Raw genomic sequence first — 138,462 nt, 5'->3', positions numbered from 1 at the left:
ATGGGCACAGGGATGGACCAGGCTTGTGATTGCTCCAGAGTGGAATCCTGATAGACAGGGGGCAGCCTGGGTTTGGGATTGCTCCAAGGTCATTCCTGATGGACATGGGACAGCCTGGGTTTGGGATTGCTCCAAGGTCATTCCCAATGGATAGAGGACAGCCCAGGTTTGGGATTGCTCCAAGGTCATTCCTGATGGACAAGGGATGGACCAGTTTTGGGAGTGCCCATCCTGCAGCAGCACCACAAGTGGAGGCACAGGGTGGGTGTGGGGCCCCAGCTCTGCCCTGATCTCCCCCAGCCTCTGCTGCCTCCTTGTCCCCTCCTGATGCCAAATGGCCACAAAGCTGCTTCTGGTGGTGCCTTGCCTGGACCCACCTACATTTAATGCACATTTAATGCCAGAATAAATGCACTTTGTTATGGTGCTGTTTGCTGCAGAGGTGATGGGCACGACCAGGGACCTCCTGCCTGTCCCCATCCCTTCCCTGCATTTCATTCTCTTGTTTCTGACTTATGGTTGAAGATAAGAAAAAGGCTGGAAAAAACCTGCAATGTCCAAGTTGCTTTTGAAGATCATTCATCCCAGGACTGGCTGGGACTGTGCAAGAGGAGAATCTGAGGAGCTGATTCCTGGAGGATTCCTGGGGTTGTGGGTTTTTTTTAATATTTAATATTTTAATCTTTAAAAAATGAGATTTTTCTAATCTGAAACAGAAAACTTGCAATAATTTTGATTTAACTTGCAATAACTTTCAATGCAATGTTCCTTAGTTCAAAGAAAAAACCTGAAAAACTTCACTTTGCCTTGACCTGGCTGCATTCTTCTAATTACTAATGTTTAATTATTTATGCACTCCATGGCAGCGCTTCCCAACATTTAGGAGCACTCAGATTCCTGGCTGGAGCTGCTGTTCTGCCTTCCCTGCTGGCTGCTAATTAAAGCCAAAGCTGCTCAGCTCTTGATTAACACTTGAGCTGTGTGGGAGTGGGAGTTTGTGAGAGCCTGTCTGTGTTTGTGCTCACAAACACGGGCTGTGCAGATAACGATCTCATCCCCTGCTCAGAGAGCTCACTGACTCACAGCTGCCTGAAATGGGTGAGTTTACAGTAAATCTGCAGGAAAACATCCCTGATTCCCACCAAGGACCTGGTCTGCTCTTGCTGGCCTTGAACAAGTCCTCAGTGCCCCAGCGCTGCCTGATGCAGAAATGCTCCAGAAAAAATCACCAAGGGTGGAAAAGACCTCCAAGGTCAAGTCCAACCTTTGACCCAACACCTAAACTCCAGCACTGAGTGCCATGTCCAGTTGTTTCTTGAACACCTCCAAGGTGTTTCACTGCTTCCCAGGGCAGCCCATTGCAGTGCTTGACTCCTTTTCCATGAAGAAGTCCTCCCTGATATCCTCCTCCCCTGGGGAAGGCTCCTGGCAGTGGCAGGACCAGGGAAAAGCTGGTCCTGGGGAGCTCAGTGTTCCTCTACCCCCTTCTAAATCCTTTCCAGACACCTCATGTGTTTCTACCCGCTTCTAAATCCTTTCCAGACACCTCATGTGTTTCTACCCGCTTCTAAATCCTTTCCAGACACCTCATGCCACCCCATCCCAGCGTTAGTGGAGCTCCAGAAGCGAGGGGATGGTTCTGTTCAAGTGCTTGTGAGTCTCAGAGAAAAGAAAGTTCGGGGGGGACCTTCTCTCTTCTCCTTTCTCCCTCCTCCCTCCTCCTTTCTCTTGACAGGAGGGTGCAGCTGTGTGGGGTCAGTCCTTTCTCCCAGGCCAGGTGATGGGACAAGAGGAAACAGCCCCAAGCTGTGCCAGGAAGGCTCAGGCTGAACTTAGGAGCAGGGTTCTAAACCCAGGGCAGGGGTGGAGTGCCCATCCCTGGAGGGATTAGGGAGGAGTGGCACTTGGGGACAGGGCTAGGAGTGGCTTTCCCAGTGCTGGGTTTACCATTGGATTAAAGGACCTTAAAGCCTTCTCCACCCTCAGAAATGCTGTGGTTCAGCCAGGACTGACCCAGTGAGGGGCTTGCTGTCACTTCCCAGCCAGGACCTGAACTGCACAGGCAGCCCTGGGACACTGAGCTCTGCTCAACATTAATTCCTCACCGCAGTCAGTGCTTGTGGTGAGGATTTGTTACAGATAAGTAATGTCACAGTTGGCTCTCACAATTGAGAGATAGATATTGTATAGATATAGATGGATAGATATTAGATATTAATATATTAATAGACAGATATTAGATAGTAATAGATGTATGTAATGTAATATAATATAATAATGTAATAATGTAATATAATGTCATGTAATGTAATATAATAATGTGATGTTGTATTATATAGGGCAGGATTATATTTATATTATATTTATATTATATTGTATTATATATTAATATATATTATATAGATGTATTTATAATGTTATTGTCATATGTCGTCTCATAATCTTTCCCTCCTCCCCCCTTGTAATAGCCTTGGTAGTCAGAACATTTAGAGGAGGCTGGTTGTTACAGGAGGTGTGGCATAATAACAGCTGACCTCCAATCAAGGTGTAAAAAGTCGTCTCCACCTGGATGGCAGAGAAAGAGTTAACTGAGAAAACTTTAGGAGGGGTTAAAGATATAAAAGGCAGAGCATCCATTTTGTATGAGCCACGTGGCTGGTAGTCACAGGGACTCCCAGTGCTGTAATTTTTCCTTATTTAATTATTTGTTGTAGTGTTTGTTAAAGTTTAATACAATTTTTAAAAGTGAGCAGTCGTTTCTCACGTGTTGGAGGGGTCACACTGCTCACAGAGCCCTTCCTGACACTCTGCCACCTCTTCCCTGTGCCACCTCTGCCTCATGTCACCTCTGCCCTTTGTCACTTCTGCCCGGTGTCACCTCTGCCCTGTGTCACCTCTGCTCCCACCTCTCAGATGCTCCTGCTGCCCTGCTCTGACTCTCCTGGCTGAGGATGCTCCTCCTTCCCCAAAGGCAGCGTGGAATGTCCCTCAGATGGCCCCATAGCCCTGGGTTCTCCTGATCCTGCAGGGATTTTTCCTCTCAGGGTTATTTGTTAATGGGAGGAAGCAATTTGCTCTGGGAGCAGGGGAGGGGAGGGACAGGGCCACCTGCACTGGGGCTGCTGGGGACACCTCTGTGCCTGCTCCCTTCAGGCTGGGCTTCTCTAACGGCTGGCACTGCCAGAAAGCAAGTTTGGGTTCCCAGAAAGCAATTTTTTGGTGTCACCCTGCTTCCTCTGGGTTTTCTCAGGTGCCTCCCCACAGAGGCTGGGACAGGAATTTCTGTGAGGTCACAACCACCACAGAAGGTTGATGTCTCAGGTTTGAGCTTTTCTATTTTTCAGATTCTGTGCTGCTTTAGTGTGTGGGTCTGGGTTCATATCAGGGGATGGTGAGCTCTGTGCACAGAGCAGGGAGACAAAACAATTCCTGCTCCAGCTGGGGACCAAGGACAGATGATCCAAATCTCAGGCCCAAGAGCACAAACAACGTGGAATGAAAGAAGGATGGGACTGCATGGGCTGGAGCTGGAATTGGACAATGAACTCCAATCTGCAAATGGAGCAGAGCTGATCAAAGTGAGAGACCCTGTGACCAGGTGTCCATTTTGTGACCATTTTGGGTTCACCTGGTGTGCAGCCCTGGCTGGGCTCTTGTGCTGCCCAAGACTCCAAGCGTTAGAACAGGGACAGGAGCCCTTGGAGCTGCCCTTTGTTTGTGGAAGCATCTTCTCCCAAGCCAAATGTCCCTGGTGAGCAGCTTCCCCCTGGCGCAGGAGGGAGCAGGAGGGTGCTGGGCCCAGGGTGGCACTGCTGGGACACTTCTGTCTAGAGCCATGTCACTGTGCTGTCCTCAGGCAGCCTGGGCTCCTCTGCTGGCTGTGGATTCAGCTGGGAAGTCTGTGAAAACACCCTGCTGAGCCTTTGTGGGGCCACTGGAAACACTCCTGGCTCCAGAGCCATTGATCCTGAACAGTTTTTAATGAGGGGCTGGGGCACAGAGTTAAACTCAACCCCCCCATTTCCTGCCTGGCAGCCCCCTGTGCTCCTGTGGGCTGAGAGCTCAGCCCTGGCTCTCAGCAGATGATGCCAGGAGCTTTGTCCTGGAGCACAGAGCTCGTTCCTGCCACCAAGGTGTTGGCAACAAATGGAGAGCAGTCAGAAATGCTGCAGCTCCTCTGGCTTTGGGATTGAGCAGGAACCAAGGACAGGACACTGCAGCAGTTTGTACACAAGTTGGAGGAGAAGGGCTCTGGTTTTTCCTTTGCTTCTCCCTGGCCTTCCTGCATCACCTTTTGCTGAAATTACAATTTATGCACAACATCAGGGACCTGGAGGTTGACCCCTGCCAGTGCAGAGGATTTGGACAGTGCCAGACTGCAGGGAGATTGAATGAGATATTTATGTGAGGAAATTGTGCCTGAGCCCATTCCTTGGCTACTTTACTACCTCCTTACTCCTGCTAGTAGCACAGCCCTGAGCAGGGTGTAGGAAAGGGGGCACAGAGGGCTTTGAGAGCACTGAAAATAAATTCACCCTGAACTGCACTGGTTTGGGTCCTCCTGAAGGTGCTGAGCAGGTTCTGAGCTGCCCTGAGCACCAAGCCCTCCTCACCCCTGCCCTACTCCCTGCTCCACGTGCTGCAGGGGCTCACAGCTCTATTTCCAACCACAAGTGACAGTGGCTTTGGTGCATGAACAGCTGTGTTCTTGCCTTGCCTCTGCTGTTTGAAAATAAAGGTGATACATGAGTGAGGTTATCAGCATGGCTGGGTTTCCTTCCTTCAGTAATTCTGCCTTCATTTGCTTCTCATTTAATTTTACTTAAATTTACTAAAACTTTATTTTATTTTTTATTAAATTCTTCTTTAATTTACTCTGAAATGCTTGCTGTGTCTCCCTGAGTGACAGACATCTCCCTGCTGAGCTCTGCTCTGGCTCTGTGTGCTGGGTGCTGCCAGACATGGCTGATCCTGCCCAAAGCCACCTCCCTTCTCCTCTCTCTGCTTCCCAAGGAGGGTTTTTAAGGAATTCTCACTCTGGGAAGCATCTCTGTGCAGATGTGGCACTTTGGACATTTCTGGTTCACAATTCTCTACAGAGCCACGCTCACAGTCCCTCCTGGAGAGGAAGATTGGAACAGGGAGTCACAGAACCATGGAATGGTTTGGGTTGGAGGGACCTTAAAGGAATGGGTTAAAATGATGGGAAGGGAAGGGAAGGGAAGGGAAGGGAAGTAATTTTTGAATGTCCAGCTCTTAAAAGTGTCTAGAACCAAGGCAGCTGTTCACACACAGCAAAAAACACCTGGAAAGGGACCCTTAATTCCATTTCTGCAGGAGCAGAGCTGTCCCTGGGTCTGGCCCTCCCAGGCTGTGAGCTCAGGGGATCCTGGAATGCTTTGTGTTGAGAGGGACCTTAAATCCCATCTCATCCCACCCCTGCCATGGCAGGGACACCTTCCACTGCTCCAAACCCTGCCCAGCCTGGCCTTGGGCACTGCCAGGGATCCAGAGGCCGCCACAGCTGCTCTGGGCACCCTGTGCCAGGGCCTGCCCACCCTCTGAGTCAGGAACTCTCCCCATTATCCATCCCAAACCCAGCAGCTGCCACCCAAACCAGCCTGGAGCTCATTGTGCTGCTGCTGTGTCGGTGCCACACGTTGGTCACCTCAGCTTGGACACAGAAAGGCTTCCCTGAGCCCTGAGCTGCCCCAAAACTGCCCACGGCCACTGGACAGGAGGTTCTGCCTGGGGCAGTGCCAGGTGGAAGTCCCAGACCACTCTGGTCTCTGAACATCTGCAGCAGATGTTGGAGCTGCTTCATCCTCACCTTCCTCACGGTGGGACACAGCAGCTCCTGTGCTCCAGGAGTGCCTGGAACAGCAACACAACCTCCTGTAGCCCTGCTGGAGGGGCTTTGGGCAGGTTAGAAATATAAAAATACAGAAACATGCCGCTCTGGAGTTGGCTGAGACACCAAAGTGAATTCTCTGTGCCTGCAGTGTCAGGGGCTCTGCTGTCTGTGAGTCACAGGTCTTTAAATCTCAGGTGAAGGGGCCACCAGCAGCTCCCAGCACCACAAAATGAACATGTTGGGTTCAGCTTTATAATCAGAATATTCCTGTGGGCACAGAGGGTGAAAGCTGCTGCCAGGTGGGGAAGAGCTGGAGGAGCCCTGGGTGCTCTCACTGCTGCTCAGACACACCACGAGGAGCTCAGTCCACACAGACCAGACCTAAACATTCCCTGTGGTTTGAAAATTAAGGAATTAAATAAATACCACCCCTGGGGCTCAGTGCCATGATCCCAGCACATTGGTCAGGTTGAAACAAGTTATTTTGGGGGGTGATTTGAGCCTCAAAGTGTTGGAAATGTGACAAGTTCAGGAAAGAGCAGTGGAAGAGATGAAGGGCCTGGCTGGGCTGATTGATGGGCTCAGCCCTGGGGGATGGAGACAAACATTAATTGCTGGCCAAGAGTGATGGGGGAACATCTGAGAGCAAAGGAGAAGCATCTGAGGAGCACAAGTTTCCTTCAGAGAGGAAAAACTGGTTTGGATGTGCTGCTAAAATGGAACAGGGCTAAGGCAGAAGAAATTAATCAGTGGAAAGGAAGTCTGGGTATCAAGAAACATTTCCAAGCAAGAAGATTCATCAGGATGTGGAGCAGGGAGAGTGTGGAAATCCCAGTGGCAGGCCCTTAGCACTGGGTCAGAGATGGGAACAATCCTCCCCAAGCAGGAAGAACCCACAGGGATGAGCTCACAGGACTTTCCCATAGCTAATTCCTGCGATCCTGAGTTCCACCAGGGAAAATCCTGCTTTCAGTTCCTTTCTGGGGCCAACGTGATTTTCAGTTCTGTCAGTCATTTGTGGCAAACTGAAAACCACTGAACACAGAAGGATTTTGTGACATTTGTGGTGGTGTTTTTGTGTAAAAGGATTGTGAAACCCTCCCCGTGCACAGCAGCAAATACTCTCTGGCACGTTTTTATAACTCAGTGATCAGGACTGAGGTGAAAAAACAACTCATTCTCCATGGTCTGGTGAGTTCCTGGGGTTTGTCCTTCCTGTGCTGTCGAGGGGAGGTTGAATTAATCAATAACTGCCCGTGCTCAGGCTGCTCTCACATGGGCACTATTCACCTCTCCCTTCGCTTTTCCACCCAGGAAAAATAAAATATCTCTGAGGTGACCTTGCAGCTGAACATCCCAGAGCAGGCAAAACCCAGCATTTCCCTCTTGGAAAGGACATAAGAAGGAGCAGAGGAGAGTTAATGCTGCCCCACAGAAAACATTTGGGACCCTCATGTTCTGCTCCCCCAGCTGGATTTGAGGGACAAGAGGAGCCCATGGACACAAATTTCACTGGACACAAATTTCCCTGTGCTCAAAGGAGTGGGGATGGGTGCTGGAGGTCCCTCTCAGCTGTGGGGATGTTCCTGGCTGTGTTTTGGGGCACTGGGAGCAGAGTTTTATCCCCCACAGCCTCTTCACAGGGCCAGCAGCTTTTATTCAGCACTTTCCAGGGTGGAAATCCCTCCACATCCCAGGGAATGGCAGCTGAGCTGGGCCTGTCCTGCCCTGCTTGGGCCCACCTGAGTGCCCAGAAAGGCCTGGTTTAAGCCATGTGAGAGGATTTTGGGGAGGTGCAGACAGCACTGAGCACCCCTGAACCTTCTGCTCATCCCTCTGGCACCCCTTACCCTGCTCTGCTCTGCTGTGGGGCTTTTCTCCAGAATCTTGTCTGCCTCCACATCCAAACGATGTTCCTTGGGGCAGGATGTAGGGATGTGCTCCCTGTTGGTGGAGTGACTAAATTATTCTTTGTCTGCTTAAAAAGGCAAAAAGCCCAGAAGTTTCTCTCCCAGTTTGGTACAAAGACACCTCACAGGACCTTTGGGACTTCACCTCAGACCTGGGGCTGTCCACTGGACAGAGGCCAAGAGGTCCCACCTGGGTAATTCACTAGAAAAGGAAGAGAACAAAAGAAATAATTGCTTTTGTGGGGTGTTTTAGCAGGAGTAAGGACCTCTTCACCCCAGAGAAAAACCCTCAGTTTTTCTCTGCAAGAGCTTTGTAATTTTGCCTTTCATTAAACCTTTTTCTGTTTCCAACACTGCCTCAGAAGCCATCCTGCTAATTTGATGCCATTGGGGTATCTGGGCTATCTCAGGTGTGATGGGATCTCTGAGAGTTCATAAAACCCAGCTCAAAGAGTAACACATCAGCAGGATTTGCTGGATCTTTCCAGGATTTGCTGGATGCTTTTCCAGCTCAGCCACAGCTCTGGGCTCTGTGCCCAGTTTGCCCAGTTTGGCTCTGGCAGGACCCTCCTCCATCCACCCCCCTCTGTCCTGGAGGGGACAACCACAACAGGACCTTGAACATCTGACACAGAAACTGGGAAATGTTTTTCCACTGGTTTATGCTCAGTCTCACCCTCCTCCCTAGGGCTGCATTAATAAAACATTAATTAATTAGTTAAGCTCTGGTTGTGATATTTTATTTATGGGGGTGCTCCCTCCTCGGCCTCTGTGCGTGAAAGATCAGAAGCCCAGATAAAAACTGAGGGGCAAACCATACATGGATGTGCTCACAGATAATCTGCTGGATCTGCACAAACAACTGACAGGAAAAAAGTTGTGATTTTCACTGAAAAACTCAGCACTTTCCACTTGCCCTGCAGATCTCAGCAACAGATTCGGGTGTGATCTGCTTCAAGGTGCTCAGTGCTGACTGCACCTTTCCAAAATCAAGTGAGAAGGGTTCACTCTGCTTCAGAGACCAACACTGGGAGTTTTCTGGAGAGACAGAGAGCAGGAGAGCCAAAAACCTGAATAATCTGTTCTTCCCTGGCCCAACCTGTCACACCTGAGTGACTTCAGAGGCTCGGGCTGGGAGGGTGTTTGGAAGCTTTTCAGAGGCACAAATCAGTTGGTTTTGTAAGAGACATTTAAGGTTTAAAATATTCAGCCCCTGGATTTTTTTTTTTTTTTTTTTTTTTGCCAGAATAAGAGAGAACTTGGGCAAAATGTGGCTGTGTTGGGCACCTTGGGGGCAGAAGGATTTTCTATGAGATCTGAGCTCAGGGTTGGAGTCAATCACTGAGAGATGCTGGGGTTGGGGTCTCTTCCAACTCTGCTCCTGCCTGTGTTTCCTGTCCAGTTAATTCCTGACAGCAGAAACATCCCTGAAGTGCTGGAAGAGAGTGCCTGGTTTGGTGAAATAATCATAAAAGAAGATTTTATATTTATTTTCTGCAGGTGCTGGAGTACTCCTGGTATAGTTGGTGGATAAAACAACCCCAGAGATGCTGCTTTTGCTGCTTTTTGCTGCTTTTTGCTGCTCAGTGATTTCTGCTTTGCAGTTTTGCTCATCCAGTGCTGCCCACCCCAGCCCTGGGCAGAATCCAGTGTCCCATTTCCTCCATCCCATCCACTCCAGGCCCTCGCCAAAGCTCCAGCTGGATGAAATGGGAAGCTGAAGTTTCTGCTTTGGGATTTAACTCTTGCAACAGAAGTTTTTCTGAGCATCCCAGAATATTGTGAGTCGGGAGGGACCTACAAGGATTAAATCCAGCCCCTGTCCCTGCACAGACACCCCATCAACGCAGAGCACACAGCCTCAAGCTGTGCCAAGGGAAATTCAGGTTGGATATCAGGAAAACGTTTTTTACAGAAAAGGTGATACAGTTCTGGAATGGCTGCCCGGGGAGGTGGTGCAGTCACCATCCCTGGGTGTGTTTAACAAAGCCTGGATGTGGCACTGGGGGCCAGGGTTTAGTTGGGGCTGGGCTGGACTCAGTCTTGAAGGTCTCTTCCAACCCAGTGATTCTGGGATTTTGTGAATTCTGTGATTCTGTGAATTGTGTGAATTCTGTATCCAAACGCTCCTGGAGCTCTGGCAGCCTTGGGGCCGGGACCATTCCCTGGGCAGCCTGGTCAGTGCCAGCACCCTCGGGGGCAAGAACCTTTCCTTGAGCTCCATCCAAGCAGAAAGTTTAAGAGCAGGAAAGTTTATTGAGTATCAGATGATCTGGTTGGTGTTTTAAAAGAGGAAAGATGAATGTAAGGCTGAAATCTAAACTGCAGCAAGGAAAGGAATTCTGCAGGATCCAGCTGAGGACCCAAAATCCCACGTGTGAAATGTCCTGGTGGTGGGTGATGCTCTGGAAGGGTCTCCATGGGACTGGGAGCTCAAACTTTGCCTGAGCATTGCTGGAACATTATTTCAAAGCAGAGAGAGACCATTCTTTTATTAATCTGTGCTCTGGGGATCAAACAGAAAATCTAACTGGGTTTGATTAGAGGGTGGCCAGAGGAAATTCCCGAAGATGAAATTCCTGAAGAGGAAATTCTGAGGAGAAAAATGAAGACAGCTGAGGAGTGAAGGTGTTGGAAATCAGCTCTTAGGGGTCAGGACATCCCTGCATGTGAGCAGTGATTTGTGAGGGACAATGGGAATTTGTTCCCACATTCCCTGAGTGTGGAAATGCTCCACTCACAGGCAGCCTGGGATCCCTATTTTCTAAGTAGAAAGCTGAGCCAAGATTTTTCTGAAGCAGAAATAAAGGGTCAGATCTGCCCAGGGCATTTTGTTTATTTTTAATTACAACAGCAAAGGGCTTTTGTTCCAATGATTTGCATGGGATGTGGGGAAATGGAGTTATTTCAGACTGGTTCATGTTTTATCCTCGCTGCCTCCCTCACTGGGGCTGGAATTTGATTCCTGGCTCTGTGTGGAGTTTGTGGAAGCTGCCCGTGGTCCCCATGGCCCTCTGGGATCTGTCCCTTGTTCTGGGCTCTCTCTGCTGTGCCCATTCAATTCCACACCCAGCAGAGCCTTTCCTGGCACCTCTGGGATATTGCAAGGCTAAATCAGCACATTCAAGGATCAAAGCTGTGTTTAAAAATGCACATTTCTGCTCTAAGGACTAGAGTTATACTTCAAGTTTATATTTAATTATGTTAAAGATTCTATTCTATTATATATATTCTACTATTATATTTAATTCTATTAAATGTTAATGTATTTAATGTATCTATGTCTATACTTTAGGTATGTGTACTTACAGCCTGTATTATATTACCCAGCATTAAACACTGGTGATGTTCACCTGGAGAGGAGAAGGCTCCAGGAGAGCTCAGAGCCCCTTGCAGGGCCTGAAGGGGCTCCAGGAGAGCTGCAGAGGGACTGGGGACAAGGCCTGGAGGGACAGGACACAGGGAATGGCTGCCACTGCCAGAGGGCAGGGCTGGATGGGATCTTGGGCAGGAATTGTTCCCTGTGAGGGTGGGCAGGCCCTGGCACAGGGTGCCCAGAGCAGCTGTGGCTGCCCCTGGATCCCTGGCAGTGCCCAAGGCCAGGCTGGATGGGGCTGGGAGCAGCCTGGGACAGTGGGAGGTGTCCCTGCCATGGCAGGGGTGGCACTGGATGAGTTTTAAGCTCCTTTCCAGCCCAAACCACTCTGGGACTCCATAACTTTAATTCCCAACCCATCCACTTGCAGTTACCACCTAATTATCCCTAGGAGTCCACAGAGATTCCCAGGAAATCAAGCACTAAACAAAATGTGTCAGTCTTTCAATCACCTGATAACAATTATTTGTACTTTTTGAGTATTTCTGACCCTCCAGGACTTCCTGCTTTGCCCCACAAGGAGCTGTTCCCTGCTCCTTACCCAACTCAACCCCAAATGTTGTCAGAGGTGATAAAAACCCTTTCAGTGCCACCCTTTGCCTTCAGCCTCTCTGGTTTTGTGCCTCCAGTCCCACCTGCTTGGGGTTTGTGAGAGGAAAAGCTTGGCTTAACCGACACCTTTGTCCTTCCTGGCCTCTGCTGCTCAAGCCAAGTTTTCTGTGCTTGTTTGGGTGGGTTTAGATCATGGAGGGAACCTGGGAATTCCCAGGATTTCTGCTTTTCATGGAGTTGGGTGCTTTACTCAGAGACTATGGATTGTCCTGGTTATCGGGGAGTTTCCAGAAAGCCTCTTCCCTAACATCTTAATGGGAATTAACTTTTAAAATTGTATATTAACATGTGTGAATTCTAAATCCTTCTGTGGCAGCACCCACATTTCTTTAGGAAATCCTATTCCCAGCAGCATAAGCAAACTTTTCAGAGAATTGGGTCCCTCTTCCCAAGAGGAAAAAGGAGGATGAGGGATTGAAAGCAGCAGAATCATAAATAAATCAGGAAGCAGAGCCCCGTAGATCCCTTTGTTCATCCTCTGCCAGTGAGGAGCCTGATCCCTTCTCCAGTTCTTCCCTGGGATGTCTTGCCCTGGTGTTCCTGTGGGGTTTATTCCAAGTCTAATGGATAGGAAAGGTTTTTTGATTTCAGGCCCAAGTTTCCTTTATCCCAGGTTGTTCCCTACCACCCCAGACTGTGTTTGGATTGACAGGGCTTGGAACTTTTCCTGTCCTCACCGAGTAGCAACTGAGGAGATGCCAAAGAAACCCAAGGAAATAAAAGTGAGTTTGCCGCAGGATTTCAGTCTATTTATTGCTGTGATGGCCAGCAGCAAACCTCTGAAGTTCTTCTGGGGTGTTTGGAGCATTATCCAGCAGGTGCCAGGCATCCTAAATCTCCCCACATTGCCCACTGGGATCCTAAACCTTCCCACATTGCCACTGAGATCCTAAACCTTCCCACATGGCCACTGAGACCCTAAATCTCCTCACATTGCCACTGAGATCCTAAACCTTCCCCACATTGCCACTGAGATCCTAAATCTCCCCACATTGCCACTGGGATCCTAAACCTTCCCACATTGCCACTGAGATCCTAAACCTTCCCACATGGCCACTGAGACCCTAAATCTCCTCACATTGCCACTGAGATCCTAAACCTTCCCACATGGCCACTGAGACCCTAAATCTCCTCACATTGCCACTGAGATCCTAAACCTTCCCGCAGTGCCACCGAGGCTTGCAGGAAATGCAAAGAGAAACTTCCAGAGTTTTGATGCCATGCCCAGAGGCGAAGGGAAGGGAATGGCTGCCCAGGAGTGTTGGACCACAAGCCATCATCTCATTGTCTCCTGACCTGTCTAAACCCCCTCAGCTTCAACAAGAACGTGATGGCCCCAACTCAACCCCGTTTTTTCCCATTGTAGCGATCAGTAGGAAAACCAAGGTCGCATGAGGTTTCAATCTGGAATCTTAACACCAACATTTCACAGGATCTTCCCTCTGAAGGCCGTGGTGCTGCAAAAAGGCACCAGGCAGGGAGCACAGCAGCCATGATGCACCCGCCACCCAAAACAACAATAGTGAACAAAAAGCGCCTCTTACCTGTTCTGCCGAGGAGCACGGCAGCTTTGGGGGCTTCCCTACGGCAGCTGGGGAGCAGGAAAGGAAAAAAGAGGGAAAATAATCTCTGTGGAGTGAAGGCTGTGTCGATTTTGGGAAAGAAGAGGCCGCAGCATCCAGTGAGAGCTCTGGCATTCGCAAACCACCGCTGGCTGGGTTTCTCTGAAATGTGACCCTATTTCCTTGTTGCACAGGAAAGGAAAGGAGAGCAAACAAAAGCTGTGCAGCTCTGAAGAGTGAAAGAGCTCTGAGAACTTCTCTGTGTCAGGGCAGGGGTCTGCTGTGTCAGATGGAGGTGGTGATCCTCTGTTGTTATTTAAGTGGATGTTTCAGAGGAGATTTGCTTGAGGAGCAAAGTTCTCTTCTTGAACAGTTCCCATTGAGCAAACTGGGTTGGAAAGGGAATCTCTGTGCATGAGTGTCTTTGCCACAGGATTACAGAGTCAGCTGGGCTGGAAAAGCCCTCTGAGGACATCGAGTCCAAGCTGTGCCCCATCCCCACCTTGTCCCCAGCCCAGAGCACTCAGTGCCACCTCCAGCCCTTTCTTGGGCACCTCCAGGGATGGGCACTCCAAACCTCCCTGGGCAGCCCCTGCTATAGCCTCACCACCCTTTCCATGGAGAAATTCCTCCTGATGTCCTCCAAATTCCTCCTGGAGCAGTTTGAGGCCATTTCCTCCATCCTGTCCCTGTTCCCTGGCAGCAGAGCCCAATCCCCCCCGGCTGCCCCTCGTGTCAGAGCCATTGTCACGCCAGGCTGGGCCTCTTGGAAGTCATAGAGGAGTAAGGAAATCTGAATTTCTTTGGACTTTCCACATCCAAGCCAGGAGCTACTGAGAAAGGCCCTCTGGGAGGCGCTGCTTGGGCGTTGTGGTTTGTGATGGGCCGGAGCAGGCTCAGGAGCCCAAGAAGCCTCTCCTGGCCTGGTTCTCCTCCCTGTTTCTGATCAGTGATCAGCTCTTTGTGGTGCCAGAGTGGCCAGAATGTTGCCATTGAGCTGGGAACCTTCCATCTCCAGTCCCACCAAAGGATGCTGATGTACTGCAGGATTTCCAGCTGCTCCATTTTTTTTTTCCTTTCCAGGAGGAAAAATCTCCTTTCCTTTCCAGGAGGAAAAATCTCCATGTCTCATCCATAGCTGGCTGCCACCCATCCTGGAATTGTTGGATACAGGGACAAGGGCTAGCCTTGGAGAAAGGCTGTGGCACCTTGGAATCATGGAATGCTTTGGGTTGGAAAGTAACCTTAAATCCTGTCTTTCCAACCCTCCCATGGGCAGGGACCCCTTCCTCTGGATCAGGATGCTCCAAGCCCCATCCGTGACTGATTCCTGCTGAATGCAGCAGGGTGTCCCAAGCAGATGGATGGACAATCCCAAAGTTTCTTAACTTTTGCTGGCAGAAAATTGTACTGTAGAAGTCAGGACTAAGGCCCTTATTAAGCAGGATGAGCTTAATGATGTTCAGAACTGATTGGAATTTAAAAAAAAAAAATTTGGAATAGGTTGGATTGGCAGAGTACAAGGTACCTCTGAGCATCCCTCAGCCCCATGGAATGTCGAGTTCCTTCAGGAGCCCTTTGTTTTAATTTTCACATAGAGCTCTTCATGGTGTTTACCCAAAAATCCACAACAAAGCTTTTTCCAAGGACAAGGTCAGATCCTGAGGTGAAAATGCAGCACCGCACTGCAGTGCCCTCGGCAAAACCCACCTGAATATTTGTCCTTTGCCCCAAATTCCCCTCAGAATTCTGGGATCAGACACAAGGATCTCGATAATCACTTCTGATGGCTCTGCTCTCAAAGCCTGTGCCTCCTTCAAGCCAGAGTTACACTTTTGGGAAACACCAACCCTATTTTATTTAACACCTGGGACTAATTAAGCCTGGCTTTACTGTTGGGCAATTAGTTCACATGTCTGTGCCCCGGTGGAAAAACAAACCCGTTTGTTTCCAGCTTGTTTCACTCGCAGGTTCCCAACCTGCAGCCTCTGGGCTCCAAACAAAGCCGAGCACTTTGTTTATTGCTGCAGTAGCTGAAGGGCTGAATGGAGCTTTGTTGTGTTGGGTGCTGAACAGCCATAAAAAGGGTGAGTCTGTGGCCAAGGAGCTTGTCCCAACACGGACTTGGGGCCAGGCTGTGATGTAGAGCCAGAGCTGGGAACTCTGCCCAGGCCCTGCAGTTCAGACATAGCAAGGCAGGGAGAATATTTAATTTTATGTACAAAATGCTTACACAGAATTACCCCGTCAGGCCTCAGCAGCATTCCCTGTGTGTCCTAATGGCAACGAGGATGGAGTCTGCAGCATTTTCAAGCCTTCAGACGAGCCCTGGCCTTAGTGTGCTGCAGGTTGGACGCGTTGGGCACCATCCAGCAACGCTGGGCAGTGCCAACTTGGCCTGGAAGTGTCAGCCTTTGTGCTTCCCTGGGGTTCAGGCCAGCATCCCAGAGGGGTTTCCAGCATCCTGGAGGGGTTTCATCATTCTAGGGGGGTTCCATCATCCCAGCAGGGTTTGCAGCATCCTGGGGGGTTTCCATCATCCTGAGGTGTTCAGTCCATCATTTCAGGAGGGTTTCCATCATCCAAGAGGGGTTTCCAGCATCCTGGGGGGGGTTCATCATCCTGAGGGGTTTCCATCATTCTGGGGGGGTTCCATCATCCCAGCAGGGTTTGCAGCATCCTGGGGGGTTTCCGTCATCCTGAGGTGTTCAGTCTGTCAGTCCAGCAGGATTTCCATCATCCCAAGGGGGGTTCCATCATCCTGGAAGTGTTTCCATCATCCTCCCAGGGTTCCCATCATCCCAGCAGGGTTTTCAGCGTCCCTGTGGGGTTTCCATCATCCTGGGGGGTCTCAATCCATCATCCCAGGCAGGGTTTCCATGATCCTGAGGGGCTTTACATCATCCTGGAAGTGTTTCCATCATCCTCCTGGGTGGTTTCCATCATCCCACCAGGGTTTCCATCATCCCAAGGGGATCCATCATCCCGAGAGGTTTCAGGATCCTGGCAGGGTTTCCATCATCCCACGGGGTTCAGGATCCCGCTGGGATTTCCATCATCCTGGAAATGGTTCCATCATCCTGGAAGTGGTTCCATCATCCTGACAGGGTTTCCAGCATCCCAGGTGGATTCAATCCATCATCCTGGGGGGGTTCAGTCCATCATCATGAGGGGTTTTCCATCATCCTGCTGCTGTTTCCATCATCCCAAGGGGTTTCCAGCATCTGGAGGGGTTTCAGGATCCTGCTGTTTCTTCCAGGATCCCAATCGGGTTTCCATCATCCCGAGGGGTTTCCATCATCCTAGAAGTGTTTCAATCCTCCCACAAGGGTTTCCATCATCCCAAGGGGGTTCCAGCATCTCAGGGGGCTTCAGGATCCTGCCATTGTTTCCATCATCCCAAGGGGTTTCCGTCATCCTGGAAATGTTTCCATCATCCTGGAAGTGTTTCCATCATCCCAAGGGGTTTCAGGATCCTGTGGGTCTTCCATCATCCTATGGGGTTTCCACCATTCCAAGGGGTTCCATCATCCTGTGGGGTTTCAGGATTCTGGCAGGGTTTCCATCATCCTGGGGAGGTTTCCATCATCCTGGAAGTAGTTCCATCATCCTGGCAGGGTTTGCAGCATCCCAAGGGGGTGCCCATCATCCCGGGGGGTTTCAGGATCCCAGCAGGGTTTTCATCATCCCAAGCAGGTTTACGTCATCCTGGAAGTGTTTCCACCATCCCGAGGTGTTCCACCACCCTGAGGTGTTTCCCTCACCCTGAGGTGTTTCCCTCATCCCAAGGTGTTTCCATCACCCCGAGGTGTTTCCATCCATCCCAAGGCGTTTCCCTCACCCCGAGGTGTTTCCGTCATCCTGAGGTGTTCCATCATCCCGAGGTGTTTCCCTCATCCCGAGGTGTTTCCCTCATCCCGAGGTGTTTCCATCGCCCCGAGGTGTTCCACCACTCCGAGGTGTTCCACCACCCCGAGGTGTTTCCATCCATCCCGAGGTGTCCCACCACCCCGAGGTGTTTCCATCCATCCCGAGGTGTTTCCACAACCGTGAGGTGTTTCCACCACCCCGAGGTGTTTCCATCATCCCAAGGTGTTTCCCTCATCCCGAGGTGTTCCACCACCCCGAGGTGTTTCCATCCATCCCGAGGTGTCCCACCACCCCGAGGTGTTTCCATCCATCCCGAGGTGTTCCACCACCCCGAGGTGTTTCCATCCATCCCGAGGTGTTCCACCACCCCAAGGTGTTTCCATCCTCCCGCGGCTGTTTCGGGATCCCGGCAGCCCCAGCCGCTCCCTGCAGCCACAGGAGGGTGCAGTGCCACCGAGCTGCTCCCGGCTCCTCTCCATCCCCCCGGACAGCGAGGATTGCAAATCTCTGATGGAAATTCAGCCTCGTCTCCTCATCCTAGGGAGAGGAAGCAGCCGGGTGATTTTGGAGATTTAATGGGGGGGTTGTTTGTTGCCCCATTAAGCCATTTTTTCAGGCAGATTTTCAGATTTTTCTGATACCAAACTAATCTGAAAAATAAACTTTCTAGCAACCTCGGGGACTGAAAATTTCTATTATTTATGCTGTTTATCACCTCCTCCTCTTTGCTGAGAGCCTCTGGTTGTTTCAGCATTAGTTTTCCAGGATTTGTGCAGGTGATGGAGGTCTTGTCTTGTCAGGGTTGTGCTGCTCCATCCCCTCCTCAGAGACAGGTTAGAACTGGAGTAAAGCCCATTTTTGGAGCTGGTCTGGTACAAATCTGAGGGTGCTCAGAGCACTGCTGGGTTGGGGTACAGGGCTGGGGGAATTTTCCTTGCAAGTCAGGAGAGTCTGACTCTGTATTTACCACCCAGGAGGGGCTGGAAACCCTGTGAATCAGGGGAAAACAAGTTTTCCAAAGGTCTGGCAGAACAGACCCACTCTCTGGGGAAGGAAATCTGCCCCTCTGTCCCTGTTCATTCCACACTGAGTGTGTTTGAGACAAGTTCCAGCAGACAGAACACCCCTGGAATGGCACCAGGCCACACTTGCAGCAATTAGTTTTTCCTTGGCCAGCAGCAGCACCATTCAATTAAACCCCAAATATTTTGTTCAGTTGCTCTTTTCTGGGTGTGCTCTGGGGGCTCAGACAATGGCCAGCGTGGCCTGGGGAGGAAGGAAACCACTCTGTCCACCCAGCCAGGGAACTGGCCCAAAATCCAGCCCAGCAATCAATCCCAGTCCCTTTTGAACTCTTTTTTTCCAGTACAGAGCCAGCCCTTTCCAGTCTGCACAGAGAGAGTGGCTGGAGTGGAGCTGGGGGCTGTGATCTCCCACCCTCAGCCAGCTCCTCCTGAGAGCAAAGGATGTTTATCCTGTTTTTCCTGGGCTATTTGGATCAGCAAACCTTCCAGGCACTCAGGGGGACTCAGGGGGTCCCTCCTGGGCATCTCCTGCTGCTGCTCCTTCCCAGGAGGGGAGTTCAGAGGGCTCCAAAAACCAAATTTATGGCAGAACATGAATTAGGGCTGGTGCAGCTCCAGGTCAGGTTCATCCTGCTTTGCTGATAGCAGACGTTTTAGGGGGATCCACCACAAAAAGTACCACAACTTCTTGCTTTTTCCCTTCATCCTTTTTTTTTTTTTTTTTTTTTTTTTGGGCCAGCATCCCATCAGGACACAGGGCTGGCCAAGCCTTTGAGGCTTTTTTCTTTCTCCATGCCCATCTCATGGTCTGGTGGCTGCTGGGGCAGCCTGGGTGGCACCAGGGACCGTGGCCAGGAGTTCTGGCTGCCCAGGGCTGTGTCCCGTGGCTTTGGCACCAGCTGTGCCTGCAAAGGTCAGGGCAGGACACGAGGCTGCCAGGGCTGTCCTGCACTTGGCATCCACACCAACTGCCCAGGGATGCAGATCCTGTCTTGCTCTCCCAGAGCTCCCCTGCAATCCTGTCCTGGGGTTTGTTTTAATACATATATAATATATTTTAATATATATTTAATATAATATGTAATACATTTATTTAATATATATTTAATATTTTGTTTAATCTATAAATTTAATTAATGTTTAATATAATAGTTAATCTATATAAGTAATATATACTTAAAGTGTTATTTTATTATATTTAATATTTAATATGTGTCTTTTTTTTTTTTTAATATGTTGCATGTCCCCCTGCCAACCTTTCACCCCTTAACTCTTCATTCAAATCCTCCTGGAGGAAAAGGCAATGCCAGGGTGGTTTTGGGGTTGCTCTGTCCCCACCAAGGGCTCAGGCTGGGGGTCCATCCTCACCCTGGTGCTTCCATCCTTCCCCTGTGTCCTTCCCCAGGGCCCCTCTCTCTTCCCAGGAAAAAGCAGGGCAGCTCGGAAAAGGCTCATTTTTCCAGCGTTTGCAGCACTGCCAGGTAATTCTCTCTCCACCAAGGCTCACAAACTCGGCTCTGAAATCCCAGAGCCGCCTTCAGAAGGAAGGAGGACACGAGCTCCTGCCGTTTGTTGTTGAGGTGTCCTGCGAGGGGGTTCTTTGGTTATTCCCGGGGTTATTCTGTGCTCGGAGGGACACTCCACGGTGGCAGGGGGCAGGAGCATGCCGCGGTCCCGCAGCCAGCGGGGCAGGAATGATGTAACTGCAGGGGGAAGGCGCTTCTGAAAGCACTGGCGAGTTCTTGAGGGCTTTTTTTCGATTCACGGCCAGCCCCTGCCATTGCTGTGCAGCCTTTCAAGCCGCTTCCTCACGCTCTCCCCGCGTTTTTAAAAGCACTGGGAAAGCTCCGGTTAAAATGCACCGTGGGGGTGTTGTTTGTTGTTGGGGGGGATAAAAAAACACCAAACCAAAGCCAAGGCAGGCTTGCTTTATCTGCTTTGTGTGCCACCAGCAGCACGGCCTCTTTCCCTTCTGGCTTTTCCTGGGATGTTTTATCCACAGGGGAGCCCCAGCATCGCCTCCAGGGCTGCCCCAAGCTCCCTCCCTGCTCCTCCACAGAAAGGCTGACTAGTTTTATACTGCTCCAGCCAAGACCTGCCTTCTGCACTGATGTCAGCACTCAGGGCGGGACTTTTCCAGCTTTGTGGGTTTGGGGATTTTCTTTTTTTTTTTTTTTCTTTTGGATAATCCTGGCAAAATTCCTGAGCAAAGTTTTTTTCTTCTTCTTCTTCTTCTTTCTTCTTCTTCTTCTTTTTTTTTTTTTTTTTTCTCGAGCAGCCCCTATCCATGTGCTGCCTCCGAGCCACTCTCTTATTACTGCTCACTTCCTGAAAGGAGACTTTTTAGCAAAGCCTCCAACTCCAGCTCTGCCTGGGTCTGACAGAAGAAGTTTCTTAAGGAAGGCAAGACAAACCCTCAGCCTGGAAACTTTCTGACACAAGCAGGGCTGAGGGGAGAGAGGAGCTTTTGGCTGCTGCTGGGTAAAAGAAGAGGGAAAAAAAAAAAAAAAAAAGAGAAGCTGAAGGAATTAAAAGGAGGGGAGAAAAAAAAAAGAAGAAGAAAGAAGGGAAAGCACTCAAAAAGGTAAAACGCTCTTTAAAATAATTTTCCAGAGGAGACTCTTTGAGGTTGGAGTGGGGTGGTCTGGGGTGGAGGGAACGCGAATGTTCTTTGAAATCAGAACCGTCTCCCTGGAGAAGGAATGAGCCCGGAGAGCCTTGCACGCTGGAAAAACATTTATGAGAATGAAAACCATGTTCACCCTTCTCCAACATTCAGAGTTTCCATAAAAACGCAGGCTTGTGTTTCAAAGTGGCTGCAGGCAGCGGGAGCCGGGCTCTGGTTCTGCCTCCCTCGCCTCCCCCAGCCCCTCTTTTTAATTGTATTAACCCCGGGATCGAATGTTTGCCTCTCTAAACCCCAAATCTGCTCTGCTGAGCTGCCCGGGGCGAAGCTCTCAGTTACAGAGAGCAGCAGCTCCAAGCCCTGCTGCAGAATGAAACATTCCTTGCTGCCTTCATTCCTGAGAATAAACACAGCCCGCGCTCCCTCTCCCTCTTTCCCTGTCTCTCTCTCCATCTTCAGGAGCTGCCAATGCCTCTCTCCCTCCTGATGTGCTCAGAGGATTATAAAAGTCTGCCCTGAAAAAGTTGCAGTGTCACTGACTTTGTGCATCCTCAGGAGCTCGGCCCCACTGCTCTGCTCGGTTCTTTCTTTGCTTTGATTATGATTTAAAGGTGCTTTTTAAATTACTTGTTTTTAAAAATCGATCCCTCAGAAGATGTTATTTTAAACATCAAAGTAAATATTAGTGGTGGTGAGATGCCAGAAGATTATCTCATTAGAGCTGAAGGAGCTGGGCTATAAATAGAAAGGAGTTTATAAAACAACCTTGGCAAATATCTTCCAGAGGGGAAGAACCAACCCAGGGGAAAGTGTGGAGCTGTGCTGGGGGCAGGTAAATGTAAAATTTCACAGCGAGGCCCATTTCTGGGGACTTTTTTGTGCTCAAGATGCAAACCTTGGGGGGCATTTGTGTTCCTGCTGCAATCCCTGCCAACATCCCCGGCGCTGGAGACCAGCAGATCTCTGCTTCTGGTCGTGCTCCTTCTGGTTTTATCCTCCTTAGCAGCGCCCAGTGGTGCCAGGGTGGGATGCTGGGCATGGCAGGGAGGGCTTTGAGGAGCCTCTGTTCCCTCAGGTGGAAGGGGAAACGCTCTGTGGGACACCCAGGTGATTCCCAGCACCGGGAATTTCCCCCACTTGGGACCAGCCTTGCCGGGACTGCTCCAAGATGCCTCCATCAGTGAGGCTTCCCGCAGCCCTCAGGAGGTTGTTCCCAAAGTTTCTCCATATATGGAACGTGCTGAGTGCTCCAGTTGCTCCATCCTCAGCCTCCCTCTGTTCCTGCTTGGCCCCAGGGCAGCACCCTCTGCTCCCCTCCTCCTCCCGAGATCCCAAAAACCTCCCGGCGCCTCTTTGGGGCGGCTCCAGCTGCATTCCCCACGCGGGGAATGGGAAAGGTGCTGTCATCTCCTGCAAATCAGCTCGGCCCGGATAAGGCTGGGGGGCTGAGCTGTTTCCTTTGGCACCGGGAGGCCCCGATAAGCCGGGCCTGAGCAGCCGCAGGGAGGCTGAAGAGGAGCCCTGAGGGGAGGAAGGTGGTGCTGCTCGACATAAACAGTGTCTGTTCCTCCAACCTGAAACATGAGAGGCTCTCTTATCACCCGTGGCTCCAGGCCACCCAGGGACTGCTGGGGAGGAGAAGCTGTTCTCACCATTCCATGGAATCCCGGTCTAGGGGCAGCCCGGGCTCCTCTTCCCGAAGGAGCAGCTCCATGGAGGGTCCTCAAGCGGGATGATTCCATGCAAACCCTAATCTCCAGCTTATCTGAAACCCCCGACTCCAAAGCCCACTTTTCTTGCCAAGTTTCCAGCAATGAATTCCTTCTGAGCTGGGAGCAGTGCAGGATGTGCTGGTCACGTCCTGCCCTGCCTCAGTCTTGGGTTAACACAAGATGGGCTCAGAACAAGCAGGATTGGGACCAAACCCATCATGTTTTCAGAAACAGTGGGCTGGGTGATGTCAGCTCAGGTGTGCTGAAGGCACCCAAGGCACAGAGGTGTTTGCCTGACCCCACCACTGTAGGAAATGTTTGCAGGGTGAGGAGTTACAAACATTTCCCAGGTGAGCAGGTTGGGTCCCATGTGGGAGAGAGACACATGGAAAACCACCAGCCTGGATGCAGCCTTGTTTTCCAGCACTGAGGGAGGTTTATAGGGACACCATCCAAGCCAACTTTCCCATCTTGGTTCCTGTGAGGGCCTTCAGTGAAGTCTGCAGGCAGCTGAAGGGTTGGGACAGTCTCCACTGGGAAACTGCTGGAATGTTTTAGCTCTGTCTGACTTCAGTGGAGCAACATCAGTGCATGGTCTCCATCCAGCTGCTCCATTGCTGCTCTTCTCTCACCTTCTGCATCCTCCCAGGCTGGGAAATGTTTGGGATATTCCATGTCTGACTACTCAGAGTCTTTCATGGAATCATGGAATGGTTTGGGTTGGAAGGAACCTTAAAGCTTATCCAGTCCTACCCCTGTCCAACCTGGCCTTGGACACTTCCAGGGATGGGACATCCACAGCTTCACACTTCTGTTTATCACAATTATCAATATTGTGTTTCCTACTCTTACATCGTAGCTTAATTTAAAAGGAAAAATTACTTTAAATTAATCTATTCCTGTGCAGTCCTGCAAATCTTTCTGAACTCAAACACTTATAATATTGGTCCCAAATGAACTAAACTGGCAGGCGAATTCCTGGCCTCCTCCTGTGGGATTTGTGACCTTGGTGGGCAGTGGCTTTCTCCAAAATGTAAATGCAGAGGACGAGTTCAGTCCTGTCAGGGTTAAGGACTCTTCATTCCCTAGCCATGGAGGAAGGAGCTGCATCTGGGCCACACCACCTGGGCCACGTTTCCCTGAGTAAAGAACCTACAGGAAGGGGAAAAGGGCCCAAAATCTCTGCCCAGCAGATCTCCTAGAGCTCCCAAGGAGCCAGAGCCTGGACACGATCTGCAGGTCTGGAAGGGCTGGAAGGATCCCACAGCTCAAGGGTTCTGCAAGGCTTCATCCCACAGGAGGCATCCCTGCTCCTGCAGGGCTCCCCTGGCATGGGGGTGATGCCTTGAGGAGCTGGAAGAGAGGCTAGAGGGAATTCAGAGGAATAAAGTGGATTTATTGCCGTGCCTTCCAAGGCCACACCCTGGCAGTGCTGGAGGCACAGCCGTGGCTCTGCCCAGGGGGCTCCAAGATGGAAGCAAAAAGGGCTTGGTCACAAGATCTCTCATTTTTATAAGTTTTAGTCCATTTGCATGCAGGAGTTAACCATCCAATTAATACCTTACAGTGATGAAGTTTCATCCTTCTTGCTTGCTTACCTGCCCTCCTCTTTTCACATTGTTTGTGCTTTGGGCCTGAAGCTTGAAGAGATTGCCCTTGAGTCTCCATCTAGAATAGGATTGTTTTGTCTTCACCAGTGAAAAGATCCTAGTATAAATCCTATGTCCTACATATATATCCTATTTATATCCTATATATAGGATATTTGATACAGGAGATATATATAGATATAGATATAGATACAGATATAGATATAGATATAGATATATAGATATATAGATATATAGATATATATAAGATATGGGATTTATATTTATATTTTTTAATATTTATCTATTTATATATATATATAGGTTCTAGGGGATATATATATATATCCTATATATCCTATATATATCCTTAATATAAAGCTAAAAGCTGCACACCAAAACAGAACAGAAAAGCCTAAAACCCAAGGTATCAGAGTGACCAGGCTTGGGACTGTGGGTGCCTCTGCCATGGTCACTGCCCTGCCCTGAGGGGACCCTGGGGTGATCCCATGGCCCTGCACCCACTGTTACCTTGGCTGTCACCAAATCCCTCCCTAGTTTGTTCTGCTCTGGAAGGACACTTTCTCTGTATCATCCCTTCTCTGACTGGTTCTGTTTTCCTGGGAGGACAGGCAGGTCCAAATTGGCTTTGCTGCTTTAGCGTCCCACTCCACAGCTCCCTGCATTTCCCCCTGTGCCCCTCTGAGACAGGCTGGGCTGTGAGGTCCAAATCTAACACAAAGGGAACTCAGTTCTGAGAGTGGGATGAGACCAGAGACCCCCTTGTGTGGCTTCCAACCTCACTTATTCTTTAATTCAGCCTGGCAGGACCAGCTCAGCCTGAGGGGAGCTGGAGCTGGGCCATGCTGTGGATCCATCCCCCTGGCCAGGACTGGCCATTGCTGGGGCAGTGCTGGCTGAGGCTGTGCTGTGACAGTGACAGAAGGAGCTGCTGAGCCCTGGGCTCACTGCAGGTCCCTCAGTGCTTCTCCCAGCTCTGCTGGGCAGCAGGAGTCACCTCAGAGACTTTTCTTGGGAAGCTCGGCAGAGTTCTCCTGTCTCTCCATCTCCAGCCTGAGACTGTGGGTGCACAAGGTTTGGCACCTGGTGACAGGGGCTGTAGGGAGACTGTGCCCTCCCCTGTAGCACGTCCAGCCTGATAAACAGACATGTTTTGTTCCCTGGGAGGGTGGGGAGGTGCTGGGATAGAATTCCCAGAGCAGCTGTGGCTGCCACTGGCTCCCTGGCAGTGCCCAAGGCCAGGCTGGACAGGGCTTGGAGCAGCCTGGGACAGTGGGAGGTGTCCCTGCCATGGCAGGGGAGTGGAACTAAATGAGCTTTAAGATCCCTTCTCACCCAAACCATTCTGTACTGGGGTATGGCCCTATCCTACAGCGTGGCTGACAAAGAGCCAAATTTTAGGTGCGACACTCGGTGTGAGAGCTGTGACAGCTGCCTGGGAGCTGGAGCTGCATAAACCACATAACCCTGCCTCAGCTGGGGCTCACAGCACGGAGCAGCTCCCTCCTGGTTACACAGGTGAGCCCAGCTCACTCTTGGCACACCAGGGTGTTTGTCTTTGTGCAAGCCCAGGGCTCGGTGCCCTGCGGGATTGGGTTGTGTAAGCACCGAGACGGCTGGAGGGGAGCTGCGGGAGCCAGCCCTGCCGGGATGGAGGGATGAGCCAGCCCTGCTGGGATGGGGATGAGCCAGCCGTGCCGGGATGGAGAGGAGCCAGCAGTGCTGGGATGGAGAGAGGAACCAGCCGTGCCGGGATGGGGATGAGCCAGCCGTGCCGGGATGGAGAGAAGCCAGCCCCGCCAGGATGGAGAGGAGCCAGCCCTGCCGGGATGGAGAGGAGCCAGCAGTGCTGGGATGGAGAGAGGAACCAGCCGTGCCGGGATGGGGATGAGCCAGCCGTGCCGGGATGGAGAGAAGCCAGCCCCGCCAGGATGGGGAGGAGCCAGCCGTGCCGGGATGGAGAGAAGCCAGCCCCGCCAGGATGGGGAGGAGCCAGCCGTGCCGGGATGGAGAGAAGCCAGCCCCGCCAGGATGGGGAGGAGCCAGCCGTGCCGGGATGGAGAGAAGCCAGCCCCGCCAGGATGGGGAGGAGCCAGCCGTGCCGGGATGGAGAGAGGAGCCGGCCCTGCCGGGATGGGGATGAGCCGGCCCTGCCGGGATGGAGGTGGCTGGATCTGCCTCTGCTTCCCTGCCCGCTCCGAGGGGTGAGCACTCCCGGCCTTTCCCAGAGCCCTTTCCTGGCAGAGCCCTGGTGCTGCTCCGTGCCGGGAGGAGCAGCAGGAGCACAGGGAGAGCTGCCTGTGCACAGACCCAGGAGGTCTGGATTCTCTCCTGGCTGTGCTGAACCCCACACAGACGGAGCATTTCACGGGGGCAGAGGGAGCCACGGAGATGCAAGGTGTAAAAACGGCATTTGTGCATGGAATATCTGTATTCCATGGATGGCAGGGTACAGGGGGGGTGGGCACCACTACCTGTCTGCAGGTAGTGTATTCAGACAAAGAGCTATCAACGTGTATCTGTGTGCAGATAACATCTATCCCCATGCAGATAAGATCTATTCCCATGCAGATTGCATGTATCCTCATGCTGATAACATGTTATTACATGCAAATAACATGTGTCCATGCCCAGAATATGTGTGCCCGTGCAGATAATATCGATCCCCATGCAGATAATGTGTTTCCTCATGCTGATAACGTGTTATCACATGCAGGTAACATGTATCCATGTGCAGATATCTATCCCCATGCAGATAATATCGATCCCCACGCAGATAACGTGTTTCCTCATGGTGATAACGTGTTATCACATGCAGATAACGTGTATCCATGTGCAAATAGCGTTTAATCCGCATAAAAACTCCACGTATCCCGGTCCCCTTGCACACAAGTAGCTGCAGCTGTGCCCTGGGTGCATGTGGGTGACATGCGTGTCCCTTCACTCATGGGACATGTGTGTCCCTGTGCGGCGGGGGATGCACCGTTAATGCCTGGCACTCCGTTAATGACTGGCACGCCGTTAATGACTAACACGCCGTTAATGACTGGCCCGCCGCTAATGACCGCCCGGCCTCTCTCTAATCCCGCCGCTCTGTGCCTGGCTGCAGCCAGCGAGGAGAACGATGGCAGAGCGCCAGCAAGTCTGGGTCACATGGAGAGGCTCCAAACTATTGCATAAATCCCGTCTGAGAGTGGACCTGCCTGGTGGAGTCCTCTCCCGAAAGCAGGAGGAGTCCCAGGATGGGAGGGCTGAAATCTCGGTGCCCACCTGGCTGGAATTGTGGCACTGCTCTGGCAGCTCCAGCCCTGCCCCAGGCCCAGCTCCCCATCCCGAGGAGGACCCGAGCTGGCACTTCCCTCCCGCTTTCCTGCTGAGGACCTCCAAGCATTTTACCACACTTGGAGAAGTGCAATGACCCCGGCGTTCCAGATAGGGCCAGGTCCTTATGTAACACAGGGATAGGATTTCCAGAGAGCCAAGCAGGCGGTGTCAGAGCGAGGTCGCTGCTCCCAGCTCTCCTCTCCCTGCCCTGGCTTTGGCACAAGCTCCTTTTGCCCCTTTGCTGGCAAAATTAAAGATTTTGGAGAGGAGTGAGGCGGGGATTCAGCCCTTTCCTCACCAAGATTGCACTGAATAGATTTGACTGTAAAATAGTTATCGTGTTTTGAAAAAAAAAAAAAAAAATCAAAACCCTCCTCCCACACAGTGCTGGAGTGAGCCCAAAGCCCCGTGAAGCTGCTGTACAAAGGGATGCAGGGTGTGCCCGGCCAGAGCACAGCAGGGCCGGCTGTGGAGCACCACGGAGGGCCTGGAAGAGGGAGCTGGTGCCCCAAAGGCAGGGAGAGTGTGCCCCTGGCACCCAGGCTGGCACCGGGGTGCTGGCAGGGGGACAGAGACCCGGGTGAGACCCCTCAGCTCTCAGGGTCACACTGGCAGTGTCGGTCTGTTTTTCCCACATTGCTGGGGAGCGCCTTTGGATGGGGTTGGATCTGATTTGAACGGTGTGAAAAAGGCACCTTCCCTCCTGGGAAGCTGAAATGGGCCCCCGCAGTCACTGGGGTGTGCAAAGAACAGCTCCTGGGGGAGGTGAATCAGCCCTCGAAAGCGAGGGGGGCTGCACTGAGCATCCCGGGCCCCCTCCCAGCCCCGAGGGGGTCAGCAGGGAAGGGACAGGCAGAGTTGGCATTGCTGGGATGGATGGCAGGGGCGAGCAGAGAGGTTGCAGGGCAGCCAAAGGGTGGCTGTGCAGGCAGGAGCCACCCCGGGGCTGGAGGCTGCAGGGCTCTGGGAACAGGGATAACTCCGTGTTTCTAATTCTTCACTCGCCGTGGCCTCAGAGAGGCCACACTTGGAGCAGCAGAGCAGGTTATGGCTCAAGTTGTTATTCTGTGTTCTGCAGACCTGTGACTTTAACCCTTTTCTCGCAGTTTGCTGATGCTCCTGGCAGTAAAAACGCTGATTTCTGTGGGTTTAACCCCTAGTGCTGCCCTAGAGCTGAGAAATGACTTCCCAGAGGAAGTCCTGTCGTGCTGGCGAGATGACTGCGGGGGGAGACTTCTACCATCTGCAGCTCAGCATGTTTCCACTTGGCAGCCCAGCCAAATATTTTGTCGGGACTATCAGGACGCTCTCCTGCTGGAAGCCGGGGAGGTCTCTCGGGCAGTTTTGCATCCCCCACGTGCTCAGCCCGTGCCGCGGGAGGAGCAGCCTGCTGGGGGAGCGGGGCTCTGTGTTCCATCCTCGGGAACGTGCGGGGACCTGCCCGGAGCCGGGAGCTGGGTGTGCCTGAGCACGCTCGGAACACCCAGAGCCCCGGGGAGTGCAGGGGCTGAGACCCCCCCAGATAACACAGAAATGCAGCAGCAGCTGCGAGGGACCTGCCCCTGCCAGGCCCTGGGGAGTGCAGAGAGAGGGGTGAGGAGGAGCAGGGATGTAGAGATGATGAGAAGGGTTTGAACATTGCTGGTCGGGCCAGGGAGGGACTGTCCCACTCTGCTCTGCACTGGGGCAGCCTCACCTCCAGGGCTGGGGGCACCACGAGATCAGAAGGATCCTCAGCTGTTGGAGAGTGCCCAAAGGAGGGACACGGAGCTGGGGAAGGCTCTGAGGAGCAGCTGAGGGCACTTGGCTCGTTCAGCTGGAGCACAGGAGACTGAGGGGAGGCTCCTCGGGGGCTGCAGCTCCTCCCCAGGGGAGGCAGAGGGGCAGGGGCTGAGCTCTGCTCTGGGACAGGGACAGGAGGCCAGGAAGGGCTGGAGCTGTGCCAGGGCTTGGCATGGAGCTCAGGGAAAGGTTCTTGCCCCCGAGGGTGCTGGCACTGCCCAGGCTGCCCAGGGAATGGTCCCGGCCCCAAGGCTGCCAGAGCTGCAGGAGCGTTTGGACAGCGCTGCCAGGGGTGCTCAGGGTGGGCGTGTTGGGGTGGCTGGGCAGGGACAGGGGCTGGGCTGAGCATCCCTGAGGGTCCCTCCAGCTCAGGATGTTCCATGATCTTTGATTTGATAATTCTAGAGCACTAGGAGCAGCTGAGGGAGCTGGGAAGGGGCTCAGCCTGGAGAAAAGGAGGCTCAGGTGGGACCTTCTGGCTCTGCACAACTCCCTGACAGGAGGGGACAGCCAGTGGGGTTGGGCTCTGCTCCCAGGGAACAAGCAATGGGACACAGACACAAATTAACCCAGGAGATGTTCAGATTGGATATGAGGAAAAATATCTTCACTGGAAGGGTGAAAGTTGATTCCAGCTGAGGCTTTACAGCCAAAATCTGTGGCCCTCTGATGCATTGTGAAGGCTGACTTAGAACAGAGACTAGACAGAGTTAAAGAATAACACAGGGATTTATTAAAAGGCCTCAATTAAAAGGATCCACCTTGGGCAGCACAAGAGTCCAGCCAGGGCTGCACCCAAGATGAACCAAAATGGCCACAAAATGGACAGCTCGCCATGGGATCTGTCAATTTGATCAGTTCTGCTCCATTTGCACATTGGAGTTCATTGTCCAATTCCAGCTCCAGCCCATGCAGTCCCATCCTTCTTGTTTTTCTCTCTTCATTCCACGTTGTTTGTGCTCTTGGGCCTGAGATTTGGATCCTTTGTCCTTTGTCCTGCCCAGCTAGAGCAGGAATTGTTTTGTCTCCCTGCTCTGTGCAGAGAGCTCACCATCCCCTGATGTGAACCCAGACCCACACACTAAAGCAGCACAGAACCTGAAAAATAGAAAAGCTCAAACCTGAGGCGTCACCTCCACAAAGCAGCCACGGCAGGTGACAGGGGCACTGTTCTTCAGGTGACTTTAGGAGCAGCACCCAGGAGATGCAGGCACTAAAGGGCTGTTGTGTGTCCTGGAGGGCAGCTGGGAGCCCAGCAGCAGGGGAGAGCCCACCGTGGCTAGCAGGGGACCCATGTGGGTCCTTTTTCCAGGAAATCCTGAAAACCCCACTCCTGCTGCTGCTGCCAAGTGCCCTGGCTGCACTGGCACAGCCCCTGAGCCCCTGCCAGTCTCCTGCAGTCCCTGCTGTGTTTTAGTTGGATTCCATAGAAAATGAGGCCCATGGGGCCAGCCTGGGGCTGACAGCTCTTCCCCCAGAGATAAACTTTGACCTGGTGGAACAACTCCCAGGCTGGAGGAGCTGGAGGAGCAGAAACCCCTGTGGTGCTGTTTGTAGGGGCTGCCAGGGCTGCTGTGGGGCTGAGCAGCCCCTTGGGAGGGTCAGGGGGCACCTGGGGCCAAAAAGGGACCGAGCTTTGAGATGTGGCTCCATGATAACCCCAATATGGTTATAGGGTGGTGTCAATTCCCCATTTTACACAAGAATAAAAGAACCTTGAAGCTTTTGTTCCTTAAAATAACACAGCCCAGAAATGCTGTTGGGGCGGTGCAGCTGTGGGGTCCTGCTCCCACTGTTTTCCCACTGCTTTCTCACTGTTCCCAGTGCTCCCACTGGGGTGCTGCTCTCACTTCTCCACTGCTCCCAGTGCTCCCATGTCTGAAAGATGTCAGTGGAAGGCCTGGCAAGGGGTGCACTGAAAGTATTTCCTCCCTCTGGGGGTAGCTGGAAGCAGAAATCTGTGTTTGTATTTATTTCTCCCTCAGGAAAAAAAAAAAAAAAAAGGGAAAAGGACACCTGAGCTCATAATTTGCAAAAGTTGGATGAGAAACCTGGAAGCCGCCGGGCCCTGCATCTTTAAAAGCAGTTAAATTCCTCTTCCCTGCACTAGGAGGCACCTTGAACCTTCCTCTTGGCCCCGAGCATCGCCCATCTGCTTCCTATTACCTTCCCCTGCGCTGCCTGGAGCCGGCCCAGCAGCCGGGCTTGCCGGGAGTTCTGTCTGAGCTGGGAGCAGCTCTCCTCTGCCTCGCTCCTTCTTCTCCCCTCGCTCCATCCCAGCTGGAATTTCACCCCCTTTCCCAGCCCCTTCCTTCCCGGCGCTGCTCGGGGTGGCAGGAGGTGAGCTGGCCGCTGTGGTGGCATTGTCCCCCGTGTCGCCCGGGTTCACGTGGCCAAAGCCACCCTTGGCAGGGGGAGCCGGGAGCGTCAGCCCGAGCCGAGCCTGCCAAGGACAGCGAATTCCTTGGGAAGGAGCAGATCGGAAGCGGCCCAAGCGAGGGAGGCACGAGACCGGAGAGGTCACGCCGTGTCCCTGAGCTGTCCCCAAGCTGTCCTCGAGCTGTCCCCAGCTCCCCCGGCCCCGCCCGTGGCAGCACTGTGTCCCGCTGAGGCTCCGCCATCCTCGGGATCGTCCTGCGAGCTGCAGTGAGGTTATGGAAAACTTGGTAGGGATGGAAGCACCAGTGCTCCTCTGGGTCCTGGTCCTTCCTCCGGGTGCTCCTCCTGCTCCTCAGAGCTGGGTCCACCCATGGGGAGAGGAGCAGAATTCACCTGTGAGAACACCTTCCTTCAGGTGCTCCTCCTGCTCTCCCGAGCTGGATCCACCTGTGAGGACAGCACCTTCCTCCGGGTGCTCCTCCTGCTCCTTGGAGCCTGATCCACCCGTGGAGAGAGGAGCAGGGTCCACCTGTGAGGAGAGCACCTTCCTCCTGTTCCTCAGAGCTGGATCCACCCACGGGGAGAGGAGCAAGGTCCACCTGTGAGGAGAGCATCTTCTTTCAGGTGCTCCTCCTGCTCCTTGGAGCCTGATCCACCCGTGGAGAGAGAAGCAGGATCCACCTGTGAGGACAGGACCTTCCTCCAGGTGCTCCTCAGAGCCAGATCCACCCACAAGGAGAAGAGCAGGATTCACCCATGGGGAGAACACCTTCCTCCAGGTGCTCCTCCTGCTCCTGGGGCTTTGGGAATGCAGCCCCGCCGGGAAGGGGCCGTGTTTTCCCTGCTGCCTGCAGGGAGGGATCGCAGCCGGGCCCTTCCTCCAGCCCGGCCCGCAGGAATTTTGCAGCTGTAATTCCTGCCTCGTGCTGCTCCCAACGCGTCTCCTTCCCCCAAGGTCAAGGCTGCGGGCTCCTGGCGCCGGGGATCCTTCCCGGCCGCGGTTCCGGGGGATGCTGAGCGGCCGGGAAGGGCAGGGGGGACACGGGGGCACCGCGGAGGGTCATGAAGAGGCGGGGGGGAGGACGGGAAGCCTGGAGGAAAAGGGTTTGACAGCTGGAAAACAGGGGAAATCAGTCGTGTGAAGCCCAGGAGAAAATACACTTTAGCTGGGCTCCGTGGGCTTTGGAGCCGTGACAGGATTGAAGAGCTGGAATCGCGAGCTTTGGGAGATACTGAAAAATGCTGATTTAGGAGAGGGATTTGCTTTCAATTTCTCCCTTTTCCAGCCCAATTTCCACAGCTGGAGCAGGCACGGAGAAGCCCCCACGTGCCTTGCCTGGCCCTGGCTCTGCCCTCACTGTGCCACAGCCCGGGGGTGGCACCACAGGTGATGCTGTCACCGGATCTCAACATCCTCTTTTTGGGGGCTGAATGGGGCACAATTCCTGCCCCAACCCTCTTTCCCCCACTCCCTGACTCCCCTTACCTGTCCCAGGGAAAAGGAGCAGCCCAAGGTGGGAGTTGTCCCTCTCTCAGGGCCACTCACAGGATGCTCAGTTTTGGTGGCCACCTCGCATTGTGTCTGGGCTTTGCAGAGGAACACCTGGCAAGTGGCCTCAGATGGGACTGGGGAGTCCAGGCCGAGGCCTCACTGAGGATCTTTGGCCATTCTTAGCTGTAAATAAGCAGTGAAAAATTTTAGTCTTTAAATTATGCAGCTCTGAAGTGTGTTTAAAGCTGAGTGTTTCGTCTCCCACAGTTTCTGCCTAGTAGGGGAAAAAACTATTAATTTAGGTTAATGGCTTTAAGATGAAGGAGGAAAGATTTAGATGAGATTTTTAGGAAGAAATCCTTCCCTGTGAGGTTGTCCAGAGTAGCTGTGGCTGCCTGTGGATCCCTGGAAGTGTCCCAGGCCAGGTTGGATGGGGCTTGGAGCACCCTGGGCTAGTGGAAGGTGTCCCTGCCCCTGTGGAATGAGATGAGCTTTAAGGTCCTTCCCAACCCCAACCATTCTGTGACTTCTATGATGAATTTGGGGCAGGAATAATCTCCTGGATTTCCCCTTGTACCTCCCCTACACCATCCCTGGGCTGTGCTGGGTGTCATTCCTGCAGCACAAATACCACTCATGGCACAGTAAAGATGGGAAAACAGGAGCAGAAATTCACTGTCAGGGATTCAGATTCCCATAAGGACACGAAGGGGAGCAGGGCAGATCCCAGGAGGACCCAGCCCCCCTGCCCTGGGCTCTTTAAACCAGCCCAGAGCACAGCAAGGCAGGGGTTAAGCGTTTCCTTACTGGATGAGGACCACACACAGCCCTGGCTGCTGACACCTTTGCAAAGAGCACCCTCCTCCCGACTCCAGCCTCTTCCCATGCTCGGGAGCTCATCCCACGTTCCCAGGGAGCTCATCTCTCCATTCCCGAGACCTCATCCTGCCATTCCCGGGGAGCTCATCCCGCCTTTCCTGGGGAGTTTATCCCGCCATTCCCAGGGATCTCATCCCACCTTTCCCGGGGAGTTCATCCCACTATTCCCGGAGAGCTCATCCTGCCTTTCATGGGGAGCTCATCCCGGGGATCTCATCCTGCCTTTCCCAGCCCTGCCCCAGCCCCTGGGATCTGCACCTCTGCTGCGGGTCTTTATCTGCCACCCCTGCAGGGAGGTTTGGGTTTGGCTGCTGGGCTGCCCTGCAGCGTCACCGCTGGGATATTTGGGGTTTTCTGGGATGTGCTGCACTCATCCCATACTCATGAAGTGGGTGGGCGAGAAGAAAACCCCACAGGCTTTGTGCAAGTCCCCAGCACGATTCGAGTTTGATGTAATCGCCTCAGACCGAGTGGAAATTCTCTGCGAGCCAGGAATCTTTCACCGGAGCAATTAGCAGAGCGTTTTAAAGAACAAATGCGATTGGAATCTCGGGATCCATTTGTGGATGGGGTTGAGGGTGAGTTCCCTGAATGGGTTCTTTGTTTTCCATCACTTTTTTAGGTTCAGCCAGTACACTTTGAGAGCAAGTGCTCTTCCCTCCGTGCAGTGACAGTCCTTAAAGCGTGTTTGAAATCCGGGGAAGCCCCAGAGAGGATTTCTGGGTTGCTGCTCACCACCCCCCTGCCAGTGCTGTTATTTCCTGCTCTCTTTAAGGGATCAGGTGACCCAGGGCACTCTTGGGGCTGCTCTTCCCGGAGGGTGCTGCCACAGGATAAAGGATTCCCATTGATCCTGAGCTCCTTTCCTCAGGTACCAGCTGGGAGAACCCCCGGGAGTGCAGCGCGGAGCAGGAGCCGACGGGGTTAATCCATCCTCAAACCCTTCCCATCCTTTTCTCCTCTTTTCCTCTCCTTCCATCCCACTCCTGGACCCCGCTTTCCTCATTCCCCTGCCCGCCTCAAGTCCCTCTCCCCCATCCCTTCGCTCATTCCTGTCTCCCCCGCAGGGGCGATGCCGGGGCTGGGGACGAGCCCGTGCTGAGCCCGCGGTGCTGGCCTGGCACTGCCCACCCCGCCGGCCTCGGGAGAGCACGGAGCGGCCGAGGATGCCTGCGGAGGGACCCGGGACTCCTCTCTGGACATAAGGGGTGGCCGAGGGAGAGACATGTGGGGACAGCGCCCTCCCAGCCGGCACAGATCTCCCTGCTCCGACACGAGCGGCGCTGACCATGGCCACAGCTTGGAGGCTCCTCACCTGGACCGTCACCCTCGGCCTGGCCGGGGGCACCTTCCCCGGCTTCCCCTTCCAGTCACAAGGTAGGGACAGGACGGGATGGGATGGGATGGGATGGGATGGGTAGTGGTTTAGCTCGTGTCCAGAGTGGTTCTGGTTGTGTCCATCCCTGAGGAGATGCAATGTCCAGCCCCACAGCACCACCAGCTTCTCACACACCACCTCATTCTCAGCTCTGCACACGTTTTTCCTCCTGGAAGTGCCTTTCAGGTCAGGATCAGAGCCTCCAGCCCTGAGTCCCAGGTGCTTTGTAACCACAGCGAACACAAACCACCCTCTGATTCACTCTTTTCCAAGCCCACGTGGACTGCAAAGAGGCAAGAAGGAAAACAAAACACTTCCGACAGCAAATTTTTCCAAGCCTGAAGTCATTTCTAAGTGCAAAAAGTCACCCTTGTTTGCCCAGCCCCATCACAGAGAGGTGCTGGGATGGAGGAAAAGCTGGAGCATGGGAAGTTAAAACCCTAATAATTAATTCTGGCAAGGCAGAGGTGCCAGGAGAGTTTATGGTCAGGAAGGATGGGAGCTCAACCCTAATCCCAGAGGGTGGAAGGGCTGTCCCATTCCTGGTGGCCAAGGAAACCACTCTGTCAGGCTCTCACACTGGAAAACAGAGGAAAAGGAAACTTTCCAGTGCTGCCCCGTGGTGAGAGTGCAGTTTGGAGCTGGCTGAGCTTCTGATGGCTGCGAAGGCTCTGAAGGTGAGAGCTGTGGAGCCAGGCAAAATTCAGCCACCCTGGAGCAGCCAGGGCCCTCCTGCTTGCTCAGGAAACAACAAGTAGGACGCAGAAAGCACAGGAAGACTTTCCAGAGGGAACAGAGGGAAAATCTCCTCCCATGAGGGCTCAGGAGGCTCAAACCCTCCAGGCATGAGGGGTTCAGGAGGACACTCAGTGAGGAGGAGCTGTCCTGGTCCAGCACATGGATATTTCCCATTTCAGCCCAAGCTGCTGGGGCTGAGGGCTGTCAGACAAAGCCAGATTGTCAGTTCCTTTGCTGCTTTTCTGCCTCTCCAGGGTCGGGATTGAAAGCACTGGAGATGGTAATTCATGTTCAGACTCAGATGTTCATCAGTTCTTATCTATGTTACAGTCTCACAAACAATGAGTTCTACAGCACTGCACTCTAACAAACTAAAATGGAGCCCCATCTCTCTCTACAGGCCTTTTAAGGATAAACTGTCCAATTAAGAAACGACACCTAAATTATTTTTACTTTAACCCAATAACCAACCACCCATGGCCCACAATGTGAACTTTTTTATCCAATTACACAAAACCACCCAAACCCATAGATAAGAAGGAGAAGGCGAAGCAGAAGAAGGTGAAGCAGAAGGACCAGCCTCCACCCTAAAACCTCCATCTTGCTTTATATATATTACTATATTCTAAACCCTTCAACTCTAAGTTTCCCACCCTGTGATATCACACACTTCTATTCAAACTCCACACCGACAGTCCCAGTTCTATCATTCCATTTTGGAAGCCTTCTCCACAGCCTCAGGTCAAATGCCGGGTTCTCCTGGGGGTCAGTGCCTGGCAGCACGGAAAATCTGAAATTCTCAGCAGCCAGGGCTCCAACACCAGATCTCTGCTCAGATCCATTCTGGCAGTCCCTGGGACATTTTAATTGAACAGGAGGAGTTTCTGCTGAGGTTGCAGGGTGCCAGTTTGTTTGGCAGCTTGCAGAGCTGCGTTGCTGTGCCAGCACAGGTGGAGGGGCTGGGGGCAGTACCCTTGTCACAGCACAGCCTGGGTGCCACCACACAGGCTTAGCTCAAGGGCCCCAAGAGGAGCTGCTAAGCCAGGCTGACATGACAAAAACCAATCCAGGGAGCTGGGAAGGCAGGGTGGGGTCATGGACAAAGACCTGGCTGGGGAATCGGGACATCTGACTTCTCCTCCTGCTCATTTTCAGCACCACTGTGGGAATTCTGGTGGCCCTCTCTCTTATTTTGATGTCAAGATTGGCATTTCAAGGACCCTGTGCCCCTGTAGCCCCTGCAGCTCTGACTGCAGGGGAGGTTGGGGTGGTGCTGTTGTTTTGTGTTCTCAGAGCCAGCAGCTCCCTGTGGCAGCTGCAGATGTCCTGACAACTCACAGGGAGAAAATTAAATAAGATTTTCCCCTGAGTCATTGTCACCCCAAGGATCCTTCTGCCTCCTTTTGAAGAGACCTCATTGCTGGGTCTGTTCCTGGAAGGATCCAGGTTAAAATAACTCTCCAAGGCTCAGAGCTGGGCTCTGCAAAGCTGGGATTCCCTCTGCCCAGTGGAGATGAAAGGATTTGGGATACTCCAGGTCCAGAGCCACAATCAGGGTGTCCTGAAGGGCTCTTTGGGCCAAGCTCCTCCTCCCCATCACCTGCAGAGGAAAAAGTTACGTTCCAAAAACTGCTACACCAAGGCTCTGCAGGCTGCAGCGTTTGGGGTATTTCCCAGGATCCTGCAGGCAGGGCAGAGCCTTGGGGTCCCAATTTTTGGAATGTTGTGGCAGGACACCATGACCCTCCACCTGCACTGCGCTCAGGCTGGAATTGCTGGATGTCCAACTCCCTTTGCAGGCTGTGTCTTGGTTTTGAAAGACAGGTGTCTGCTAAGGAAGGCAGGAGCCTCCCCTGAAATATAAAATGTAAACACTCCCCCGCTCCGAATTGCTATAAATTTTAAATTAGGGGACTCTCAGGCAAAAATATGGGAATAAAAATATGGAGGAATAACAGTTCTTTATTAGGGAAGAAAAAAAAGATAAAATAAACAATGCAGTAAACCAAAACAACACAGACAGAGTCAGAACACAACCTGACACCCTGCTGGTCAGGGTGTTGGTAGCAGTCCCATTGGAATTGCGGCTGCAGTCCTCCTGGAGTGTCAGGTGTGGTTGGGTTGGAGCAGGGATCCCTTAGAAAGGTGTAGTCTTCCTCTAAAGATCCAGGAGAAGAGGCAGCTGTTCCTCAGGGAAATCCAGTGGAGAAGCTGTGCTGTGTTCCAGAATCTGTGTTCCAGAATCTCAGATTATATCCAGTTAGGAATGCTTGGCTCCTCCCTCTGGGCTCACATCTCCCAATGGGATGCTGTAGATCTTATCAGCCATGCAGGGACATTCCATAGCCTGTTATCAGCAGATGGCTCCCTGGAGGGAGCAGTGGGTGTGGAAGAGATAAGGAAAACTGCCCACTGAACAGAAGACAGCTGCCGTCCAGATGGCAAATAGAATACAATTTGCTTGGCAATCCAGGAAGGGCTGCCATTGCCATGCTGTCCTTCCCTCCCCAGAGGAATTCCTCTCCAGCTTGGATCACTATGAGATCGCCTTCCCCATCCAAGTGGACCAGAACGGCGATTTCCTCACCTTCGACATGCGCCGGCAGCTGAAGCCGCGGCCGCGGCGCTCGCTGCCCTACGAGCCCTCGGAGCAGCAGGTCTTCTACAAAGTCTCTGCCCACCACACCCAGTTCCTGCTCAACCTCACCCTGCACTCCAACCTGCTGGCCGAGCACTTCACCGTGGAGTACTGGAAGCGGGATGGCATGGACTGGCAGCACGACTTCCACGAGGACTGCCACTACGCCGGCCACCTGCAGGACCAGTACCTCAGCTCCAAGGTGGCCATCAGCAACTGCAATGGGCTGGTGAGTCTGGCCTGGCTTGGCTTGGCTTGGCTTGGCTTGGCGGGGGCAGTGCCAACTGCTTTGGTCCTCCAGCAGGTGGATGCATGCGGTGGGAAAAGCTTGGGGTTGGTGGCAAGCTTTATATTTAATATCTTTTTTAAAAACCCACATATAATATAATATAATATAATATAATATAATATAATATAATATTAATATATTGGTATAGTATAAATACAGTTTATATAAATTATCCATCATTACAATATATTATAAAATATATTTTATATCTAAAGGACATATAATATTTTTATATTATATATTTTTATATTTATATATAGATTGAGAGAGAGAGACAGAGAGAGAGAATGCATTTAATGTATTTTATATTTAATATTCCACACTGGTCTCATGATTGGCAGAGGTACAGACATCACTCAGACATCCATGAGGGTTCCTGATCTCTGTGTCACTTCCAGTCCAGTTTCTGGGCATTTTCCCATTGATTTTGGCTGGAATGGGATAATCCTGGCTCTCTGGGGATACCCAGACCTGGCTCTCACCAAGTTCTTCCAACAGCAACAGCAAAGAATGTTGCCCAGGAAGAAGTGAAGGAGGGCAGGGATTTCACAGAGCCACAAGTGCATCCAGATCCTTCCAGCTGCAGATGCACTCCTGGGGATCCCAGGCGCTTCTGTCCATGTTTCAGGAGATAAAAAATGCTGCTTCTGAGGGATAAAAACCCTGAAATAATCATTTTTTCAATATGAAAAATGGAACATCAAGAAGGGAGCAAGGTGGCATTTCCTCAAAACCAGTAAGGCTGCAGGAAGGAGGGTGGGAATGTTGATTTTGCAAGTCCTGACAGCTCAAATTGAACATCCCAGTCCTAAATATCAGCCAGGAATCTTGGTGGTGGACATCAGTGCAAGAACAGCTGAGCTCTGGACTAGATTGCTCGGAGTGAGAGAGGTCTTGGAAGATCTTTAGGAACAGGCCAGACAAAAGCCTCTCAAAAACCCTTCAGGTATGATTCATTAGCTCTCCCAGCCCTGGGAATATACTGAGGACTTCCATCCCTATTTTTCTGTGATTTTCTGATATTTCTGGCTCGCACAACCCATTTCCTGAGCTGCCAGATGGAGGGATGGAGCAAACATACCCTGTGAGTGAATCCCAAGGCTGATGGCTCCCTTGGAGGGGTAGAAAAACCCTCTCTAGGCCAGGTTCATATTTCTGCTCCAGCCCCACCTCCTTGCAGCATTCTGGCAGTGTGGAAGAGCTTCCAAAGGGGAACGAATTCCCGTTTGATTTATTGCTGGGTGACCCTGCCAGAACAGTGCTGTGGCTTATTAACAGAAATGAGAATCTGACTCATTATATCACGGAGTCTAAGGTTTCCAGCTCGTAGCCAACAACCCGAGCTGCACAAACTCCTGAGCTGCACAAACTCCTGCTTCCCGAGCCCTTTGTTTGGACGTGGGAGCTCTGCTCCAGTCCCAGGGAATTTCGTGGTGCTCACAAAGGCTGAGCTGGGTGCTGCTGGCTCCGGAGGAATGTGGCATCCCCCTGCCTTCCACTCCTCAGGGCAGCAAGGCCAGGGCAAGCACTGGCCCAGCAGCCCTTGGAACTGGGAGAATTCCATCCCCAGGCCGTGTTTAGCTCTGGAGAGGCACCAAGGGCTGTCTGGAGAATGCAGCCAGGCACAGAGAGGGACAGAGGGTCATCCAACAAGCTCTCATCTGCCTGAACTCTGTCCTTCTGCCCTCCAGAGTGATGGACACAGCGAGGATGGGGGAGGAAGGCTTCGGGGTCACTGAGGACAGTGAGGCTGGGGATTGGGGTAAGAGGAGTCTGGAACGTTTTTAGCTGAATTCAGACAAGAGGAGTCAATTCTTTTTAGCTGGATTTGGGCAAGAGGAGTCTGAAATGTTTTTAGCTGAATTCGGGCAAGAGGAGTCTGAAATGTTTTTAGCTGGATTTGGGCAAGAGGAGTCTGGAATGTTTTTAGCTGGGGCTGGACTTGCCATGGGAGGTGTTTTTCAGTGCTGTGGGTGACCAGGAGCGCTGATCCACTCGTGCCATCCCTCATCCCCACAGGCTCTGCTCCAGGAGGGCATCACCCATCCTGGAAGGGACAGAAGAGGTCCCCAGGTGCAGGTTCCTGCTGAGGGGGCACTGCACTGCCCCAGCTTTGCACAGGTGATGCTGCACGGGCACTTGGGAGCTGTGGTGGTGACTGGGCACAAACTGGGACCTGAGCTGGTTACAGGGTGAGCTGAGCATGAGGAGGAGGGAAAGGGATAGCTGTGAACACAGGAACGAGCTCCAGGCTGTCCTCCTGCCCTCCAACTCCCACACCCCTCAGGAATTCCCGTGCCTGCAAGGTTTGCTTTTGAGCCACTTTGTGTCAGAGGAACAGCCAAAAGGCCAAGTCTTCATCACAGAATCCCAGAATGGTTTGGGTTGGGATGGACCTTAAAATTCATCTCATTCCACCCCCTGCCATGGGCAGGGACACCTCCCACTGTCCCAGGGTGCGCCAAGCTCTGTCCAACCCAGCCTTGGACACTTCCAGGGATCCAGGGGCAGCTTTTCTGGGGAGCCCCCTGAGCCCAGGAAGTGCCTGGAGGGACCCAGGCACAACATTCCTTGATGTGGACACCACATTCCTTGGAGAAACTGAGTGCCAGGATTTGGGATGGAGCTGGTGTTGGGCTCACAGAAAGTTTGGTGTTGCCCAGACCTTTCAGGCAGGGGGAATGTTGCTGTGAGGGTGGAGAGGAGGGACCCTGCAAGTACCTGGTGGGTTTGGTGATGACCCCATGGGGATCTGCTCCTCCTGCCTGTCACTGCCTCACAGGACAGATGAAAGGCAAGGAAGAGGAAGGACCCAGATGAGGAGGGATGGACCCAGATGAGGGGGATGGACCCACATGGGGAGGGATGGACACAGGGAGGATGGACCCAGATGAGGGGGATGGACCCAGATGAAGAAGATGGACCCAGATGGGGAGGGATGGACACAGGGAAGATGGACCCAGATGAGGAGGATGGACCCACATGGGGAGGGATGGACCCAGATGAGGAGGGATGGACCCAGATGAGGAGGATGGACCCAGATGAGGGGGATGGACCCAGATGAGGAGGATGGACCCAGATGAGGAGGGATGGACCCAGATGAGGAGGATGGACCCAGATGAGGGGGATGGACACAGATGGCCCCGCTGTCACATGGCTCTGGCCCCAGGCCGTGGCTGTGCCTTTGCCAAGTGTGGTATGAGCTGACTGTGCAAACCCTCCTTGCTCTGCAGCTGACCTGTGTGAATCACACACAGGATATCCAGTCCAGCTCCCCCACAAACCACAGAGCTCTCTCAGGACCTCTCACCACCCCCTCCACCATCCCTGTGTCACGTCCAATGCCTGCCCCTCAGAGCTCAGTCCTTGGGGTCAGCAATGGGACAATTTTCAGACTCCTGTGACATCCAGGCCTTGCTGCTGGAAGGTGCCAGGCAGGCGTGGAGCCTCTGCAGAGGCTGGACTGAGAACATCCCTTTTGCAGCGGGATGGATTTGGGGCAGGACTCGCTCTGCTGCCGGGCAGGGGTGACCTCCTTCCCCCCATCCCACAGAGCCTTTCCAGCTGGCTCTGGCCACGGGAACCTCACAGTGCCTCGCTTGTGTTTGAAAAGGTGGAGCAGAGCCAAGAGCAGCAGAGCCCGGGGCAGGAGGAAATCCCGCGGCACCGGGACTGCTCACACTGCCCCATTGAGCTCCGTGCTGGGCAGGGACAGGGACAGGGACAGCCCCGGCAGGGAGGGCAGTCCCCAGGAGAGGTTCTCCCTACCCACAGCCGGCACAGGAGCTGTTCCAGGGGTCCCTCCATGGAGGAGCCTCGGGATGTCTCACAGGGACAGAATTCCCTGCTCCCCAGCCTGGCAGAGCAGCGCTGCTGTCCCTGGGGCACAGAGGGAGCTGGACAAGCGCTGTCACATCCAAAGGACACCGCTGGTGGCAGGGCAGGGCTGTGTCTGCACCCAGAGCTGTGTTGGATTTTTGGGATCACGTTTGAGCCACATCAGGCACATTTCTGTGCCTCAGTTGCTTGCTGGTGGAGTTCAGCTGATAGGACACCACGTTCCTTGGAGAAACTCAGTGCCAGGAATTGGGATGGAGCTGGTGTTGGGCTCCCAGAAACTTTTTGTGTTGCCCAGACCTTTGAGGCAGGGGGAATGTCGCTGTGAGGGTGGAGAGGAGGGACCCTGCAAGTACCTGGTGGGTTTGGTGATGACCCCATGGGGATCTGCTCCTCCTGGCTGTCACTGCCTGGGCTCACAGCTGAGACTGAGGCAAAGAATATTTGCCTATTCAGGCAAAGAATAAAAAACTAAAGCAAATCAGGGAGCAAACCCGAGATGATCTCACTGCAGTGGCCAATCTGAGGTGTACAAGGGGCTGGGATGCCCCATCCAGGCTCCAGAGAAGGGGTTTGGCTCTGCTGATGGCCTCTGCTTCATCAGCCTTCAGATTTTAAACATTTGGCGTGTTTCCCAAAGCCTCTGGGTATTTACCTCTCTCTGCAGCTCCAAGTTCCCAGCTGCTGGGGATGTTCCTGAGCTGCTTGGGAAGGTTTTCTGGGGAGGCCAAGCTCAGAGCTGACTGCTGCTGTGTTTGAACGGGTTTTTGGGATCCCACAGGGATCCCACTGTGACCGAGTGGGTGGAATAGGAAACAACTCATTCAGAACTCAGCAAGGCAAGGCTGTGATTTCCAGAGGACTTTAGTGAACACAGATGTCCCAAGGCATCCACCACCATCTGGCTGGGTTTCCTCTGCTCTGTGGCTTCCTGTAGTTCAGTGTTTGTGCAGGATTCCTCCACAGCTTTTGTCAGTAACCAGAAATTCGGGGTTAATCAGCAAAAGCCTCACCATGAGAAGCCACCAGGTTCTCTGTGCACCTCTGTTATTGCCTCCCCTATTGCTGTCGCTGAGACAGAGACAATACAAAGCAACACACTCCATTTTCAGAAGGCTTCAAACTTGTTTTTATTCTAGCATGCATGCTTTTTATACATTCTTACAAAGCTCATATGTTTACACTTTACTCATTAGTGACAAGAGACAAAGTGCTTGTTGGAATAGTTGCAGATTTCTCTTATTTATCCTTCTTTCTTTCTTGGTTTCTCTGTCAATGACCTTGGTAGAAAATTCTTGCAGGGGTAAACTTGGATCCTCTTCTCAAACTTCTCTCTGGCTCCCAGAAGTGGCTGTAAAACCTCTTCGACACCCTCTGTTCCCTCCTGCAGCACGGGGTGATCGTGGCAGATGAGGAGGAATATTTCATCGAGCCCCTGAGCCCTGGAGCCAACGTCAGCATGGGGGGAGAGGGCAAGGGCAGCCCCCACGTGGTGTACAAGCGCTCGTCCCTGCAGTACCCTCACATGGATGCAGCCTGTGGAGTGCTAGGTAGGTGCTCCCACCACCTCCTCCTCAAATCCAGCCCAAAACCCAATGGGAAAATCCTGGCAGAACAGCTCACTCTGCTCCATGTGGCAAAGAATGAAATTTATCTCCTGAATTTGAGATTTTCTTGGGTTTACTTTTACCCATTTCTGGTGGCCTGGGCTTTGGGAAGTTCCCGTCCTTCCTCCTTGCAGCAGGGCTTGAAAATTTGTAAATAGAGCATGGAATAGAAGAGGAAAAAAAAAAAACACCTCTTGTTTTTCTTCAGAAGAATCCTCCCAGATTTGGCCAATTTGCAGAGGATTGGGAAATCGCAGCTCACGTGTGCTCAGCACAGCCTTGGCTTTGGGGTTTGTGTCCATGTTGGGATAACTCCGCTGCTGATGGGGACCAGGTGGAAAAGGCCCTTGGAGGGGGGGATGTGGGGTCTGGCCCATCACAGGGGGCTCTGGGGGATGTTTAGAGACAATGGTGACAGCACATCAGCTCCATTTCTGCACCTACAGGGCTTTGACCTCCAAGAGGACCCACAAACACCAGCCCTATTGCATGTTTCAGGCCCAGAGGATGCCCCTCCCTCAGTCCAGAGAGGTTCTGTTCTGTAGGGCTGAGGGGAGATACTATCCCTGCACAAGGGTTTTTCCTGGATCAGTTTGTGGGAACAGAGCAGAGCTGGCCCTGACTGCTCCTGTTTGGGTGTCACTTCAGGATGTGTCCATCCACTGCCCCAGCAGTGACACTTGGCCAGATGAGGAGTCACTGCTGCAAGGCACTGTCACCTTCTCTGAGTGTCCCCAGAGCCACCAGCACCTCTGGAGCCACCCTGTCCCTGTGCTTCCCCTGCCCATCCTGGCTCCCAAGGTCTGCTGGATGCAGACTCCCCTCCTGCTGACTCTTTGCCACATTCCCCAGCTTCCAGAAATAATTTAGCCCTCTCCTAATTGCTTCTTGGAAAGCAGAGATGTGCAGGGGGAGCCAAAGTTTAGAACAACCACAGCACAATGGCTCCAGCAAGGCCACCCCATCCCCTCACCCCGCTGGCTGGCCGTGTCCTGCCCTGCCCAACACTCCTGGGCCCTGAACAGCCCCAGGAGCTCCCCTGGATCGCTGCAGGAGCTGGAGCTGGGAGGTTTTGGGGCTGCCTGAGATCTGTCCATGTTCCCAGCCTCACTGGATGTGATGAACCTCAGAGCAGGGGAAAGGATCCAGCTGGATCTGCTGGCAGGGCTGGATCTGGCTGCTAGCCAGGTGACTGGCTCCCAGTCACCTCCCCTGTCCTCTGGTCTCCAGGAGGGCACTTTGGAGCTGATGGCTCTGCTGGGAACGTCCCCAGGCTCAGTTCAGCAGCACTTGAAGCAAGGTCCCACAAAGCTGCTGCTGCTGCAGAGACTGCAGCCCTTCCTGTGGTGGAAAAGCCAAGTCCTAAATCCAGGTCTTTTCCAGGAAAAGGAAAGAGGAAAGGGTCTGCAAGGGCTTCATTTCCAGGTTATGGCTGTGCAGTCTCTGAGCCCACCCTGGGCTAGAGATGAGGGCAGGGCTGTGCAGGAGGGGTTTGGGGCTGCAGTGGGCTGGGCACGGATCTGCTGGGCAGGAGGGGACAGGAGGGCAGGGGAGTTGCTAGCAGGGCTGGCAGGAGCCTGGGGACAGCCCTGGACTGCCTTTGGGACATTTCTGGGTCCACCCAGAAATCACAGAATCACAGAATGAACGAGGTTGGAAAAGACCTTTAGGATCATCCAGTCCAGCCTGTGATCCAGCACCTCCCCATCAGCTAAACCCTGGCACTGAGTGCCACCTCCAGGCTTTTTTAAACCCCTCCAGGATCGGTGACTCCACCACCCTCCTGGGCAGACAACTCCATTGCCCAATGACTCTTTCAGTGCAGAATTCTTTTCTGACATCCTGCCTAAACTTCCCCTGGTGCATCTTTAGAGCTCCTCTGTGGCCTCAAACCCTCCCCTCGCCCCTGCGAGCCCGAGGCCATCACAACTGAAATGGATGGGCAGGAGATCTTTCTCCTTTTTAATGCCTTTATTAAAGAGATTCAGCTCAGGTGGGGAGAAATCAACGGGTCGTGCCCACGCCGCCGCTGTCCCCAGGAGTGGCACAAAGGAGGAGGGTGATGCAGCTCTGTCCGCTGGTCTGCAGGCAGAGCTGGGGACTGCGTCCTCACGAGAGATTAGCAGATTCCTACTTTTTGGTCCAACACTTCAGGTCCTCTCCCTAGTGAACATCCTTTCAGGTCAGGGTGAGAAGCAAAAAGGATCCGAGCAGGCACTGGACTATGCACCCATCCTTAGACATCACCTAGGTCCCCTAGTTCCATGTTGGCTCGTTGTTTTTAAGGGTTTTCCTGGAAAACTGTAAGATTTAGTGCAATGCATTTCTCATCTGCATACTAGCTCTGATGCCACTCCCATGCCCTGCTGCTGCAGGGTTCCTGTGTAGCTCCCTGGCAGCACCAGGGGGACAATGGCTAACACCAACCATTAACAGGCAATTGAAGAAGAACTCTTAACAAAGAAGCTAACTTAATAGCAACTGGTCCAACCGGTTTTAACTCTGCAACCTTAAACAAAAATAGATAACTTTTTATTCATAACAACAACCATCCTGTTCCCTCCTCAGACGAGAAGCCCTGGAAGGGGAGGCACTGGTGGCTCAGGACACTGAAACCTTCCCCCCTGAAGCCACCGGGCAACCACAGCCAGCGGGGCCAGCTGCCCCTGAAGAGGTCGGTGAGCACCGAGCGCTACGTGGAGACGCTGGTGGTGGCTGACAAGATGATGGTGGGCTACCACGGCCGCAGGGACATCGAGCAGTACATCCTGGCCATCATGAATATTGTAAGTGTTATAGCCACACCAGGAGCCTCGAGGGCTGGGGGACAGCTTCTGCTCATGGCCCTGTCAGGAAAATCGATCCACAAATATCAGAGGTTTGTGTCCAAAAAGGAGACAGAGGAGTCCTTTTGCTTTATTCGAATAAAGGGAGAGGCCATGAGGCATTCCCCTGGGGTCTCTCAAATTTTTGGAGGATGCAGCGTCCTTTTTATCCCAATTTCCCTTCTCTCTTTCCCCATTGGCTGAGGTACTTGAGAGGTACAGACTTCTTGGAACACCTGATACCAAAGATTCCCCTCTAATGTATAACCCTCCTTTTTAATTTTTAGTTCTTATGAAATTTACGTTTTTTCATCCATTGTTTCTTTCCTCTTTCAATATCCAATTTCATTTATCAGCAAACCTACAATTTGTTTGTAGAGGTAAATATCTTTTTCTATTCATCCATCAGTGGAATCCCTCCCATTGTTTCTTTTATCTCTCAGTGCTGGTTTTATCTACCAGCAGCCCCACAGCTTGTTTGTAAAGACAAATCTGCTATTCCTCTCAACCCCAAAAGTCCGTGTTGGGAAAAGATTTTCCTGCATGAAGTGGGATGGGGAAATGGGATCTGTTCTAGGCTGGCAATGGCTTCTCCCCAGGCTCAGAGCAAGGTTTTGGGGTCAAAACTCCTGCCAGGCTGCTGCTGCTGAGCGGTGGGACCCCGGAGCCTGCAGAGGTAAACTCTGGCCTGGCTGAACCCGGGCCGGGAGAACAAAAGCCTTCCTTTGAACAGCATCTCTCAGCTCAAATTAGCATTGCAAATGCGGCCAGGCAAGCTGAGAAACACATGGGAAAGCAGAAGGACAGGCAGCTCTCACGCTTGGGGGCTGAGCAGAGAGAGGGGCTCCGAAATCCCCCTGAGCTGTGGTTCTGGTTTGGGGCACTGCTGGCGGCAGGGTACCAGGCTGGATGCATTAACAGCCTGAATTGGCTGTGCTGGATCCTCCTGTGAGGTGAGATGGGCTTGGAAATTATCCATCACCCCTCTGAAAGCCCCTCTGTGACGGCTCTTTGTCCCGTCCTCCGCAGGATCGCTTTTCATGCTTTGCATTTCTAAAGCCCGACGACAGACTTTCAAACAATCCCGGTTTCATCTGTTCCGAAACATTCCTGGGGGATGCTGTGGCCTTCCCGATCCCCGAGGGATGCTGTGTCCTTACCTCAGCAAAGCTCCATCCCCGGGGCTGCACAAAATGCCAGCAGTGGGGGCTGCCCACCTGGGCTGCGGGATTTGGCTTCACTGCTCTGGGACATCGGGCCCTGACTGTGGTTTAGGGGATTCTGCTACTCAAGTGATGGTGTGGGGTCCCATTCCCATCCTTGCTTCCCAAAAAACTTGGGTTCAGACCCCCCACTGCAGTGCCCAGCCCTCCCCAACTCGCCTGGCCACAGAGCTCATTTTTAAGACTCCTCTTTTCTTGTTTCTTGGAGGTCAGGTTGCCAAACTTTTCCAGGACTCGAGTCTGGGCAATATTGTCAATATCCTGGTCACCCGGCTGATCCTGCTCACCGAGGATCAGGTAAGCTGGGCTTTGCTGAGCCTGTCCTGTGTCTGCATTTCCCTTCAGGAGATGTGTGTCCCCCGTGGATGTCACTCCCAGGAATTCCCCCCAGTGCACATCCTCCCAATGACCCCTGAGGACTGGGCTGAGCAGACCTCTGGGAATCTGAATTTTCCATGATAAGGTGACTTTAGGGAGGTTTAAGCAGCTTTAGTTCTCCTAAAGTGATGTTGGAACCCTAGCTGCTGAGAATTTCAGACTTTCTGTGCTGACAGACACTGACCCCCAGGAGAACACTGCATTTGACCTGAGGCTGTGGAGAAGGCTTCCAAAATGGAATGATAGAACTGGGATGTGGTGTGGAGTTTGAATAGAAGTGTGTGATATCACAGGGTGGGAAACTTAGAGTTGAAGGGTTTAGAATATAGTAATATATATAAAGCAAGATGGAGGTTTTAAGGTGAAGGCTGGACCTTCTGCTTCACCTTCTTCTCCTCCTCCTTCTCGTCCTTCTTCTCCTCCTCCTCCTTCTTATTCTCCTTCACCTTCTTATCCATGGGTTTGGGTGGTTTTGTGTAATTGGATAAAAATGTCCACATTGCGGGCACGGGTGGTTGGTTATTGGGTTAAAAGTGAAAATAATTCAGGTGTTATTTCTTAATTGGGCAGTTTATCCTCAAAAGGCCTGTAGAGAGAGAGATGGGGCTCAATTTTCAGTTTGTTAGAGTGAAGTAGAACTCAGGGTGTGTGAGACTGTGACATAGATAAGAACTGATAAACATCTGAGTCCCAACAAGAAATACCATCCTGTGATTTAATCCCGACGCTGGCAAAAAGAAGTTAAGACTCAATAAAGTCCCACTTTTCTTGCTTTCCCATGGCCTCCATGAGGAATTGGGGCTTTCTGCAGTGGTGTCAGTGCTCTGCTGGCATGGAATGGGCAGTGCCTTCCCACCAGAGCTTTCCTGGGAACACACTCTGCCATTGCTTCCATTCCAGCCCACGCTGGAGATCAACCACCATGCTGGGAAGTCCCTGGACAGCTTCTGCAAGTGGCAGAAATCCATCGTGAACAGGAACGGCAACGGGAATGCCATCCCGGAGAACGGCATCGCCAACCACGACACCGCCGTGCTGATCACCAGGTGAGCTCTGTCCCCCGAGGGTGGCAGCTGTCCTGGGCTCCAAGCTCATCCAAGGCTTCCTGAGCCTCCATGGGTACAGATTATTGCAGTTCACACTGTTATCACCCTCCAGTTCAGCTTATCAATCTCCACTCCAGTTTGTTGTCACCCTCCGGTCTTCACTTGGTCTTTGCTGGGATGGATGGATGGATGGATGGATGGATGGATGGATGGATGGATGGATGATGGATGGATGATGATGGATGGATGGACGGATGGATGGACATGGATGGATGATGGATGGATGGATGATGGATGGATGGAGGATGGATGGATGGATGATGGATGGATGGATGATGGATGGATGGATGATGGATGGATGGATGATGGATGGATGGATGATGGATGGATGGATGATGGATGGATGGATGATGGATGGATGGATGATGGATGGATGGATGATGGATGGATGGATGATGGATGGATGGATGATGGATGGATGGATGATGGATGGATGGATGATGGATGGATGGATGGATGGTTGATGGATGGATGATGATGGATGGATGATGGATGATGGATAGATGGATGGATGGAGGATGGATGGATGATGGATGGATTGATGGATAATGGATGGGTGGATGGATGATGGTTGGTCAGAAGGAGGACACACAGAGGATGACAGGGAGAGTGGAAGGAATGGCGGAGCAGCTGGAAAGCCACAGGATGCTGGAGGCATGGGGGGCACAGGGATTGCTGAGCTCCCTAAGTGCTGCTGGCTGTCCAGGATTGTCCCTCCAGTCCCCACAAATCCCTGCTTGGACACACAAAACACCCTGGGAGAGGTCAAAGGCAAATCCAACATCATTTTGTGCCTTTCCCCCCTCTCCTTCAGAGAGGAAGAATGTCAGGAAATGAAAGTGCTGGTGAGGGGAGCCTCCAGGTGGGAGCTGCTTCCTTTTTCCATGTGCTGCTCTCCTGCCCCAGCTCCAGCACGAGCCTGAAACACCCCACGGCTGAGAACCCACAGAGGAGCAACAAAAGGGCACCTCAGCCCCAGATTTTCCCCCTCCCGAGGGGGCTGCAGCTTTTTCCTGCCCTCCCCCCACACGTGTGGGATGCAAACGCCGGCTCCGAGCTCTCCGTCCTCCCTCCAGATGTTCGAGCCAGCCCGGAGCCTGGCTGAGCCTGGACAGCGCCCGGCGCATCCGGCCCCGGCCCCAATAAATTCCCGGTGTCCCGATAAGATCTTGCTGAGCTCGGGGCTTTTTTTTTCTCCTGCAGGGACGTGTCAAAGCAGAGCCTCCGAAGGCTTTAAAGGCATTCGCTCAAAACAAAGCAACAAATATTTTGTACTCGCTCGATTTCCTGCCGAGAGGTGGGGAGAGGTTTGGGCACTTCCGGGGGCCAAAGGGACAGGAGCCATCCCCGGGAATGCGTCGCACTTAACCCTTCGTGTGCTGCCACTTCTCATCGCCCACCCCCATCCCCGAGGGGTCAGTGGGGGGAGCGGTGCCGGGGGGTCCTGCCCGGTGTCCCCAAACCCACTCTGGGGTCACAATCCTCAAGCCTCACCCCATGAGTGTCCCCAAACCCACTCTGGGGTCACAGTCCTCGGTTCTCCCCACCCCATGGGTGTCCCCAGACCTGCTCTGGGGTCACAATCCTCGGTGCAACCCCAACCTGGCTCCAGGGTGGCCCAGCCCAGCCCAGCCCAGCCCAGCTGCCCCTTGGTCCCCCAGCTGACCCCACCCTCCCCAGCTCTCAGCCCCTTCCAGCCCAGATTTGCAAACTCCAAATGTTGACCTTTGCCAGGAAATGAGAGTATTCCCTCTCTAACCCAAACTGGTCTCATTTGGAGCTGCCACCTCTTCCCATTTTGAGGATGCTGCATTTCCATCTGGAGGAGGTTTTTGCTCTCCTTGTTTTACCTTTTCTGGTACAAACAGTGGATTCCTTCATGCAATGGCTGGAAGTCGAGGCCAGGAACAGAGGGAAGAGTTACCTTGAATCAACCCAGATTGGATTTGTTTGGAAAATTCTCAGTAAGGAACTGAACTAGGAAAAAAAAAAAAAAAGTAGATATAAAAAAACCACTTGAGCCTTTTCATGAAACCACAGTGGGATTTGAAATGGAACTTGTTTTCAAACTGAAATGTTTTCTTTATTTTTATTTTGTTTTTAATCAGAATTTCATATGGCAGGGTCCAAGGCCAGGCTGGACGGGGCTTGGAGCACCCTGGGGTAGTGGAAGGTGTCCCTGCCATGGCAGGGGGTGGAATGGGATGATTTTTAAAGTCCTTTCCAACTCAAGCCATGCTGGGATTCTGTGTTTCTCTGTTTGATTGATGCAATTTCCTGTAAGACACTGAGCTGACAGAGCAGAGGTTGGCCCTGTCCTCTCCCCCCTGTGCCCGATGCCTCCCAGGAGTGCTGGGGAGCAGATCTGGACCCACCCAAACCCAAAGAGTTCCAGGTCTGGAATAACCTTGGCATAACCTTGGACAAGGAATAACCTTGTCTCTCCCTGCTGATGGACAAGGAATGCTTTATGGAATCATTAAGGGTGGAAAAGGCCTCCAAGGTCATCAAGTCCAACCTTTGACCGAATCCCCTTGCCCACAAAACCACATCCTGAAGTGCCACATCTGCTGATGTTTTTAACACCTCCAGGAGTGGCGACTGCACCACTGCCCTGGGCAGCCCGTTCCAATGCCTGATAATCCTTTCCATGAAGAAATTTTCCTTAAAATCTGATCTAAACCTCCCCTGGCACAGCTTGATGCTGTTTTCTCTCCTGTCCCTGTTCCCTGGGAGCAGAGCTCAACCCCCCCGGCTGTCCCCTCCTGTCAGGAGTTGTGCAGAGCCACAAGGTCCCCCCTGAGCCTCCTTTTCTCCAGGCTGAGGCCCTTTCCCAGCTCCCTCAGCCCCTCCTGGTGCTCCAGGCCCTTCCCCAGCTCCGTTCCCTTCCCTGCTCCTGCTCTACCACCATACTTCATCAAAACCAAACCTCTGACCTGGCTCAGCTCTGTCATTAAAACCCTCACTGAATCTCAGCCTGGGCAGAGTCAGTGTTGTCCTACCTGTCACCACTGGTATTTCCATCCCAGAATATTTCATGGGCTGGTTTGGAGTGGTTTGGATGTGAACACATGGGCAAAATGACAACCCCCAAAATCAGAAGTGTCCTTAACGCTGCTATCTCTCCTTCCCAGGTACGACATTTGCATCTACAAGAACAAGCCCTGTGGCACCCTGGGTGAGTAAAATTCTGACACTCCCTCAGCAGCCCCCAGCTGCACACAGAACTTTGGGAGTGTGAGGAGGATGGGTTGTGCCACTCTTTTACAGCTCTGCCACCCCCTCTTTCCACCTGTTCCACCCCCTTTCCAGCTATGCCATCCCCATCCCAGCTATTCCATTCTCTTTCCCACCTGTTCCATCCATTCCCACCTGTTCCATTCCCCTTTTCCACCTGTGCCATTCCTTCTCCACCTGTGCCACCCCCTTTCTCAACTGTTCCATTCCCTTTCCCAGGTGTGTTATCCCCTTTCCAGCTGTGCTATCCTTTTCCAGCTGTGCCATCCCTTCCCAGTGAAGGTGCAGATCCTGCCCCAGCACCAGTAGCAGGGCCAGCACCAGACCAGTGCTTTCCAGCCTCCTGTCCCTTCTGTGAACACTAAACCAGCAGCCTTGAGCTTGGCTGGGCCCTGGAACTCCTCTGTTCCATCCCTGGAACAGCTCCAACTGCTGATTAAGAACCACTCACATTTTTAGGGCTTGTCCATGGCCTGCTGGAATTCCTGGCTGAGCAGGGAGAAATCTGACAGTTTTGTGATGACTGCAAAGGGAGTTTTTATTGTCACAGCCAGACCCTGCAGCCCTGTCTGGCTGCAGCTCCTCCTTTGTCTCGTCCTGGTCTGGACTGGGCAGGCAGGGAGGGATTTCTGCTGTGCATCACCATGGAGAGAGCTGGGGGATCTCTGACCTGAGGCTGGGTGTGCTGGGATGGCTCAAATCATTCCCCTGGCACAGCCAGGTCCTCCCCTGGCCTGGGGCAGGGGTACAGTTTGTGCAGAGGGAATTTGCTGTCACAATTCAGGGGAATTCCAGCATCACCCAGTCCTCCAAATGAGCCATGCTGGATTCCTGGTGGGTGCCAGGCAGAACCAAGGTTGGATCCTGGATAGCTCAGTTCTCCCTGGCCAGGTTTGGATGCCCCAGAGCTGGTGCGGCCCATCTGAGATTCCCTCACCAGGGGTGTGCCAAGGACTGCTCCCCTTTGCACCATTTGGACATGAAATTCAGAGGATTTTTGGCATTTATGAGCCTGTCACTGTTAACTTACCATCAGTGCTGAGTGACCATGTCCTGTAAGAGCCACAAGTTCATCCCAAAGCCCAGGGCAATGGTGAGAAGGAACTGATTAGAGTAGAAACAGATGATCCCCCAGCCGGGGAATAATGTGCATTGACTCCAATGATTTCAGAAAGCTGAACAATTGCTTCATTAAGCTATAGTATATGACACTAATACTATACTAAATTACATACTCAAGAGATACTGTACTAAAGAATACTAAAGAAAAACCTGTGACTGTCACCAGACAGTGACAACACATGTGGATCCAACTGGTCAAGGAATCAAAACAACCTTCACCCGTGTCCAATTAACAAATCACTTTGGGTGAACAATCTCCATAACACATTCCACACGTGCCAAACAACAGGAGCAGCAAAGAGAGACAAGAATTGTTTTCTCCTCTGAGCTTCCCACTGCCCTCCCCAGGAATAATCCTTGGGAAATCCTTGGGAAAGTTGTGCCTGCTGCTCTCTGTGAACACCGCTGCTCAGCGTTACAGAGCATGGAGCACATCAGGCAGCCCCCAAACACCCCCAGGTCCCCTCAGCCACCCTGTGGTGGCCCTGTGTGACAGCTCTGTCCCCTCCCCAGGCCTGGCCCCCGTGGGGGGGATGTGTGAGCGGGAGAGGAGCTGCAGCATCAACGAGGACATCGGGCTGGCCACGGCCTTCACCATCGCCCACGAGATCGGCCACACGTGAGTGCAGCACCCCTGCAGCTCCTGCTGCTCTGTCCCTGCCTCCAGGGGCTTGTTACAGACACATATAATATATAATATAATAGGTAATATTGGCTTTTTGCAAATATTTAAATGGATTTCATATGTGTGGTGTTAAAGTAACTTTGTTGTAAAGATACAGTTTTTATTTCTGTTGTTAATTAAGCTTAGTGAAATAGCTGATATAGGTGTGCTTGTGTTAAAATGCCTGCTTGGATGGATAACATCCAATAAAAATATAATGAAGACACCTGCTACAGATCTGCCAACTATCAGCACTCACTGTCTGAAGGGAGTGTGGACCAAAAACTGGAGGTGATAAAAAAGGCCTAAAACCACAGACAAGGAATGTGCATGCTCTAAAAAGGTGGATCCAAGGAGGAGCCCTGCTAAACAGCTCTTGGAACATGTAAACTCGTCTGGGGAAAGTTTACAATGCATAAGGGTCTATGAATATGCAAAGGGCTGATGTAAGGGAAAAGGTATTTAAGGGGTATCCCCAAAGATAAAGGGGTGCTCTTGGCTGAATGCAAGTAATAACCTTTGCTCTATGGTCCTTGTCTCCTGTTGTCCTTTATTAAACTTCTTAAATTTTCACAGAAGAATGAAGGTGTTTTTCACAGGTTGAAAACCCTTCCTGTGGACCATCCAGGTGTGTCCAACCCCAGCTGGATGAATTTTGCCAATAACTGGGGCTTAGGGAAAAAAATCTGCAATCTTTATTTCCTTATTGAGAAACATCTGTTTCATAAAGGAAGCTAAGTTTGTCGTTAGATTATCAGTCATAAGATGCATTAATAATCTAGCACAAGAAATTTAAACAATTGAAAAAAATTCACTTTCTTTAATTAAAACAGTTCGAACATACTTTAGAGCTGCTGTTAAATTGTACAAAAGATTCGTTTGAGTAACTTTTTTAACAAATGAAGGAGGAAGTAATTTTCCCCAAGCCTGTGTGCTGTGGTGCTCTCCAGGTTTGGCATGAACCACGACGGGGTCGGCAACAGCTGCGGCTCGCGGGGGCAGGAGACGGCCAAGCTGATGGCTGCTCACATCACCATGAAGACCAACCCCTTCGTGTGGTCCACCTGCAGCAGGGATTACATCACCAGCTTCCTGGAGTAAGGAATCCACCCCTCCCTGCCCTTCCTGCAGCCTGCCCCAGTCTCTTGTGAGGAGGGGGTGAAGCCAAAGCACAGCCCCAAACCCCCCAGAACCTTCTGTCTTGTCTCCCAGAGTCACATTCTTTCCTTCCTTTAGACTTCCCCGTGTTTTTCCTGCCTGTTGAATATCTATAACCCATTTATGCTGTGGCTGGGAGAGCTTTATTTATTTATTATATTATTTATTATATATTATATATATGTATTAGATATTATTCTTATTTTTATTTATTTATTTATTATTCCCACGTCCAAAAACTTCACAAATAGATCAGTCCCCCCTGGAGGCGTTTGGCTGGTTCTGAAATCCAGAAATTGCAGAGAAGGTTTGGTGTGCTGGGGACAGGACTGGGTCTGTGTGGTGCAGGTGATTTCTCCACGCAGTGAAGAGGAGTTTTCAGTGTGAATGAGCAAAGCAGGGCAAAGATTTTGGTTTTCTTTTTCTGACAAAGCACTTCTAGGATTCAGGAGAAGGAACAGTACAAGGGGGATGGATGCAAACTAAAAGAGAACAGTTTATATTGGATATTAGGAGGAATTTCTTTGTTGTGAGGGCAGGGAGGCCCTGGCACAGGGTGCCCAGAGCAGTTGTGGCTGTCCCTGGATCCCTGGCAGTGCCCAAGACCAGGCTGGATGGGGCTTGGAGCATCCTGGGACAGTGGGAGTTGTCCCTGCCCATGGAATGAGATGAGTTTTAAAGTCCCTCACAAATTATTCCATGATTTAGGCTCCCAGAGTTTGGAGGCTGTCACCATGCCTCAATCAAACGCCTGTGCAGAGTTGAGGCAGCCCCCTGGGTTTCCATCCCAAAGCAATCCTTCAGGATCCATTTTGGTGAGGTTTTTTGGTAGAACAATGGCACTTCCTAAAGGAAGAGCTGGGCAGGGCTTGAGGGATGACTGGAAGCAGCACAAGTGTGGGGTCAGCATGGAGGGAGGCCCCCAGGGAGAGCGAACAGCAGGGCTCAGCTTCTGGAACACAGCAAGAGGAGCAGCCACGGCTCCTCCCCAAGGGGCTCCCTCTGTCCTGCAAGGCCCAGCCAAACCTCGTGGCTCAGCAGCACATCCCACATCTGGCAGCTGTGGCTTGGCCTCAGCCAGGCCTGTCCCCCACGCCGCTGTGCCGGTGCCCGCTGGCCGTGCAGGCAGCAAGGCACGCGGCACAGCCTCGTCCTCTGCCGACCCCGAGCTCCTGGCAGGGCTGCAGGAGGATGGAGAGTTCATCCCTGCTCCTCGTGGTCTGTTCTGGCCGCCCCCAGCTCCAGGAGCCTCCGGTGGGACATGGTGTGAGCAGGACTTGGGGCTGGGGGTGATGACAGCAGCTTTGATTTAGGGGGAGCTCAGGGAGCAGCGAGGAAAGGGGAGGGAAAGGTGTTTCTGGACAAATTTGGATGTTCCTACAAAGCTCTGGCAAGCAGGAGGTCAGGCTTGGAGAGGGAGGCTGGGGCTTCACAGCTGGGCAGGGGAGCAGCCTCTCTGCCCACTCAGTGCCCACCTGAGGCTGTTGGGCACCTGCCTGGGCACATCTGTCTGCACTCTGCCATGGGGACAACCAGGGGCTGGCAACAGCCTGCAGAGCAGCTGGAGCTGTGCCAGGGCTTGGCATGGAGCTCAGAGAAAGGTTCTTGCCCGCGAGGGTGCTGGCACTGCCCAGGCTGCCCAGGGAATGGTCCCGGCCCCAAGGCTGCCAGAGCTGCAGGAGCGTTTGGACAGCGCTGCCAGGGGTGCTCAGGGTGGGCTTGTTGGGGTGGCTGGGCAGGGACAGGGGCTGGGCTGAGCATCCCTGAGGGTCCCTCCCAGCTCAGGATATCCCAGGTTTCTATGAACCCTCAGATCAACACTTCCAGAGTAACCTTGGAACCAGGATGTGGTTTCAGAGCACTTTCCCTCACCCAGAGCAGACCCAGATTTATCCCCTCAAGCAGCCAAGCTCAGCCCAGCACAGCCTGGAGCAGCAGCTGCTGATCCCCCACCTCAAGTGCTCTCTCTCTCTCTCCCCTCATCCTTTCTCAGCTCTGGTTGTCCCTCTGTGCTTTCAGCTCGGGGATGGGATTGTGCCTGAACAACGCTCCTCCCAAGCAGGATTTCATCTACCCCACGGTGGCCCCGGGCCAGGCCTACGACGCCGATGAGCAGTGCCGCTTCCAGTACGGAGTCAAATCCCGCCAGTGTAAATACGGGGTAGAGAGCCTTCCTGCTTTACTATCGGTTCCCAGGGCTGGAGGAGGGGGCATGGGGCAAGGAAGGGTCCATGGGGCTGTCCCTGCTGTCCACATCTGTCATTGTCACCGTTAGAAATGAAGCGATGGGGCTGTTTTCAAGCTAGGAATTGCTCAGATGAACATCAGTCTCAGAGGCCATGAGAATTTAGAGCAGCAAGCAGTCAGCCGTAGCTCAAAGTAGTCACAATTTTCTCCATTACAAGACAATACACAACTTTCTAAACCAATAGACAGTTGCCACAGAACTTACTTTGCTTTTCTAACCCATCACCTTTACTTCTGCTGCACTGTGGATACTTTTGTCCAATGGCTTCTGTCTCACTTGCACACAAGTGCTTCTATTATAACTTCTAAACTCTTAACTACTCTATACACCACACCCTTACAAACCCTCACCACCTTATCAATACAATTTCCTACATTATAAACCTTTCACCACCTTATCAATGCAATTTCCTACACTATAAACCCTTCACCACTTTATCAATACAATTTCTCACTTAAAGCATATTCTTACTCACAACTATAGGAACATGATTTTATGATTTTTGTGCTTAATATCTGTGTATTGTATTTTTATATCAATGCAAATTTCTTCCAAGGCTGCAGATCAAACCCTCCTGTGTCTGTGGAAGTTTCTGTTTTTCCCACACACATCACTGTGCTGCTCCAAGCCAGGGGCACTGCTGAGCTCCTGGTGAGCTCCATGCTGTGCTTCCCTGGGAGAGCACACAGGATTGGGGGTCCTGTCCATAAATGTTGGTCCCAGCTCAGTTTGGGTCACATTAATCCCATGGCAAGAGATTTCTTGCCTCTTCTTTGGCTGCTGCTGGTCCCCTTCAACCAGGCTCCCCTCTCTTTGTACAAGGACATATTTTCAATAATCCTCACCATTGTGCTGCTCTTATGAACTCAGGAAGAGAAAAGTCTTTGTCCCAGGTGAGGTGAGGGATGTGCTGGAGGTTGTTGCCCACCTAACCCCCCTGCAACCACCTCACTGCCATCCCCTGGTCTTTGAGCCCAGGAAAACTCTGAAAGGGGAACAGGAAATGAGGAAATGAGATTTTAGGGGCTGCTTTGCAGTTCAGAGATGCTGAAGTCCAGCCTGGGGGATTGAGTGCCACAGGAGCTGGGAAGGGCTTGGACTTCCTGATTTCACTTTTGGGTGGGTCCTGCGAAGGCCAAGGGAAGATTTTTGTTTGTTGGAGCTCTGAGAGGTCAGAATGGGCTGAAGCTCAGGAACCTTCCTGGAGAGAGGTCTGGAGTTCAGTGTCACCCACTGCACCGAGCAGACACCGAGAGGTGCCCAGTTCTGAAGGGCTGGCTCAGGATCTGGCATTATTCTGATTATTCAAAAAACAGCTCTAAACATTCCAGAGGACACTTCCATTTGGGATTCTTTGGAGGTGGCCAGCACCTCGGTGGTCACACTGTGAGCAGGGACATGACCAGCTGTGCTGTGGATCCTCACAGGGAGCCCCAGATTCCTGCAGAATCTGGATCCACCTGGCTTTGGGATGCTCAGGAGCCAGGAATGGGCTCAGCCTCCACTGCACAGATGAAAAACTGGGAACATCCCTCAGCCCTGGGAAGAGGGGGGAGCACAAGGACAGTGGGTTTAACCTAAAATTCAAGCTTGGCTAAGACAGACCTTAAAACTGCAGAAAAATATGCTTAGCAAGATAGTAGAACCTTTAAAGCTTAATAATAGAATATTGTGTATTGTTAATAGAAAGAAGAAAAGCAAGCATTGCGTGCTTTTATTGATTGGCTAGAACAATTTTGTCTGTAGGCTTTAGCAATGTGCTATTGGCTAGAAAGGTTCTTAAAATGTTCTGTAACAAAGAAATCTTTGTTAACAAATATATTTATGGGATCATCTCCAAATAATCTTTGGATTCCAGCATTTGCATGGGAACTGTGAGTTCCTCACCTTCCCAAGGCATCTTCTGAACCTCAAAAATTAGAGATCCATGCCTCTGTGTACATGACCTATTGTGTATCATTTCATTATACAAGGAAAGATCGATCTTTAGTTAAGGATTGTCTTGGTTTGATGAGACAGGCTCTGCTAAGGAAGGCAGGAGCCTTCCTTGAAATAGAAAATGTAAACTCACTCCCTCCGAATTCTTATAATTTTGAAATTAGAGGGTTCTCAGGCAAAGATATGGGAGTAGGAATAACAGTTCTTTACTAGGAAAATTAAAAATACAAATGCAGTAGTACAAAAAGGAAACAAACCACTGCCAGAGTCACATTAGACCAGACTCCCTGTGTGTCAGGGTGGTGGCACAGTCCCATCCCACGGTGGCTCACCCCTCCTGCAGTGCCAGCTGTGGTTCTGCTGGAGCAGGGATCCTGCACAAGGCTGGAGTTTTCCTCTGAAGCTCCAGGGCTGCTGGAGATGGGCCTGCTCTCCCTCTGGGAATGCAGGGCAGGAGAAAGCTGCTCCTCTGGGAATGCAGCGGGCAAAGGCCGCTGGGGTGTTCCAGGCTCAGATTGTATCCAGGTAGGAATGCTTGGCTCCTACCCTGGGTGGAGCATCTCCCCATGGGATGCTGGAATTTGATCAGCCCTGCAGGGCCACTTAGTGGCCATGGACAGCAGAGACCTCCTGGAGGGAGGGTTGGCTGTGGGAGAGATAAAGAAAAAACTGCCCAATGAACAGAAGAGAGCTGCCCCAGTTCTGACAGATGGGAACAGAACACACACGTGTCTTTCAACCCAGAACAAGGATGTTGCTCCCTTTCAGAGTACATTTGAAAAATCAGACTTTATGGTGCAATTATACTTCTTTAATTCAGTCTGCATTTCATATTTCCTTTCAATTACCTCATTTCAATACCTTGGCTGCTGCTGGCTGTACATGAGCTGTTCCCATCTTCCAATTGTCTCAACCATGTCATGAGGCTGATGCCACAATAAAACTCCAGGAAGTTTTATTTATTTATTTTATCCCAGCAGTCACATCCTGTTTGTGGAAAACCCCAGCACAGACAAGGACAGTGGCATTAGCTCAGGTGTCACCAAGGTGACACCACGGAGGGGTGGCATGGGCTGGCTGGAGTCAGCTCTGCCACCTGAGCCCAAGAACCTGCACAGCCAGAAGGATTTAAGGGTTTTTTTGAGCTTTAAATGTTAAAGTTTTAGGAGATTTGATGTTACAGTCCTCTCTTAATAGGTTAAAAAGTGGAGTAATTTCATTATTTGTAATTTTTAAAGTAGATGTGATTTAATTGATTTCTCTTACAAGCTATTGTAAGTCTTATAAGGTGTTGATATTGGTTTGAAGTTGTATTTTCTGTGGTTTGATTGTTCAGTTGGATTAGGGTTTTTTTTGACTTAGAGATGGGGCTAACTGAGAGGCATTTTAAAAACTTTTATTCTATTTTTAGTCTCGTGTGAAGGGTGAGATAATATAGTTTATTTATATATATTTACGTTACATATAAATTATATAAAAATTAATAGTATATAAATTATATTTATTATATTATAATATATACTCTATTATGTTATACTATACTATATTATAATATAGAATAGATAATATTATGTTATATTGTAATATATAATATCTATTTTATTAAACTAAATAATATATATAATATATATATAATATATGTAATTTAATATAGTTATAATTTATGCTGTTACTATCAGAAGCTAAATATTTCTTTATTACAATGCATTATAAGCGTTTCTTGGCTTATCAGTTTTTGCTACACTATTCTGTAAATGCTTTAAAGCTAATTATTTAAAATCACTCTTTTTGAATCTTACTATAACATATTTTTTATAGTTATATTTTTCTGAAGTATCTAGTCTTTTCTGTGAGCTCATCTTTTGAAGCTTGTTTCTAGTTTAATTTTTTTCCCCATAACGTTTGCTTAGGTGCTTGGGCTTAGTTTGCTTAGGCTGAGCCCAGAGGAGTGGGACAGCTCTCAGTGGCCTTGGGGGCTGCAGCTGGCAGGGTTTGATCTCACGCTGTGCCCACCATGCTGAAGACACTCGGTGTCCCCGTGTCCCCCCCAGCTGGTGCCTCCCTGGCACAAGCAAATCCTAATCTGGGTGTCGTTTTTTGTCTCTCCCCTCCTCCGTGCCCCCCCCAAACCTCCCTGTCTGCAGGAAGTCTGCAGCGAGCTGTGGTGCCTGAGCAAAAGCAACCGCTGCATCACCAACAGCATCCCGGCAGCCGAGGGCACCATCTGCCAAACCAACACCATCGACAAGGGGGTAAGGCTGCCCTGGGCACTGCCGGGAGCTGGCTGGGAGGGGCTGGATCCCTTTTCCAGCAAAAAATGGGATTATTGTTCATGCTGGGGGCGTGGGGTTGATTTAGGAGCACACAGCAGTGTGCCCAGCCCTGACCCTGGTGCACAGAGCTGCCCTGGAGTGAGGCTGGGATGGGCCAAGGAGCTCAGAAATTATCCCAAAGTCCTGCTCAGAGCTCGTTGTGCAGTGCTGGAATGTGGACTGTGGAATACAGAATGTGGAAAGTGGAATATGGAATGCGGAGTATGGAATGTGATATATGGAATGTGGAAAGTGGAATGTGGAATATATGGAATATGGAAAATGGGATGTGGAATGTGAAAAATGGAATGTGGAACATAGAATGGGAAATATGGAATGTGGAAAGTGGAATGTGGATAGTGGAATGTGGAATATGGAATGTAATATATGGAATGTGGAAAGTGGAATGTGGAATGTGGAATATGGAATGTGATATATAGAATATGGAATATAGAAGTGAAATATGGAATATAGAAAGTGAAATATGGAATGTGGAATGTGGAAAGTGGAATATGGAATGTGGATTATGGAATATGGAGTGTGGAATGCAGAATGCGGAATGCGGAATGTGGAATATGGAATATGGAATATGAAATCCCTGCTTCAGCAAAGTCCTCCTTGGTGTCACCTCTGAGGTGCAGCAAGGTGACCTCAAGCAGGTGTGGCAGCTCAGGCTCTGCTGCCCATCTCAGGACAGTTCCTGTCACTGGCACTGTGAACCTGTTTAGCATTTCCTGGATAACCTCAGTCAGGGCACGCTGCTCCTGAAATGCAGCAAGTTTCCATGGATTGTTTCAGGAGGAATAGGATGTCATGGAATGTCATGTCCTTAAATGAGCACCTTGTCCTCAGGTCTGCTGGGATCTCCTGGGATCTCCTGGCTGGCCTGAGAAAAGGGATTTTTTTTTTTTTTTCCCCCCAGTTTTCCCAGATTTTTCCTTTCAGAAGAACTTGGGAAAAACTGGCTATGATGAAACCTTGGCTTTTTACACTCAGCTGGGAGGGGAGGGCAGGATTTTCCCTGACCATGAATTTTGCCTTGATTGCTTCACTCCCTGCTCCTCCTACACCCATTTTCCCCAGTACAAAGTGAATGCATCCCTCAGACAAAGAGCCTTTGCACACTGGGACAATGCAGAATCAGGGCTGGGACATTTCCCATTCCACTAGAAGAAGAGTAATTCCCAAGAAACATCTCAGATCCTTAGGAAGCTGGAGGAGCTGGGGTGCAGGGGAGAACATGACTCTGACAAATCCACAATTCTTTTCATTTTCATTTTCATTTTCGTTTTCATTTTCATTTTCGTTCTGTTGGGAATTGGGGCAGAGAGGAGCAGACAGCTGCACATCCCTCCTGCTGCACACTCACAGGGACTATGGCATTTTTTCCCTCCTAGTCATGGCTCTTTCCCAGCTTTTCCCAGCTTTTCAATATCCCTTTCCCCCCACTTTGTGACTGCTTTTTTTTTTCAAAAGCTTTGAGGGAAGGGAAATAAAGCAGTCACAGCCCCAGGATTTGTGGGAGCTGCTCCCTGTGAGGATTCTGGCTCACTTTGAACCCCCAGTTACCTCACTGTGCTTATCCTTTTGGATCCATTCGTTATTTGGGAGTGATTTGATGGCCTTGGGTGGAAGAAGATGCACTTTTATATTAAGTTTCTGCATTGTCCCCAGCTGGAGCTGCTAGAGTGAGCCCCAGACCTCAGCCCTTGGCTGGAGCAGCTCTCCAAGGTCTTCCCTGGGTTCTCCCTTTGCCCTGGGAGAGCAGACAGAAGGACCAGGGAATTTAAAGTATGAAATATTAAAGTAGAGAGAAAATTCCTGTGCTCTGCCAGCCAGTGTGGGGGAAGGCTGAGCCAAGCTCTGCTGTGCCCACATCCCAAACCTCTGGGTATTTCCTCCTCCCAGATTCCCCTTTTTTAAATTAGCCAATCTTTTATGGTTGTTATGGCTTCACCTCTCTTACCCCAAGATCCCACAGTGGCATTTTTTTCTCCTTTTTCCCAGTTTTTCGTACTTTTAATCATCCCTTTCCCCCAACTTTGTAACTGCTTTTTAACCAGGGGGAAGGGAAGGGAAGGGAAGGGAAGGGAAGGGAAGGGAAGGGAAGGGGCCTCATGGATTTATTGAAGCTATTCCCAGGCTGTGGGAATATTGTGGAGTATCTCCTCCACACAGGATCCCCCTTTGGAGAGGCGCTGGTGCTCCCAGGGATCGTGAGCTGGGATTCCTGGGAAGCCACCGTGCGTTTTTCCCAGCTGCCCATGCACAGTTGGCTCAGGAGGAGCAGGGAGAGGCAGTGCCAGCAGCTCCAGGGTGGGTTCCCAGCCCTTGGAAGGAGCACACAGAGCTTTCTTCCTTCCTGGGATTATCTCAGCCCCCGGGGCTCTGTGTCCGGCACCGCGCCCGGAGAGCAGCGGCGGCTCTGGCACCGTCCCACCCTCCCATCGCTGGGGACTCCAGGGGTTGTGGGACACATGCCAGGCCTGAGGAAAATGTTTCATAGGCAATTTTCCATGAGCATCTGTCTCCCAGTAGGACGGGGACAGGGGGATTCTTTAAGGATCCTCAGCAGAGCAATGACACAACAACGTTGATATTACAATTTAAACTTTATTTGAACTCAAGCTCTTCACTGATCTGGACATTTTGGACACACGAACCACAGCCTGAGCTCCCAGTACAAACAAAACTCACTCTGTCCTGGCAGTGGTTGTGGCAATGTCCCTCAGGGACCCTGGCCCTGTCCGGCAGCAGCAGCTCCGATCCCAATTCACCTGGATCTCTGCTGAGGGCTTTTATAAGATGTGAGATGGGGACCCAGGACCTCTTTAGAGGAGAATCCCAGACTGGTTTGGGCTGCGAGGGACCTTAAACCTCATCCATGGGCAGGGACATCTACCACAGTCCAGTCTGCCCCAAGCCCTGTCCATCCTGGCCTTGGGCACTTCCAGGGATCCCGGGGCAGCCACAGCTGCTCTGGGGTAACATGCTCTGGAAAACCCCTTGCCAGTGCCTGCCTGTCCCCCAGGACGGTGCCACCGGGAATGGGGACACTGGTCCCACTGACCCCAAGGAGAAGTGAGCATTCTCCTTGGCCTTGGAGAATTTGGCTCTGAGGCCGGTGCATCTCCAAGCTCAGATTCCTGAGGACCAAAGCAGATCCCAGCCCTGCGCTGGCTCCGCGGAGGCTCCGGCAGAAGGAGCCCCCATGCCCGCGGTGTCCCACGCTCTGTGTCCCCGCAGTGGTGCTACAAGAGGGAGTGTGTGCCCTTCGGGACGCGGCCGGAGGGCGTGGACGGAGCCTGGGGGTCGTGGTCATCGTGGGGCGAGTGCAGCCGGACGTGCGGCGGCGGCGTGTCCTCGTCCGTGCGCCACTGCGACAGCCCCAGGTACGTGCGGGTGGCCCTGTCACCGCGGCCCTGCCGTGTCCCCAGCCCTTCGTTCGGTGGGGAAGGCACGTCCAGGTGCCTGTGATGCCTTGGGAAGGCTGACCTAGAACAGAGGCTGATGGATGGGCCGTGTCCCCAGCCCTTCGTTCGGTGGGGAAGGCACGTCCAGGTGCCTGTGATGCCTTGGGAAGGCTGACCTAGAACAGAGACTGATGGATGGAGAGTCTTAACTTCTTTTTGCCAGGGTTGGGATTAAATCACAGGATGGTATTTCTTGTTGGGACTCAGATGTTTATTAGTTCTGATCTATGTCACAGTCTCACAAACCCTGAGTTCTACAGTACTGCACTCTAACAAACTGAAAATGGAGCCCCATCTCTCTCTCTACAAGGCCTTTTAAGGATAAACTGTCCAATTAAAAAATGATACCTAAATTATTTTTACTTTTAACCCAATAACCAACCACCCATGGCCCACAGTGTGGACTTTTTATCCAATTACACAAAACCACCCAAACCCATGGAGAAGAAGGTAAAGGAGAAGAAGAAGAAGTAGAAAAAAGTGAAGAAGAAGGACCAACCTCTGCTCTAAAACCTCCATCTTGCTTTATATATATTACTATATTCTAAATCTTTTTACTCTAAGTTTCCCACCATGTGATATTATACACTTCTATTCAAACTCCATACCACAATTCCAGTTCTATCATTCCATTTTGGAAGCCTTCTCCATGGCCTCAGGTCAGATGCAGTGTTCTCCTGGGCACACAAAATCTGAAATTCTCAGCAGCCAGGGTTCCAACAGATGGAGTTAAATAAAGCAGGGATGTATTAGGAGGCCTCAATGGATCCACCTTGGGCAGCACAAGAGCTCAGCCAGGGCTGCACCCAAGATGAACCAAAATAGTCACAAAATGCACGAGCACTCACGGCGTCTCTCACTTTGATCAGTTCTGCTGCATGTGCAGATTGGAGTTCATTGTCCAATTCCAGCTCCAGCCCATGCAGTCCCATCCTTCTTGTTTTTCTCTCTTCATTCCATGCTGTTTGTGCTCTTGGGCTGAGATTTGGATCCTTTGTCCTTGGTCCCCAGCTAGAGCAGGAATTGTTTTGTCTCCCTGCTCTGTGCAGAGAGCTCACCATCCCCTGATATGAACCCAGACCCACACACTAAAGCAGCACAGAATCTGAAAAATAGAAAAGCTCAATCCTGAGGCATCACCTGTGCACTCCACACTCAGCTCCTTTATCAGCCTCTGCCTTCCTTCCTCAGAGCCCTGGAAGTGCCTGAGGCTTGGCAAGGAGTGAAACAGCAGAGAGTGAGCTGTAAAGCTGGCACAGATGGCACTGCCCTGAGGAGACAGGAAACTTCCCAGTTGGAGAATTGGCTCACCCACCAATTTCTGCCACTTCCATCCATGCATTTTTGGGAGGGGGTGGGGGGAGGAAAGGGAGCGAGAAAAGGAAAAGCACCCTCAGGCCATTCTCAGTGGAGGGACATTATCCTATTAAAGATCCTGACAATAATCCACTTCTCCATGCCACCCCAGCCCTCTGCATGTCCCTTCATGTCACCTGAGCATCAGTGACAGATGCTCTTAGGTCTGTCTGCATAAAGCTGGGCCTGCTTCCATTTCAGTAATGCCTCCTGGAAGATTTGGCAGGTTTTGAATGCCTTTGTCCAGCTCTGTGCTCTGTGTTGGTGTTGGGGCTGTACCACATCCCAAACCCTCTGTGCAAATCCCTCTGTGCACTCGGGGGGAGATTTTAGGGGCTGTGCCCAGTCAGGATCAGTCCTTGTGGTACAGCAGGGTTGGGAAAACCACTTGGTGCAACCACCCAGAGCTCCTCGGGGCAAAAACCTGCCCTGAACAGTCCTGGAGCTGTTCAACATCTCCTTCCATCTTTGGCAGGCCCACCATCGGAGGGAAGTACTGCCTAGGAGAGAGGAAACGCTACCGCTCCTGCAACACCGACGTGAGTAGGGGCAGCGGGGCTGGGAGGGATGGAGGAGGGGGAAACTGCCCTGCCCGGATTGGGATGAGCCCTCTCCAAATGGGATCAGCACTGTCTGGGTCAGATGAGCCCTCTCCAAATGGGATCAGCCCTGTCCAGGTTGGGATGAGTCCTCTCCAAATGGGATCAGCACTGTCCAGGTTGGGTTGAGCCCTCTCCAAATGGGATCAGCCCTGTCCAGATTGGGTTGAACCCTCTCCAAATGGGATCAGTCCTGTCCAGGTTGGGATCAGCCCTCTCCAAATGGGATCAGCCCTGTCCAGGTTGGGTTGAGCCCTCTCCAGGTTGAATGAGCCCTGTGCAGCTGGGATGAGCCTTTTCCAACTGGGATAAGCCCTCCCCGGGTAGGATAAGCCCTCTCTAGGTGGGATCAGCCCTCTGTGGTTGGGATCAGCCCTCTCCACACAGGTGCGGGGTGCTCTGTGCTGCCGTGGGAGGAAGAGGAGAAGGAGGAAGGGTGGGGTGTGCCTGCAGCGATCCCACAATGGGGAATTCCGGGCAGGACCAGGCAGGTGTGGGAGCCGGCTCCGGGGGCGGGGGGACTGCACGGACCTGCGGGCTTCGGGATCCAGAGGGGCCCGAAGATAAGGAGGGAAAGGAGGGGAGATAGAGAATTCCAGCTCTGCTTCTCCCAGGCTGCACCTGCATGGCTGCTCAGGTGAGGCTGGGTCTGAATCTGGTCCTGGGGCTGAGGGTTAAACCTCAAAGATTTACAGAAAAAACTGTGCTGAGGGGAAGAAGCTTGGGATCTGGGGAATTGCAGCTTTAACACCCATGGGAGAGGGAAACAGACGGGTCCTGTTGCTTCCCTGGGTTTGGAGGGATTGTTCCCCAGGGTCACAGATCAGGCAGAGCTCCTGGGGCCCCTCCTCGTGCTCTTGGTCTTCAAATCATGCCCAGCTTTGCAGGAGGGACGGTCCTGCCTCCTTGTAGCAATGTCAGGGCTGCTGTCCCTGTCCCCAAGGGCTGGTGGCAGTGCCCCATTGTCAGGACTGGTGTCCCTGTCCCCAAGGGCTGGTGGCAGTGCCTGGCTGTGCCCCTGCCCTCCTGGCAGCCGGGCCAGGCCGCCCCAGGCTCACACTGACCAGTGGCTGTGTGACCACAGGACTGCCCGCCCGGCTCGCAGGACTTCCGAGAGCTGCAGTGCGCCGAGTTCGACAACGTTCCCTTCCGAGGGAAGTACTACACCTGGAAAACCTACCGGGGAGGTGAGCCTGGCCCAGGGGCTGCTGGGGGCTGCTCTCCTTTGTTGTCACATGGCAGGGTGGCAGAAATGGTGCAATCTCCTTTGAAGTGTCTCCTTCAGAAGCTGCTCAGAGGAAGGCAAGGTTACAGGCTGGGGACGGTGTGGCTGGACAGTGCCCAGGCAGAAAGGGACCTGGGGTGCTGGTCAACACCCAACTGAATATGAGCACACAGCAGTGTGCCCTGTGGCCAAGAAGGCCAGTGGCTCCTGGCCTGGATCAGGAATGGTGTGGCCAGCAGGAGCAGGGAGGTCACTCTGCCCTTGTACTCAGCACTGGTGAGGCCAAACCTCGAGTGCTGTGCCCAGCTCTGGCCCCTCAGTTTGGGAAGGACCTTGGGATGCTCGAGAGCATCCAGAGGAGGCAACGAGGCTGGAGAGGGGCTGGGAACACAAACCCTGTGAGGAACCACTGAGAGAGCTGGGGTGCTTAGCCTGGAGAAAAGGAGACTCAGGGGTGACCTTATCACTCTGGAGAAAAGGAGACTCAGGCGTGACCTTATCGCTCTCTACAGCTCCTGAAAGGTGCCTGTGCTCAGCTGGGGTTGGGCTCTTTCTCTAGGCAGCACGGACAGAACCAGAGCACACAGCCTCAAGCTGCACCAAGGGAAATATAGGTTGGATATTAGGAAGAAGTTTTTCATTGAAATGGTGATAAAGTTCTGGAATGGCTGCCCGGGGAGGTGGTGCAGTCACCATCCCCGGGTGTGTTTAACAAAGCCTGGATGTGGCACTGGGGGCCAGGGTTTAGTTGAGGTGTTGGGGCTGGGCTGGACTCAATGATCTTGAAAGTCTCTTCCACCCCAGTGATTCTGTGAGAGCAGCCATTTCAAGTCAACGCACACACATGCCACAGAGAGCTCAGCGGAGGAAGGCCAGGAAGGGTTTTGCATTATGTGTTCCAGGGAAGGTTTATTGAATCCACCATGCCAAAGGGATGAGGGACAAAGACCTGGCCATGTGCTCTGCACAAGGTTAAGTAGGGGTCAGTGCCTAATGGTCTGAGGGCATGGGGGCAGTACAAAGGGCAGGGCAAAGGGCATTGGCCTACAGGGAAGATGGGGCTGGCCACCAGGAATACCACAACCAATGAGAAAACAGGGAAAGAAAGGAGAAACCACAAAAATTTGGGACATATGGGGAAATTGTCTTTGTTTGGAAAGACAGGTATCTGCTAAGGAAGGCAGGAGCCTTCCTTGAAATGGAAAATGTAAACTCCCTCCCTCCGAATTACAATTTCGAAATTAAGGGGCTCTCAGGCAAAGATATGGGAGTAGGAATAACAGTTCTTTACTCGGAAAATTAAAAATACAAATGCAGTAGTACAAAAAAGAAAACAAACCACTGCCAGAGTCAGAAACTGACCTCCTGTGGGTCAGGGTGGTGGCACAGTCCCATCCCACGGTGGCTCAGCCCTCCTGCAGTGCCAGCTGTGCTTCTGCTGGAGCAGGGATCCTGCACAAGGCTGGAGTTTTCCTCTGAAGCTCCAGGGCTGCTGGAGATGGGCCTGCTCTCCCTCTGGGAATGCAGGGCAGAAGAAAGCTGCTCCTCTGGGAATGCAGTGGGCAAAGGCTGCTGTGCTGTTCCAGGCTCAGATTGTATCCAGGTAGGAATGCTTGGCTCCTGCCCTGGGCGGAGCATCTCCCCATGGGATGCTGGAATTTGATCAGCCCTGCAGGGACACTCAGTGGCCATGGACAGCAGAGATCTCCTGGAGGGAGGGTTGGCTGTGGGAGAGATAAAGAAAACTGCCCAATGAACAGAGATAACTCTTAACAGATGGGAACAGGATACACACCCCCATTTCCAACCTAAAACAGGCGCCCGATGGGAGGAGACAGAGCAGGCAGGGAAAGCTTCCTGAGCAGGAGAAGGGATGGGATCTGGTGGATCCTTCAAAGAGCAGCACTTCCTCTTCCCGAGGTCAGCCCTGTGTCCTGCAGAAGGATCTGGAGGAGGCTCTGTGGCACAAATCTCTCAATAACGAGGAGAAACAGCTCATCTCCTTCATTGAGTTAATGAACTGGACTGGGGAAATCCTTCCCAGCTGTGTAAACAAGCCCAGCTCCCAGCGGGGCTCCTGCAGCTGGAACAGCTGTGCTGAGACTGCAGGGGATGGATCAATAAAAATGTAATAAAATTGGGAGGTTGTGAAGTCACCCCAAGACGCCAGTGGGTGCCAAGGTGGAAGACAACCCTGCAGGCTGGAGCTGGCCTGGCTCTGACCTCTCTTCTCCCCTGGCATGGCCCAGGGCTTGGCTGGCCGGCTGAACATCACCCTTGAGGTGTCCTCCTTGGATTTTTGCCTTTCATAAAGAGGCCCTTCCTCTCTCCGTGCTTCAGCTTCCCCTGCCACAAAATGGGTGAGGCTGGCAGTGCTGACAGTGCCGTGGTGTGAAGGGGTCTGGGAGCTCCATCTCCTCTGCCCACGTTGGCTGTGAGCAATGGTCATGAGGAGCACTTTTACTTTGTTTTTTCGGTGTCAAAGGGTGTCACTGCTGTCCTCTGGGGTGGCCCAGGGAGGAACCGTGGAGCAGGGAAGGTCAAGGAACAACTTTGGACAAGTCTGGGCTCCCTCTCAGGACTGGGAGAGCTCGTTTGTGTCCAGTGCCTAAAGGGGGCTGGAAAGAGAGAGGATTTTAGCAAGGCCTGGAGAGACAGGACACAGGGAATGGCTCCCACTGCCACAGGACAGGGCTGGATAGGATATTGGGCAGGAATTGTTCCCTGGCAGGGGGGGCAGGCCCTGGCACAGGGTGCCCAGAGCAGCTGTGGCTGCCCCTGGATCCCTGGCAGTGCCCAAGGCCAGGCTGGACAGGGCTGGGAGCAGCCTGGGACAGTGGGAGTTGTCCCTGCCATGGCAGGAGTGGCCCTGGATGGGCTTTAGGGTCTCTTCCCACCCAACCCCTCTGTGACTCCATGATTTCAGCAGCACCAGGACCTTCATTGTCACATGCCTGGGGGGTTTTGTGATCCTTGGTGTCATTCAGGTGACAGAGGCACATCCTGGGGGAGGTGGGGACATCCCTTTCACCTCCACCTTGCCCATGTCATAGATCCAACCCCAGGGAACCCCTCCTGTCCTGCCCTTGCCACTGATATTCTGCTCCCAAGCCCTGACCGGATTTTGGGGTGGCAGTGAGGGCTGCTCCTCACCTCCTGAGCCCTTCCAGCAGTGCCCAGAGGGATGCAGGGTGCCAGTCCCTCCCTCCCCAGCAGCCCCCCAGGATCCCTCTTTGCTGGCAGCCTCATCCCTGGGCATCCCTCCCTCCAGCTGGCAGGGAAACTGCTCCTCAGCTTTGTTCTGGGCACTTTGGGAGCCATCACTGCCACCCTGAGCTCCTTCCCCTGCTCAGCTCATCCCAGAAGGGTGGCTGGGTTCAAGGGTGCCTCTCTCCACATTTGTTTGGGAAATATCCTAGGCATGGAGCACTCCCACCCTGCAGACAAGGAGTGCCCCAGAAGCTTGGAGGAGGGGAGCACTGGTGCCTCGTGAAGGCTGAGCTAGAACAGAGACTGGACAAAGCTAAAGAATAAAGCAGGGATTTATTAAAAAGCCTTAAATAAATCCACCTTGGGCAGCACAACCCAAAATGACCACAAAAAGGACAACTGGTCACAGGGTCCCACATTTTTATAAGTTCTGCTCCATTTGCAGATTGGAGTTCACTGTCCAATTCCAGCCCCAGCCCATGCAGTCCCATCCTTCTTGTTTTTCTCTCTTCAGCCCAAGCTGTTTGTGCTCTTGGGCCTGAGATTTGGATCCTTTGTCCTTGGTCCCCAGCTAGAGCAGGAATTGTTTTGTCTCCCTGCTCTGTGCACAGAGCTCACCATCCCCTGATATGAACCCAGACCCACACACTAAAGCAGCACAGAATCTGAAAAATAGAAAAACTAAATCCTGAGGCATCACCACCAATCCTGGGGACATTTGGGAAGGGAAGGAGCTGGACACCGGGTCCCTGAGGTCAGGGCTGTTTTCCTGGAGCTGATTTCCAGCCCAGACCCCAGGATAGGGGTGCAGACCCCCGAAGAGGAGAGCTGAGCTCAGTAGTCCGCAGATTCCTCATGGAATGTGGCTTGAATTATTTGTTTACTTTGCTTTGTTCCCTGCCTTCTTCATTTCACTCTTGGCCCATTCGGGAGTTCGGGAGAGCGATGGGAGGAGCAGGTGCCTGAGGAAAACAGGAGATTGCTCGTCAGAAATTGTAATAAGGCTTAATTCCTCCACGGGAGAGGGCAGGCAGTAGGAACAAAACATCGGAGGCAGCAGCCAGCTGAAAATATTCTATTTTAATAGGTCTGTTAAGGGTGCAAAGGAGGAACCAGGCTGACCCTAAATGAAGGGAGGGGGGCAGAATGTGCAGGATGGTGCCTGGCTTTCCCCACTCTGGGACAGGGACAGGAGGCCAGGAAGGGCTGGAGCTGTGCCAGGGCTTGGCATGGAGCTCAGGGAAAGGTTCTTGCCCCCGAGGGTGCTGGCACTGCCCAGGCTGCCCAGGGAATGGTCCCGGCCCCAAGGCTGCCAGAGCTGCAGGAGCGTTTGGACAGCGCTGCCAGGGGTGCTCAGGGTGGGCTTGTTGGGGTGGCTGGGCAGGGACAGGGGCTGGGCTGATGATCCCTGAGGGTCTGTCCAAACTCAGGATATTCCAGGATTCCGTAATTGTGTTTAGCAACATTCCCTGGGACAGCTCAGAGGTCCCACCACTCTGTGGGAGTTGCTCTTCTCCCATCTCCAGGAATTCCAAGGCATTGTTGCTGTTCCAGAGGCACTTGCTGTGCTCAGTGCTGCTGTCATGGGGACACAGCTGTCACTGGAGCCACCTGAACAAGGACAAGGAGCTGCCCAGGCTACCAGGGCACCTCTTGGCCAAGGACACTGCAGTTCCCAGCAGATGCTGGCAGTGATTCCAGTCTCCTTCCCTCTGGTGACCTGGCTGCCAAGGGCAAATCCTGCCTGGAAATTGTCCCCAGGGAGGCTGTGGGGACTGCTCGGAGCTCAGGTGGCTCGTGGAGCAGTGGCAGTCAGGACAGAGCTACCAACACAGGGTCACCCCTGTCTGCCTCCTTCACTCTCCCTCCCCCTGCTCCCCTTCCATGGCATTATAAGGGCAGGAATCCCCACAAGAAGGCCTGACCAGTGAGGAGAGCCAGCAGGGATTCATCTCTGAGGCGTTTTTGGGCTACCTAAAACCAGAGGCTGTGTGGGAAATGGATTTGTAGAAATAAATAGCAGTTATATTTTATATATATATAATATATAATATATATTTATAAAATATATAAAATATTTATTTATATATTTTTAATATATTATATATAGATATATTTTATATATTATTATATTACATAATATGTTTTATATATTTCTTCTATAAATATATAATATAAATCTTATGTTTATATACTATATATAATATTAAAATGTATATATTTATATATTTATAGAATAAAAAGCAGTTCTATTTATGGAAGGGCCTTCAGGTACATTTGAGGCAGATGAAACCCCCCAGGGTCTACACCCAAAAATGGACCACAGCTCATGGGTTTTCCCACTTTTATAAGTTTTGTCCATTTGCATATTGGGGGTTCATCTCCCAGTTACATCTTCAGGTAATGAAGTCATTTACCCCAAATTTGCTCCCCCCAACTCACTTTTGTTTCTGTTTCTGGGGCCTGAGGCAGTAAGGTGTCCTTGATTGCCAGGCCTGGAGGGGAATTGTTGTGTCTGCCCAAAATGGGGAAGCAGCAGCTCACACTGGGTATGGAGTTTGGAGTTATACACTAAAGAACTGCAGGATTACAAATAGATTAAAAATATAAAAGCTAAAATCCTAAAATGAGGTTGAACAAAGCTTTATATGTCTTTAATTATTTGAACAGCTCATTTGCAGATCCTAATCTTCTAATTTTTCGGCACTTTCCAAATGGCACACAGGCAAAATTGAAAGAAAATCCTCCACTTTTAACCAGCAGCCCTGAGACAGGCCAGACTGAAGGAGCATTTTCACTCACACCATGGGGCAAGGCATCATCCCACATGGAGCCCAGCCCCAGCTCCCTGCCTGCAGCCCCTGCTCTCAGTGAGCTCCCCCTGCTCAGCAGCTGCGGCTCCGGGGGCTTGCCCAGGCATCCTGCTCCTCGAAATGCCTCCAAGCTGCTGAATTCCCCTCTGCTGGCTCCTCCTGCTCCTCCCTCTCCCAGCTCTGCTCTCTCTTCCCCCAGCTGCTCTCGCACAGCTGGGCCCCCTCCCCTCCCCTCCTTTGACCCCTTTGATGTTCTGTATCGAGTTTCCCTTTATCCCTTTGATGTTTTGTATCTGAGTTTCCCTTTTTGCACATTCCCATTCCTCCCATCCAAGGTGCTTCCCTGCCAGGGTACCTGTTGCCAATTCCAGACTTCTGGGACTCAGGCTGGGCCCTCCCAGGGAGACCCTCCTGGAGGGGTTTTGTGTCAGGGAAGAGAGACACACTGGATTTTTTCAGTCTTAAGGTTCTTGTTTATTGTTATCTTATCTAGAGTTTTGCACTCTGTCCATACGAGGTTCAGTGCACTGAAAAGGCACCATAAAAATGGGAAAGAATCTTCTGTTATGAGGTTTTTTAAAGCTAAACTATCCCTTTAAGAACTGACACCTAGATTATTTCCCCTTTTAACCCAATAACTGATCCCAAAGAGGGCACAATGCAGATTTTTCCACCCTCCCTTTAGATAATATTATATATAAATATAAAAATATATCTAAATATATATAAAATATAAAATGTATATAAAAATAAATAAATATTTATATATTCTATAGATATATAATACTTATATATTTATAGACTAAACATACTGTATAATATATATTATATAGTATATCTATTATATATTTTATTTTTTTTAAATATATACCACTTGCAGAGTGCTAGCTTTGCCACTGATTCCAGGAGAGCAGGTTTGATTTTTTTGAAGATTTTATGAAGTCTTTATGATTTTTCTACCTGTCTGGAACACTTTTGAACACGTTTGAAGCTGTGCTCCTTCCCCAGGGGGTGTCAAGGCCTGTTCCCTCAACTGCCTGGCCGAGGGCTTCAACTTCTACACGGAGAGAGCAGCGGCCGTGGTGGATGGGACCCCCTGCAGGCAGGACTCCAACGACATCTGTGTCAACGGGGAGTGCAAGGTGGGACAGGGACAGAGCCTTGGAATGGGGGACAGGGACAGAGCCTTGGGATGGGGGACAGGGACAAACCCCGGGATGGGGGACAGGGACACACCCCGGGATGGGGGACAGGGACAGAGTCCAGGATGGGGGACAATGACAGACTCAGGGATGGGGGACAGGGACAGACCCCGGCATGGGGGACAGGGACAGAGCCCAGGATGGGGGACAGGGACAGAGCCCCGGGATGGGGGACAGGGACAGACCCCGGGATGGGGGGACAAGCACAGCTGGGCCCCCTCCCCTCCCCTCCTTTGACCCCTTTGATGTTCTGTATCGAGTTTCCCTTTATCCCTTTGATGTTTTGTATCTGAGTTTCCCTTTTTGCACATTCCCATTCCTCCCATCCAAGGTGCTTCCCTGCCAGGGTACCTGTTGCCAATTCCAGACTTCTGGGACTCAGGCTGGGCCCTCCCAGGGAGACCCTCCTGGAGGGGTTTTGTGTCAGGGAAGAGAGACACACTGGATTTTTTCAGTCTTAAGGTTCTTGTTTATTGTTATCTTATCTAGAGTTTTGCACTCTGTCCATACGAGGTTCAGTGCACTGAAAAGGCACCATAAAAATGGGAAAGAATCTTCTGCTATGAGGTTTTTTAAAGCTAAACTATCCCTTTAAGAACTGACACCTAGATTATTTCCCCTTTTAACCCAATAACTGATCCCAAAGAGGGCACAATGCAGATTTTTCCACCCTCCCTTTAGATAATATTATATATAAATATAAAAATATATCTAAATATTTTTATATACATTTTATATAAAATATAAAATGTATATAAAAATAAATAAATATTTATATATTCTATAGATATATAATACTTATATATTTATAGACTAAACATACTGTATAATATATATTATATAGTATATCTATTATATATTTTATTTTTTTTAAATATATACCACTTGCAGAGTGCTAGCTTTGCCACTGATTCCAGGAGAGCAGGTTTGATTTTTTTGAAGATTTTATGAAGTCTTTATGATTTTTCTACCTGTCTGGAACACTTTTGAACACGTTTGAAGCTGTGCTCCTTCCCCAGGGGGTGTCAAGGCCTGTTCCCTCAACTGCCTGGCCGAGGGCTTCAACTTCTACACGGAGAGAGCAGCGGCTGTTGTGGATGGGACCCCCTGCAGGCAGGACTCCAACGACATCTGTGTCAACGGGGAGTGCAAGGTGGGACAGGGACAGAGCCTTGGAATGGGGGACAGGGACAGAGCCTTGGGATGGGGGACAGGGACAAACCCCGGGATGGGGGACAGGGACACACCCCGGGATGGGGGACAGGGACAGAGTCCAGGATGGGGGACAATGACAGACTCAGGGATGGGGGACAGGGACAGACCCCGGCATGGGGGACAGGGACAGAGCCCAGGATGGGGGACAGGGACAGAGCCCCGGGATGGGGGACAGGGACAGACCCCGGGATGGGGGGACAAGGACAGAGCCCCGGGATGGGGGACAAGGACAGAGCCCCCAGGGCAGAGGGGACAAGGACAGAACCCTGGGATGGGGGGACAGGGACAGAGCCCAGGATGGGGGACAATTACAGAGCCCCAGGATGGGGGACAGGGACAAACCCCTGAGATGGGGGACAGGGACAGAGCCCGGGAGGGGGGGACAGGACAGACCCCCCTGGGTAAAGGGGACAAAGACAGACATTGGGATGGGGGGACAGGGACAGATCCGAGCCAGGGGGATACAAGGACAGACCTCCAAGCAGAGGGGACAGGGACTGGCTCCTAGGGCAGAGGGGACAAGGACAGACCCCTGGAATGGGGGGACAAGGACAGACCCCTGGCAGGGGGGACAGGGACAGAACCCAGGTCAGGGGGACAAGGACAGACCCCCTGGGTAGAGGGGACAATAACAGATCCCCAAAAAGAGGGGACAGGGAGAGACCCCTGGGCAGGTGAGTGCTGCCCTCAAACTGCTCACAAGGACGTGGGATGGGTGGAGGGTTCAGGGAGCTGGGGGTGCTCACCTGGAGAGGAGAAGGCTCCAGGGAGAGCTCAGAGCCCCTTGCAGGGCCTGAAGGGGCTCCAGGAGAGCTGCAGAGGGACTGGGGACAAGGCCTGGAGGGACAGGACACAGGGAATGGCTCCCACTGCCAGAGGGCAGGGCTGGATGGGATCTTGGGCAGGAATTGTTCCCTGGCACAGGGTGCCCAGAGCAGCTGTGGCTGCCCCTGGATCCCTGGCAGTGCCCAAGGCCAGGCTGGGCAGGGCTTGGAGCAGCCTGGGACAGTGGGAGGTGTCCCTGCCATGGCAGGGGTGGGATGGGATGATCTTTGAGGTCCCTTCCAGCTCAAACCATCCTGTAATTCCATGATTTCTCTGCCTGCACTCCCAGTGGGAGCAGGAACATTCCCCTCCACTCTGCATTCCCTGCCTCAGGGATGGATCCCGGCACTCCCAGCCTGTGCAGCCCCAGCCCCTTTGATGTTTCCCTTGCAATGGGATCTGGGGGAGCTGTAGAAGTGAATTCTAAGGAAGCACTTGGGAGTGGCCAACATCCCCCAGCAGGCAGACAGACAGACAGACAGACTGTGTGTCTGTCTGCCTCCCTTCCTGCATCTCTGGGATCTGTTTGTCTCAATGGGGCTGTGGAACAAAGGGGGATTACACCCGAGGAAGCCACAGCTGTGCTGGTGACCCTTGTGCCACCCCAGGGCGGTGGCAGAGGGACAGAGGCCACAAGGACACATCAGCTGCAGGGACAGGGGCTTCCCTTGGGCTCCTCTCAAGCTTCATCCCTGCACCCTCCCAGCCTTGGAGAGACCCTCCCAGGAGAGGGCTGGCCCTGCTGAGGTGTCCGGGGCACTGCGGGGACAGCAGGGGACAGCAGGGTCCCTCCAGGCTGGCTCATTGCTGCTGCCCCTCCCGCAGCACGTGGGCTGTGACCGGGTGCTGGGCTCCGACTCCAAGGAGGACAAGTGCCGGGTGTGTGGGGGAGATGGCAGCTCCTGCGAGACCATCGAGGGCGTCTTCAACCAGTCCCTGCCCGAGGGAGGTAGGGAACAAACGGCCTGCTCACCCTCAAATCCCTCCTCATCCTCACCTGCCCCTGGGGACAGGCAGGGACAAATCCCAGAGCTAAATCCCAAGGGATAGCACCAGCATAGGAGGCAGCAAATCCCTCCTGTCCACCAGCCAAGCTGTGCCCCAGCCTCCAGTGGTGCCCAGGTCTCTGGCACAGAGCTCCAAGCCCCTTCCCTGCTCCACAGCACGTTCCCAGTCCCACCATAAGATCCAACAGTGCAAACTCACTCCATTTTGGTGCCCAAAATGCTTTTTTCATCATTTCCCCATGGATAAGGAGTTGGCTCACGCTCCCATCCAGCCCAGGGCAGCTCTGGCTCTGGGACTGGAGGCTGAAAATGCTGCTCACCTGCTTGTCCCACAGGTTATGAGGAGGTGATCCAGATCCCCAAGGGTTCTGTCCACATCGACATCCGGGAGCTGAACCTCTCCATCAACTACCTGGGTGAGCTGGGGCTGCTGGAACCCCAGCCAGGCCCTGCCCTTTCCCTGGGATTAACAGGGTCTGGGCAAGGCCCTGCAGGGAGAGCTTCCCACTGCAGCTGGGAATGGGGATTTGGGGGTCCCAGGCTGGGATTTGGGGCAGGGGAAGGCAGCAGGGCAGTGTGGGCTGTGTGTCCCTGTCCTGTGTTAGCATCACAGCCCTGAGCAAACCCCACATCCCTCAGCTCCTGGCATCTCCCCTCTGCCATCCTGGGGATGAAAAACACCCACATTTTCCTCAGGCTTGGTTTTCCAGCCTTGCTGCTCAGTCCTGCTTTCACAACGAGGATTTTCTTTCCCCTTTTTCCCTCCCTGTGCCCCGAGCGATGCAGGGCAGGGCAGGGTGCTCTCCCTGGACGCTGCCGGGTGCCAGCAGGACTCTCCTGGCAGCATCCCTCCCCTGGGCTCGGAGGTGCCACCACCCCTCTCTGCCCAGTGTGCGGGGACTCCTTCCTGCATTTCTGCGCTCTCGGGACACCGCTGCCCGCGGGCTCTGCCACTTTGGGATCCCCCGGGCATCCCGCAGCCTCCCCAGCGCGCAGGATCCTCCGTGTCCCGGGCGCGGGGGGCCGGCGGTGCCCGGAGCCGCTCCCGGAGCGCAGGGCCAGGAGCGGCAGCGAGCGCTCCGATCCCCCTCTAGCGACTCTCCCCGGCAAGCACAGCCCGGCTCCGGGCCCCAGCAGCCCCAGGAGCTCCAGCAGCTCCAGCAGCCCCGACCCGGTGTGCACGGCTGGGTTTGAGCCTGGCTTCGTGGCCGCAGCTGGCCCCCAGCCCAGGGAGGTGCTGAGAAAGCACCGTGGGTCCATCGGTGCCACCCTGCTGGTGACTCTGTGCCCCTGAGCCACCTGTGGCCTCCCTGGTGCCATTTAGCAATGCTCTGAGCCCGGCAGGTGAGCAGCGCCTGGCTGAAGCTGGCCCAGGTGCCTGGAGCTTTGTGCTGAGCTCCCTCCCCTGTGCTGGCAGCGCTGCGAGGGGACAGTGGGGAATATTTCATCAACGGGAAGCTCTCCATCGATCCCCCCCGGCGCTTCGACATCGCCGGCACCACCTTCCACTACAGGAGGTCCCCTGAGGAGCCCGAGTCACTGGAGGCTTTGGGACCCACCAACATCACCCTCTTTGTCATGGTTGGTAACTTCCTACCCCTCCCGGTGTGGTCCTAGTTGGGCTGGAAGGGTCTTGTTGTGGCTGCCTGGGGACTAGAGCTGATGAGCTCCTGGTGTGGCTGTTGGGAGTAAAGGGACACAGAGAGCAGCGGTAAATTGGGCTAAATTCACACAATAAATCACAGAATTAATTAGCTTGGAAAAACCCTTAGAGACCAATGAGTCCAAGCTGTGGCCTGACACTGCCTTGTCAGCCAGAGCACGTCACTGAGTGCCACATCCAGCCTTGAAAGAGTCACCCCAGGTGGGACAGGAGCCCCCAACCCCTGCCTTGGGGGGCCAGTGCTTTATCCACGGGGCACTCTCAGAACTCCCTCACTAATTCTCAGGTCTCCTGCCCTGATCTGTCAGATTTTTGGATGATTCCACCCCTGAGTGCCTGGGAGCTCATTCTCTGATCGAGCACCACTGTCACCACTGGTGGCTGCCCTGCCAGTACTGGGCGGGGCTGGAAGGGGACAGGGGAAGATTCCAGCTGCCCTGGCTGTTAGAGAGGCTGTGGGATGCCACCTGGGCAGTCACTGCGGTGGCACTGATGTCCTGGGGGTGCCTTTCCCGCAGGTGCTGGTGCGGACGGAGCCGCAGGGGATCCGCTACAAGTTCAACGCTCCCGTGGGCAGGGATGGCTCCAGCCTGTACTCCTGGCACTACACCCCATGGACCAAGTGCTCCGTGCTGTGTGCAGGGGGCGAGCTCTGATGCTGGGCTGCTTTGGGGGGACATGTGGGACCCCTCCCTGTGCTCAGTCTGGGCCTCTGGGGTCTCTACACAGCCCCACCCCACACTCAGCCAGGTGAGAGTTGTGTCAGGCAGTGCCAGGGCAAAGAACCTGGCTGCCATCTTCAGCTGGGCCACAGGTATGGGTGGAAGGACCTTAAAGATCAAATTCTTCCACTCTCTGCAATGGCAGGAACACCTCCCACTATCCCAGGGTGCTGCAAACCCCAATGTGCAGCCTGGCCTTGGGCACTGCCAGGGATCCAGGGGCAGCCACAGCTGCTCTGGGCACCCTGTGCCAGGGCCTGCCCACCCTCACAGGGAACAATTCCTGCCCAAGATCCCATCCAGCCCTGCCCTCTGGCAGTAGCAGCCATTCCCTGTGTCCTGTCCCTCTCCACCCCTTTTTAAACCCCTTTACTAGTGCAATGCATGCAATCATAAATGGCTTTAGGTTGGGAGAGACCTTAAATCTCACTCAGTGCCACCCCCTTGCCATGGCAGGGACACGTTCCCCTATCCCTGGGTGTTCCCATCCCTGTCCAGCCTGGCCCTGGGCACTTCCAGGGATGGAGCAAGGACAGGCTGGCTGATCACAGCAGCCCCTGTGGCCTCAGCTCTGCAGTCTGTGAACTGAAACACCCCTGGTGCTTCACTGAATCCTTGGACTGGTTCCCGTGGTTTGGGACATGGTTTGGGCCATGTCCCAGGACTTTGGAGAGCCTGGCTGGGAGGGGCTGAGCTGGTATTCAGAAGAGAATGGCCCAATAATGTTCCCTGTTTAAAGCTCAGGGCTTGTCTTCCATGCCAGACCTCAATCAGGTGTTGTCCCTCCTTGTTCCTGTTATTCCCCAAGTGCTGCCCAGAAAGGCCAAGGTTAGAACAGGTACATTTGAGCAGGAGATCCCTGGAATGCTGTGATCCTCCTTCCTCTGGCGTGTCCTGCCCTGGCTGCTGAGCTCCAGAATCCCAGAATCATCGAGGCTGGATAAACCTTCCAGGGCCACTGAGTCCAAGCTGTGCCTGCTCCCCACCTTGTCACCCAGAGTGCCACATCCAGGCATTGACACCATGGTTCCACACCATCCATTTGGAGATGTCAGACAAGCCCTTGGTTATGAATTCCCTTGAAATCCCTTGGAGGGATAAGTTCAGGCTCATGTGCAGGGTCAAGTGGTTGTTTTGTCACTTCGTCCCATGGGAGCAGAGCTGTGGGGCTGGCACCCACAGCCTGGCTCTGCTCCAGCCTCAGCGATGCCCTGTGCAGGCTGACCTAGACCAGAGACTGGACAGAGCTAAAGAATAAAGCAGGGATGTATTAGCAGGCCTAAATGGATCCACCTTGGGCAGCACAAGAGCCCAGCCAGGGCTGCACCCAAGATGAACCAAAATGGTCACAAAATGCACGACCAGTCATGGGGTCTCTCACTTTTGTATTTCTGGCCCATTTGCAGGTTGCAGTTCATTGTCCAATTCCAGCTCCAGCCCATGCAGTCCCATCCTGCTTGTTTTTCTCTCTTCGGCCCACACTATTTGTGCTCTTGGGCCTGAGATTTGGATCACCTGTCCTTGGTCCCCAGCTAGAGCAGGAATTGTTTTGTCTCCCTGCTCTGTGCAGAGAGCTCATCATGCCCTGATATGAACCCAGACTCACACACTAAAGCAGCACAGAATCTGAAAAATAGAAAAGCTAAACCCTGAGACATCACAGTCTCAGCTTCCCTTTCCCCTTCCCTCTTTTCCCTGGGCAGGCAGCCAGATCCAGTCTGTGGTGTGCAGGAAGCTCTCTGATGGCTCAACTGTCCCCAACCATTTCTGCAGCGCTGACACCAAAGTCCCCGAGCGACAGAGGAGCTGCAACACCGAGCCCTGTCCCCCGGCGTGAGTACCAGTGTGGGAAATTAATCTGGTTTTATTATTGTTATTATTATTATTATTATTTAATTTTTTCTGTTAAACTTCAAAGTTTAACAAAAAGTTTATATAGTATGGATTTGTATGTAAAATTTGAGATAAGAAATGTTGATTTAGGAGATCAACATTTCTTTGGAGAAATAGAACTATGAAAGATAGACGCACGAAGAGTAATTTTAGATAATAATAGCTTTAGATCATTTCAGGTAATAATATTAGTATAATAATAGATTAGATTAGATTATTAATATTTTTAAAATTTAGATAAGAATAGCTTTAAAGCATTTACAACATAGTGTAGCAAAAACTCATAAGCCAAGAAATGCTTATAGTATATTATAATTAAGAAATAGTTAACTTCTAATTATAGTAGTGTAAATTATAACATCTCACCCTTCACTTGAGACTAAAAATAGAAAAAAAATTACAATTAAGTTAATTTAATTTAAAATTAAATTTTTAAGTTTAAATTTTAAAATTAAATTTTTAGATTTACATTTTTAAAATGCCTCTCAGTTACCCAATCTCTGAGTAAAAAAATACTTATTCCAATGTACCTGGAGCCTGTGCAGGGAGCCAGGAGGGAAAACCAGGGTGGCAGAGAGCAAAATTCCCCCCTGGCTGCCATTCCCAAGTCACAGCCCCCACTGGTGACACTGCAGCTCTGCTGGGGAATGGGGTGGGGGTTTCTCCCCTGTGTCCCAGGTATTCCGTGAGTCCCTGAGGAATTGTGCCAGCCCCTCCCTGGCTGCTCTCCTGAAGGGGAAGGGCAGATGTGCAGGGACTCAGTGCTTCAGCCAGAGCTGCTTGGGAGGCTGTGGCTGGAGGGGGCCAGGCTGTGTGCAGGGTGTAGGGCCCCTCCCAGTTCTGCTGTTGCCCCCTCTCCAGCTGGGCCATTGGGAACTGGTCCGAGTGCAGCCGGAGCTGCAACGAGGGCGTCCGGACCCGCAGCGTCTTCTGCAAGAGGAAGATCTCTGCCAGCGAGGAGAAAACCCTGGATGATGCCTCCTGCACCCAGCCACGGCCTAAGATGCTGGAGCCCTGCAACAACCAAACGTGTCCTCCCGAGTGGGTGGCCCTGGACTGGTCAGAGGCGAGTGCCAAAGGAGGGACACGGAGCTGGGGAAGGCTCTGAGGAGCGGCTGAGGGCACTTGGCTCGTTCAGCTGGAGCACAGGAGACTGAGGGGAGGCTCCTCGGGGGCTGCAGCTCCTCCCCAGGGGAGGCAGAGGGGCAGGGGCTGAGCTCTGCTCTGGGACAGGGACAGGAGGCCAGGAAGGGCTGGAGCTGTGCCAGGCCTTGGCATGGAGCTCAGGGAAAGGTTCTTGCCCCCAAGGGTGCTGGCACTGCCCAGGCTGCCCAGGGAATGGTCCCGGCCCCAAGGCTGCCAGAGCTGCAGGAGCGTTTGGACAGGGGTGCTCAGGGTGGGCTTGTTGGGGTGGCTGGGCAGGGACAGGGGCTGGGCTGAGCATCCCTGAGGGTCCCTTCCAGCTCAGGGTCTTCTGATTCTGTGATTGACACCGTCCCTCCCCTGTCCGAGGGCGCTGCTCCAGGAGCACAGTGCCAATCACCAGTGACAGCCATGGAGAGCCCAGTGTGACAGTGTGGCAGCTCAGGAGCCAGGAGAGGTGGGAGCAGCAGGGGGGCAGCCAGAGCTGCCTCTGTCCCCTCCTTGACCGTGTCCCCTGTCCCTGCAGTGCACCCCGAGCTGCGGGCCCGGCTTCCGCCACCGCATCGTGCTGTGCAAGAGCGGCGACCACAGCGTGACCCTGCCCACCTCCCAGTGCCACGAGGCCACCAAGCCCCCCACCAGCATGAGGTGCAACCTGCGGCGCTGCCCCCCGCCCCGCTGGGTCACCGGCGAGTGGGGAGAGGTAGGGACAGCCCTCCCCACGGGGGGATCGTAGCAGGAGCCTCCCCAGCCCTTCAAATCCTGACCTTTATGGGCCAGCAGAATCCTGGGTGGCCTCCACAACTATCCAGGGACCCGTGGCAGGGTTCTTTGCCTCCTTTTTGGCTTGTTTGTTATGGTGACCCTGGGGGTGTCCCAGGCCTAGCAGGTCCCCACAGAAGTCTTGAAGGGTCCCCATGGGTGGCTGGGGGTCAGCAGGGGTGGGCTGGCCCTACTGCCAAGCACGGCCACTGCTGGTCCCCCCCAGAGCCCAGTGCGGTGACACTGACCGTCCTCCCTGCATCGAATTCAGGGAGCCCCTGACACAGGCAGTGATTGGCCTCTGACTCCATGATTCAGAAGGCTGAACAATTGTTTTATTAAAACTATATTATATTACACTAATACTGTATTAAAACTATACTAAAGAAAAACCCATGGCTGTCTGACACAGCTTTGAGGGATTGGCTGATCACTCAAAACAACTGTCACCGGTGCCCAATTAACCAAATCACTTTTGGTAAACAATCTCCATAACACATTCCTCATGTGCAAAAGATAGACCCACGAAAAGTAATTATAGATAATAATAGCTTTAGATAATTTTAGATAATAATATTAGTATAATAATATTATATATTATATTATTAATAATATTTTTTAAATTTAGATAAGAATAGCTTTAAAGCATTTACAACATAGTGTAGCAAAAACTCATAAGCCAAGAAATGCTTATAGTATATTATAATTAAGAAATAGTTAACTTCTAATTATAATAGTGTAAATTATAACACCTGTATTGTCTCACCATTCACAAACAGGAGCAGCAAGTAGAGATAAGAATTATTTTCTCTTCTTTGAGGTTTCTCACTGCGTTTCCCAGGACAAATCCTTGGGAAATTGTGCCTGCTGTGCTCTGTGAAGAGAGCTGCAGCCACACTCCCTGCCCTGGACACCCCTCGAGCTGCAGGCTGACATGGGGGTGCAGGAGGGCTGGGAAAGGCCAGTGATTTAGGGCTGGATGTGGGATCCTCCCTGAGCCCTGGACAATCAAACCAAGCTTTTTTGGGATGCAGGGCCACAGCACTTGCTCATGCCAGGGAGGGAAGGGACAACCCCCTGCAGCACCCTTGGCACCCCCTAACCCCCACCTGTGCCCACTCCTGCCACATTCCTGGAGCCGTGGTGGCCTGGGCAGCTCCCTGTGTGCTGTCCCCACAGTGCTCTGCCCAGTGCGGCCTCGGCCAGCAGAGGAGATCCGTCCAGTGCCTGGCCCACACGGGGCAGCCGTCCATGGAGTGCGTGGAGGCCCTGCAGCCCCACGGGATGCAGCAGTGCGAGACCAAGTGCGAGTCAGGGCCCACAGACAACCCTGAAGGTGAGGGGCTCTGCAGAGGGGACAGGGACATTGGAGCCAGCACAGCACCAGCTGGGCTCTGGGGTGGGGAGATGCCATCCCTGGAAGGGCCCAAGTTGGACATCGGAGTTTGCAGCACCCTGGGATAGTGGGAGGTGTCCCTGACCATGACAGGGGTGGGAAAATTTGATCTTTAAGGTCCTTCCACCCATACCTGTGGCCCAGCTGAAGATGGCAGCCAGGTTCTTTGCCCTGGCACTGCCTGACACAACTCTCACCTGGCTGAGTGTGGGGTGGGGCAGTGTAGAGACCCCAGAGCTCCTCAGAGCCAAGCAGAGGCCTAGACACAGCACAGAGAGGGTCCCACATGTCCCCCCAAAGCAGCCCAGCATCAGAGCTCGCCCCCTGCACACAGCACAGAGCATTCGGTCCATGGGGTGTAGTGCCAGGAGTACAGGAGGGGTCTCTGCAGAGGGGACACGTGTCCCACTGGGGACAGGGACATGGAAGCTAGAGTTGGACTCTAGGGTGGGAGACCCCATCCCTGTAAGTGTCCAAGGCCAGGTTGGATGGGGTTTGGAACACCCTGGGATAGTGGGAGGTGTCCCTGCCCATGGCAGGGTGGCACTGAATGGGCTTAGAGATCCCTTCCAACCCAAATAATTCTGTGAAAAATGTGGCCATTCTATGGCTCTGGTCCCAGGCCAACCTGGTGTGCCATGACCCTGAGAAATGAAGGAACTCCACCTTGAGCAATGCAGGAACTGCACCCTGGCAAAGACAGGTTTCCATTAGTGAGGTCCTCAGCAGCTTCTTCATCACAGCTGCATCTTCCAGCTCCCTGACAAACCCCCCAGGATCCCCTCAGCCCTGCTGTGACCCTGTTCCCCCCTCTGTGTCCCCTGCAGAGTGCAAGGATGTGAACAAGGTGGCCTACTGCCCGCTGGTCCTCAAGTTCAAGTTCTGCAGCCGGACCTACTTCCGACAGATGTGCTGTAAAACCTGCCAGGGCCACTAGGACACAGCGGGACACAGCGGGACCCCCGTGGCAAAACTGGAAGGCCAAAGCTTCACTGGAGGGCTGCCGAGCCCTGCCCTGCCCGGGAACCTCCCCTGGCTCCCGCACAGACTCCGGTCACGCTCCCACGGGCGTCACCCAAAGCCGTCCCCCAAGACCCCCTTGGCCCCCGAGCTTGACAGAGGCAGGTTCCCAGTTCAACCACTGCAGCCCCAGCTGGATGAGCGCTGGGAGAGGGGGGAGCTGGGCAGAGCAGGGACTTTACTTGAAATGCTGATGTTGTTATTTATTAGTAGCGAAGCCCAGTCCCGCTGGGGGAAGCGGCACCGCTCGCCCCGCTCCCGCCTCATCCTACTCTGTGTCCCCAGGGCACCATCACGGGGCTTGGGCACTCCAGGGGCTGCTGGCCTTCCCTCGGGACCCCAGGGAAGCCAGGGAGGAGGGTTCAGGTCCTGGGGTGGCCAGTGTGGCTTGTGGCTCCTGGGTGATGGGTGAAGAGGAGCCGCTGTGGGGAGTGGGGCTGGAGCAGGGATTTTGTCCCTTGGTTTGCACCCTGTCACCTCGGGGCTGGGATCAGGCCACCCTGTGAGCAGAGGGTGACACCATCAGTTCAGCTGGGAAAGGGGGTTCTCCAAACTCCCGTAGCCACCAGCTTGGATTGGGCTGTTCCCCTGCTTGCCCTTGTCACTTTTAGGACCAGTTTTTACCCCTTGAAGCACGAGCTGAGCTGGGGGCAGAGGAGTGCTGGGGGCTGCAGTCACTTCGTGGGCATCGAGGCTGTGCCAGGCTCAGGGAGAGCAGCACAGGAGCGTGCAGGACAAGAATGGGCCTGGCACAGTGTCCCCAGGGCCTGGCATGGCAGGGCCCTGCCCAGAGACAGCCTCAGCCTCACTTCCAAAGGTGCTTGACTTCCAAAGGTGCTTTGCCTCCAAAAGGTGCTTTGTCTCCAAAGGCAGCCTGGCCACATGTGGCCGTGGCCTTGAGGTGCCAGTCCCAGTGCCACCCACCCCTCTGCCCACAGGAGGCCTCCAGAGATGGGAAAAGAGCAGGCTTGAAATTTCTCCAGGTCACCTGGTGGCCAAACCTGGGCCAGCTCCTCCACGGGCAGCCTGTGGAGGAGACCTGACTTCAACTCTCCAAAGCATGTGCTTTTTGTTGGCATTGTAATTGTAATTATGATTATTTTCAGGCCTTTCCACATCACAGCGATGGGAAACCTTTGTCCAAAGCCATGTTTTGTTCCCTTGGGGCCATCCCTGTGGTCAGGGAGGGGACAGCCCCCTTCCCCCCGAGCAAAGCCCCCTGTGTTCCTCTCCCAGCTCCGTTTTTGTGTCCACCTGCTCCTCGGCCGATCGCAGCTTCTCTGGTGCTCAGCAAACCTCGTTTCTCTTCCTTCCTGGTGCCATGCTCCGTTCTGATGGTTTTGGGTGAGGGGAGGGGGTGTTTTCACCGTTTTTATATCGATATATATCCTACTGACCAATGTTTAACATACTAACTCTGAGGAGGAGCGACGTAAGGCATGAATTATAATAAAGGAGTAGCTACGATCCCGGGCACAGCCTCTGCTCCCACTTGTGTTCCTCCAGCCTGGGGTTGGGTTTGGGCACCCCAGCACCACAATCCACCCTAAAGGAAGCAGGAGAGGGATTTCCCTGGGGAGCAGAGCAGGTGGGAGAGGTGGGGATTGACCCAGAGCTGCTTTAGGATGTGAAGGAAGAATTTCCCTCATGGCACAGAAACTCCTACGTGTTGGTGGTGCTGGGCTGGGCAGGGGTGGCACTGGATGGGCTTTAAGGTCCCTTTTAACCCAATCCATCCTGTAACTCTGCAGGGGACAGGGTGGCCAAGAACTCTCTCAGGCTTCATCTTCCTGCAGTAATCCCACTTTTCTCTGCACCTCAAGTGCCTCAAGTGGAGGGGAAAAAAAAAACACAACAAAAAATAAGCAACCAAAAGCATCTCGTGCCTAAAACCACCTCCAAGCACTGACTGACCACCACTGGACAGGTGACATCCAGCTGTCACCTCAGGGTGAGGGGAAAGGTCACTGAGGCTCTGAGCATCCCTGCTGGGCTCTGTCCTGCATCCTTTCCCTCACCCAGCAGCAGCAGCAGAGGTGGGGACACCCCGGGCAGGGCCACCCCCAAGTCCCTGGTAGCAAAGAGCGGTTGTCCTCCCCACCCCCACGAAGGGTGCAAAATGAGGAAGTGGGAGGGAAAGAGATCTCGTCACAATCGTTGTTACAGCAGAAAGACAAAATCCGAGTGCTCTGGGATGGCCCCGGGCCATCGGTGACAGGAGCCCGAGCACCTGCCTGGGGAGGGACACAGGGACATCATGGTGAGTGCCAGCAGGGCCCCACCCTGCTCCCCTCGGGCTCCCCGGGGTGTCACCTCCTACTGCTGCCACCTCAGGGTACCTCAGCCGTGCCCTGCCCACAGCCAGCCTGGCTGCTCTGGGAGCTACCCCATGTCCCTGCTGGAGAGGGGACAGTGTTCCCCAGCTTGGGGACAGGGCTGGGGGAGGCACTGAGATGGGGTGCAGGGGGCTCGTGACCCCCAGGACAGGGTGGGGAGCACCAGGGGATGGGTCTGTGCTGCCACACAGAGGTTTGGGGTTTGCTGTCACTGCTGTGGTACCCATGAGACAAATTTGTGTCACTGGTGGTGCTGGTTTCTGGTGGTGCTGGTGGGGCAGAGGGTGGGGTGGGGGTGGCAGCCACATTCCCTGGCTAAGAGGGACCCTCTGGGTGCTGGTTCCCCTGGTCAGGGGGCAGGAGCTCAGGGAAGGCAGCAGCCACTTCTGGAAGTTGATGTGGAGGCAGAAGAGGAAGGTGGAAGCTCTCAAAATTAGGAAGATGCTCAGACATGGGCTAAGGAGCTGCCACAGCTCTCAGCTCTGCTTCCTGCCTCCCTCCGGGTGATGTGTCCCTCCGGGTGATGTGTCCCCAGCTATTTCCACGCAGACAGGAAGGGGACAGTGGCCAGGCTGAAACTGAACCTTTTCTCACCCACACTTGTGGCTTTCACCTCCAAGAGGCTGCTCAGATACTGTCACCTCCACTGTCCCCTCCTCCACCACCCGAAACTGTGGCTTCCTGTAGGACCAAAGAACTCTCTGCAGCCATGCCCCTGACCCTGCCAGCCCCATCCTCGTCCCAGCCCTGCCTGGGGCTGCCTTTGACAGTGGTGTGACAAACCTTCTGCTCTTCTCAGGCTTCCGGTGGTTTTGGAGCTTTTGATGATTCTGGGCTTGGCCTATTTGATTCAAAGGTGCCACCTTGGGCTGCATCTGCTGCTTGCTCAAGCCTGCAGGCTTATTTATGTGGTTTAGCCCACAGCTTTGAAGAAAACATGATGTTTTCAAAGTGCTGCCACAGGGCTGCTCCCCTCCCTGCCCAGAGATTCTATCTGAGTGCCAGGAGCATCCTGGCCCCGGGCACAGGGGTGGGGACAGTGCCCATCCCACAGCTGGGGATGCTGAGAGGTTCCTCATGTGTCACCTGTCCCCTTTGGAGCAAAGTCCCTCTTGCACAGGGGCTGCAAAGGCCACCTGGAAGGTGGAGGGGGGACAAAAGCTTCTCCCTGCTTGGCATGAGGGTGGAATGGCTTGGTGCAGGTGCCCTTCCCTGGGGCAGAGGAAGGGACTGGGCAGAGGGGACTGGACAGAGCAGGGCATGGAGAAACTGCTACCCCAAACCTCTGGAAGCAAATTAACTTGTGCTGTCACTCCCCACAGGGATGTCACCTGCAGCCCTGTGCCATGGGAGCTCTCTGGGCACTGAGCTGGGGCAACACCAGGGCTTTAAGGGATCCTAATTCCCCTTCCCTGACTTTACTCTGATTTTTTAGTGAGCCCTGGCCCTGCAAACCCCATGACAGGCTCAGGGAAGGCAGGCAGGAATACCCAGAGCTCTGTAAATCATGACAAACCCTTCATTTACTGCTCTGAGCTGGTGTTTTCCTCCCAGCTGGGCTGCACCAGGTGCCCCAGCAGAGCCAGGAAAGCCCCTGAGCTGGCTCAGAGGAAGAGGGGGCGAAGGCACACTCACCACTGACACCTCTGCGCAGCTGACAGAGAATCTCTCGGTGTCAGCTTAAAACCTTTGAGCTCTCAGTGCAGGAAATTCTCCTTTTGCCTTAATTTGGCCTCAACTAGCAGCCCAGGGTGCCTGTGCCAGCAACTTTGGGGTGATGGGGACAGGGCACTGAGGGGTTTGGCTGCCCATGGGCTCTTGCCACTCTTCTCCTCCTGAAGCCCAGGGTTTGGGATGAAGCTGGGCAGCTCCTGGGGTCCCTGGCAGCTCCCTGGGTGACACCACAGTGACCTTGAGAGGATGGCTGAGCCTGCCATGAGTGTTTTTCCAGCTGGATTTCCTAGGGGATATTAGGATGAAGGCAAAAAACAGGCCTTGAAAAGGAAGATAAGAAGCTCCCTGGGCAATTTCAGGCCACACGAGCAGCCCTGGACTCCCTGAGCCCCCTGAGCTAACCCCAAAAAAAGATGGTGGGACAACACCAAAAAGCCCCTTCAGCAGTTATGTGGGCTTGGCTGGCATTTGGGGTTTGGAGAGAGGGCAAGAGGATGTTTGGGGTTGCAGAGCCCAGTGACAGACACCCCAGGCTGGCTGTGGGGGGCTGGGGACACCTGGTGACAATCAGAGGCTACCAGGAGCCTGCAAAGGTGTCAGGATGCAGAGCCTGAAATCTTGAGAGCCTGCAAAGAAATCAAGCAAAAGGGGAAGAGGAGAAGAAAAGGGAAATGGAAAGAGTAAGAGGCCAGGGCTGATGGGGGAGAAGTGAAATTGGTGACAGGAGCTTGGGGGGTGAAAGAGGAACCGCGGGGGTGGGGAAAGAGGGGCCTCAGCCTGTCCCGATGGGGTGTCCCCTCCTGGGCACCGTGCCGGGGGCCACACGGGCACCACAGCTGTGCCCAGTTTGTTCCTGGAGACATCAAGGGCAAGGGGAGGCCTCTGGGTGGTTTTTGCACAGTGAAATCCCCCCCTCCCAGCTCCTAGTTTACCCCACAAGGGCTGAAATCACAGCCCAGCCCTGCTGCTGCCCCCGGGGGACAGAGCTGGGCCAGCTGGGCAGAGGCTGCTGGCATCTCCCTGGGCAGGAGGAAGGGGAGCAGGGGCACAGGGTGCAAGGAGGATGTGGGGGTGCAGAGGAATGCCACCACCACCCTCCCCCTGCCTTGTTGTGGCTCATAATCAGTCAGTGCATCAACAAAAGTCTTTCATTAGCCTGGTGAGGAGCAGGGGCTGGGGCAGGTCCTGTCTGCTCCTCTGCAGGTGCCAGGAGGCGAGGAGGGGTCCAGGGGGCTGGGACAAGCCCCATGCACTGAATTTTGAGCTCTGCGAGTTCCCGGCTTTGCCAAACCCCTCCCTTTGCACCGCCCGGTGCCCGGCTTGGGCTGAGCCGGGGACCAGGCAGGGCTGCGGGCAGCTCGGAGGCTCAGAGCCAGCCCTGGTGGCAGGAGGTGGCCCCGGCACAGCCGCTGTGTCCCCGTCCCCTCAGGGCAGCAAGGAGCGCTTCCACTGGCAGAGCCACAATGTCAAGCAGAGCGGCGTGGACGACATGGTGCTGCTGTCCAAAATCTCCGAGGAGGCCATCGTGGAGAACCTCAAGAAGCGTTTCATGGACGATTTCATCTTTGTATCCTTCCCCAGGCAGCGGGGACAGACACAGGAGCGGCAGGGATGGGCTTCAAGGCTTTGTCAGGACATGGGACAGCGTGTGCCGTGCCCCGAGGGAACAGGATGGGGACAGGCTGCGGGAATGTCGCCGTTCCCGAGCTGAGCTGCGCTTGGCACAGACACAACAACCAAACCCCCCCTCCTGCCATGCTGCAGAAACCACTTTGCTCCTTCCTTTGTAGCCACAAAGCCCCTCAGCCTCACCTCCCCTGCTCCTGCACAGCGGGGTGCTGTGTCCCTGACCGGGGTGGGAGCAGTGACATAGTCCCTGCTGCTGTCACCCACCCCCAGCGATGCCCACAGCGTGTCCTGGCTGCTCTGAACCCCCCCAAATCCAGGCAAAGCCCGGATGGAGCAGGAGCATCCCTACAGGTGCGGGGAGGAGGTGCCACCCCTGGTCCCCAGCAGTGCCAGGACACAGGGGACACTGTGCCAGCGCAGGGGACACGGAGCTGCTCCAGCCGGGCTGGCACTGCCGGGCACCACAGCTCTGCAGGAGGACGGGGACCTGTCCCCAAGCCCTGCTCACCCCACACCTGCCTGGGGACGCAGCCAGATCCGTGCCCTGCTCCCCAGGACGGCGGTGGCTGTCGCTGCTGGGGACAAGGAGCAGAGCCCCGAGGGACACAGCAGGGTACGGGGAGGGCTCGCCGGGGTGGCAGCGGGGCTGGGGCTGCTGCCCACGCCGCTCTATTTCCCCTGCATGTGGGGACGTGGCCCTGTCCTTACAAGGCGGTGCTGTCCCGGCTGTGACTCAGCCACCTCCCCCCGCAGCCCTGGGGCTTTACATGCCTTTTGGGTTGGCTTTTTTGGGTTTTTGATTTTGGTTTTTGGAGGGGAAAAATACCCCACACAGCCTCTCCCTTCCTTTTTTTCTGTGCTGTTGCACGCAGGGCTCTGTCCAGTCATGACTCAACATCCCAAGCTTCTGCATTTCCCAGAAAAGTTCCTTCTTCCTGCCTTTGGCCGCTCTCCCCCTATTTGGGACACAAATAGGATATCAAGGCTTGGATAACCCCACGTGCTTCATCCCCGCCCTCCATCTCCTCACCCAGCTGGGGACTCACCCCCATCCCGCTGCAATTCCCTCCTTTTCCCTGCCCCTGCCCGCACTCAGTGACTCGGGGATGCTGCAGGAAAGGCATCAGGGTGAGGCAGGGAAAGGCAGGAAACGCCGTTCCTCTCGTCTTCGTGCCTCAGTTTCCCTGGATGTAAAATCAGGATGGGCTCCTGCTGGAAAAGCCGCAGATGGAGCGTGAGCAGAGGGCGGATTCTAGGAATGATGGAGAAGATTTTGGAGCCGATCCCCAGCCAGAGCAGGGAGGTGAAGGGATGCTCCTGCACCCATCACACTGCAGGGGGCTGAGGGAGCGCTGGGAGTGCCCCAAGTCACGGCAGCAGGGCAGCTCTGCCTGTGCCAGACTGGAAATGCCACCCTCGTGGCATTCCTGGTGCAGCCCCAGGACGTGGCAGGGACCCCATAACCGCCTCCTGCCCCCGGGGTGGGACTGGGCAGTGGGAAGGGGGGACACGGGAAGGGACACACGGCCCTTGACCTGCTGCCCAGACCTACATCGGGCCCGTGCTGATCTCCGTGAACCCCTTCAAGCAGATGCCGTATTTCACCGACCGCGAGATCGAGCTGTACCAGGGCGCGGTGAGGCTGCCCCGCGGGCAATCTGGGGTTAAACCTGTGCAAACCCCCCCAGGCGCGTCCCCTGAGGGTCCCCATCCTCCACAGCCCCTCGGCTGCTCCAGGGGTCAGTGCTCCCAACAAGAGACCCAGCAGCAAAGCCTGGGGAATTCAGCTCAGAAATGCACATAAAGAAACCCAAACATGGTAAAATGCAGCGGAGCGGCTCTGCCCCAGCGAGCTCCCCAAGGAGGAGGGGGGTGAAAAATCACCAGACTCGCTGCTGATGAGCTGGTGTTTGTGGGAGGAGGCTGATTCCCACATGGGCAGAGTGAGGGGATTTTGGGGATTTGGGAAGCTCTGTGCCCAGCACTGCTGTCTTTGTCCATTGTCCTTTATTTAGGGTCAGTGTGAAGGGGCTGGTTCCCACATGGGCAGAGTGAGGGGGATTTGAGGAGCCCTGTGCCCAGCACTGCTGTCCTTGTCCCTTGTCCTTTATTTAGGGACAGTGTGAAGGGGCTGATTCCCACAAGAGCAGAGTGAGGAGATTTTGGGGAGCTGGGGGTTGCTCCATGCCCAGAACTGCTGTCCTTGTCCCTCTTTTAGGGTCACTGTGAAGAGGCTGGTTCCCCTCTGGGCAGTGAAGGGGATTTGGGGAGGGGATCTGGAGGTTGCCCTGTGCTCAGCCCTGCTGTCCCTGTCCCCTGGTTAGGCCCAGTATGAAAATCCCCCCCACATCTACGCCCTGACTGACAACATGTACCGGAACATGCTGATCGACGGGGAGAACCAGTGTGTCATCATCAGGTACTGGGGGACACTGGGGCACAGGCTGACTGTCACTGCCCCTGGGGACACCTGTCCCCACCAGCCCTTCTCCCCAGCCTGGGGTTTCCCAGCTAAGATGTGGCTGAAGAGCTGGCTCCAGGGGGTGTCTGGAGGGACCCCCTGGCAAGGCTGTGCCCAGGGGTGTACCAGGCAGGGACAGAGGCACAGAGCCTTGTGCAATGCAGTGTTGCAAGAGAAATGGTCAGGATGTGGGGCAAGGCTGGAGACTTCCCTCTGAGGCTCCCAAGTCCCCCTCCTCCACTTCTAAACCCGGTGACAACAAATTCAACATCTCATGGAGCAGCTCCTCACTGCCACTCTCTGCACACACTGATTCCCCTGGGCAGCCCCATCCAAGGGGTGGCACTGTCCCCAGAATTCACTGTCATCCTCTGCTCCTGCTCCAGGAGCCACCCCAAAGCTCCCCCAAAGGATAGGTGGCTGTGGTGGGGTTGTTTCACATCTGCTCTGCTTTGTCCTTTGCACAGCGGAGAAAGCGGAGCTGGGAAAACAGTGGCAGCAAAATACATCATGGGCTACATCTCCAAAGTGTCTGGGGGCGGGGAGAAAGTCCAGGTGGGTCTGTTGTCCTCCCTGCCACTCATCATTTCACCTCCCAACTGATCCCCAACACCCCAGTCCCCAACATCCCCCGATGGGGGCTGGTGGTGACACACGGAGCAGCTGCTCCAGGACTGGGGACATGCAAAGCCTCAGGTCTGTCCTCAGGCCTGGAGTGGGACACAGTGCTGAGCCCTGCCCTCCTGTGTCCCCAGCACGTGAAGGACATCATCCTGCAGTCCAACCCGCTGCTGGAAGCCTTTGGAAATGCCAAAACTGTCCGGAACAACAATTCCAGCCGCTTCGTAAGTCCCGGGGCAGGTGCAGGGGTCAGCGCTGCAGCAGAACCACTGAACCAGCTGGGTTCAAAGCTGACCTTTAGTCCAGCCATTCCCCCAGCACTGCCCCAAGTATTCCCAAGTGACACATCCAGCTTTTCAATCCCTCCAGGGATGGTGACTCCAGCACAGTCTGTTCCACTGCCTGACCACCCTTTCAATGGAGAAATTTTTCCTCATATCCAATCTAAACCTCCCCTGGGGCAATGTGAGGCCATTTCCTGTGGCCCTGTTGCCTGTTACCTGGGAGAAGAGAGCGACCCCACTGGGTTCCAACCTCCTTTTGGGCAGTTGAGGGAGCAATGAGGTCTCCACATAAACAATGAAGCCTTCAGCCAGGCGTTGCACACCCCACAAAGCTCCTGGTGTGGTGGGGCAGGGCTTGTGGGGAATGAGGAATGCCCTGAGGCAGGGCCACAGCTCTGAGCAGGATCTGTGCTGGAGCAGGGAAAATACTTTGAGATCCAGTTCAGCCGGGGCGGAGAACCCGATGGGGGCAAGATCTCCAACTTCCTGCTGGAGAAGTCTCGCGTGGTGAGCCAGAACGAGTGCGAGCGGAATTTCCACATCTACTACCAGGTATGGGGGTGGTCTGGAGCCACCAGGCTGCAGGGGGGACCAGGAGCAGGCTGACCACAGCCCCCTGTCCCCTCCCAGCTCATCCAAGGGGCGTCCCAAGAGCAGCGGCAGAATTTGGGCATCATGAGCCCGGATTATTACTTCTACCTGAACCAGACAGACACCTACCAGGTGGAGGGCACAGATGACCGCAGCGACTTCCATGAGACCATGGTGAGTGCCTGGGAGGGAGGGGAGTCCCCAAAACCTCTGGGGCTGGGTGGGGCTCACGGGGTCCGTGCACCCCCAGAATGCCATGCAGGTCATCGGCATCTGCGGCGAGGACCAGCAGCTGGTGCTGCAGATCGTGGCAGGGATCCTGCACCTGGGCAACATCAGCTTCAGGGAGGAGGGCAACTATGCCCGGGTGGAGAACGCTGACTGTGAGTAGCCACATGGCTGCAGGGGACAGGTGGGATGAGCCTCGGGAATGAGTGGCAAACTGGCTGGGGCACAAATCCCCTGGCAGAGGAGGGAAGCGGCACCAGCACCTTCCGCAGGTTAGACATGGGGAAACTGAGGCAGCAAGTAAATGGCTCAGCCAGAGCTTGATTAGCCAGGGGACAGATGCCAGGTGTCACTTTGGGAGAGGAAGGGCCCATGTCCCCTGTCATTGTCCCACTGCTGTCCTTCACACCTGGATGGAGCCAAGGGTTTAGACCGTGGCCAGAGCCAGGTGGGGACAACACAGCCCTGACCACCCTGCTCTGCCCAGCCCTGGCTTTCCCTGCCTACCTGCTGGGGGTCGACCAGGAGCGCCTCAACGAGAAGGTCACCAGCAGGAAAATGGACAGCAAGTGGGGCGGCCGCTCCGAGTCCATCACTGTGACCCTCAACGTGGAGCAGGCGGCCTACACCCGGGACGCGCTGGCCAAGGGGCTCTACGCCCGCGTCTTCGACTTCCTGGTGGAGGTGTGTGGGCCTGACAGGGGATGGTCACCCCCTGCTCCAGGAGATGGCCAATCCCACCACCCTGCAGCCAGCTTGTCCCCTCTGTCCCCGCAGTCCATCAACCGGGCCATGCAGAAGCCGTACGAGGAGTACAGCGTCGGGGTGCTGGACATCTATGGCTTCGAGATATTCCAGGTGTGTGTGGCTGGGAATGTCCTGCCCTGCTCCCACAGCAAGGACAGCACCTGGGTCAGGTGGCCCCAAGAAGGGTCCCTAGAGTAGCACCCAAGCACTGCTGGTTGGGGTCCCCCAATGAGGCAGAGGAGCAGAGGACAACTCAGCACCATTTTCTCTTCCATCTTTCATGCAGAAAAATGGCTTTGAGCAATTCTGCATTAACTTTGTGAATGAGAAGCTGCAGCAGATCTTCATTGAGCTGACCCTGAAGGCAGAGCAGGTATGGGAGGCTGGGCTGGGGGCTATGGGGCTGTGTCAGCATCCCAATTCCTGCACCCCCCTCCTCCCCAGCACCACAGCTGGAGCAGGGGGTCTGCAGCACATCCCAGGGGCTCGGGGACCACCCAGCTCTCCCTGTGCTTCCCCAGGAGGAGTATGTGCAGGAGGGGATCAAGTGGACACAGATCCAGTACTTCAACAACAAGGTGGTGTGTGACCTAATAGAGAACAAGCTGGTGAGTGGGGTCCCCTCTGCTGGGTAGGCTTTTGGGGGAGCAGGGGCACCCAGGGACAGGGCTGTGTGGGTTCTTGAGGTAGCAAAAGCTGGTCCTGCCAAGCAGCGGAGAATCCCAGACTGGTTTGGGTTAGCAGGAACCTTAAAGATCATCTTGTCCCACTCCCTGCTGTGGGCAGGGACATTTTCCAGTGTCCCAGGGTGCTCCAACCCCTGTCCAGCCTGGCCTTGGACATTTTCAGCACCCATGGGCACCTGGTTCAACATGAAGCAGCTGTGACCACGTGCAGGATTGGGCCCTGCCACACCCATGGTTTCCCTTTCCTTGTCACAGAACCCTCCTGGGATCATGAGTGTCCTGGATGACGTGTGTGCCACCATGCATGCCACGGGCGAGGGTGCCGACCAGACCCTGCTGCAGAAGCTGCAGGCGGCCGTGGGCACCCACGAGCACTTCAACAGCTGGAGCTCGGGCTTTGTCATCCACCACTATGCTGGCAAGGTGGGTAGGGCCCCCCAAAGCCCACAGCCTGCACCCCACAGCCCCACCTGCCACAGCTGAGGTCCCCTCCTGTCCCCAGGTGTCCTACGATGTGAACGGCTTCTGTGAGCGCAACCGGGACGTGCTTTTCACTGACCTGATCGAGCTCATGCAGAGCAGTGAATAGTGAGTCTGGCATTGCTGGGGAGCTGGGGCACCCCAAAAGGGCAGGGGAAGAGGGCAGAGTCCTCAACATGCAGATCTGAAAGGCTGGTCCTGCCTTTGTGGGTTGGGGTGCTCTGTCTTGCATGGCCCCATGGGCACCGGGGGCATCCCAGGGTTGCAGGGTTGGGCAGAGCGGGACCATCCACCAGCTCTGCTCCTGCTCCTGCTCCTGGGGGTGGTCAGGCAGAAGGCACACAGCCCCACAGCAGAGGACTTCCCAGCTGGCCTCAGCCCAGGCCATGCTGGCAGCTCTCACCTAGGGACTGTCACCTTCCTTGCAGCGGTTTCATCCGGATGCTTTTCCCAGAAAAACTTGATTCTGACAAAAAGGGACGGCCAACCACGGCAGGCTCCAAAATCAAGGTGTGTCCTAAGGGCTGCAGAGCAGCAGCTGCCTCTGAGGCAGTGGCAGGGACACTACTCCCATCACCCCCTTTGATGCTACAGAGGTCGATCCTTGCACCAGAAACAGGCCAACGACCTGGTGAACACGCTCATGAAGTGCACCCCACACTACATCCGCTGCATTAAACCCAACGAGACCAAGAAACCCCGGGACTGGGAGGAGAGCAGGTAACAGGGAGCCCACAGAGCCCAGGGAATGGGACCCAGCCATGGAGATATGGCCAGGACCAGCTTTCCTCCAAAAACTGCAGCCCTGGGCTGGTCCCTCTGAGCTGTCCACTAACCCAGGGAGCACAAGGAGCGTGTGGGGACACATTGTCCTCTTTAGGTGCCCTCCTAACCTGTCATCCCACGTTGTCCCTGCCTGCTGCACAGGGTGAAGCACCAGGTCGAGTACCTGGGGCTGAAGGAGAACATCCGGGTGCGCCGGGCAGGCTTCGCCTACCGCCGCCTCTTCCACAAGTTCCTGCAGCGGTGAGTGGCCACTGGCACAGAGCTGGCAGACCCCACAGCACCTCCTCAGGAGGAGATGAGGGTGTGGGAGGCCCTGGAATGGCTTCACAGGTGAAGAAAGTTGGGGGTGTTCAACCTGGAGAAGAAAAGGCTTGGGCAAGACCTTAGAGCCCCTTCTAGGGACTAAAGAGAGCAGCAGAGGGACTTGGGATGAGGGCATGGAGGAGCAGGACACAGGGAATGGCTTTCCACTGCCAGAGGGCAGGGATGGATGGGATACTGGTAAGAATTCTTCCCTGGGAGGGTGGGGAGGGCCTGGCACAGGGTGCCCAGAGCAGGGCAGTGTCCAAGGCCAGGTTGGATGGGGCTTGGAGTAGCCTGGGACAGTGGAAGGTGTCCCTGCCATGGCAGGGGTGGGACTGGATGGGCTTGAAGGTCCCTTCCAACCCAAATTATTGTGGGATTATTGTGGGATTCTGTGACCTTGCCCTGTCCCCACAGCTACGCCATCCTCACCCCCGAGACGTGGCCGTCGTGGCGCGGGGATGAGCGCCAAGGGGTGCAGCACCTCCTGCGTTCAGTCAACATGGACCCAGACCAGTACCAGATGGGCAAGAGCAAGGTGTTCGTCAAGAATCCCGAGTCGGTGGGTAGCCCTGGCCCCTGGGGGGCACTGCCTGTGGCTGGGTGTCAGTGGGGAGGGTTTTTGGGGTGTCCTGGCTCAGCATGCCTGTCCCTCCCAGCTCTTCCTGCTTGAGGAGATGCGGGAGAGGAAATTTGACAGCTTCGCCCGGGTGATCCAGAAGGCCTGGCGCCGGCACGTCGCCATCCGCAAATACGAGCAGATGAGAGAGGAGGGTAAGGCTGGGCAAGGACAGGGACAGTGCCACCCCAGCAGCTCTTTTAGGGCGCTTTTCACTGGGACAGCCCAGCTGTCTGAGCAGCAGCCTGGCTCCTAATCGTGGCACTAATGGTGATTAGGTGATGGAGGAACTAGTCTGTGAGTTGTTGGGAGTCTTTTCCCACTCTGAAAGGAGAGCACAGATTTCCTGCTCCTATTTCCAGCCCTGGGAGCCTTGTGCTGTCTCACTCTGCATTTCACAGCCTGCACAGGGATGGAGGGGAGTAGCTGGGAGTCAGTGTTGGCACAAGCCACTGACACCATCATGGGTTTTCCCACTCTCCCAAAGAAGCAGGAAAAATCAAGGGGGAGAACCCAGAACACAGATGGGTCCATCCCTCCCTCCCACAGCACAAGGTTTTTGAAGGCAATTAATGGGTTTCAAAGCCAGCCAAGCTCAAGCAGCTGGGATTCCTCCCACAGCATAAAACAAACCCCACTTCTTGCTGCCATGACCCGTGTGATGTTTGGGGGGGGCTCTGAGCCACCAGCACAGAGCCATGTCAGACCTGCACCTCTTTGGGGTCCCTCCCAGCCGCCAGCATCCTCTACAACTTCAAAGAGCGGCGCAGGAACAGCATCAACAGGAATTTCGTGGGGGATTACCTGGGCATGGAGGAGCGGCCAGAGCTGAGGCAGTTCCTGGCCAAGCGGGAGCGCATCGACTTCGCCGACTCCGTCACCAAATACGACCGGAGGTTCAAGGTGCAGGGACACACCTGGGGCTGGGCACCTGCTGCAGCTCCTGGTGTCTTCCCTCGGGTGGGGTGTGTGGGGAGGGGGTGTTTGTGCCCCCCCCAGTGAAGCCCCCCTCATCCCCTTTTCCTACCCTTTCCCAGCCCATCAAGCGGGATTTCATTCTCACCCCCAAGTACTTCTACCTGATCGGGCGGGAGAAGGTGAAGAAGGGGCCTGAGAAGGGGCAGATCAAGGAGGTGCTCAAGAAGAAGGTGGAGCTGCAGGCGGTGAGCGGTGTCTCGCTGAGGTGTGTCCCTTACCAGGGGCTCTGCACTGGGGGGTACCCATGGCTGGGCTTCCTCTCTCTCCATGCCCTGCTGCTCCCCAGTCCCTCATCCACGGGGGTGTCCAGCCCTGAGGAGGAGGCTCCCCATGGGTGCTTTGCAGAAGCCAGGGAGTTTTCCAGCCAAATCACCCTCTAAATTTCCTTGGGGTGGACCCAAGCCCTGTGGGATCCCCAAATCCCCCCCAACCCAGCTGGCACCGGCCTTGGTGGGGTTGACACCACTGGTTGCTCCCTCAGCACCAGGCAGGATGACTTCTTCATCCTCCACGAGAATGACGCCGACAATTTCTTGGAGTCCATCTTCAAGACGGAGCTGATCAGCCTCCTGTGCAAACGCTTTGAGGAGCTCACCCGCTCCAAGCTGCCCCTCTCCTTCAAGGACACGTAAGGATGGAGGCTGAGAGGTGACAAAGCAGGACAGGGTCCTGTCAACACAGCCTCATGGCTTCTCTCGCCCCCAGACTACAGTTTCGGGTGAAGAAGGAGGGCTGGGGTGGCGGTGGCACCCGCAATGTCACCTTCATCAGAGGACAGGGCGACGTGGCCGCCCTCAAAGCTGGAGGCAAAACCCTTATGGTCAGCATCGGGGATGGGCTCCCCAGGAATGCCAGTGAGTGCTAGGGCACTGGAGGGTGGCAGAGGGGGGACACAGGAGCGCTGGGGTCACAGGGCACGGCTGGAGGCCTGGGAGCATTGGGGTGAGCTGGGTGTATTGTGTCTCCCCCGGGAAGGACCCATTTCTGCTCTGGTGATGGGGCAGCACCGGCACCTTTGGGGAACAGGGTACAAATGGGGGGACAGCCCCTAGAGCTGGCTCTGAGGACTGTCACCTAACGGGGGGCTTGTGTCCCCCCAGAGCCCACAAGGAAGGGGGCAGCACAGGGCAGAGGTGGCAGCAGGCGTCCGGCACCTTCCCGCAGTGCCCCACCAGCACCCAGAGGTGAGGAGGGGGTATGGGGTGGGGTATACCCGGGGGTGCAGGCTGTGCATGGCCCCTCATAATGCACCCTCCTGGGATGGGCTGTTCCAGGAGCCTGCAGGAACGGGGGTCCCCAGGTCCCCCGCGAGGATAGCTGGGCACAGAGGGACACCTACAAGAAGCCCCAGAAGCAGACGCGGGGTCCCCCAGCCACAGCGCTCCCCGCCCGCAATGCCGGCCACCAGCCCAAGGCACGGCCCCCATCCGAGCACAACATGGACTTCCTCAACGTGCCTGACCAGGGGGTGGCTGGGTAGGTCCTGTGCCATGTCCCTGTCCCTGTCCCATCTTCCTCTCCCACTGCCACCAGCACGCGGAGATGCTTTCCCCTCTGAGGAGGGGACCATATGTGTCCCCTCCTCAGAGACAGGGGATGTGTCCTGGCTTTGCTGGCAGGACACATCTCCCAGGCTCTTGTGCATCCCAGTCCTCCCAGTCCCTGAACTGGGAGCACCCAGCTACAGGCACAGAGCATCCCATGGTGGTGGGACAGCAGGATGGGCAGCTCATCCTGCCCCAGTTCCCCCAGTCCCTGAACTGGGAGAACTCACCTGCAGGCACAGACAGCAGAGTGGGCAGGAGGGTGCAGCTCATCCTGCTCCAGTTTCCCCAGTCCCTGAACTGGGAGCACCCAGCTGTGCTGCAAGCATGGAGCATCCCATGGATGGGTGGGGGACAGAAGGGTGGACAGGAGGGTGCAGCTCCTCCTGCCCCAGTCCTCCCAGTCCCTGAACTGGGAGCACCTAGCTGCAGACACAGAGCACCTCAGGATGGGCAGAGGGTGTAGCTCATCCTGCCCCAGTTCCCCCAGTCCCTGAACTGGGAGCGCCCACCTGCAGGCACAGAGCATCCCATGGGTGGGGAGTTCATCCTGCCCCAGTTCCCCCAGTCCCTGCACTGTGACAATCCACCTGCAGGCACGGAGCACCCCATGGGTGATGCAGGGTGGGCAGGGGCAGCAGCACATGCCATCCCCCGTGCCCTGCCGGTGCAGACCCCGTCCCTCCCGCCCTCAGGGTGCAGCGCCGGCGCAGCGTGGGCCAGCGGCCGCCCCCGGCCCGGCGCCCCAAGCCGCAGCCCAAGGCGGAGGGGCCGCGCTGCCGGGCGCTCTACCAGTACATCGGGCAGGACGTGGACGAGCTCAGCTTCAACGTGGGGGACGTCATTGTCATCCTGATGGAAGGTACCTGCTCCTGCCCTGCCCGACTCCTCTCCCTGCCTCCTCTCCCTGCCGTGCTGGCACCAGCACAGCTGATTTTTTGTCTCCTCCCCAGATGCCTCTGGCTGGTGGAAGGGCCAGCTGCACGGCAAGGAAGGGCTTTTCCCTGGGAATTATGTGCAGAGGATCTGAGCTGGAGGAAAGGAGGAGGTCACTGTCCTCCCACCCCACCTCCAGAGGCTGTGCCCAAGGTGCCAGGGCACCTGAAGTTTTCCCAGCAACTTCAAAACTTCCCAAGAACTTCCCAACCGTGAAGTTTTCCCATCAGTGCTATCACAGAGTGAGCATTTCCTCACAAGCCCCCCAGACTGTGCCGGTGCCAGGGGCTGGATCCCACAGCCCCTTCAGCTGGGGGCACCCTGTAGCCAGGACGGGCTCTTGGCTGCTTATTCGTACCCTGGGACTCAAACTGCTCTCCGTGATATGAATAGAACCGTTGTTTGTAATTATGGTAAATAAGCAGACTCAGCAAAGCTGACTCAGATTTTGAGTTTGAGGGTTGTATTTCACCCACTAAGGCTGTTTCAAATCTGTAACGTGGGCAGACACAGATCAGAGGCAGCCCCGTTCCTCCCACCACGAACCCTCCAGAAAATGCTGAATACACCAACCAGCTCTCCAGGCTCCAGCTCAGACACCTCCAGGCTCCGCTGTGGCTCTGGATGGCTCAGCACAGCCGGCGAGGCAAAGCAGGAGCAGGGCGCTGCTGCCGTGCCCCGGTTTGGCACAGGAACAGTCCGAGGATCCCTCAGGCAAAGCCCAGGAGCTGTTACAGCCTCTCCTGGCGCTGCTCGGGGCAGCTGTGGGGTCTCATCCCTGTGGGATGCTTGGGGTGGCAGCTGAGACCCTCTGTGCCGACATCCTCCAGCCCAGGGCAGGGGGACAGCTGGGCTGGGGTGTGGGCTGGGGGCCGAGCCCCACCCGGGGCTGCCCCAGGGGGTTTTCAGCCGGGAGAGGGAACAGCGCTGAAATGTCCGCCCCATGTCCGGCCTCCCCGCCAGGCCCCGCGCCGGAGGAAGTGACGACAGCCTGATCCCACAGAGCCCGGCTGATCCCACAGCACGGCCCTCCTCTTCCTCCCGGATCCCACAGAGCCCGGCTGATCCCACAGCACAGCCCTCCTCTTCCTTCCTCCCTGATCCCACAGAGCCCGAGTGATCCCACAGCCCAGCCCTCCTCTTCCTCCCTGATCCCACAGCGCAGCCCTCCTCTTCCTCCCTCCCGAGCCCCCACTGGAGCTGCTCCCCTGTCACACAGACCTTCCTCCCCACCTCAGCTTTGGAGTCCAGCGGTGTTCAGGGGACCCTGTGTCCTCCAGGGAGGGATTAACAGAGGGCAGAACCCCACTGGGGTGGGAAGTTCCCCGTGGAATTGCAAACTCCTCACAGCCCCACACTGGAAATTGTGGGTCCCCCCTCCCCCCGTTTTGGGGTTTTTCAGGCCCTGCAGTTCTCGGGGTGATTTTCCTGTAAATCACAGCTCTTTAGGAGTCCTTGCACTGCAGAGTGCAAGAGGGAGGTGTCTGATTTTATTTTAATAAAAAATAGTGGCTTCGGGAACTCTGAGGATTTGGGAAACTCCTTCCTGCCCCTTCCAGCCCTTCCTGGTGGAATGGGGCTGGGGAATGGGGGCAGTGGGTGCTGTCAGGGGGATGTCCCTGCTCAGCCCTGCAGGGACGTGGGAGCAGGGCCAGCTCAGGCACCCCCGGGCTGCTCCAGAGGGCTCCGGGTGCTCCAAAGAGCTCCAGGGACTCCCGGGGGTTTGGGGGTCTCTCAGGGGCTTCTGTTGCTGCGAGGATCCTGGAGGGTCCTGGGCTGCTCCTCGGGGCACACATGAGCTGAGGGGTGCTCCCAAAAATACGGGGTGTTCCCAAAAATCTGGGGTGCTCCCAAAAATCCGAGGTGTTCCCAGGAGCTTGGGGTGTTCCCAGAAGCTCAGGGTGCTCCCAAAAATCCAGGGTGTTCCCAGGAGCTTGGGGTGTTGCCAGGAACTTGGGGAAGCTCCCAAAAATCCAGGGTATTCCCAGGAGTCTGGGGTGCTCCCAAGAGTCCGGGGTGTTCCCAGGAGCTTGGGGTATTCTCAGGAGCTTGGGGTGCTCCCAAAAATCTGGGATGATCCCAGGAGCTCGGGGTGCTCCCAAGAGTCTGGGGTGCTCCCAAAAATTCGGTGTGTTCCCAGGAACTCGGGGTGTTTCCAAAAATCTGGGGTGTCCCCAGGAGCCCGGGGTGCTCAGAGGGTCTGGGATGCTCCAAGGGCTCCAGCACTTCCCACCGGGTTCAGGGTCTGAGCATCCCAGGATGCTCCGGAGCCCCCCGGACATTGCAAAGCTCCAGGAGGCTCTGAGGAGTCCAAGATGCTCCAAAAGCCTCAGGATGCTCCATGAGCCCTGGAATGTTTCAAAGCCCCTGGGGTACTCGACAGACTCCCTGGATGCTCCAAAGTCCCGGGATGTTCCAAAAGCCCTGGGTTGCTCCAAGAATTTCAGAAGGCTCCAAGGGCCCTGGGATGCTTCAAAAGCTTCAGGAAGTGCTGCTGCCTTTCCCTCTCCGGGATGATCCAAAACCCCCGGGATGCCTAAAAACTCCGGGATCCTCCAAAAACCCCCGGGATGCCTAAAAACCCCGGGACGCTCCAAAACCCACAGGATGCTCCAAAATCCCTTGGATCCTCCAAAATCCCGGGACTCTCCAAAATCTCCTGGATCCTCCAAAACCCCCGGGATGCTCCAAAACTCCCGGGATGCTCCAAAATCCCCTGGATCCTCCAAACCCCCCGGGATGCTCCAAAACTCCCGGGATGCTCCAAAATCCCCTGGATCCTCCAAACCCCCCGGGATGCTCCAAAAACCCCGGGATGCTCGAGATGCCCGCAGACGCTGGGATGCGGAGAATCTCCCGGGAAAAGCAGCTGGGGGAGGGGGGGAACGGGGCGGGGCGGGGCCGGGGCCCCCCCCCCGGGCCCCGCCCGCCCTTCCGCACGTTCCTTCCTCCCCCCCGTCATCCTCCTCCTCCTCCTCCCCCCGCTCTCGCGACAGCTCCGCACAGAAAATGGCCCCGCGGCCGCCCCGCCGCTGATGCGCGACCCGGGCGGCGCCGGCCCCGCCGCAGCCCCGGTACGGCCGGGAGGGACCGGGAGGGACGGGCGGGCACCGGGGGAGGACCGGGATCGGGGAACGGACCGACACCCGGGATGGACTGACACAGGGGGTGCGAGGACAGCGGGAGCTTTGCCGGCACCGGCGGGGGTGTACCGGCACCGGGACCGTATCGGCACCGGGGATGTACGGGCACCGGCACCGTACCGGTATCGGGGCTGTACCGGTATCGGGGGTGCCCCGGCACCGGCGGGGTGCTGGCACCGGGAAGGGAGCACTGGCACCGGGGGATGTAACGGGCCAGGAGTGTGCTGGCACCGGGGCTGGATCGGTACCGGGGATGAACCAGCACGGGGGCTGTACCGGTACCGGGGGTGTAGCGGTACCGGATGATGGACCGGCACCGGGGCTGGAGCTGCACCGGGGACAGCCGCGGTACCGGACTGGGGTCGGGGTACCGGGGCTCTGCAGGGAGCCGGGACCTGCACCAGCCCCGGGGCTGCTGCCCGCGGGGGCTCCGGGTCCCGGGGCCACTGCCACGGGGTGGTGGCCGTGGGTGTCATTGTAGCCATGGGTGTATGGCCCCTGGGGGGGCTACCAGCCCCAGAAAGCAGTGGCCATGGGGGCTACCCTGTGGTTACCACTCGTGGGGCTGACAGGGAGCCACGGGAGCCGCTAGCCCTGGGTCCTGACAGGTGTGTGGCCTGTGGGAACAGCAGGACCCCCTCACCTGCCGGGATGCACCTGCCGGGATCTGCCCGTGCTGCCTCACCTCTGGGAGCCGCTCTGTGGCTGTCAGAGCCCGGCGTTCCTGGCCTTGGCCATGGGCCGAGCTTGGTGCTGGGCTCAGCTTTGTCCAGGCTCAGGGAGGGAGCTCCAACATCCCCAGGTGGCTCCTGAAGGCAAAGTGGGGCTTTTCCCATGGGCCATCCACGGGCAGGCAGGTAAAGGTGGGCACCGGGGTGGTGTGGGAATGTGGGGAGATGGCAGCAGGGTTTGGAGCGATCTGGGGGACAGGGGGGACCCTCCCCTCAGAGGGAAGAGGGGCCTGGCCCCCGTGGATGTGACACCAAGGCCAGCACAGGGCTCAGCACTCGCCCCTCTGATGCCCACCCTGGCTTTGGGGTGGGCTCCTCAAGCTCTCCAGGCAGATTCTGAGTTGGAAAGCAGGGAACCCTCCCAGGGAGGGGTGGCACCCCGGCAGCAGCTTTGCCTGGATTGGGGCACCCACCTTGCGTTGGACGCTTGGAGCATCCCCCCCATCACCCCCCAGCTCTGTGCGGGCTCCCCGCGGTATCTGAAGGCTCCAGGAGAACCCTCAGGGTGTGTTTTAGCTGGGGCTGGTGGCACTGGCAGGAGCGGAGCCGCTGGCACCGCCGGCGCTTCCTCCCCCGGCGCTCGCCGGCTGCGCGATCACATGAGCCCCTTGTTCCCAGCCTTTGTCTCCTCTCCTGCGCCCAGGAGCCGCCTTTGGGGGCAGCCTCCTCATCCTCGGGCCTCAGAGATGCTCCAATCCGATTATTTGTCCCCTTTATCCTTGCGGGGTGGGTTGAGCGAAGTCTCGGGGTATGGATAAAGCCCCCGGATGGTTTGAGGGGGATGAGCTGTGTTAATTATTCACTGAATCAGCAGTACAGCCTGCTCGGGGTGATGGGCAGCTGCAAACATCCTGCCCACCCTCATGGCTGGCAGACCCTGGAAGGGGTTTTGGGGTCTCTGTTCACCCTACAGGGATTGGGATGAGGGAGTTTTGTGCCAGAAGCTTTTTGGGGTGGCAGAAAATAATAATAATGGGGATAGTGACAATGACAGTGGTGGCTGCAGGATTGGGGTTCCAGGGCAGGTTTGCACTGGTGGTCACATCTTGGGGGGAGCCATATTTCTGGAGGGGTCCTGTCTCTGAGGGAATTGTGTCACCAGGGGGGTGACACCTCTAGGGCAGTCACATCCATCTCTGGGGCAGTCACTTCCATCTCTGGGGCAGTCACACCTCTGGGTCAGTCACACCTCTGGGTCAGTCACATCTCGGGGTCAGTCACATCTGTGGTGACCACGGGAGGTCACTGGGGATGGGGACAGTGGCAGCTCAGCAGCACCTGGGCCATGGTGTCACACTTAGGGCTGCAGAACAGACAGTCCTGGAGGAGGGAGGTTGTTGGCCAGCATCCCATGGGAGGTGACAAATGACAGCAAGATGATCCAGGTGCCACCTGCTCTCCAAAAACCTGGGCACAGGGTGATGCTGCAGTGCTGCCACCGTGTCCTCTGCCATGTCACCTGTGGGGAACATTGGGGCCACAGGCCAAGTGTCCATCCTGCCTGCCCTCACAGGCTCTGCTCAAGAGGTTTCCCAGCTTTTCCAGAAAAAAAAAATCAGCTTACAAGGCATCACTGGGGTGCTGCAACAGGGAATGCCACTCTCTATGTGGCATCTGTGATCCCAAAGGGACAGGATGGAGGTTCCAACACCGCAAGGCACTGCTGGCTTTGACCCTGGGGCTCCAGGAGCTCCTGTCCCTGCTGCAGTGCTGGTGGGGAAGAATTTCCTGATTTCTTGGGGAAACTTCCCTGTGCTGCCTCTGAGCTCCCAGTGCCATGGCCCTGCTCTCTTTGGGCTCATCTGGAGCCTGTTGGTCCCAGGGCTCTGCCAGGGGTGCTGAGCCCAGGCTGGGCCCCCCAGCTTTGATCCAGAGGTGCATTTCCAGCTGGGCAGCAGGAATTCTGCTTCACTGAACTCCAGCACCAGTGGTTCCAGCTCTGACACTTCATGGTTGGGCACCAAAATGTGGCAGTGCCACAGGGACATTGCCCAGGGGCTGGGCAGGCAGGCACAGCCCTGTCTCGACCTTTTCAGCATTGTCTCCCCGAAAAAGAAGATTCCCAAGACCCTTTTTCCCACCAAACCCCTCATTTCCACCTGATAAACAAAGCTCCATCAAAGCTGCTGGGAAATTATCATGCTTTCCCCATGTCCTCCAGGGACGGAGGATGGAGATGGAGTATCCCCTCCATCCAGGGCTGAATTTCCCCTCCTGGGCCATAAGCAGCCCCAGCCCTGCCCCAGATTCCCTGTTCCATGGCCAACCCCCCTTCATGGCTGGCTGATTTCATCCCGAGGCTGCTGAGCTGAGAAAACAACAACAAAAAAAGGCCCCACAACCCCCAGACAAAGCCAGGAGCCCGGGTGCAGCCACAGGAATAATCCCACATGGATTTTTCCCCCCCTCCCTGGTTTATTTCCCACTGGGCTGTGCTGGGTGCTGCAGGAACAGCTGCTGAGCCCAGCTTGGCCAGGCTGAGCCCCTCTGGGCCAGCCCTCCCAGAGCCAAAAGCTGGGGAAATGCCTCTGGAGCAGATGTTATGGGAAGGATGGGGTGCCCCAGCCACAGAGCTGATCTCCAGGGAGATCTCCCAAGGAGTTATTGAGCTCTTGGGGAAGCATCTGCCTGTGCTCACTTCACAGCCCCAGCACTGATATTATTGTTGTTATTATTGTCATTATTATCAAAATCATCATAATCAGCGTTATTATAAATATTTTTACCCTTTTATCCTTTTTATTTGATCCTTTTCTCCTTATTTTCCTCATTGCTTATTATTTATGAGCGGCATTATTATTGCCATTATTAGCACCATTTTGTCTCTCACTCCAACATGAAGACACTACAGAGAAATCTCCCAGACTGAGGGGGTTTTCCACATGGTTTTCACTGGGAATTCAAGTTTGGCTTATCCCTGTGGGAGCCTCTTGCCAAGCCAATGTAATTTTGGGCAAGAACCATCCCCACGTGCCCATCAACATCTCCCAGGCACTCAGTGGGAGCTGCTGCTCCTCCTGGCTGGAAAACCCTTTGGGATTTTGACGGGAGCACCCAGTGAGCCCCCCAGCCCTGGGAGCAGGGGCAGCTCCAGCAATCCCTGGTCTGGCTGTGCCTTGGAGGGGATCCCCTTGGAAGATCCTTGGAGAAATTCCCCCACTTTGGGGGAAATTTTGACTACAATTGCTGTGGGCTGGATGTGAGCAGGATCCTGGTGATGCCTGGGGGGGATGTTTGGGGGCTTTGGGGACCACCCTGGGGTGGGAGAGGCAGGAAGGGACAATGACAGCTCTGGGCTCAGCCCCGGGTGGGAGGGTCAGCCCCACGACCACGGGGCACCGAGGAGGAGGAGGAGGATCATTATTATTATTATCATAATTACCAGCGTTATTGTAAATATTTTTGCCCTTTTATCCTTTTTATTTGATCATTTTCTCCTTATTTTCATCATTGCTTATCATTTATAAGCATTATTATTGCCATTATTAGCACCATTTTGTCTCTCACTCCAACATGAAGACACTACAGAGAAATCTCCCAGACTGAGGGGGTTTTCCAGATGATTTTCACTGGAAATTCAAGTTTGGCTTATCCAGGTGGGAGCCTCTTGCCAAGCCAATGTAATTTTGGGCAAGAACCATCCCCACGTGCCCATCAACATCTCCCAGGCACTCAGTGGGAGCTGCTGCTCCTCCTGGCTGGAAAACCCTTTGGGATTTTGACGGGAGCACCCAGTGAGCCCCCCAGCCCTGGGAGCAGGGGCAGCTCCTGCAATCCCTGGTCTGGCTGTGCCTTGGAGGATCCTTGGAGGAATTCCCCCACTTTGGGGGAAATTGTGGCTACAGTTGGCTGTCCAGTGGGCTGGATGTGAGCAGAATCCTGGTGATGCCTGGGGGGGGATGTCTGGGGGCTTTGGAGACCACAAAGAGGCAGGAAGGGACAGTGACAGCTCTGGGCTCAGCCCCGGGCTTATCCATGTGTGAGCCTCGTGCCCAGGCACTGTAATTTTGGCCAAGAACGGTCCCCGCGTGCCCATCAGCCGCTCGCAGTCTCTGTCACGGCTCTTTCCCGGCTCAGGTGTGAGAACTGCCTGCTGCGCTTCCGCACGCACCGCTCGCTCTTCAAGCACCTGCACGTCTGCTCCGACAGCGCCAGCGGCCCCGCGCCGGCCCCGCGGCCCGCGCTGCCTCCCGCTGCCCCCGCCGCGGACAAGGAGCCCCCCAGGCCCCCCGAGGCGCTGCCCAAGCCGCCCAGCGCCCTGCGGCCCCTGCAGAAGGAATCGCCGGCGGCGGGCGCGGACTCTGCCCCGGCGGCGCTGCCCGGCCCGCTGGAGCCGCTGGGGTCGGGGGCCCCGCACCCCTTCCCGCTGCTGGAGCCCGGCCTGTTCGGGCCCTCGTCCTTGACTCGCTTCTCGGGGCCGGCCCCGTCCTCGGTGCCGGGGCCCTTCCTGCCCTACGTGCCCCCCTCGCCCTACGGGCTGGCGCAGCCCCCGGCTCAGCACCGCCTGCGGCCCTTCCTGCCGGGCCACGGCCCCCCCAGCGTCTCCAACGCCGTCTGGAAGAAAAGCCAAGGTGAGAGCGCGGAGCCGTGCGGGACAAACCTTCTTCTGCTCCCGCCTTGACCAGCAGCAGCTCCCGAGGAGGACCCGCCGCCGCCCAGCCGAGGATCCGGCCCCCTCCTCCCTCCGGCCCGGCCATCCCCCCCCCCCCCCCCCCAAAAAAAAGCTCCGTCCCGCCCGTGCCACCCCCTCTGTGATGTTCGATTGGGCAAAAGCACCGGCGAGCGCCAAAAAAAGTCTCCAAATTCTCCCGGGCCTGCTGCTCCCCGGCGTGCTGGGGGTGCGAGGCGGGGGGGCCGGGCCAGGCCTGCCCCCCCACGAGTCCCCCCCAGGGAGGGGAAGACCTAATGCTTGTCTTGGCCCTCGATTCCCTCCGCAGGTGTGAGTGTCAGCCCACTCCTCCCATGCTTTGGCTCAGGAGTGACTCCAGGTTAGTTTGGCACCTGCTGGGTGGGGGCTGCTTTCTGTCACTGGGGGGTTTGGGGGGCGGCGGGGGGGGGCCACAGGGGATGGGAGATGCCCCAGGGGCACTGCGGTGCTCCCCGGAGAGCAGAGGGGGAGGGCAGGCTCCCTCCTTTTTTGGGAGCCACGAGGAGAGGGGATGTGGCCCCGGCGGGCTCCGAGGCAGGGGGGTTACCGGCTGCACCCCCCCAAAACCCCCCAGCCTGGCCCCGAGGGCAGAAGCAGCAGGAGGAGGAGCAGCAGCAGCTGCCTGGCTCCAGTGCCCCCAGTGCCCCCAGTCCGAGCCCAGAACCCGCCGTGCCCTTCACTGCCTGGCCCCCTGCTCCCATATTCGGGGTTCTTCCCTCGGGAAGAGAACCCCTGAGCGAGTGGGGCTCAGGGGAGGGGGCTCCAGCCCCCATCGCCCCGCGGCACCCCCGGCTCCGGGCGATCCCTGTGCTTCCCTGCCCGCCCGTCCTTGCAGGGCACTCCTCCAACAGCCGCATCGTCTGGGAGCACACGCGGGGCCGCTACAGCTGCACGCAGTGCCCCTTCTCCACCGCCTCCCGCGAGGACATGACCCTGCACATCGAGGACCACCGCAAGAACCCCCAGCCCGGGCGCCTGGAGGCCGAGATGGGTACGGGAGGGACCCCCCCGGCTGCCGGGATGCTCGCGGGGGTGGCAGGGATCCGCAGGGATAAGGCACATCCTGCTCCCTCTGACCTGGCACAGCCTGGCCGGCTTCCAGTCCCTGCTTCCTCAGCCTGCAGCAGTGCCCTGGAGGGGTCTGTGTGCCCCCTCTGTGCCCCCAGCCCCTGCAATGGCCTGGGGTGTCTGTGTGCCCCCCAAGTGCCCTCCCTGTGCCCCCAGCTTCTCAATGCCCTTGGGGTCTCTGTGCCCCTCCTGTGCCCCCAGCCCCTGCAATGCCCCTGGGGATGTCTGTGTGCCCCCTCTGTGCCCCCAGCCCCTGCAGTGTCTTGAGGGTGTCTGTGTGCCTTTCCAGTGCCCTGGCTGTGCCCCCCAACCCTTCTGATGCCCCCCCACGAGGTGCTGACAGTTCTCTTCCCTCTCCCTCCAGATTTCGGGGTGGGCCTGGCCCCATTCCACACCAAGCTGCCGCCAGAGATGGAGAACTCCCTGTACTCCCAGCTTTGATGCCCTCGGCTCCCAAGGGACTCTCCTGCACCTCCCTGTCCCTGCCCCGAGCCGGGCAGGGGGCACAGCACAGCCCTGCCACTGTGCTGGGACAGGCAGCCCTCCCTGGGGACAGGAGCAGCAGAGGGGCCGATGTTTCCCCTGGAATTTCTCCCCTTCCTTTTTATTTTCGGGACTCTGCCGCAGCCAGAACCGCCGTATCTCCCTCCCCGAAAGGTTTTGTTGTTTCAGCCCCGGGGGCTCTGCGGGGAGCCCGGTAGGTTCTCAGGAGTTAGTGGACTTCTCTGGAATGAGATCTCGGAAAAATAAATGGGAATTGTACAGGAGCGGCAGCCGGGAGAGGCTCTGTCAGTCCCTGTGGGAAGGGGCGACCGGGGCTGGCTCTGACGAGCCCCCCAAAACCAAAGGAGGGGGACGTGGGGACACAGGGGGTGTGACCCTGTGCTCCAGGGATGGCCCTGCCAGGGGCTGGCTTGGGGAAGGAGAAAGGGAAGAGTTTGGGAAAGGGAAAGGGGAAAGTTTGGGAAAGGGAAAGGGGAGAGTTTGGGAAAGGGAAGTGTTTGGGAAGGGGAAGGTCTGAGGAAGGGGAAGGGACACTCCGTGCTGCCCCTGCCCCCTGCCAGAGCGCGCAGGGCTGGAGCCTCTGCCAGCTGCACGCCAGCAACCAGAGCAGGGTGGGACCCCAAGCCCCGGGCAGCCTCCGTGCCTGTCCCAGCCCTGGCCCAGACAGCGGGCATGGAATGGCCCAGAAGAGCCATTGGGAGGGGCAAGGGCGCAGGTGCCCAGCCTGGGGGGCTGCACCCCCCGTGGGAGCAGCCTGGGGCTCCCCCAGCCCCACTCTGCCAGGCCCAGCCCAGCGGGGTGAAAAGTTTGCTGCAAACTGGTTTGAGGGGAGGCGTGCTGGGACCTGCTGGTGCCCACGCCAGCCCTGGCTGGGAGCGAGGGATGGGAGCGACACAAGAGCCGGCAGCCCCTGCTCTGCTCTGCTGCTGCCAGCGCTGGGAGGGGCCACAAACACCGGGACAGGGCTCAGAAAGGCACAGTGGCCACCTGGGCAGGTGGGCATCCCTTCCTCCTGCTGCCATCCTTTCCTCCTGCTGCCATCCCTCCTTCCTCCTGCTGCCATCTCCTCCTCCTCCTCCTGCCTCCATCCCCTACAGGGTGAGCAGCACCCCGGGGTGCCCCAGGGCTCTCTCCTGCAGCCCCCCTGAGCTGGCACCGTGCCCTCCCAGTCCAGCCCGGTCCCCTCAGGCCCTGATGGACACCCTGAAGTGTCCCTGAGCTGCTGAGACCTGGCAGAGTGCCAGCTCATCACAGAGCCAGCACGGGGTCACAGAGCACCCCAAAAGGAGGGACCCCGAGGTGCCAAAGGGACAGGGCAGGGGGCACAGCTCAGCCCCCATGCCCAGCTGGCACAGGTGACTGCCCTGGCCCCCAGCCCGCTGAACACTGCCCTGCCTCCTCCAGGTGCCACCACAGAAGGCAGGAGGGAGCCCCTTCCCAAGCTGTCCCTGAGCCGGGGCCCAGCTCTGGCCCATGGGGGTCCTGCAGAGCCCATGGTGCTGGGACCCCACCCCACAGCAGAGCCCCCACTCTGTCCCAAACCCAGCCCTCCCGGGGACAGGGGACAGTCCCTGCTCCCAGCAGAAACCCAAACGTGCCCCAGAGCCCCCACTCCAAGCATTCCTGGCTGGTCCCAAGGCAGAGGCAGCCAAGACAAGCTCCATAGCAATGGATTTTTAAAAACTGAAGTCTTTATTAAAAGTTTTATCCAAATTTTGTAACAAAAGATACAAAAGGGCTGGAGATCCTTATTTCTGGGACTAGTCCGACCAATCAAAACCTGACAGTTACTAGGCTAATATAAAATCCATACAATCTGCTAAAAATGCAGGGAAAAAAAATTAGAAGTAACTGCTGCTCTGACTTTTTTTTTTCTTTTTTTTAAAATTCCTTAAACATTTATAAGTTACTCAGTTTGCATTTTACAGGATTACTTCTTCTCCGAATGGTCACAGCGACTGTACAATGCAAGAGACACCAGCAAAGCAAGACGGGAAGGGGGATGTGCTGCTGAACACACCCACGCCCCCCGGGAGGGGAGGGCAGGGCTGGAGCTCGGCCCCGGGGGCACACGGAGCCCCAGCGGGAATGCCACAAAGTGCCAGTGCTTGTCTGCACCCCCGGGCTGCCCCCACCTCCCTCCCCGGGCCCTTCTCCCAAGGGATGCGCTGGCTGGACACCTCCGGGATGGCAGGGAAGGTGGGAATGGGGTTGGGAATGCTGCATGCACCTGGCTGGCTTCCCCCAGTCCTCCCTGCAGCCAGCTCGGGGTGCCACCCCCACAGCGGGGACACAAGGGGGGAGCTGGAGCTCTGTTCCCGGGAGGAGGAAGAGGAGGATGGCCAGGCCAGGCTGGCACCAGGGGCCCGTGCAGAGGTGGCACTGGCTGGCAGAAGGACCCTGAGAATTTCCAGGCTAACACGGTCTGCAGGAGCATCACAGTGATGGTGGCTGCACAGGGCTGTACAGTGTGAAATGAGGGGTGGAGGAGCAGTATCCCCTCACCTGCATTCCCTATCCCTTCCCAAAGCTGCTGCAGGGCTCCCCGCAGCACAGACACAGCCTCAAAAACCCCCCTCACCTGGGATAGCCCAAGGGATGGTTCTTAAGTGGCCACTGGGAAAAATGTTCCAGTTTATAAAATAAAATAGGAAAGCAAGTGCAGGGTTACTGCAAGGTGCATCGGCAGAGGTACCAGGTCATGCAAGCAGCCCCTCCCTCCCCCCAAAACCCCAGGCACCCCCCATCCCCAGCACTAAAGCATCTTCAAGCACGTCCAGAGATCACATCACCATGATTTCAGATCTGAGACACCCTCAGGATCGTTGTGAGTCCACGCAGACGAACCAGATTTTGCACCCGAGGTGGCTCAAAAAGCATCTCCAGAGCCCTGGGCTGAGGGCACGAGGGTGGCAAAGGCCTTCTGTGCTGGCAGGGTGACAGCTGGAGCTCTGGGTCCAGTGTGGCACAGCTGACTTCGGACACACAGATACCCTAAGGAGGAGATTTTTTTTCCCCTCTTTTTTTTTGTTAATTTTTTTGCTTTTTTTTTTTTTTTTTTTTTTTTTTTTTTTTTTTAAGCTGCTGCACAAACCACCGAACGGAGAAAAGCCTTTGGTCATGAGATACTTGTGAGAAAAAAAGTGAGCCTTGTATGGAAGATTCCCCTGAATGCCTACAGTATTCTAAATCTTAAAAAAATATATTGTGGACGCTGCAGCCATACAAAGGGGGAGGAGGAGGAGTGGGAGACAGGGATTTACAGTCTCACACAGACACAACGGGGAGGTTAAGACAAGCACAGTCAGAGTCTGTAAAACTGATTGGCTCGCTGGGATCAGTCATCCTCATCATCCTCTTCGTCCTCTGCATCTTCCTCTCCTTCATCCTCTAGACTTCGTTTTCTCTTCTCCCCACACGGGTGGTCTGCAAAGAGAGGGGGGATTCACTCTTCCAGCCCAGCCCAGGGAACAGCAGCTGAGCTCTGCAGTGGGAGCAGGCACAGGACAGACTGGCACCATTTGGGAGCAGATCCACCCTGCCCCGCTCCTCCTGCAAAAGCCTGGGCTGACACGAGACACCAACAACCTTCTCTGCCCTCCAAGCATCTGCATAACAGCTAAAAAGCAATTTTTTTTTTTTTTGAGCACCCTCAAAAACACAGCATCTGCAGAAATCAGGCACTCCTGACCAAGCTCAGGGCCCCTGGGCTGGCACTGCTGAGGCCTCAAATCCTGGGGGAGTTTTGGGGCCCTCCTGACAAGAAGGACCTGAAGGGGCTGGAGCATGTCCAGGGGAGGGGTCTGGAGCACCAGGAGGGGCTGCCGGAGCTGGGAAGGGGCTCAGCCTGGAGAAAAGGAGGCTCAGGGGGACCTTGTGGCTCTGCACAAGTCCCTGACAAGAGGGGACAGCTGGGGGAGGCAGTCTTGTCCCAGGTAACAAGTGACAGGGTAAGAGGAAATGGCCTCAAGTTGCACCAGGTGAGGTTTAAATGGGATATTGGGAAAAATTCCCTCAAGGAGAAGGTGATCAGGCATTGGTACAGGCTGCCCAGGGCAGTGGTGGAATCACCATCCCTGGAACTCTTTAAAAAAATGTGGATGTGGACCTTGGGGACAGGGGTCAGTGGTGAGCATGGTGGTGTTGGATGCAGTGTTAGAGGGGTTTCCCAACCTTAACAATTCCATGATTCATCAAGATTATTTGAAATCATACCAGCCACAATATTCTATCAACTCTCATCTGGGTGTTCATGTTTGTACAACCAGGAGTCAGGCCCCAAGCTCAGGTCTGAGAGGGGAATGGGCCCCCAAGAGATTCCCTCACACCCTCCTGGGACAGAAGCCCTGCTCCTGCATGGCCCATCAGCTCCCAGAACTGCTTTTCTAAGCAGTTGACCTCTCACATTTCCCAGAATTACCCAGCATGGTTGGAATTTCATCCCTTTCCCTCCCTGTGTGACCCTTGGTGATGACACTGCTCAGCACCAGCTTGGGCAGAAAAGCTGCAGCAACAACAGCCCTGCACTGAGGCTAAGGAAGCTCCAAAGCCACAAAATATTTGACTCTTGAGGGAGTCCTGCAAGAAATTGAATTGTTAGGACTCAACTCACCCTCCTCAGCTTCATCTTCTTCATCCTCCTCACCATCCTCCTCCTCATCTTCCTCCTGGAGTGAAAACAAGAGGATTTGTAGCAAGAACAATTCCATGAGCAGTAACCCCAGTCCTCCTTCCCCTTTGCCACCCCACTGAAGCCTGAGGGTGGCAGAAGCTGCTGGATCTCCAAGAGCTCCTCACATCCCACGGATGGGGCTGCATGGATCCACCATCAGAGCCATGGAAGTGCCAGGCCAAGGCTGAACTGGAAACTCTCTGGAGTCTGCCACTCTCAGCAGTCCAGAGCGGATGGCAAACTCCTCAGAGAGGCTCCTGTGACACTTGGGTCACCAGACAAGGGACAAACGTGGTCTGGTGACAGCCTCACCTCATCATCTACTCCATCCTCCTCCTCTTCACCTTCCAGATCATCGTCTTCATCTTCCTCGTCATCAATGACTTCTTCATCCAAATCATCTTCCTCCTCATCATCTTCCTCTTCCTCACCTTCTACTAAAAGGGGGAGGGAGGGAAGTGCCCCAGTTCCCAAACCCAGGCACCTCTCTCCCCTCAGTGCTGTGTGAGCAGCAGGCAGGGGTCACAGAGGATGAGGAGGGACAGCACCAAGCCCTGTCACCTCCCAGCAACTCCCAGTCCCTCCCAGGAGTGGGGTGGGGGAGGGAGAAGGGCTGAGGGGCCCACACAGCCCCTCCTCCAGTGCCAACCCCATCGGTGGAACCCCCCCATAAGTGCAAAAGGGGTCGTTGCCAAGCAGGAAAACCAGGAGGAGACAAAACCCTCACCTTCCCCATTCTCATAATCATCTTCCAGTGCATCTCCATCTGCTTCAGGGTCTGAGTCAGGGGCTTCCTGCTCGTCAGCATCAAAGCCATCCAGGTAGGTGAGCTGGGGCAGGAGGGCGAACACGCTCTCCCGGTAGTTGATGAGCATCGTCACCTCGCAGTTGAACAGGTCCAGACTGTGGAGGTTTGGCAACTTTTTCTGCAAAAATCAATTTGTTAAGATTATTTACAGTGCTGTCTGAAGATCAGGAAGGTAAGGCAGGGTGGCTGGGGCAATGCCCAGGTCCAGCACAGAGTTGTTCTGCCCCACATGCTCCTCGGATGGAGAGGAGTCACTGCTCCTCTCATTGTGGGCACAAGAAATTTCTGTCCAGCTCCTCTGTCCTGCTTCCCTTTCTGGAACAAATTCTCTGTGTATTTGCAAATCTTTCTTTCTTCTGAGCAGTCTCAGCAAGCTCAGGAGTAGCTGAGCTGGACTCATCCTGCTCAAAAGATCAGGCAGAGCTCAGGGAGAGCAGCAGCCTGGGTGCCCTTGGCACAGCCCAGCTCAGGCCACCACAGCAGGCACCACGCCAAGGAAAGGAGGAGCAAAACAACCCCAAATTCCTTCTGGAGGGAATGGATGGACAAAACAGCCAGTGAGACAAATGCCCTGTTTCAGACCTTTCAGGAGTCCCTCACAGCATTCCTGGGGCAGCTCAGGTGGAGCCTCAAAGGCCTTTTCCAGCCTCCCTGACCGCTGTGGGAATGGGAGCCCTGCAGTGCTGGGACAGCAGAACCTTCAGGCTGATGGGACAGATGCCCTCAGTGCTGCCCAGTTACCTCATTCCATGACACCCCAGGTGCCACCTACCTCCAACTGCCTCCGACCCTTTCCCGGTCCCTTCTCAGCTGGGCACTGAGCATCCACAGTTTTACTCATCCAGCCCCATTTCACGCTTCTTTTAGCAACTGGCTGCTGCTTTTCCAGACTGAGGAGCCATTAACTACTGGCCCAGCCTCAAACTGGGATCAAATCTGTTCCCATCAGAACCACGAAGTGCTGTTGGAACAGTTACCAAGACGTTGGATTCCAGCTGCTCAGACCCAATCCCCAAAGGAAAAGCCATCCCTGGGATTCCAGCACAGCCTCCACTCACCAAGGGCTCCAGGGTATTGATGTCTTTGATCTTGTTGCCACTTAGGTTCAAGTGTGTCAGGTTGGGAGTTTTCTCTGCTAGAACTTCAAGGCCACCAGAAATCCTATTATCACTCAGCTCCAGCTGAAGAGAGGGAATATCACACGGTCACCAAGTGTTTCAGCTCGTGATACAGGGAAGGAAATTGCACTGAGAACTGGGCTACAATGAGCACCCAAATTTCAGCTCACAGAGCAGCAGGTCAAGTTTGCCCTTAAAAACCCTTTCCTGCAGGGCTGCCAGCCACCTCCATGATGGTAAGTGCTTCAAAATCCAAAATATTTATGGTGTCATGAAGCTTCTGACAGTAAAAAAGCAAGACAGGAAGGGCACTAAGCGCCTGAAGAGCTCAGAAGGGTTTTGTTGCACATTAAAACCAACCCCTCTCACTTGCTCAGACAGCGAGGAAGGAGCAAAACTCAATGTATTTTCTGGCAAATACAGGAAAACCAACAGCCACCAGGGGCTGCTGGAGATGGGAGCAGAGTCCTGACTCACCTTCCGGAGCTTGTTGAGTTTGGGGAGGTTGGACACAGACAGCAGGTTGATGTTGATCATGCTGAGGAACTCCAGGTTCTCAAAGTCTGAGGAGAGGCCGACCACCTTGCCATCCTCTGAGCGACAGTTGTCCAGGACCAGCTCCTTCACCTGCACACGGACACCCACAGCTGTCACCACAGCTGCCACCGTCCCCCAGGCCTCGAGGTGACACCACCAACACACCCAGAACTCAGCTGTGCCTCCGGTTCCTCCTCACTCAAATTTAAAACCTTAAAGCCAAATAACTTTTGGTGACAGTCCCTCACTGTGGCTGGGGTTTCACCCTCTAAGCACAGGCCACCAACACACTCCTGCTGTCCCCACCAAGTGCCCACCCTCCAGGGGTTTGGAACCACGAGGTCACATCCCAAAGCTCCCTGCACATCAATAAAGCTTTCAGAGTCAGCTTCAGGCTCTGCTAACGAGGGGCCAAACCAGGTCAGCTGGGTTTGTCCCCTCCCACTTTGTCCCCCACACCACTGGGGTACTAGAAAACCTGTCCCCACAGGACTGACCTCCCTGTGACAGGGTCAGTGAGGTGACACAGGTGCCTGGGCCGGGCTCAGCACGTGAGCTCAACCTCAGGCTGGTGACACAAAGCCACTGATGGCACCAAACACTGCCCAGCATGGATTCCACATCCAGGAACCTCCAGGAATTCAGCACGTGAAGGAATCAACCCCCCCATGCCAGCAGGACCACCAAGCACCAGACTTGCTGTCCCCAAACACCTGGGGGGAAACACCCCTGTCCCCCCAGACACAGCCCCAGGTCTCACAAACCACTCCCAAAACCTGCTTTTACCCCACACATTCTTGACAGCAAGATGCAAAAATGAGCCTTGGCCAGAAGGCTCGTGGCGCTCTCCAAATTCCTCCTTCGCAGCGCTCCCATTTTACCTCTCCTGCTCACATCAGCCAACTCCCAGGGAGTCATTTTAAACCACTCTGCCTTCCCAGAGGGAGAGGCTGGGGGCTGCTGGGCCATCTCTGCCACCTGCACAGCACAAGCTCAGCATGAATTATCACCTCAAACTCCTCATGTGGCATTGCTGCTTGGGGGTTTGAGTTGAGGCTCTCAGACCTTTTGCAGCAGAGTTTGTTTTGCTCCCAACACGACACAAAACTGAGGTGCTCCAACCCAACTGGGACTGTCACCACGGTGGATGTAAAGGTGACAAAGGCCACACCTGGGTGGCTGCTGCTGTGATGTGCGGGCACAGAGGTGAGCCTGAACTCCACCAGGTTATCATGGAATGCTGGAATGGTTTGGGTTGGGAGGGACCTCAAAGCCCATCCAGTGCCACCCCGTCATGGACAGGGACACCTCCCAGGGTGTTCCCAGCCCTGTCCAGCCTGGCCTTGGGCACTGCCAGGGATCCGGGGGCAGCCACAGCTGCTCTGGGTGACCCGTGCCAAGCCCAGTTTTACCCCAGGCCGGGCCCTTTCAGACGGCCCAGGACACGCAGGGACAGCCAGCCCTGACCCCGCTGGCTGTGCAGCTCCTGGCGTCACTCACGGGCACCGGGCGCTCGCAGCTCCTCCTGCCCAGCCGCTCTGCTCCTGCAAATCCCCTGGCCGTGCACGGAGCCGCTTTAATCTCCACCCAAAGCCCCGCTCGCCGCCCGATCCCCCCGCGCTCGGGTGCCACGGGCCGCAGCTGCCACGACACCGAGCGTCCCCAGGGCCAGGGAGGGACCGGCCACGGCCCAGCCCGGGATGGGAGAGCCGGGAAAAGGAGCGGGGAGAGCCGGGAAACAGGGAGATCCAGGGAAAGGAGCGGGGAGAGCCGGGGAAAAGGGAGCGGGGAGGAGATCCAGGGAAAAGGGAGATCCAGGGAAAGGAGCGGGGAGAAGGGAGCGGAAGATCCGGGAAGGGGCGGCCGGAGGAGAGGATCCGGGGATGAGGCGGCCCCGGAGAGGGCTCGGGGCGCTGGGCCCGGCCCCGCGGCCGCCAGCGGAGGGGAACGGGCGGCCCCAGCGGCACCTAAAGGTTCATCCCCGCAGCCGCCGAGCCCTTTCCCGGGCGGAGGAGCCCGCGGGAGCCGCTCCGGCCCCGGCCGGGCGGACTGTCACCACGGTGGATGTAAAGGTGACAAAGGCCACACCTGGGTGGCTGCTGCTGTGATGTGCGGGCACAGAGGTGAGCCTGAACTCCACCAGGTTATCATGGAATGCTGGAATGGTTTGGGTTGGGAGGGACCTCAAAGCCCATCCAGTGCCACCCCTGCCATGGCAGGGACACCTCCCACTGTCCCAGGGTGTTCCAAGCCCTGTCCAGCCTGGCCTTGGGCACTGCCAGGGATCCGGGGGCAGCCACAGCTGCTCTGGGTGACCCGTGCCAAGCCCAGTTTTACCCCAGGCCGGGCCCTTTCAGACGGCCCAGGACACGCAGGGACAGCCAGCCCTGACCCCGCTGGCTGTGCAGCTCCTGGCGTCACTCACGGGCACCGGGCGCTCGCAGCTCCTCCTGCCCAGCCGCTCTGCTCCTGCAAATCCCCTGGCCGTGCACGGAGCCGCTTTAATCTCCACCCAAAGCCCCGCTCGCCGCCCGATCCCCCCGCGCTCGGGTGCCACGGGCCGCAGCTGCCACGACACCGAGCGTCCCCAGGGCCAGGGAGGGACCGGCCACGGCCCAGCCCGGGATGGGAGAGCCGGGAAAAGGAGCGGGGAGAGCCGGGAAACAGGGAGATCCAGGGAAAGGAGCGGGGAGAGCCGGGGAAAAGGGAGCGGGGAGGAGATCCAGGGAAAAGGGAGATCCAGGGAAAGGAGCGGGGAGAAGGGAGCGGAAGATCCGGGAAGGGGCGGCCGGAGGAGAGGATCCGGGGATGAGGCGGCCCCGGAGAGGGCTCGGGGCGCTGGGCCCGGCCCCGCGGCCGCCAGCGGAGGGGAACGGGCGGCCCCAGCGGCACCTAAAGGTTCATCCCCGCAGCCGCCGAGCCCTTTCCCGGGCGGAGGAGCCCGCGGGAGCCGCTCCGGCCCCGGCCGGGCCCCGCTAAGGGACCCCGGCCCGGCCCCCCCCCCCCAGCCCGCGCGCGGCAGCGCCCCCTGCCGGCAGCGCCCCCCGACACACACCGCCCCCCTGGAGGACCCGGGTTCGAGTCCCGGCACCGCTCGGCCGCGTCCCCCGGGGCTCGGTGCCTGCCCACCGGCGACACCGCGTTCCGCAGGCCCGTTTCTGTCCCCAGGCACCGTGCTGCAATCTGCAGAGGCACATTCCGATCCTCAGATGCTGTGTTCCAGTCTTCAGCAGTGTGTTCCAGTCTCCAGAGCTACATTCACATCCCCAGGGAATGTGTTCTGGTCTCCAGCACCATGTTCCCATCCTCATGAACCAGGATTCCTTCTCCAGGGCCGCATTCCCATCCCCAAGTACCATGGTTCCTTCTCCAGCACCATATTCCCATCCTCATGAACCAGGATTCCTTCTCCAGAGCCACGTTCCCATCCCTAGGTACCATGGTTCCTTCTCCAGCACCATGTTCCCATCTTCAGAGCCATGTTGTCATCCTCAAGCACCGTGTTCCCATCCCCAGGCACCCTGTTCCCATCTCCAGTGCCACATTCCTGTCCTCAAGCACTGTTTCCATCTCATGGCACTGTGTTCCAGTCTCCAGCACAGTGTTCCCATCCTCAAGAGCCATAGTTCCTCCTCCACAACAACATTCCCATGCCCAGGTACCATGGTTCTTTCTCCAGCAGGTTGTTCCCATCTCCAGAGCCACATTCCTATCCCCAGTGTTCCCATCTTCAGAGCCATGTTGTCATCCTCAAGCACCGTGTTCCCATCACCAGGCACCATGTTTCCATCTCCAGTGCCACATTCCCATCCCCAAGTGCAGTGTCCAAGTCTCCAGCACCATGTTCCCATCCTCAGGAACCAGGATTCCTTCTCCAGAGCCACTTTTCCATCTCCAGAGCCATGGTCCTATTTCCAGAGCCACATTCCCATCCTCAAGCACTGTGTTCCAGTCTCTAGCACCTTGTTCCCATCCTCAAACACCATCATTCCTTCTCTAGAGCCACATTCCCATTCCCAGATACCACGGTTCCTTTTCCAGAGCCACGTTCCCATTCCCAGATACCATGGTTCCATCTCCAGAGCCACGTTCCCATCCTCAAGCACCATGTTCCCATCCCCAGGTGTTGTGTTCCAGTCTCCAGAGCCACATTCCCAATTCCAGGCATCATGTCCCAGTCTCCAAGGACTGTTCCCATCCCCAGGCACCACAATCCCTTCTCCAGCTCCATGCTTCCACCCCCGGTTCCTCTGGCAACTTCCTGAGGGTGCAGCCAGGTGGGGGTCGGGCTCTTCTCCTGAGTCCAAGGCCCAGGACAAGAGGAAAGGCCTCAGGCTGCTCCAGGGCAGGTTTGGAGTGGACATCAGGAGAAATTTCTTCACAGAAAGGGGCGTCAGGCCCTGGCACAGCTGCCCAGGGCAGTGCTGGGGTCACCATCCCTGGAGTGGTCAAACCACGCTGGATGTGGCACTTGGGGACGTGGATTAGGGGTGGCCTTGGCAGTGCTGGGGTCATAGTTGGACTCGATGATCCCAGAGAGCTTTTCCAACCTCAGCAATGCTCTGATTCCTTTTTCCTGTCCCCAGTGCCACCTTCCCATCCCCAGTGCCATGTTCTTGTCCCACTGCCACATTCCCATTCCTAGGGGCACATTCCTGTCCCCAGTGCCACTTTGTTGTCCCCACTGCCATGTTCTTGTCCTGGTGCCACATTCCTGTCCCCAGTGCCACATTCCCACCCCCAGTGCCACGTTCCCATCCCCAGTGCCACATTCCCATCTCAAGTGCTATGTTCTCATTCCCAGGGCCATGTTCCCTTCCCCAGTGCCACATTCCCACCCCCAGGGCCACGTTCCTGTCCTCAGGCCACTCTCCCATCCCCAGTGCCCCGTTCCTGTCCCCTTGCCCGGCCCCTGTCGCTGTCCCAGCCCCTCCCGGCTGTGCCCGCGGGCCGGGCTGATAAAGGCAGGGTGTGTGTCGGGCTCTGGGCTGCAGGAAGGACGAGATAACAGCGGGAACTCCCCTCCCTGATGTTTGTCCCTTCCCTCGTGTGACAGGAGCACACAGAGCCCTGCTGTCCTCCTGGCCAGCCTGCAATGCTGCTGGCCTCAGCAGGGCCCAGGAGCTGGCCTCGGGTCCTGCTGTCCTTCCAGGGGGTGACAGAGCTGGTGCGACCCCCTGCAGGGCTGGGGAAGGTTCCCCCCCGATGACACAGAGCCACCAATGGCAGGGACCCCACAGAGGAGGAGGATTCCTGCAGGATTTGGGCGCTGCTGCCTGCCACTGCGCTCAAAATCGCTGAGAAAGGAGCCAGAGAAATCTCTCTGATCCACGACCAAGGCTCCAAGTAAACAGGAACACGAGGGCTCACAGGCCAGGCCCCACCGAGCCTCATTGTCCCCTCTGGCAGAGGGCCACCAGGCTGCCTTGTATGGCAGGAAATGGCTTTGTGGGCCACCGTGGGTCACTGCTGCCACTTGGCTCAAACGCCAGCCTGCTCTCGCTGGGAGGAGCAGAGCGTTCAGCAGAGGGGCTCAACTGCAAAGGGACCAAACCCACACTTTTTCAGAGCAGATAAGGAGTATCTCTGTGTAGTAAAATTGGCTTTAACGCGTTTTTGGCACCTCAGTGACTCCTCAGGCTGAGCACAGCTCGGTTTCTCCAGGCAGAGCCCCCAGCCAGGGGGGCACCACAGCGGTTCCCCCTCCTTGGGGGGCTCTAAGGAGACACCAAACCCACCCAGTTCTGGGGCTGTGTGGAGCTGGGCAGGGGGGGATGGATGAGTTTTGGGGATGGATGGAGGACGGGATGAGTTCTGGGGGCACTGAAGGAGCAGGAGAGCAGCCCAAGGCTGGAGTGAGGACAAGCTCTGAGTGTCCTGCCCGGCTCAGTCACACCCTGTGGGAATGAAGGGATTTGGAAGGGAAGGGGGTTGGAACCATGGAATTTTTTAGGTTGGAAAGGAGCTTTAAGACCATGGAGTCTAACCATAAGACCAAGGCCAGGTTGGACAGGGCTCGGAGCAGCCTGGGACAGTGGAAGTGTCCCTGCCATGGCAGGGGTGGCACTTTAAGGTCCCTTCAATCCCAAACCATTCCTTGATTTGACGATTCTACAACCATTGAGGCCGGCCACAACGGGTGGATCGAGGTGATGCCAGGCTCCTCCGGCCCTTTTCTCCTCCATCCTGGGGGGAAAGGCAGGTCCCAGCACCCGGGGGGTCCCCGGCTCCGAGCCCCACGCGGCCGCAGCACCCCGGGCAGCGCAGGCGGGAGATGCTCGGAGCCATCCCCGCTCGCTGATCTGCATTTGTTTTAAGGTTCTTTCATGTCCCCTTTGAGGCTCGTTTCCTGTCCTTTGTAGCAAACAATGGCCTGTCCCCCCCGCCCCGGGCCGGGGTGGCTTTATCTCCCCTCCCCTGGGCCGCGCTCCCTCGGGAGCTGAGCTTTCTCTTTGCCTTCCAATAAAACCTCTGCTCTGCTTCCCCCGAATGGATTTTAAAGCTGCGGCTTGCAGGGGATGTCTGGGAGATGCATTTGCAGGGATCTCGGCTCTCTGCGCTCGGGCAGATTAACGCCAAGCCGGTAATTTACTGCGGGTGACAGCGCTGCGAGGCTGGACTGGAACTGCTGACAGGGGTTGAAATTCAGGTCTGGAGCTTTTCAGGCAAGCTGGAGCACAGATGCCGGGAAAAAAACATATTATCTGTCTGTTATACAACACAACATCAGCGGCCTGTGTTTTATACAGAGTTTAACTGCTTCACTCCTGGCCCCGTGGCTCCTCTGAGTCCCTGGGGAGACCTGGCTGTGCCACAAGGAGCTGCCCACCGCAGCTCTCCAGTCCTACACACAGCCTCAAGGATCCTCCAGATATCCTGTCTCCTCCAGGAGAGCTGGGGGTGCTCACCTGGACAAGAGAAGGCTCCAGGGAGAGCTCAGAGCCCCTTGCAGGGCCTGAAGGGGCTCCAGGAGAGCTGCAGAGGGACTGGGGACAAGGCCTGGAGGGACAGGACACAGGGAATGGCTGCCACTGCCAGAGGGCAGGGCTGGATGGGATCTTGGGCAGGAATTGTTCCCTGGCAGGGTGGGCAGGCCCTGGCACAGGGTGCCCAGAGCAGCTGTGGCTGCCCCTGGATCCCTGGCAGTGCCCAAGGCCAGGCTGGACAGGGCTGGGAGCAGCCTGGGATGGTGGGAGGTGTCCCTGCCATGGCAGGGGTGGGGTGGGATTGTCCTGTACGTGGACTGCCCTGTATCCCAATCCCCTTTCCCCATACCCCAATCCCCTTTTCCCGTACCTCAATCCCTTTCCCTGTACCTCAGTCCCTTTTCCTTGTACCCCATCCCCTTTACCCGTACCCCAATCCCCATTTTCTGTACCCCAATCCCTTTCCCTGTACCCCATCCCCTTTACCCGTGCCCCAATCCCCTTTATCGTACCCCAATCCCTCTCCCGTACCCCAATCCCCATTTCCCGTACCCCAATCCCTCTCCCGTACCCCAATCCCTTTCCCGTACCCCGATCCCTCTCCCCGGCTGCACCGCCGCCCGTTTCCCGCAGGGGGCAGCACCAGCCCGGCCATGGGGGTCCCGGGCCATGGGGGGGCCCGGCGGGTCCGGGGGTCCCGGGATGGGCCGGGGGGAGCGGGGGAACCCCGGTGCAGGGGGGTCTGAGCACGGCTGGGCCCCGAGGGCACCCCGGGCACATTGTCCTAGTCTGGGATAATGGGTGCTCTCAAGGGACACTAAAACTCCCCCTAGGACCCCCCAAAATCCCCTCAGGACACCCCAAAACTCCCTCAGGACCCCCTAAAATCCCTCCAACCTCCCCCCAGACCCCCCCAAACACCCCAGCAATGACGTGTCCCCGGCAGGCAGCACCAGCCTCCCCAAAGGTGACATCCAGCATCAGGCACCGCTGGGGCATGGAGGGGACCTAGGGACAACCTGGGACAGGTGGGACAGGGGAGACAGGTGGGACAGGTGAGGGACAGGTGGGACAGGTGAGGACAGGTGGGACAGGTGAGGGACAGGTGGGGACAGGGGAGACAGGTGAAGGACAGGTGAGGACAGGGGAGACGTGGGGACAAGTGGGGACGGGGGAGACAGGTGGGGACAGGTGGGATAGGTGAGGGACAGGTGGGGACAGGTGGGGACAGGTGGGGACAAGTGAAATAGGTGGGACAGGTGGAGACAGGTGGGACATTTGGGGACAGGTGGGACAGGTGGGGACTGCCAGTGTGGGACCTCCAGGCAGTTTTTTGTGACTGGGGACGAGGCAGAGGTGTCCCAAGGGTTGGGTGGCACCAGGGTCCCTGCAGGCACTTGGCAGAAGGGTCCCAAACGGGAGCTGTAGAGTCCAGCCATTAACCCAGCAACACCAGGGTCACCACCAAGCCCTGTCCCCAAGTGCCACCGTCCCCAGACCCCTTTTTCCCCTTACCTCAATCCCCCCTTTCCCAATACCAAAATTCCCCTCTCCACGCTGCTTTTGAGCATCTCTGAGCTTGGGGACTCCAGCACTGCCCCGGCAGCTGTGCCAGTGCCTGGCCACCCTTCCCAAGAAGGAATTTTCCCAATTTCCAATCTAAACCTCCCCTGGCCCAGCCTGAGGCCGTTCCCTCTCCTCCTGTCCCTGTTCCCTGGAGCAGAGCCCGACCCCCCCGGCTGTCCCCTCCTGTCAGGAGTTGTGCAGAGCCACAAGGTCCCCCCTGAGCCTCCTTTTCTCCAGGCTGAGCCCCTTCCCAGCTCCTTCAGCCTCTCCTGGAGCTCCAGGCCCTTCCCCATTTCTGTTCCCTTCCCTGGACAACCACCAGCCCCTCAGTGTCCTTGTCATGAGGATCCCAAACTGTCCCCAGGACCTGAGGGGCCTCAGCAGTGCCAGCCCAGGGGACAGTCCCTGCCCTGCTGGCCACTCTCCTGGTCCAGCTATCCCCTTCCTGCTCCCCTGGGCTCCTGTTCATCCCCTGCCTTGCTGCCCTGCAGTAATTAGCTGTGCCTGCAGTAATTAGCTGTGCATTCTGGCATCCCTCTGCCGTGTAACCATGAGCCAGCAGCCAGCCCCTATCTCGGAGCAGATCTGACTCCCAGCTGAGCCACGCAGGGCAGGTGTTGGTCCAGCACCACCCTGCACAGAGCCAGGGCCCAGCTGCTCCCAGACAATCCAGCATCACCTCCATGCCTTGGAAAGAGAGGGTGGGAATGGCTCTGGCTACAGCCCAGGGAGAGACAGCAGGGATGTGCCTGGGGTGGGATCTGGGGAGTCAAAGCTGCCCTCAGGGCACTGTCCCCACCTCACCTGCACATGGAGTTGTCACCTCCAGCTGCCCCCAGCACCTCCCAGGCAATTTGCAAGACTTGCAACAATCAATTAAAAATTAATTACTGATTTTACAATGTCCCCCAGCTCAGCCAGACCCAGCAGTAACACCAGGAACAACCTCAATGGCAATTCCTCCAAGGGGCTCTGGATCCCCTGTAAGGAACCAACACAGAGAAACCTCCTGTCCCAAGGAGCTTACACAGCTGGGAAATGGACTCCAGGTGCCTCAGGCCCCAAGGTGCACCCCTGAATAGGGTTAAAGAATGCTGCATCTGCTGGGATGGCATTTCCAGGGACCCCAGGAGCACCAAAGAGCACCTCAGTCCAGGACCATGACACGTTCAAGCAAACAGGCAGGAGGTCTCTGTGTGTAGGATCCTCAAATGTCATCACTTTGGGGTTTACAGCTCTCAAATGAGGGTCTGAAGCAGCACTCACATCCTTGTTGGAGCATCACCATGTCCTGTCCCTGCACCACTTTCCTGCCACCTGGTCTGTGCTCCAACTGCATCAGGTCTCAGCCAGCTCATGACACTTCTGCTCAGCATGGCCATGGACACCTGAACCATGAAGTCTTGTCCCACTCTGGCCTGGGCTTGCACTTGTCTGGAGAATTTCTGTGAACAGGTAGGAAAAAAATCAGCATTTCTCTGTTTGCTCCCACAGCACTGCTCAGTCAGAGCTGCACTTTCCCCTAATTAACCTAATTTGTGCTAATATCCTAGTTTTTTGCAGGAGAAACATTGCAGTGGGAGCATTCCTGGACAAGCTGGAGCTCCTCCTCATCACCTCCATGCTCCCAGAGCACAAGGGAGCTGCTGTGCTCTGCTCCTGCCTGCAGTGAGAGTTCAGGACATGAAAATAAGATTTGGGAAACATCTGTCTTTGGGAAAGAGCACCACAGGGAGAGGCACACTGTGGGTGGGATGGCTCCCTCTCCCAGTTCCCATTCCAGTTTCCCAGTCTCAACAACAGGGGAGACAGGCACGGGCTCAGCCTGGAGGCCAGAGCAGCCTCCTCCTCCTCCTCTGTCACCAGCCTTGTGCAAGGCTCTCTCCCAAGGTGTGGGAGAATTCCTGGCAGGCAGGAGCTGCTCGGGGTCCAGCTGGGCTTGGGAAACAGCTCCAGGAGCACGGGAGAGCCCCCAGGCTCCCTCTTGCACCTTCTCCAGTCTCCCACATCCCTCCCTGCAACCCTCCAGAGCTGGCATGGGGTGGGCAGATCCTCCTCAGGGCTGATTTGACAGCTCAGAGCTGTTGTGGTGCCAAACTCCATCCTGATGCAAGCAGGAAGTCGAGGCAGTTGCAGCAGCCAGGGGTTATTTTGGGCCCATCAGCTTCACCTCAGAGTAGCCTGAAGACTCAAACTCTTGGGATTAGTTGGTTTTATTAGTTGGAGATGGGTTTTAGTTCCTGCAGGGAGGACAAGGAATTAAAAGTGTAACAAGGTAGCGAGGAATCAGGAAGTTATTAGATGTAGGAAGGAAACATTTCTGCAGGCAAGGGCTACTGAGGGCCAGGGTGGATGTTCAACAAAAATAGTGCTCCCAAATATCTCCTCCACAGAGTTTGGCTCATCAGACACCTGGTGGCCCACCAAATTGTACCAGGGGAAGTTCAAATTGGGTATTAGGAAGGGTTTCTTCGTGGAAAGGGTGTCCAGGCACTGGAACAGGTTGTTCTGGGAAGGGGTGGAGTCACCATGGCTGAAAGTGTTCATAAAACCAGTGGAGATGGCACCTGGGAACAAGGTTTACCAGTGGCCTTGCCCGTGCTGGGTTGATGGTTGGACTTGATGGCCTTAGAGGGCTCTTCCAAGGCCAGGGATTCTGTGATTCCGTGTTTGGTGATTCCCAGTGTCCCTGGGCTGATGCCTTGTGAAGGCTGACCTAGAACAGAGACTGGACAGAGCTTAAGAATAAAGAAGGGATTTATTAAAAGCTCTCAATGGATCCACCTTGGGCAGCACAAGAGCCCAGCCAGGGCTGCACCCAAGATGAACCAAAATGGTCACAAAATGGACAACCACTCATGGGGTCTCTCACTGTGGTAAGTTCTGCTCCATTTGCATATTGGGGTTAATTGTCCAATTCCAGCTCCAGCCCATGCAGTCCCATCCTTCTTGTTTTTCTCTCTTCAGTCCATGCTGTTTGTGCTCTTGGGCCTCAGATTGGGATCATTTATCCTTGGTCCCCAGCTAGAGCAGGAATTGTTTTGTCTCCCTGCTCTGTGCAGAGAGCTCACCGTGCCCTGATGTGAACCCAGACCCACACACTAAAGCAGCACAGAATCTGAAAAATAGAAAAGCTAAACCTGAGGCACCAGGGGCAGCACTGAGAACTGGGCACAAGTTTGCCAACAGATCCGTGCTGGCACAACCCTGGAAAAGGCATCAGAACCTTCCTATGGAATGTGCACAGAGGGGAAATGTCCAGGGACCCTCCTGCACCTCCCTCCCTCCTCAGGCTTTGCCAGTCTGGGTGACAAACTCTCCCAAGAGGTTTTTCCAGTGGCTCTTGAAGGTGTCACCATGTCCCTGTTCCAGCAGCCCCTCTGTGTCCTGGAGGCACTCACACCAAACTTCTGTTTCCAAATGGGAGAGAGTCCCAAATATCCACCTTGCTTTATTTGTGTAGGAGCTGGAAAGCACCTGGGATGGGATGTGCTTCTCTGAACAGAGATGGGAAACTCCACAAGGCTCAGGGGTGTGCACTGGGAATGAGCAGGGTGGGATAGGGAGGGTCAGGGGATGCACTGGGGCGACCTGGAGATGGAAACAGGGAACAGCTTCTTGGGATTTCCCATTCCAGAGGGGAAGGGCTGCCAGTGCAGCCATCAGGCAGCAGGTAGGCAAGAGGGCACTGGTTTTACACTGCCAGAGGGCAGGGTTAGATGGGATATTGAAGAAAAATCCTTCCCTGTGAGGGTGGTGAGGCCTTGGCACAGGTTGCCCAGGGTATTAGGGTTGTGGCTGCCCCTGGATCTCTGGAAGTGCCCAAGGTCAGGTTGGACAGGGCCTGGAGCAGCCTGGGACAGTGGAAGGTGTCCCTGCCATGGCAGGAGGATGGAACTGGAAGCTTTTTAGGGTTCCTTCCAATCCAAACCATTCCAGGATTCTAAGAGGAGGTGCTTTTCCAACCAGCACCTAATCAACATTGTTGCTGTGAATATAAAAAAAAATAATCTTTAAAAATAATCTTTAAAAGGCTCAGATAAGCATGGGCAGGACCTGTCCTGACAGGTTAAACATGATGGGCCAAGACCTCCAGCTAAAGAAGTATTAAATCACCGACCACCAGAAGATGGGGCAGGAGGCAAACCTGTGTCTGCCTTCTTAGGAACTTCCTCAGGCCCTAATTCCCCTTCCCGAAGCAGAGGCAGCAGCTCCTGCTCTCTGCCCAGCAGGGAACAGGGAGCACTGAGGGGCTGGGGGGCTCCTCCTTGGCAGCTCAGAGACAGCCCTGCATGAAGCAGTCTCTGGTTCCCAGGGCTGCTTGCAGCCTCTGCTATCAAATCTCTCCCAGGACTTGCACAAACCAGCGGGGTCTCCTGCCAAATCTTTGCACCACTCTGGGCAGGATTGCAGCGTGGGATAACACAGCTCCCTGCTCTGAGCTGCTGCCAGCTGGGATGGGGAGCTGCAGGCTCAGCCCGAGCAAAAAGGAACTCTCTCTGCATCCCCTTCCATTTTCACACCTCTTCAGAGTTAACATTCCAGCAAATGTCCCATCCTGGAAGGGCTCAAGGCCAGGAGCAGCCTGGGGTAGTGGAAGGTGTCCCTGCCCATGGGGATGAGACGGGCTGTAAGGTCCCTCCAACTCAAACTCCTCTAGGATTTTATGAAATAAAGGTGACAAGTTGCTGGCTGCAGGGGTTAGGTTTGGTGAGAGGAGCCTCCCTGCTCTGTGGCTGCTAAATCCAAAACCTTCTGGGACTCCAGGCAGCCCTGTGGCTGAGAAAGCCCAGGCTGTGCTGTGCATGGCCAAGATAAGGTGATTCTTGATTAAATTTCCTGATTTAGATATTTTCATCTCCAAGAAGAGAGTGGGGCAGGGCTCTGCTCAGGTCCAGCAGTTCCCAGTGAGTTACACAAGCCCCAGCCTCTCCTCACACCTCGCGGTTCTGGAGGCACATGTGACAGATGACAGCACTGGGAGAATGTCCTTTAATTACTCCTGTTCTCACTGTCACCATCAGCAATTATGGCATTTGCTTTAAACTTGTCAGGATTTCAAAACAAGCCCGGGGTGGTCAGATTGACAAAGCCTCCTGGGCTGCCTGGTATGGCATCCTGCCTGGAGTGCAGATCACGGGCTGCCTGGGACATTGCTCAGTGCTGAGGGATTGCTGGGGAATCTCTCCTGGACCCTGAGACCAAAACCCTGTGGGGCCTGACAAGGCTTGTGCTGTGCCCTGTGGAGGCTGACTTGCACAAGGTGTTGCACAGAGCAGGTGTTTCAGGCACTGGAGGCTCCAAAGCCACACCTGGCGTGGGGTGCTCCTGGCTTTGCTGCTCCTTCTGCTGCTGGATTTTGGTTGCCTGGAGCCCCTGCCCTGCCTGGTGAGGAAACACAGAGATATTTCCAGCTCTGCAGACGGGAAAGGAGTGGGGACCCTGAAGGGCTCTGAGGCAGCAGTGGAGGCAAATGCTCCCATTTGGCTGAGCAAGGCACATCCAGCATTAGCACATCTCCTGCTGCTCTTGTTATTTCTTCCTGACCACAATTTGTGAAACAGCTTCCCAGCCAGGCAGAGGACAGATTCCTGCCCTTTGGAGCCAGGAAGGAGAGGGATTATCCAGCTGTTCAGCTTTAGCAAAGCTCCCAGGTCACCTGCCTGTGCTTTTATACCTGGAAGCAGGAAATTGCAGCTCTGGATTGGAAGTACCAAAAGTTAAGGATGGCAGTGGGATGCAGCCTGTCCAGGCAGCTCCAGGGCCTTCCTGGGCATGGGCAGAGGGCTGCAGCAGGGCAGCAAGGAGCCAAAATGCCTGAATTCCCTTCCTGACTGGCCCTCTGCCTCGCTCTGGAGGATGGAGCAAAGTCATTTGTCTCCATCCACCCCAGGGCTCTGACTCACCAGTGCTGAGCCAACAGCAGTGGGAATGTGGGATGCCAGCACTCCCACCTCATCCTCCCTGCCCTGCTGTTGCTGCCCCTCTGCCCACAGCAGCCAAAGCAATAAATAAACACACGTGGCCCTGAACCACAGTGGCTGTAATTGGTATCCCTTAAAAAAAACCCTCGTCAGCAGCAGTTCAGGTGGAAATCTCAATCCAAAGTGCCACAGGCCAGAGCAGGTAGGACCAGCCTCAAGTTAAGCAACTGGACTTTCCCAAACTCACCTGCCAGAGTCCTAGCTTCCCAGTTTTTGGCAGCAGCAGCAGCAGAACTCCTGCCCAGCATGGCTTGTGGGCACACAGCTATAAAAGCCTGGCAGCTGGGCCCTGAGCTGGTTCTGCTCCTGTGAAGCTCCTGCTCCATCCCTCAACTTGGACGAGGCTTGGGACACCCTGGGATAGTGGAAGGTGCACAGGGGGTGGCACTGGATGGGCTTTAAGGTTCCTCCCAACCCAAACATCTGGGACTGTGGTTCCACTGCCTGCTCTCAGCTGTCCCAGTGAGAACCTCAGTACCCAGTGCCTGCCCCAGGGGTGACAGAGAGGCAAAGGAGCTGGGATGAGGCTGTCCAGGTTTACCCTGTCCTGTGTCACAAAGCCTGGCACATGGCCTGGGATGTGGGGCCTTGAAAGAGGGCATCAGTGCCAGGGAGCAGGAAGGGAGCAGCTGAGGGGACAGGACAGTCCCTGTGTCACTGACCTTCACAGAGCTCAGCAGAGGTGAGGTGTGAGGAGCCAGGTGGGGAGGAGGCAGCAGGGCTCAGCAAGGAGGTGAGGACTCCAGGGAAGCTTTTAAAGAAAGAAGTTTCATATACAGGGAGGTTTAGAATCACAAAGTCCTTAAGGCTGGAAAAACCTTTAAGATGATCAAGCCCAGCCATCAGCCCAGCACTGGCAATGAGTTCATCACTGCCCCACATCCCCAGGTGCCACATCCACGCTGGTTTTGAGCACCTCCAGGGATTGTGACCCCACCAGTGCCCTGGGCAGCCCATTACAACGCTTTACAATCTTTCTGTGAAGAAAAAACCTCTAATTTCCAATCTAAACCTCCCCTGGCCCAGCCTGAGGCTGTTTCCTCTTCTCTTGTTGATTGTTGCCAGAGAGCAGAGCCCGACCCCCCCAGCTGTCCCCTCCTGTCAGGAGTTGTGCAGAGCCACAAGGGCCCCCCTGAGCCTCCTTTTCTCCAGGCTGAGCCCTTTCCAGCTCCCTCAGCTGCTCCTGGTGCTCCAGCTCCTTCCCCAGCTCCATTCTGTGCTCTGGACAGACTCCAGCCCCTTCAGGTCCTTCTTGTCATGAGGAGCCCAAATCTGCCCCCAGGATTTGAGGTGTGACCTCAGCACAGCCAGAGCTGGGGGGTCTCTGTGTTACTCTCATGAGGCCCAGAAGTTTCACCCTGTGCTCCCTGGGCACCCTCCTGCCCCCAGCCCACCCCTCTGTCAGCATCCTCAGCATCCTCAGCATCCCAGGCCCCGCTGACCACAGGCAGGAGGATGTAAACATAAAGAGGAGTGTGGAGTGAGGACTCAGCAGGAAACCAAGCTCTCTTTATGACCTATTTATTGATGAATCAGGGGAGGTGCAGACCCGTGACACCCTCCCCAGTTATTTACCTGCTGCCTGGCACAGGATGTAGCAGGGATGCTTGGACACTTCG

General features: G+C 55.0%; 4 protein-coding genes across 7 annotated transcripts; 3 read left to right on the top strand and 1 right to left on the bottom strand.

Annotated features, from left to right (window-relative positions):
* The first annotated feature begins 20,554 nt into the window (after positions 1-20,554).
* Positions 20,555-89,708, top strand: ADAMTS10 (ADAM metallopeptidase with thrombospondin type 1 motif 10). 2 transcript variants are annotated; one of them, XM_041417148.1, is made up of 25 exons: positions 20,555-20,793; positions 35,081-35,390; positions 38,641-38,996; positions 44,284-44,443; positions 47,069-47,286; positions 48,762-48,845; positions 49,827-49,972; positions 53,167-53,210; positions 54,905-55,010; positions 56,006-56,152; positions 58,233-58,374; positions 62,544-62,651; positions 65,958-66,103; positions 68,016-68,079; positions 69,224-69,326; positions 76,396-76,529; positions 79,455-79,578; positions 79,972-80,052; positions 81,054-81,217; positions 81,818-81,944; positions 83,725-83,854; positions 84,776-84,980; positions 85,584-85,760; positions 86,999-87,155; positions 88,043-89,708. In XM_041417148.1, exons 2-25 carry the CDS (start codon positions 35,303-35,305, stop codon positions 88,150-88,152), a joined length of 3,321 nt encoding a protein of 1,106 aa, XP_041273082.1. In that variant the 5' UTR covers positions 20,555-20,793; positions 35,081-35,302; the 3' UTR covers positions 88,153-89,708. The 2 variants fall into 2 exon arrangements, 1 of the variants encoding a protein (XP_041273082.1); XR_005953584.1 differs by lacking the exon at positions 88,043-89,708 and having other exon boundaries at positions 81,151-81,217; positions 86,999-87,130.
* A 701-nt stretch (positions 89,709-90,409) lies between these two features.
* On the top strand, positions 90,410-105,532 carry MYO1F (myosin IF). 2 transcript variants are annotated; one of them, XM_041415798.1, is made up of 28 exons: positions 90,410-90,495; positions 93,675-93,812; positions 95,421-95,510; positions 96,199-96,293; positions 96,803-96,890; positions 97,091-97,180; positions 97,661-97,792; positions 97,871-98,005; positions 98,082-98,214; positions 98,547-98,743; positions 98,837-98,917; positions 99,093-99,179; positions 99,328-99,414; positions 99,748-99,915; positions 99,995-100,080; positions 100,401-100,482; positions 100,586-100,692; positions 100,900-100,998; positions 101,479-101,623; positions 101,721-101,835; positions 102,414-102,583; positions 102,718-102,863; positions 103,140-103,286; positions 103,364-103,478; positions 103,759-103,842; positions 103,933-104,134; positions 104,898-105,064; positions 105,156-105,532. In XM_041415798.1, exons 1-27 carry the CDS (start codon positions 90,493-90,495, stop codon positions 105,056-105,058), a joined length of 3,183 nt encoding a protein of 1,060 aa, XP_041271732.1. In that variant the 5' UTR covers positions 90,410-90,492; the 3' UTR covers positions 105,059-105,064; positions 105,156-105,532. The 2 variants fall into 2 exon arrangements, with proteins under 2 accessions (XP_041271732.1, XP_041271722.1); XM_041415788.1 differs by having other exon boundaries at positions 103,364-103,512.
* A 2,846-nt stretch (positions 105,533-108,378) lies between these two features.
* LOC121341507 (zinc finger protein 414-like) lies at positions 108,379-115,579 on the top strand. Its single transcript, XM_041415045.1, has 5 exons — positions 108,379-108,525; positions 112,962-113,583; positions 113,950-114,000; positions 114,496-114,651; positions 115,093-115,579. The coding sequence occupies exons 1-5, from the start codon at positions 108,379-108,381 to the stop codon at positions 115,167-115,169; spliced, it is 1,053 nt and encodes a 350-aa protein (XP_041270979.1). The 3' UTR covers positions 115,170-115,579.
* Positions 115,580-116,905: 1,326 nt separating this feature from the next.
* Positions 116,906-123,982, bottom strand: LOC121341830 (acidic leucine-rich nuclear phosphoprotein 32 family member B). Of its 2 annotated transcripts, none has more exons than XM_041415707.1 (7): positions 123,154-123,982; positions 122,308-122,457; positions 121,771-121,893; positions 120,632-120,830; positions 120,217-120,338; positions 119,845-119,899; positions 116,906-118,658 (listed from the first exon to the last, which is right to left on the bottom strand). In XM_041415707.1, exons 1-7 carry the CDS (start codon positions 123,334-123,336, stop codon positions 118,570-118,572), a joined length of 921 nt encoding a protein of 306 aa, XP_041271641.1. In that variant the 5' UTR covers positions 123,337-123,982; the 3' UTR covers positions 116,906-118,569. The 2 variants fall into 2 exon arrangements, with proteins under 2 accessions (XP_041271641.1, XP_041271632.1); XM_041415698.1 differs by having other exon boundaries at positions 120,217-120,341; positions 123,154-123,666.
* Positions 123,983-138,462: the final 14,480 nt, after the last annotated feature.

This window comes from Onychostruthus taczanowskii, unplaced genomic scaffold (genome assembly GCF_017590055.1).
Source record: "Onychostruthus taczanowskii isolate IOZ18803 unplaced genomic scaffold, ASM1759005v1 scaffold106, whole genome shotgun sequence".
NCBI classification, from domain to species: Eukaryota; Metazoa; Chordata; class Aves; order Passeriformes; family Passeridae; genus Onychostruthus; species Onychostruthus taczanowskii.
Note: the sequence above shows the minus strand (reverse complement) of the source record. Positions and strands in the feature narration are given on the sequence as shown.

Excerpts from the sequence above, each read along its gene's own strand:
- ADAMTS10 (XM_041417148.1), top strand. The coding sequence starts at position 35,303 with ATGGCCACAGCTTGGAGGCTCCTCACCTGGACCGTCACCCTCGGCCTG. Across the intron at positions 69,327-76,395 it reads CTGGAAAACCTACCGGGGAG|GGGGTGTCAAGGCCTGTTCC; the intron begins GTGAGCCTGGCC and ends CTCCTTCCCCAG. Across the intron at positions 87,156-88,042 it reads GCCCACAGACAACCCTGAAG|AGTGCAAGGATGTGAACAAG; the intron begins GTGAGGGGCTCT and ends TGTCCCCTGCAG.
- MYO1F (XM_041415788.1), top strand. Across the intron at positions 101,836-102,413 it reads CGAGCAGATGAGAGAGGAGG|CCGCCAGCATCCTCTACAAC; the intron begins GTAAGGCTGGGC and ends GGTCCCTCCCAG. Across the intron at positions 103,513-103,758 it reads TGGGCTCCCCAGGAATGCCA|AGCCCACAAGGAAGGGGGCA; the intron begins GTGAGTGCTAGG and ends GTGTCCCCCCAG.
- LOC121341507 (XM_041415045.1), top strand. The coding sequence starts at position 108,379 with ATGTACGGGCACCGGCACCGTACCGGTATCGGGGCTGTACCGGTATCG. Across the intron at positions 108,526-112,961 it reads CTGGCACCGGGGCTGGATCG|CTCTGGGCTCAGCCCCGGGC; the intron begins GTACCGGGGATG and ends GGACAGTGACAG. Across the intron at positions 114,001-114,495 it reads TGGCTCAGGAGTGACTCCAG|GGCACTCCTCCAACAGCCGC; the intron begins GTTAGTTTGGCA and ends CCGTCCTTGCAG.
- LOC121341830 (XM_041415698.1), bottom strand. The coding sequence starts at position 123,336 with ATGGCCCAGCAGCCCCCAGCCTCTCCCTCTGGGAAGGCAGAGTGGTTT. Across the intron at positions 122,458-123,153 it reads TGCTGTCAAGAATGTGTGGG|GTGAAGGAGCTGGTCCTGGA; the intron begins GTAAAAGCAGGT and ends GTCCGTGTGCAG. Across the intron at positions 121,894-122,307 it reads AACTCAACAAGCTCCGGAAG|CTGGAGCTGAGTGATAATAG; the intron begins GTGAGTCAGGAC and ends CCCTCTCTTCAG.